General features: G+C 38.0%; 3 protein-coding genes across 4 annotated transcripts in view; 2 read left to right on the top strand and 1 right to left on the bottom strand.

The window, feature by feature from the left end:
- GJB7 (gap junction protein beta 7) overlaps positions 1-13,805 on the top strand; it is a 17,111-nt gene extending 3,306 nt beyond the window's left edge. The window contains exons 2-3 of the mRNA XM_042937355.1: positions 11,557-11,714; positions 11,841-13,805. Coding sequence (XP_042793289.1) covers positions 11,868-12,731 — 864 coding nt within the window. The 5' untranslated portion in view covers positions 11,557-11,714; positions 11,841-11,867 and the 3' untranslated portion in view covers positions 12,732-13,805. The remainder of the gene's footprint in view (positions 1-11,556; positions 11,715-11,840) is intronic.
- Positions 13,806-28,571: 14,766 nt separating this feature from the next.
- On the bottom strand, positions 28,572-121,393 carry ZNF292 (zinc finger protein 292). 2 transcript variants are annotated; one of them, XM_042939303.1, is made up of 9 exons: positions 121,210-121,393; positions 73,190-73,344; positions 72,926-73,004; positions 70,548-70,683; positions 54,864-55,066; positions 48,450-48,586; positions 45,997-46,138; positions 31,166-38,071; positions 28,572-28,726 (listed from the first exon to the last, which is right to left on the bottom strand). In XM_042939303.1, exons 1-9 carry the CDS (start codon positions 121,375-121,377, stop codon positions 28,646-28,648), a joined length of 8,007 nt encoding a protein of 2,668 aa, XP_042795237.1. In that variant the 5' UTR covers positions 121,378-121,393; the 3' UTR covers positions 28,572-28,645. The 2 variants fall into 2 exon arrangements, with proteins under 2 accessions (XP_042795237.1, XP_042795236.1); XM_042939302.1 differs by lacking the exon at positions 28,572-28,726 and having other exon boundaries at positions 29,132-38,071.
- An 18,866-nt stretch (positions 121,394-140,259) lies between these two features.
- On the top strand, positions 140,260-143,126 carry LOC122220150 (proline-rich protein 36-like). Its single transcript, XM_042939301.1, has 2 exons — positions 140,260-140,547; positions 141,402-143,126. Exon 2 carries the CDS (start codon positions 141,609-141,611, stop codon positions 142,551-142,553), a length of 945 nt encoding a protein of 314 aa, XP_042795235.1. The 5' UTR covers positions 140,260-140,547; positions 141,402-141,608; the 3' UTR covers positions 142,554-143,126.
- The last annotated feature ends 1,053 nt before the right edge of the window (positions 143,127-144,179 follow it).

Raw genomic sequence — 144,179 nt, 5'->3', positions numbered from 1 at the left:
AAGTTCATAATGATGATATTTAAATTCATATTTGTTATATATCAGATGATATCCTAACTGCTTCAAATGAACTTATTCATTTGTATCTATTTACTCATAGCTATACTAATGCAAGTTCCTTCTAAGAGAGTAGACTGTGATGTGTACAAATTTTTTTCCTCTATGCATTCTTTTGGTTGTGACTCTGAAATATGTGGCACACAGGGGATAGTTATTTTAAATTTGACACTTACAGAGGCGCCTGAGCAGCTCAGTATGTTAAGCATCCAACTCTTAATCTCATGGTCAGTCATGAGATCAAGCCCTGCACTGGACTCCACGCTAGGCATGGAGCCTACTTAAGATTCTCTCTCTCTTCCCTGCTGTGCCCCTCTCCCCTGCTTGTGCTCTCTTTTTCTCAAAAAAAATTTTTTTTTTTACATTTACACATTTTTCTCCAAAGTCTGCATTTTGATGATTAGATCTCTGCCATGAAGATAAGAGTTAAAACAATTCATCAATGTTACTAGGGCCTTCCAACTCCTCATTACAATAGTGCATGTGCACGTGTGCACCCACACACATTTCATTTGGGATTTTTAACAGAATTATGAAATACTTGAATCAATCAACACTGATGCCAATCCTGAAAAAAAAAAAAAACAAAACCTTGCTGTAAGTTTAACATTTGAATTTGTTGAGTAAATAGGAATGAATGGATATTTTCTATTAATATTAGTATTAAGTATAATAGCAAAGTGATATGAAAATTACTTTAATTTCTCATCTTTCAGCTCAGTTTTCTTAATGTGGTCAATGGAAAGAATTATGGTCCTCAAAGACTGTATGAGTGACTTATTCTATGTCAAAGAGCAAAAAAATTTGAAACTGAATATTTCACCTGAGAGTCAACATTCAACTTTGCTATTTCTTTCTTTTCTTATGTGTGTGTGTGCTTTATGAAATTCTTATATTTCATCTTGATTTATATTCACAACAAACCTCATGAAGTCAGCTTGGAGAATATTAGTATCCCCCTTTACAGATGGGGAAACTGAACCGTCCCAAGAGTGAACTTCTTGTTTATAGTGACATAGCATGGAACAGCCCACTCCAAAGGTGCCATGTAACCTGGCTGGACCTCCTTTTCCAACCTCATCTCAGGCCATCCATCCCTCATTCACTGAGGTCTAGTCACATGGGCCTTCTGTTCCTCAAATTCATTCTGTCCAGCCATTCCATTTTCCTAGGATGTTCTTCCTCATATCTTCATGTAGAGCTGACTCCTTGTCTCTTGGGGCTCGATCCAAAGGTTACCACATCAGAGAGGCCTCCCATGGCCAACTGAAAGAAGCTCTCCTGGACCCATCATAATTACATTACTCTGCTTGTGCTTCTTCACAGCTTTCATCATTATCTGATATTATCTTATGCATTTGTTTCTTGTTTGTTTCTCTCACTCCCTAGAATATAAGCTCCTTGAGAGCGAGGTCCTTCTCTACCTAGCTTGCTCTTGCACCTAGAGCATATATTTGTCATAGTTTCTAATTGCATATTTAGGTAACTAAAAAAAAACATATTTAATGCTGTAAGTTTTTGAGAGAAGGAACGCTGTCTATTTTGTTTACTGCTGTGCAACACAGAGTAGGCACCTACAACTTTGCTGTTTCTTTAGCTACATGCAGCTAATAAACATTTACTAAACAGCCACTTTATGCTAAGCACTTTGGAGTATACAAAACAAGTAACAAACATGGTCTTAAGGCATGTTAAAGCAAGGCATAAGGTTCTTTGGTGAGAAACACCAAAGTCTATATGAGAGCCACCAAGGGCTAAAATATGTGCTAAGGCTTAAGGGCTACAAATATGAAGAGAGAAAAATCACAACTTGGAGGGCAATAGTGAGGTAGGGCAGGGAGGAGGGAGGAACAGCATGAGCAAGTGCATGGAGATGAGAAGAACATGAGGCCTTGAGACAGGAAGACATAGGTAGGTGGGTGGGAGGATGAACCATCTGACCAAAGTGGGTATTGGTGAATGTTGGTAGACACAAGAGTGTAAGATCTTGAACATGAAGGTGAGACTCGGAAAATTATTCCAGAAGTCTCATGGAAGCTAGAGAGTATTCCCAAGCAGAAGAATAACAGGATGGAAACAGCATTCTAATCTAGCAGTCAAAAGCGTGGAGTGGATTTTAGGAGAAAGTCTGGGGGTATCTCCCACTTGCTTTTCTTGCAGAGATGAAGCAAGATGGTCTGAATCTCAGGTCCATCCAGAAGTTACAGGAAGTGGGGACCTCAGAGCAGACTGCATAGTTTTGTGGAGAACATAGCAATTTAATTAAGGTGGAGATAGAGAGGCTGGGTATAAGGAGAAGAATGATTGAGTTTTCCAAATGTTTCTGAGCTTTAGAGCAAGCTGTGTTCCCATTTGTTACTGAATTTTGCACTGTTACTTAGGCACTGAGTACACAACAGAGGACAATCAAAGTACTTGTTTAGGTTGCCACATAAAATATAGATTGTCCAGTTAATTTTGAATATCAGATAACTAATGGATACTTTTTGGGGCGCCTGGGTGCGTCAGTCAGTTAAGCCTCCGACTTCAGCTCAGGTCATGATTTCATGGTTTGTGGGTTTGAGCCCTGCATCAGGCTCTGTGCTGACAGCTCAGAGCCTGGAGCCTGTTTCAGATTCTGTGTCTCCCTCTCTCTCTGCCCCTCCCCGACTTGTGCTCTGTCTCCCTCTGTCTCAAAAATAAATAAACATTAAAAGTAATTAAGAAAAAATAATGGAATACCTTTTCAGTTTAAGTAATCCTGAATATTGGATGGCACAGTAAGAAATTATTCATTGTTTATCTGAAATTCAAATTTAACTGGACAGCCTACATTTTATTTGCTTGCTCAATCTGGCATCCCTAGTCCTTTCTCTTATAGAACACACAGTATCTTCAGATATTAGTCATATAAATAAGTGATTATAAGTTATAAATGGCACGAACGAAAAGATGCCAATATTGTAAACAAGAATACCAAAGAAGACTAATTTAGATTGGTGGGGTCACAAAAAGCCTCTCTCATTCAGGTGAGGGAGACAAGATCATCTCAGGTAGGAGGAACAAAAATGGATGTAGGATCTAAAGGAGGAAATGAAAGGAGAGGAACATGCCTGGAATTCACTGTACCTTGGGGATGTGCAAGATGAGGTTGGAGAGACAGGCAAGGGCACCACTATGCAAGGCTTCATCGTCTGGTAAATATTTTCCTTTTTTTTCCTACCCTAAGTGCAATGGGAAGTCGGGTTAGAGGTTTAAGCAGAGAAATGATAGAACAAGATGATATATTCTCCATTTTATTTTCATTATTATTTTTAATTTTTTAATCTATATTTCTATGTGCACTTTTTCAAATTTTTATTTAAATTCTAGTTAGTTAACATATAGTGTAATATTGAACTTAGTGATTCATCACTTACATATAATACCCAGTTCTCATCATAAAAAATGCTCTCCTTAATACCCATCACCCATCTAGCCCATCCCATGCCCATCTCTCCTCCACCAACCCTCAGTTTGTTCTCTATAGTAGACAGTCTATTATGATTTGCTTCCCTCTTTCTTTTTTTTCCCCTTCCTTTATGTTCATCTGTTTTGTTTCTTAAATTTCACATATGAGTGAAATCATATGGCATTTGTTTTTCTCTCACTCACTTGTTTTACTTAGCATAATACATTCTAGCTCCATCCACATCCTTGCAAATGGCAAGATTTCACTTTCTGATGACTGAGTATATTCCTTTGTGTATTTATATCACATATTCTTTATCCATTCATCAGTCAATGGACATTTGGGCTCTTTCCATAATGTGGCTATTGTTGATAATGCTGCTATAAACATCAGAGTGCATGTTCCCCTTTGAATCTGTATTTTTGTATCCTTTGGGTAAATACCTAGTAGTGCAATTCCTGGGTCATAAGGTAGTTCTACTTCTAACTTTTTGAGGAGCTCCATACTGTTTTCCAGAGTGGCTGTACCAGTTTGCATTCCCACCAACAGTGTAAGAGGGCTCCTCTTTTTCTGCATCTCACCAACATTTGTTGTTTCCTGTGTTGTTCATTTTAGCCATTCTGATAGGTGTGAGATGGTATCCCATCGTTGTTATGATTTGATTTCCCCGATGATGAGTGATGTTGAGCATCTTTTCATGTGTCTGTTAGCTATCTGAATGTCTTCTTTAGAAAAAATGTCTATTCATGTCTTCTGTCCATTTCTTAACTGGGTTATTTGTTTTTTGGGTGTTGACTTGATAAATTTTTTATAGATTTTGGATACTAACCCTTTATCAGATATGTCATTTGCAAATACCTCCTTCCATTCTGTAGGCTGCTTTTTAGTTTTGTTGGTTGTTTCCTTTGCTGTGTAGAAGCTTTTTATCTTGATGCAGTCCCAGCAATTCAAGTTTGCTTGTTTCCCTTGCCTCCAATGATGTGTCTAGCTAGATGTTGCTATGGCCAAGGTCAAACAGGTTGCTGCCTGTGTTCCTCTCTAGGATTTTGATGGTTTCCTGTCTCACGTTTAGGTCTTTAATCCATTTTGAATTTGTTTTTGTGACTGGTGTAAAAAAGTGGTCTAGTTTCATTCTTCTGCATGTTGCTGTCCAGTTTTCCCAACGTTATTTGTTGCAGAGACTGTCTTTTTTTCCATTGCATATTCTTTCCTGCTTTGTCAAAGATTAGTTGACCATATAGCTTTGGGTACTTTTCTGGGTTTTCTGTTCTGTTGACTGATCTATGTGTCTGTTTTTGTGCTAGTACCATACTTTTTTTTATATTAAATACAATTTATTGTCAAATTGGTTTCCATACAACACCCAGTACTCATCCCAACAGGTGCCCTCCTCAATGAGTACCATACTGTCTTGATGACTATAGCTTTATAATACAGCTTGAAGTCTGGAATTGTGATGCCTTCAGCTTTGTTTTTCTTTTTCAAGATTGCTTTGGCTATTCGGAGTCTTTTGTGGTTCCACACAAATTTTAGGATTGTTTGTTCTAGCTTTGTGAAAAATGTTGGTGGTATTTTGATAAGGATTGCATATAATATATAGATTGCTTTGGATAGTATAGATATTTTAACAGTGTCTGTTTTTCAATTCATTAGCATGGAATGTTTTTCAATTTCTTTGTGTCCCCTTCAATTTCTTTCATAAGTATTCTATAGTTTTCAGAGTACAGATCTTTTACCTCTTTGGCTAGGTTTATTCCTAGGCATCTTAGGATATTTGGCGCAATTGTAAACAGGATCAATTCTTTGATTTTTCTTTCTGCTTCTTCATGATTGGTGTATAGAAATGCAACAGATTTCTGTATGTTGATTTCATATCTTGCAATTTTGCTGAATTCATGTATCAGTTCTAGCCATTTTTTGGTGGTCTTTAAGGCTTTCTACAGAAAGTATCATGCTGTCTGCAAATAGTGAAAGTTTGACTTCTTTCTGATATAACCTCCATTTAATTTATTTGCAAAATTTTTAAAGTGTATTTATTTATTTTGAGAGAGAGTGTGCACAAGCAGAGTAGTAGAAGAGAGAGGGGGGGAGAGAAAGAACCCTCAGAAAGCTCTGCGAGGTCAGCTCTGAGCCTGATGAGGGACTCAAACTCACGAACCATGAGATCATGACCTGAGCCCAAATCAAGAGTTGCATGCTTACCAACTGAGCCACCCAAGCACCCCTATAATTTCCATCTTATTTTTTTTATGTTTATTTATTTTTGACAGAGAGAGAGAGAAAGACAGAATATGAGTGGGGGAAAGGCAGAGACAGAGGGAGACACAGAATACGAAGCAGGATCCAGGCTCTGAGCTGTCAGGCACAGAGCCTGACACAGGGCTCGAACCCATAAACTGTGAGATCACGACCTGAGCCGAAGTTGGACGCTTAACTGACTGAGCCACCCAGACACCCCTATAATCTCCATTTTAAATGTTAATCTAGTTATTGATGGAAAACGGGTTGGATGAGGGCAAGAATGAGAAAAGGGGAGACAGATAAGAAGCTTTTATGGTATACCAGGCAAGAGATGAGGAAGGTTTGGATTAGGGTGGAAGCAGTGTAGATGAAAGAGTGAAAATTTGGGGGATATATTTCAAAGGTAGAAACTTTGGGCTTCAATATAGATTGGATGTGGGGTTTGGAGTAGGGAGAAGGTGAAAAACAACTTCGAAGTTTCTGGCTCAATGCTAGTTGCATGGTGGTACAATCTACTGAGGTGCCGTGCTTTTGCAGGGAGATGGAGGGTGGAGTAAGCAACACCATGAGTTCACTTTCAAACATTTTGAATTTATGAGATGGCATCCTAGTAGAGATGACAAGGAGACAGGTGTGGACTGGACATACATAATTTTGGGAGTTATAGACACATACGTAGAGGTAAGAGAGATTGAAAAGGATTCACCACATGATTTTCTTACATAGTAACCTTGCAGATATGGTTTGATTTGTAAACATCCATTCTATAAATGCAACAGTGATAGCTCTCTGATTTATTAGTGTTTATTTTTTATTAGATCTTTCAGATTTAATTTTGTACAATCTTATTGGAAAAAATATGGACAACAAAAATCATAAAAAATAAAATCATATAAGAACTTATTTCATTGATGAGTATTATATTTATTATATTATATTACTATTCTTTCTTTTGTCCCTGTTTCTACTCCCTATACAACACAGTTCTCCTAAAATGTTCAGGCTATTTGGACCCCTATTGTTTCCTTCTATTCTAAATAGTTTCCTTCCACCTACTTTTTGGGGGAACTTTATTCATTGTGGTAAAATACATATGACATAAAATTTTCCATTTTAATCATTTTTCAGTGCACAATTCAGTGGCATTAATTACATGATTTGTATTGTACAACCATCAGCACTATTTCCAAAACTTTTTCAACCCCCCAAAAAATTTGTAACTACTAAGCAAAAGCTCACCATTCTTTCTTCCTTCCTTCCTTCCTTCCTTCCTTCCTTCCTTCCTTCCTGTCCCTGGTAGTCTCTAATCTACTTTCTATCTCTATGAATTTCCCTGTTCTACTGTTCTAGAGACTTCATACAAGTGGAATCACACAATATTTGTCCTTTTGTATCTTACATATTTTATTACCATAATGTCTTCAAAGTTCACTCTCACTGTAGCATGGATCAGAACTTCATTAACTGACTAATATTCCTTTGTATGTGTATACCACATTTTGCATATTCATTCTTGATGTAACTTGGGTTGTTTCCCACATGTTGGCTATTGAGAATAATGTTGTGATGAAAACTGTCATACAAATATCTCTTTGAGTTCCTATTTCCAATTTTGGGGTATATATCTAGAAGTAGAATTGCTGGGTCAGATGGTAATGCTATGTTTAGCTTTTTGAGGAACTGCCAAACAGTTTTCCACAGTGGCTGCCCCACTTTACATTCCCACCAGCTTTGTACAAGAGTTCCAATTTCCCCACATCCTTGCCAACACTTGTTATTTTATATTTTAAAAACTATACCCATCTTAGTAAGTATTGTAGTTTTAAACATTAAAAACAAATTTATTTTAGAAGGAAAGAGCATGAGCAGGGGAGGGGAGAGAGAGGGAAGGAGAGGGAGGGAGAGGGAGAGAGGAAGAGAGGGAGAGAAAGAGAGAGAGAGAGAGAGAGAGAGAGAGCCTGACGCAGAGTCTGATCCCACGACCCTAAGATCATAACCTGAGCTGAAATCAAGAGTTGGACACGCAACCGACTGAACACCCAGGCGCCCCTTCTTATAGCTTTGATTTGCATTTTCCTAATGACTAATGACGTTAAGCATCCTTTCACCTATGGATTGGCCGTTTGTATATCTTCTTTGGAGATATGTCTATTCAAATCGTTTGTCCATGTTTGAGTTATCTTTTGTTGTTGAGTTTTAGCAGTTCTTTATGTATTCTGGATATTAAAACTTACCAGACTCCATTTTTAATTTAGATAAAATGTTTGGGGGAAATCTTCAATTCCCAAAATTATTCATGATATTGGCAATATTGAATATTTTACTTTCTGAAAATATTTAATTAATTGAATTTTCCAAATGAAATTCCTGTGCGCTTAACTGCTAGTTCTCAAGAGAAAAGAGAAAGTCATAGGAAAATTGGTACATTAGAATTGGCAAGTAGAAACTCTTTAAAAATTGGGAGTAATCCATAGTGACTTAAGAAAAGGGATAAATTAAAGACCTTTATTAAAAATAGACAATATGAATTATTATTAAGAGATAAACATGATGAGCTAATGACTTCAAACTAATGACTGCTTTCAAATGCTTAAAGGGCTATTATATAAAGATTCCTAACTTATCCACCTTCAGAGGAAAAAAGTTAGAGAAAAAAACATACTAACTTGCAATTGGAAAGCCTTCCAATTTGATACCAAGAAAAGGCTTTTGATGACAAAATAATAATAATAATGCTTACTGATCACTACCATGTGTCAGACTCTGTTTTGAGCCCCACGTGATTAGTACTATTATCATCACAGCTGAACTTGGGCTTGAACCCATGGAGTTCAATGCTGTGCCCAGGCTCTTATCCGCTATACTAAACCACCTTTGTTAAAACTGGACTAATATTAGAACACCTTTCCCTCCTAAGAAAAGCCACTGCCTTTCTATCAGCAGAGAATTTCAAAATAGGATAGACAATTATCAGTCAAATGAAATTCATGATTCTTACACATTTGATGGTGTCAGTCTTCTAACTCTATTCAAACAGCAGTTTCTTTCTTACTGCTTTTCTTTTAGCAAAACAGTCTGGATCTACTCTTGCCTTCCTCCCTTTTCTAAAATGACCAGCAGGGTACTTTCAAATGTTTTGTAACATTACATAAATATCCTTTTAAATAATATGGACAAATGCCCAATGACACATGTTGTAGGAAAACATAATACCTTTTGTTTTCCCTTTTTAATCTTTGGGACTTTGTTTTAATAATTCATGGAGACATTGACCTTTCAGGTGGATTTGAGACTCCTTTTTATTTAATACAATTTTGTTTGTGTTCTGAAAACCCAAGGACATTGAAGTATTTATTCCCTGCTCAATAGACCACTGTGTACATATATGTTTGTTTTCTCTGAAAACATCTCTTAACCTTCATACATCTCCTCAGGGTTTTTGCGTGTGGGCTTGCTACATATTGTTTCCCCTGTAAGAGGTAATGTGCCATGCTCCAACAGGTGTGCTGCTATTAACAATATCCCAATTTTCTTAACCTCCTCATTCCTCTCACATGATCATTTCCATGATACTCTTTCAGCTGAGTTAGAGAGAAAGCAAAAGGTAATTAATTTTTGTAATAGAAAACAAGAACTAAAATGGCAAGAATTTCACCTAAGAAATCACAAAGTATATTAGTGGCAGACCTGGAGCTCTAGCCCACATCTTCTGATTATAGCAGAGAGTTATGAGAAGTGGTTTTCACTTGGAGAGATTCTGTCTCATCTCCACAGGGTACATTTGGAAATGTCTGGAGACATTTTTAGTTGTCCAAAATGGGGAGGTGGTGCTACTGGCATCTAGCTGGTAGAGGCGAGAGATTCTGCTAAACAACCTACAAGGCATAGGATAGCTGCTCCAACAAAGAATTATCCAGCCCCAAATATCAATGGTGCCACCGTTGAGAAGCTCTGTTTTAGAGTGATGGAAATTAGATTTGAACCCTCTGCATCTTATTTTGTGACCTTGGGAAAGTGGCTTCATTTTTCAGAGTGTGCTTTCTCATCTGAAAGAACAAAACATCCACCACCATAAACAAACAAACCAAACCAACCAACCGACCAACTAAACAAACAAAACCCCCACATTCCAGGGTAGTTGGGAGAGACCAACTCAAAAGCACTGAACAGAGAATGCTGTGTATATAATGGGCCCAACAAACATAAACCAGGGAATCTAATTATAAGAAAAGATGGAAGCGGAGTGTGCCAGAAAGACAACATCACTGAAATGAAAAAGAAGGCTCCCTAGTTTCCTTTCAACTTTTATATAGAAAAGGGCAAAAGAGATGGAGAGAGGTACAAGATAATTAAATAGCATCAAGGACATATTAGGAGAGGGGAAGAGATGGTAAGACTGGAAATAGAAAGCTGTGAGAAGGCTGTACAGGTGAGAGAGATTTTAGCAGTGACCTGGAGATGAATTTGAGAGATATTTGGAGAGAGGAATCAGAAGAATATTGTGAATAATTAAGAAGGGTCATAAAAGGGGCACCTGTGTGACTCGATTAAGTGTCTGACTCTTGGTTTTGGCTCAGGTCATGAGCTCACCATTCCTGAGTTTGAGCCCCGTGTTGGGCTCTGCACTGGCAGCATGGAATCTTCTTGGAATTCTCTCTCTCTCTCTCTCTGTCTCTCTCCTTCTCTCTCTCTCCCCCTCTCTCTGCTGCTCCCCTGCTTGTACTCTCCTCACCCCCCTCTCTTAAAATAAGTAAATAAATATTTAAAAAAAATTTTAAAGGGTCATAAGAGAGAGAGGTCCAGGATGAATATGAGATTTCCAACTTGGGTGCTTGGGTATTGGTGATGCCATTAAGCAATAAAATCAAAGAGCAGAGCAGATAATAAATTCACCTATAGATACTTCAAATTTGAGAGGCCTGTGGCATATTTAAATGATAACCAAGAGGCAGTGAGATATGGAAATCTGGTGAGAAGCCAAATATTTGAGAGTCAGAAATCTGAAAATGGTAGATGAATCCCTGGGAGTGAATGAGATTTTCTAGGGAGAGCATATGGAGTAAAAAAGAGCAGAGGACAGAGCTTTTACGAATTAGACAAAGAAAACTAAGATGGTACAATCAAGAGAATCAGAACAATAGAGAAGATAGAAACAATAGAAAGAAGATGATCCTGGATGTCAAGGCTCAAAGAGTTTCAAGAACACAAGAGCAGGCAACAGTATCATAGAAAAATTAAGTGAGATCCAGAGTGTCCAGAAGATTGGCAGGTCAGTGGTAGTGCTAATTTTAGCATGCAATGATGAGCAGAAAAACTAGACTCAGTGAGTTGAAGAGTAAATGATAGTTGTAATAGTAGAAATAAGGGATACAACTTAAGCACATTTATTTGCTGAGATGAAGGAACCAGTGAAGGTTGAAGATACAGAAGCAGGGAAAATGGATAAATCAAGAGTGGGGTGTAGAGTTGGAATGATCATTTTGAGGCAAGATGAGGCTGACCCCTCCCTCTAAACTGTGTAGAGCATGTTAAGTTGGGCATTGATGTAAGTAGACCTGCAGGGGTGAGGAAACATGAGTTTGAAGAAGTTCATATTGGAGACCCTCACTTTTCACTATGGGACTGTAGGTGAGCTCAGTTGTTGGTATGGGATATGGGACACAGGACATGAGAGGAGCTAGGGGAAGGAAATAACCTTTAAGGATTGGGGAGGGGCATTAACAAACTAGAGAAAGTGAGTAGAGATTACAATTTCAAGAAGCTGGTATGTGAGGGGTATTTCAAGGTGCCAATGTCACCTTGGGATTCATATCTATTTTTTTTTCTAGATCACTAACAGAACCCATCCATCCTTAGAAGCAATAAGCTGGAAGGATTTCTTTGAAAATGAGATAGTGTGTGTGGGATCACCAACTAAATTCCAAACTTAACTGGGCAAGAAATCAATTACGTCTGTGGACCAATTGTGTCATCTCCTTGTATGAATGTGAGTCCTCAACAACCAGAGTTGAAATTCGACTTTATCGTCCATAATTCATAATCAAGTAAGACAGTGGAAATGATCAATAAAATGAAAATAAATGAATCTTGGTGAAATTGTTTTCTTTTGCAGAATCTTACCTTCTTTTGAGCCTAAGTCATGAGTTGGATGTTCCTCAGAGACCTCCTAACTGGAGTAAATAAATACTCAACTGGAATTGGGCGGATTTGGCTGGCTGTTGTGTTCATCTTCCGTTTGCTGGTCTACATGGTGGCAGCAGAGCATGTGTGGAAAGATGAGCAGAAAGAGTTTGAGTGCAACATTAAACAGCCTGGTTGCGAAAATGTGTGTTTTGATCACTTCTTCCCCATTTCCCAGGTCAGACTTTGGGCCTTACAGCTGATCATGGTCTCTATGCCTTCACTTCTTGTGGTTCTACATGTAGCCTGTTGTGACAGTAGAGAGAAAAGGCACAGAAAGAAACTCTATGTCAGCCTAGGTGTGATGGATGGGGGTCTGTGGTACACTTACCTGATCAGTCTCATTGTTAAAACTGGTTTTGAAATTGGCTTCCTGGTTTTATTTTACAAGCTGTATGATGGCTTTAGTGTTCCGTACCTTATGAAGTGTGATTTGAAGCCTTGTCCCAACACTGTGGACTGCTTCATATCCAAACCCACCGAGAAAACGATCTTCATCTTCTTCTTGGTTATTACCTCATGCCTGTGCATTGTGTTGAATTTCATTGAACTGAGCTTTTTGGTTCTCAAGTGCCTTATTAAGTGCTATCTCCAAAAACACTCTAAGACACTCAAGTCTTCAGTGTGTGAGTGCCACAACCTCAGATACATTGAATGTGGTGGGATAGGGGCTCCTCCCCTGCTCCAGAATTGCCACTCAGACTCAGCCATTAGCACACTGCACACCCTTGAACCCCCTCCCTCCCAAGGTAAAACAAAACTGCTTTGTGATTCACAAGAGGGTTGGCAAGGAGAATCTGCATCCTTCCTAAGCAAGACCTAAGCCGTGTTGGAAAACAAAGGGTGTCAGCCTTAATGTCATTTGGGAAAATTTTTAAAAAAATTTTCAGTATGTGCTCAGTTGTACACACTAGACAGAGATCTCATTGTCATAGGGTTCAAGTGGATATGTGAGCTGTGTTTGAATAGTTAATTGCAAATTAGTCTGAAAAAATCCAGTGAACGGCATTCTCTTAAACGCTTAGATCTGTCACCTGGAAAATATGGAAAGTGACATTTCTGACAAACGTGATGGCTTCCAAGCTGAGGTTGAGGCATTGGCAATCTTTCCAAAGTGGCAGCCAAGGCTCCCCTCACTCAGCTCTACACAATCTTTGCAGAGAAAGAGCATGGTGAGGGCACAGTAGCAGGTAGCCAAGGCAAACAGAAGCACACTCAGTGAGAAGGCCTGGCCTGGGGAAATGACCACAGAGCCCAGGCCTCTGCAGTTTAGGTCTCCCTGGATATAAATGGACTAGGGGAGAGGGAAGAAAGCCATAATTTGTGGTTTCCAAGTTAATACAAATATTACTGGGGACATGTCCCACTTAAGCCTGAACCTAGCAGATACCTGAAAGGGTCACTCCAGTCATACCAGAAGGCAGGTCCCACCAACTACACAGACAGGGAGCAGGTAGGACCCAGAAAAGGAACATACCCACTTGATAATTACTTAACCCTTCTCTTTTAACCATTGAACATTGAATACTTTGTAAATTTCTGTATTTATTGGACCTTTTTATGATCAGGAATTCACAGTGTGTTATACAATATGTCATAGTTTGCCTACAATTTACTAGTACATCTCTCTCTAGAATGGATAATAAAATGTGTACTATGCTGTTACATTGGTTTGAAAAATGCAAAAAAAAAAAAATAAGGATGCTTATTATTACTTTATTTGGAGACTAGCTCTTTCTTATTTTTAAAAAAATCATATATTATCTTTGTATTTAACACTCTAACAGACGTGCATTTCTCCAGAATAAAAATGCAGTGGTTTTGTTGTGTTATTTGGCTGTCCTTGATATTGTTACTTGACTGCACGGGTACAATTATTCTGTGAAATAAAACTTTTCTGACAATTTTAGAGCAGGACTTGCAGCCCTGCTTGATAAAAATAGTTCAGAAATCATTCTTGTCCACTGGGAATTTTTTTAATGAGAAATCAGTGCATAAAAATGTAATTTTAACTGAAACTGATTATGTCATGTCTTCCATGGCCCTGCCCTCTTCAGCATAAAGTCACTACAATTCATGCAGGTTTTCCCCTTCTTTCAATTTATATCCCAGATCCCTCACTGCTGCACTCCTGAGCTTACATTCATTTGACACGAAAACAGCCAATCTTTGCAAATGCAGGTAACCACTAAAGGATTTAAAGGAATATAAACACATGTTTTTGACAGCGATGGGGGTTAAAGAGGTTTGAGATTTTTGAGGCCCTCATCATGGCATAAAATCTAGAAAATAGGGTTTTAGTGCACAGAAGTGAAATGGAGGCAAGATGATTTTTCCCTCTAAGTTTGTAGCCAAAAATATTTTTGAGGAGCTCAGACTTCACATCAGTTATGACCAGTGCTGCTGTAGGGAAAAGGATTGGTGGGACATGTGCATTTTTTGCTCTTTCCACTTTGCATTAAGAGGAAATGACGAGGTAATGGGAGCAAGAGCTGTGAATGAAGTTGTTTAGACAGGAAGGGGAATGATTTTTTCCCCTTTAAGCTTAGTTTATAAAATGAGTTTCCTATAAGAATACTCTGGAGGTAGTCTTGGCATCTGTGAGGACCCAAAGCATTTGATTGAGAGAAACTGGCATTTAAATTTGGCATCTTTAGTCTCTTATCAATAAATTAATTTTTATTGAGCTATGATCAGCAGGAACAAGACACTGCATTATGCACCTTCAGAGATATATAATTCCGGCTGTAAGAAAATTTCCACTTTCATGCGGGAGCATGGATGTTAAGATGGGGTGGAGTATCTTCCACTGGTCCTCACTGGTCACCTCACTTGACCTGACTCCCCCACACAACACTGGTGCTCAGAGAGCAGACATTAACCTTAGAGATGAAGAAGGTAAGACCCAAAAATTCAGTCCCTTTTTTCAGGGATATTCATCCAGTAAAAGCCAAGTTACCAATCAACCATAGTTCTTTCTTAAACCTTCCTCACCTCATCGGGCTTCCCGGATCACTGAACAGGTGTCTTCTTAATTTCATTCAAGCCATTCCTGGCCGGCAGTTGGCTCTCTAGGACTTATCCCCCAAATCTTTCCTGTTACAGACACTGTCTGTGGTCACAAGGTTTCATCTCAATGGCCTGGAAGGAAATTTTTTTCAGTATTGTATGAAAGAATGCCTAGGGTTGCAAGTAGCTATGGTTCCAGTCTTCCCGAGGAAATTTAACAAAGATAGCTTAAGACAGAAAGACTGCAAAGTTAAGAGGAGAAGGGGGAAAAGGCAAAGACCTGAGAATGTTTGAATTTTTAATTCCTGCTGTCTCTGACACAGGCTCCCCCCTATCCTTTCTGTAGTTTAGTTACATGAATGATAAATTCCCCATTTTTGCTTAAACTGGCTTAAATAGGGTTTCTGTATCTTGCAACTGAAAGAATCCTGATAACACCATGTTTTTCATATGTTTCTTTCCAGTACAGTGTAAAAAGGCGGGGGGTGGGGGATGGGAGGACACTTCTCTTGTACTTACTCTTTCTTTTTTAGGTTAGGCATTGAGTATCCTAACTTTTACACGTGGCTACGTACAGAATGTGTGAGTAGGGGGAGAGATGTGGAAGGATCTCAACATTGGTTACAATAAGAGGAGAGCGAATTTTTTCTTTATAAATCTTTTCATTGTTTCATGTTATTTTTGTTCTTAAAATTTTAATAAAGAAGTCAATTAAAAGCCCAAACTGCCCTGTCCCTCCTTTTTCTATCTCACATCCCATCATATGCATAGAACACTTTCCTTAGATATTGATGCCAATTTATTCCTAGTTTACATTTTATTTTGTTTGTATATTTAATACTGCACAGAGTACAAAAGAGAGGGCATGTCACAATTCTGTAAAAAAAAAAAAAAATGGTGAGGAAAGAAAGAACCAGTGGTGGGGCATGTAAAGGCAAAAAGTGTTAGCATTCCTTTGAATTTTATGACAAAGTCTGAAGGGACGGATATGTTCTGGGAGAAACTTACCAGAAGCTGTCTCTTTAAGTTTTTTCTCACAGAGCAAATCTTCCTTCAGCTGTAAAAGACAATGGTTTGTGGGGAGTTTTGAAAATTTTCCACAGACCTATCCTGTTTCTACTATGTCAGAAAGTCTTAATAAACAATTCTATTCTAAGATGATAAAGATTATCTTTAAAAATGCTGTAATGTATCCATATATTCTGTTTGAAAGTAAAATGAGTTCTGGATGTTACCCAAATAGGTCAACATTCCCACCTACTTATAGTTGAAGTATCTGATCCTTCCCCGACTATGGAGATTTAATTTTCTTCTAAAAAGGAAAAGGAAAAATGTTGTTCAGAGAAAAATAGTATTTGGAACTTCTGTTAATTTATTTTTGTCTCGAAATTTTTTCAGACATTAACGCTTTCTGTCAGAGGTGGACAGATGGCTGTGGTATAGAATTGTCTGTACAGAATAACAGGAAATTGAAGTAGACTCCAGTTTTCTATCCTTTAAAAAGATCACTATTGGACTCTGCGCAGTAGATTGGGTCCAGAAGAGACAAATATTAAATGATCCCATTTTCACTTTCTTGCTATAAAAATGTCAGTAACTAAATTTGATCATGAATCCCCTGTGAGTATTAGTCATTAGGTGAACCAAGTGCTTTCATTTATAAAGCATTTATTGCAAAGGAGAGTCAGTGCAGTAACTTGAGATTTGACTTTCTACGGAAGATTAGCAAATATGATAAACTGATCTTCTGGAGAAAATGCCTTCTAATCACATTTGATGATGACATTAAAAACTTACTGTGGCTAAAATGAAAGATTGTCTTACTAATCTTTCCATATCCTGTATCCCCACAGTTTAGGTCTCTGGCATTTAGGAGCTCAGTTTCTTGGAAAAATATCTGTTCCTCTCCTTCTTCCTTCTTTTGCCTACCCAACATTTACCCTTCTTCACCTAAAAGAATTCTGACTTTGTTGGAGGTGACAATGTCCCCAGCTAAAAAGTCACATTTCCAGGTTTCCTTTGCATGTAAAGGTAGCAGTGTGAAATCTTGTCAAGACAAGATTTTTTGACTGATGCTTTGGGGAAAGATAAAAAGTGGGCCTGATCTGGCTTGCATGCATCTTTTTAACCCCCAACCCCTTCCTGCCTGAGACATCATGGCTAGAGCTGCAGTAAACATCTTTCTACCATGAGATACTTTCAAGATGGAAGTATAACCTTATGGATGAAGGAGCAGAAAGCTCCTGGAACTTTGACGCCATCAGGGAATTGCTGTATCAGCTCTGAACTCTATCTCCATGCTTTTGTTTTCGTTGTTGTTATGTGAGAGATAACTCCTACCTGATGTAAGCTATTGCCTTGTTGGGCTTCTTTACTTATTGCCAAAAATAGTTCCTGACTACTTTCATGTGAGTGATTAGGATGAAAACACAGAAGGTGTGCTTGTATCTACTGAAGACAAAAGAGATGACCTGGATATTGAATGGCAGAAATAAAACATGATTAAAAATCTCAGAATTTTTTTCAGAACGAGTCAGTTGAAATGGAACAAGTAGTCATTCTGCATCAAGATTTAAAATTTTAATGAGACAAAGATTTAGTTCACGACATAAAGTCCTTGGAATTTAAGCTTACACCTTAGAAATGAACAATGTGTAGTATTAGACTATTGAAAAAAAGTTAATCTTGTGTTGGAAATTTGTGTCCAGACTATAGGGAATGATTTTCCCAATGCTTGATAGAGAAATAGCTTATTATATGTCCCAATGTTTCACAACCAGGACTAATTGGTAAACATCAAAGAGATGAAGATTTTTACCTAATATAGAAGTATTCTATTAATTTGAACTGCCTCATAATGAAATGATTGCCCAATAAAGTAGTGAAAACCTTAACATTGAAAGAGATGATCAAAAATATTCCTGGATTGTATGGCAGGTGTAATAGCTAGATGACCTCCAAATTTCCTTTTCTCTCTCCAAGATTCTATAGTTCTCAGACTTAGAACATATACTGGGTAATGGCAAAATGAGACTTTGTATTGGTTATCTCACTATATAAACTTGATACCATACAAAAATCTCTGATTGATCATCTTTAAAATACAAATGTCATGTACAATAAGAGAACTCATTAAACAATTTAGGCAGTTCCAAAGAACTGATTATAACAAGATTTATTTTCTTTACAATCATGTGACATGTAAAGTACTTAATATTTTCTGTAGTTTCATTATTTTCTCCATCTTGAAAAGTCTAATTTCATTTCAAGGCTTGGATCAAATATTTCTATCGGAGAGTTTTTAAAATGTAAAATGGGGATAAATAATACCTATGCCATAGTTTGTTGACCAGATTAAATGAGAGGATCCTTGCAAAGCACTGATACATGGAGGTTATTTTTTTCAGTGTTAGATATTATAATTAACATTACATGGCTTTATTATCACTTATTCCTATATAATTTGCTTGTGCATTTGTACCTCCCTCTAAATTATGAGCATATTAAATGTGGGCAAGAACCATGTCCTTTACCATTATACCCTTGAGGTTTAATCCACAGTAGTTGCTCAGCAAAGATTAAAGTATCCATGAATCTTACAGCCTAACTATGTTGTATGAACTGAAAAATCATGGTATTCTGGAATACCAAGATTTAAGAAATCCTTAAAATGCTAATAAGGAGACTATAACTCACAATGATAAAGTGACTTGCCTAATGTTACATGAAGTGATGGAGTAAGAATTCAGGGTTTTTTTTTTTTTTTTTTTTTAATGTTTACTTTTGAGAGAGTGCATGTGAGCAAGCAGAGGAGGGGCAGACAGAGAGGGAGACAGGGGATCCAAAGTAGGCTATGCATTGACATCAGAGAGCCCAATGCAGGGCTTGAACTCATGAACTGTAAGATCATGCATGACCTGAGCTTAAGCCACTGAACCATCCAGGTGCCCCAAGAATTCAGGGTTTGGTTTTTTTTTTTGTTTTTTTTTTTACTCCAAATCTAGTCTTCCACAAGTTTTCTGAACAAAATTGTTCCAAAGTCCCAGTTTTTGGCACCAAAATAAAAAAAGATATTTGGAATATTGGTATCCCACAAAATAACCAACTGCATTACACTCAGTTGTTTTTTGTTGTATTTTTACCTTATTAGTCAACTAAATTCTGATTTGGTTGGGAGTGACAATGTGCCCAGCTAAAAAAAAAATGTACATTTCCAAGTCTCCTTTGCATGTAGAGGTAGCAGCACGACTACCTTGTTGTCAAAACAAGATTTTCTCGTGCTTTGGGGAAAGTTAAAAATATGTATAATACATGCAATATTACTGTAGCCTGTTTCCATTATAAATGGTGGTCTATTAAAACGTACACATCATGGTTACTTCCCAATTTTTAGACTTCAGTTAACTGTTCAATTTATCATGAATATTCAAAAATATAAATGACACACCACATCTTAGCCCATGTGTTAGCTTGTAACAAATAAAAAGTAATGGAAAAGTAATTTTTGGTTCCATTTCCAGACCTCAGCTCTATACCACATCTTCTATGTTAGCTTGCCATCTTGTGGCCTCTTACTCCTGTGCAACTCCGTATCAGACCACCACACACTCACACATCCACTTTTTAACTTGTCTTATATGCAGCACATAAGTCAGGGGCACATCCGATTTCACTCCCAGACCAATTTCATTCCAGCAAAAGCTGACAAACCTATAGTCAGAAAGACAAATGCTGACAGCTACAAGTAAAGTGAATCACCTAATCAAAAAAATATGCTCTGAGAGACAAGTACTTAAAAAACATCTGAATATTTATTGAATAGAACATGCATCGTTTGCTGAAAAGGGGTGTACGTAACTTTTTTTGGTGAAATCCGTATGAACACGGCCTCTGATAAAGATGTAGAAGCAAGGTAGTAACAGGATTTAAATGTAGATTTTACCAAATCAGAATGGTGGCATGGTCTTTCTTTCCACTCTGACAGAACTATACAATCTCCAATGTTTGCTTTCTCTGTTGAAGGTATACATATGTGTGTGTGTGTGTGCACATATATTCCATAGTGACTATGATTTAAATCTTCCTTCAAGCAGTATTCTAGGTTTAATCTCAGAACACACGGGTCTCTCGGAATAGAGGAATCAGGTGGGGTTACGAATAAAAATCGTGACAGTTATCTCCAATACCAGCTACTTCCTTTCTATGGTTGTGATTAAATGAATTGACATATAATGAACTCAGAGGTCTGACACATATATGATCTATTGCCCTTATGAGATAGATAAAGCCAGACTTCAGTCTTTGGCTTCCCAAGCCTCCCTCCCTGCTCAGCACTCCAACTGTTGCTCTACTGACTGCCCAATTCAATGTACCAAAGACCTGAAGACTCTGCCAGATGGAGCACGTCTCTGTCCTTTGCTTCAGTGTTGTATTTCTGAGAAAAGCTGCCTACACAGATGCTATAGCTTGGTCAGTGAAGAGGGAAAGAAAATAAAAAATGTATCCTGGCCATAGGATACTGGGCTCCTGCCTAGTTTTAAAATAAAAATTCGGATTTTCTCTCATTGTCAGGAATACTGACAACTAAAATCTGAATGATTACACACAACCCACCACATTTTGTGGTGGAAAGATTCACACCATTCTGGATGTTTCTGGTCTTTTCTGGATATTCATATAGAACATTCTGGATGTTTCTGGTCTTTTCACTTCTAGCAGAACAGCTGTTGCCTTTCATACTTCTGGCTCATCAACTTTGGTTGGGAAGCTGGTGTAGGATCAAGATTTTACTGGAATAAACTAGAATTGCTTCAGTTTCTCATTTTATACTGGTAACATATAGACTACATTTAAACAAAAACTATTTTTAAAGTGTAAGACATCAACATATGCCACATGTGATAGAACTTATAATTCTGCCTTATTTACTCATAAGTATATTGCACTGCCTTCCACATTTGCAGTAAAATTTTTCACTATAAAATCCTGACCTTCTCCACATTCATCCTTCTGCTTTGAAATGGCAATACTTTCAGCATCAGGACAGTAGAGAAAGCATTCTAAGAGAGGGGTCAGACCTATTTTATAGGTTGGCTGTTACAAGTCATTACATTTACCCATACATCACTGTCCTCATCTATAAAATGGGATTGCTTTTTCTATTCCTCTCATGAGGCAGGGCTCATTTGAGAATTCCATTTTAAACTGCCTAAATACGATTTAGACAACCACCCAACTGTCATCATGGGATGAGACAATTCTAGTGGCATATACACTTGAGAAAAACTTTGTAATGCTCTAGCTTTAAGAACCCATAAGTAGGTTTAGTAAATAAGGATTGTTTTAAAATTTTCAAATAAGTATGACAATGAGTTTACCAGCAACCGTGTTTATGATAATGAGATTACCAGGGACAACTGGCAAAATGACTTATTAGAATATTTGGACTGTATTGATTGCAAAACTGTTTTGCTAGTAAGAGATTCTCTGTATATCCCATCCTCCTTCCCATCTGTAAGTGTTTAGGTGTTGGTAAACATCTTGAAGCCTCCACATAAAAGGGGTTACTTTGGCTTGGCAAGGGGGGTGGCACTCTCCTTGTAGGAGTGACTCCTGGTACCTATTTCCAATAAGAATTTCCTGGTGTGACCTGCTCCTTAACAGGTTGAAATTTACCCATTGTCCTCAAAAGCCCAGTGAGTTAAACACTTCACTGCTATTGAGGGACTGTAGCACAGGAGGGCTATCATTATCAACCTGATGCCCCATTCCTCTTCTCCAACCTACCCTGGGTGACGGGGTATTTACAGGATCTAGGGATGGTCATACTAAAAGCTATTTAAGTGCAGCTTACCTAGTGACCTTTTTTTTTTTTTTTTTTGCCATGCCCATAGTTATTTTGGGGAACACAAGAACCTAGAAGCTGAGATGGCAGCAAACAAAACCTCTACTAGTTTCGATTGTAGGGCTCCCAGTACACACGGACTATAAAGTGAAATGAGCTGGTCAGAAACCATTCGACCCCCCACAACTGCTTATTTCCTTCTCTCTTCGCTTCTTTCGTTTAAGAGTACACAGCTGCAATGAAGACCTCTAGTAGCAAGCCCTTTGTTCTACCGTACTCCCTACCTTCATCAACACAGCTATATGCTTCATGGCTGCAGACTTGATTCTAGAAGTTCATCTTTTTTTTTCCTTTGGAATCAATATAAATTAACTGTAAACAATATATATATATGAATTATCTCCTAATTGCCTGGGAGAGAATTCTCTTCAGCTACCAGTTTTTACAGCATCATTCCAAATAGACAGTGAGCAACCTGTTACCTCATTTGGCTGCCTACGTTTTCCAAACAAAGCCATGTACAAGCTCTGATGTCAGCGTGCGTGGTTTCAACACTCAGTTCTGCCACACACTAGCTGTTAACCCTTAGGCGAGACATAGACTTTCCAAATATTAACTGTTACTATTATTAGCAGACCTGACACATGGGACCCTAGGCTTGGGAAAGCTAGAAACAGCAGATTCTTGTTAGACTGTAGCCTAAAGATGCCTCCCCCTACAACCTTCACTACCATCCTATTTTACTTTCTCTCCCTGACTTGTCTATGTCTTTTAATTCCATTCATTATGCTCTTTAAAGAGTTTTCTCTAAAACTGTTCTTTGCTGCTTCACAAATTTATATTCTGTAACTTTAACTGAATATGGATCTCTTAAGACTTCTGGGCCAAGAGTATACAAGAAGTTACTTCCCTAAACTCCTTACATGTACCACATAGCCTGGAGGCACTCTCCCTGACAAAACCTCTAAAGGACTTCAACACTTGAGTCAATCTCCTTACACCCAGTTCCTACTAAGGGCATCTTCTGTGCATAGTCCACCAAATAATTTAGACCAAAATTCTTTAAATTTCTCAACTCCAACAACTTTCATCTACATTCTAATTCAGCAATCTACTATTGCCATTTCCAGACACTGCAAGCTGTATTACTCCTAAAATTTTAAATTTCAATGCCCTGGTCTTTCATACTTAATTCTTGGTTTCATTCCCACTACACTCTCTTTGGTGCCACAAAGACTTCCAGTCTCTTGACTGCTCTCTTTTCTTCAGTTCTTTTGGCTTTGTTTTCTTCCCTAATTGGGCTCAACTCATTGATGTATTACTTCTGCCAGGACTATCCAACCTCTTCCTTGTTCCTCCTCCATTCACACCAAGGAACAGTATTGGAAATACTACATAATCATGCAGACGGTGCCACTACATGATCATGCTCTCCTAACTCAGCTATGCCTGAATGCTGATCAGTAATCCTTATAAAAAAACCTGCTACTTAGCTCCTTCTCCCATTCTTCACCTCAAACTTTCACTATTTAAACCTTGGTTTCCTACTTTTCCAAGGATTGCTATTCTGTACATTTGTTTCCTTTCTTCATGACAAAGAGCTCAACATTTCTACTTAATAGGAGTCTAAGAGATGTCCTTTCTATTTTGTAAAGCTAGTACTTCTAACCTGCGTTCTTGGGACCAGGTTCCATCTTCTACTCAAACTTCTACCTCTTTAATGGGTACCTCCCCAGAATCCACAAATACTCAAGACTCATCCTAAAATCCTGCAAATAAGGGCAAGCACTGGCCAATTCCATTTCTTTCAAGCAAGTTACTTAATTCATTGTCTTCACTTCCTTAGCTCATTCACCATTCAATCGAATATGACTAGACATTCATTACTTAGCATCCACTAAAACTTCAAGATCAATGACCACCAAAGGTTAATTCTAGTATCCTTTTTATTCTTAACGATCACCCAGTGGCACATGGCAGGACCAGCTACTCTTCATCATTCTCCTCCAGCTTCCATAATGCCCCATAACCTTACCTCTATTTCTGTACCTCACCTAACCTAAACAAACCTTCCTTCCCAAGACATCTTTGCTAGTTTCTTTTCTTCTGCCCATTAAGTGTTGGTGTTCCTCAGGGCTCTCTCCTTGGTGATCTAGCTTTTCCTACATGCTTGCTGTTTCTTTCAATTCTAGCAAAATGTAGTAAGTGCTCACTATATCTCAGATTCGGAGCAATATGTTCATGAGACAGAAGCCAACATACTTATCCTCAAAGGATTAAAGTCTACATCTGTAGCTTCAGACCCCTATAATTGATCACTATTCTTCTCTGCCTTAACGACCTGTAAGAACCTCAAACTCAGTATTAACCTTTCTTCCAACCCTATTCCTTCCATATATCTTGGTAAACAGCATCACCAGTCACATTACTGAGGCGGGAAACTTAAGAATTTTACAACATGCTGTTTTTCACATCTTAAATAATCTTTCTCATTGGAATCTGAATATGCTCAAATTTGCCTATTATTTGAAAAACTGGTTGGACTCCATGGCACCCTTCGGCTGCCATTCTATCATTTCCTCTCCTTCACAACCAAACTTTCCAAAAATAGGTGTTTCTACTTGCTCTCTACAGTCCTCAAACTGACTTCCACTCTAAGTAATGGCAAAGGTTACTGATTTTCTTACCACTAAATCCACAAAGGACACTACAATCTCCTTAGCAGAATGTGACACAACTGCACACCCATTAAATAGTTCCATCCTACTAGTCTCATGATTTTTCCTATTTCTCTTTTAATCTACTTTGAAAGACTGAGTTTCTCAGAGGTAAGCCCTGAGTCTTTTTCTATACACTCCCCTAGGCAATCATCAATTCACAAAACTGCTTTTATCCTCACCTACCTAAATAGATTTCTTCAACCACTTATTGAAACCAAAAACCTGAAATTTTTCTCAACTTCTGTCCTCTTCCTCTCTTCCCATAATCCATGATCAAGTTCTGTCAGGTATTCTAGACCTCTCAAGTCTGTCCACTTTCCTCCTTCAGCCATCATCACTCTTCAAGACAGTATTCTCTTTCTGGACAATTTGGACAGCTTCCATAACTGGTCTCCTTGAATTTTCCACAGGAATACTTCCTCACCAGAATTAAAAAAAAAAAAAAAGCCGCAGCCTGGAATTTTAACTTCCCTCCCCTTCTCTCTCTAGAAAAGTCTCTAAACTGCTTTCCCTCATCACAGACTATATAGTACCAAATTCTCACCATATTATATATTTTTATAATGCCCTTAGCACTAATGATTATAGTAATTGTGGAGACTCTGACCTCCAGTAGAGCCAGAATCAAGTTCTCTTCATCTCCCATTTAAGCATCCAAGAAATTTTTACTACTGCTAAGTATGTACTATGTTAAAGGTACCAGATTAGATCCATGGCATAGAGTAAAAAGTAGTAACAACAACCTGATAAACGCTATCAAGGAAGGTAAATGCTATAATGTAGTAACCAGTAACGGGGGCAGAGGCCTAAAACTTGAAGAAGGAGTAAGTCAGTACACAGTAAAATACAGTATCCCAAGCAGAAGGAACAGCTAGTACAAGGGCCTTGCGATGTGAGTACAAGGGTTGGTTTGAGGAACTCAAAAGTAACCTATGTGGCTAGAACACAATGGGCAAAAGGAGAGCAAAACGATGTACTTAGAAAAAGATAGGCAGGCATCATAGTAAAACTTTTTTTTTTTTTTAATTCAAAGGGCAGTGTGAAGAAAAAGAATGTCCCTTCTCCACCCACTCACCCCCAGACCCACTAAAATTACTTTAAAATTTTAACTTGTTTGGTGGGTAATATTCTGGAAGAAAGCTCTTAAGAACGATATTATGGTGGGTAGGGAAGAAGTGATGGTGGAGAAGTGGAAGAGTTCCTTTTTGCTTGAGGTAAAAATGACTATACTTGTGACCAAAAACATAGGGAAAGGGCATAAATTGGCTACTATAACAGCATTAAAGAACTTAGCCTGAGAAACCTAGGTAGTGATTTCACTTATCCAGATAAGGAATACTGGGAGAGGAATAGATTGAAGGTGAGGTGGGGAAAGAAATAATGATTTGGAGGTAATATGTTTAACTATGAGGTAGGCAGTTGAAAACACAAGCCTGGAACTATGAAGTTTGGTGTTAGAGGTATAAATGTGGTGTGACAGGTACATTCATACTGAACTCCAGAGAATGGACTAAATCTAGAGAGTGGAAACACACACACACACACACACACACACACACACACACACACACACACTAAGCCAAGTTTAGGTATTGAGAAAGGAGTTAGGGTTGGAGTCAGTGATGGAGCAGCCAGAAGAGGTAAAGAGAAAACCAAGAATGAGTATTTCAGGAGTACGTCATCAACCCTGCTGGATGCTCCTGAGACAGTGGGTGAGAGCAGAAAAGGATAGGGCAGCATGGAGAATGGTGATCCTGAGGACAGCAACTTCAGAGCAGTTGTGGGGATACATAATGTGGTAGTAAATGAGAATGAAAGGTTTGAAGAGACAACTCAGATTAGATATAAACCAAATAAAATGGGTTATCATTAGATGGAATCAAGTGATCACCCTCCCCACCCCCTACTTGTAAGAATAGTAGCTACGAGGGCACAAGTATAAATTGTTGAAAATGATCTAGTAAGAGAAAGTCTGATGAAAACAGAGTAGTTAACTGAAAGTTTTTGGGGTGAAGAAGGAAGGATTTTTGATAACAGTGCAGATACAGATTGGGTTTATAAATTTGGTGGTGAAAAGTGGAGAAAATTCCTGTCAAATTTTTGTACTTTCTTGGTAAAATATGATTAAAAGGTCAAAGATGAGGGGAATAGGAAAATTGGGGCAAAAAAGCGTATAAATCATTTAAGTTTGTGGAAGCAAGTTATTACAATAAAAATGCATAAAAACTGCCAGTTTTGAGCCTGAGATTATAAACTTGCCTACTGTAGTAATTTCTCCCCATCCAACTGCTCAAGAGCAGACAGGTTTCTGAAATTGTTCCAAATCATGACAGAGTGGGGCATGGTGTGAGAATATGTGCAAAGGAATTCATGTAACAATGGGATCTGGTCTAAGTAGGACAAGTTGAGGACAGAGTGAGCTGATGAATAGTGAGCAGGTGGTAGGATTAACTGATTAACTGTAATGAGGTAGAAGTATTTTTTAGTGGAGATATCTTGAGCAGGTGAACTAGAAGTTTGTGGCTGGACAAAGAGAATCTGAATTCCAGTTAAGGAAGTGATACATGTTTTGATTACAGCAAGGTATAGGGATCCTACTTATGGGGAGATCACTGAAATGAAGCACCTCTAATAAGCAAAATCACTGAGAAATAAAACAGACACTATCATTTTGTTCATTGAGAGGTAGTGTTGGGAGGCACAGATAATAATATAAAAATTAAAAACACTAGGAGCACTGGGTGGCTCAGTCGGTTAAGTGTCTGACTCTTGATCTCAGCTTGGGTCTTGATCTCAGGATCGTGAGTTCAAGCCCTGCAATGGGCTCCAAGCTGGGAGTGAGGCCTATTTAAAATAAAAAAATTAAAAAGCTATAAAAAGACATGTAAACTTATCAATTAGAACAGTTAAATTGGCCAATTGGAAAAAAAATCACCATTTGTAAACAGCCAATACATCTACTTTGGTGCACATACCTGCGGATTTTCAGCCCTGGTTTAATAAAATGCCATTTTAGAGGAGCAGTTCCTAAAGTGTGTTCCTTAGAACACCAAGTCAGTAGAATACTACACCTAAGTATTAATATTTAAAATGAAAAATATTTTCATTGTCAGTTAAGCCTGAAAAACTCCCACTTTAACAGTTAACATGTTTTCTGTACAGAACTTGAATATACTAATGTTCACTGGATTAAGAGGGAGCTATAACATGCAGTTTAGAAAACTCTGTCTACAGACTTCACCTTCCAACCTGCTGGTATTTCACTACAATAAACATTTTGAAAAAGGTTGTCTTACTGCTCTACTCTTTCTCAACTGTTAACATTTTTTCTTCTGGCCTCCACATTTTTTTTTTTTTTTTTTTTTTTGCCTCAAGTCTCTCTGCTCTTAGTCTCAACTTATCCAATCTACCCTCTATCCAATGCCAATTGTCTAAAATTGGTACCTGATCAAACTGTTCAACTTAAACACATTCAGTAACCACTTAATCAAAACTGAAAACTTTATGGCATACAAGAACCTTCATGATCTGGCCCATTTGCCTCTTCAGCTTCTCCAACCCCCTATCTTCCCACATAGACCACTTGCAATATTGCAAATGCACTATGTTGCTTCATCATTTCTCCATACGTAGAATTCCCATTTCCCCCATGACCATCCAAGGACTCTTCATTCATTCCTCTCTCAAGACTGATCTTTTCTACAAAAACTTTCATTAATACCCTCCCCCAAATACAGCATTCCCTCTTTGATATCTCTAGCTGTAGTATTTGAGTAGTCTTAACAGCTATAGCAACTGTGTTTGCTTACCTGATAGTCAAAAAATTGCCTTGCTAAAACTTGATCTCTGTCTAGCCCTTTAAAATAATTTAGCTATGCTGAATTTAACACTGCTGAAAAATTCCCAGCTGTTACCATTTCACTTAACACGATGTATTTTGAATAATCTGTTCTGTAAGATTCAAATTCTTTGGACTTAAAAGAGGGAAAAAAATGCATTTTTAAATGATAAAAGCTTAGGTAAACTGAGATTACAGGAAGAAAATACCCCAAGACAATAGACTGAGGAAAAGTATACCATGAAAAATATATACTTTATGATTCCTTTTTAATACTTAGGCATTACATTCCATATCAAATTTTACCAACATGCTGTTTTATAAATTCATATTTTATACCATAATTTGAGTTTTCTGTTCCATGCTAAAAAGCCCACTCTTCCATAATTACTTTTAGCATACAGTACCTGGAATATAAAAAAAAATAACTCAGTGTTGGCAAACTTTCTCCTGATACGTAGGAGAACAATTACAGAAATGTCTAGTTAAGCTAATGAGCAAAAGAAAAGCCCCAATCCACTGGTATTTTCACGTAACTGTGGCTCATCACTACATTTATCAGAAATAAAACTACTTGCTACTGCACTATTTAGGGCAGTATTGCCCAAGGCCTATCTTTAAGAGCTAGGTCAACTTCCAAGAAAACTGTACAGAAACATTCAGTTGTTAACAAAAATTTAATTTTAAAATCATTCAGAGTTAAGTTATTGTTAATTTAGAAAAAAAAAAACATGTATTAATCACCCATAAGAACAACTTTTATTTTAATAAATAACAGTGGGCTTGCCAAAGGGAAGGGATTTTAATGTGTCAAGTTTTATGCATATTGGTAATAAACTTTAAGGAGGTGAAACCAACTATTCAATATAACCCATTAGGCCCTAAAAATAAAACTACAATACTTCAATAAAACTTAAAAAAATATTTTCCAAAAGAAAATAATTCACTCCTTGACCATGCTTATTTATTCAGAGTACCAGCAATTTCAGTTAAGTGCTTCATTTGTCCTGCAAATCTGATGTTGCACAGGGAATATACACATTTTCATATTATCACAACATCATCAATATCTCAGGCTAATAATATTGTGAATGCAACTAGTTTATAACAAACACAAAGTCAAAAATCAATGCTACTATATATGGCAAACAGAAACAAAAGTAAATCTGAGAAGATGTTTTGTTTCCAGTACTGACTTAGTTGGACTTCAAATGAAGGTCCTAAACTCTCCTGAAATAACCTCTATCTCTGGCCGTGAATCCACAGTATAAATATGGTGAATAGAGCTAACCTATACGAGCTAACTATATACTGAATAACCAAAATAATCAATTATGACAACTAATACTGCTCTGGAAGACCAATCTAATGAAAAAAGTATCATTAGATATGGTGGGAAAATACAAATCTGTACAATCTAACATCTATAAACAGTAAAATCAAAACATCCAACTTCCTTATAGAAAGTGTTTCATCTATGTAATTATAAATGTTAAGGACTCTTGCATTTTATAAACACAAGATGGGCTCACTTTGATGATACCAATTTTAAGATTTATAAAAATGTTTAAAAAAATCTTTCCACAAAAGTTTATACAGTTTAAAGCTATACACCAATCTATAAATCTCAGAAAATGGAAAAAAAAAACTTTATAAGATCACATGTATAAAACAAGAAATGAAATGTGATTTTATTTAAGGCAATACTGGGCTACTTCACAAATCACCACCTCAAATATTTACACTGCTCCACACTACTAGTTTCTATCACATTCACAACGGATTTTTAATACCAAATGTTTAAAATCTTTGATGTAGTAAATTCTTTATTCACATTTCCATTATATTTCATGGAACCATAATAACTATATCCAATTAGAAGTAATGAAAAAAACTGTCGCTATAGGAAACTGCTAAAGAATCTGCTATAATTTCACATGAATACCATCCCCAAATCCTAGAGGATAAATTTACAAAGCAGAGCAAGGTGTTGATACAATGTGCCTACTTTGTGAAAAGTAATTTTGAGATCTTGTAAATAAATGTTTTATGTAAAAATCAATGAACTATGGCAGAGTTTCTACTTTTAGTTTGAAAAATTCTTAATTTAAAACAATAAAAGAACAGTTTTAAAAACTTGATCACTTAGTTAAAAATTAAAATCCAAATATAAATGTGTCATTTAATAGTTTAGACTTACACACTGCTGGTGGCAGCAAATGATTTACAATAATAAATATATACAAAAAAGATATCTACAGAGTACTGTTCTACATGAGCAGTGACCTGGTGAAACATATCAATCACACAGATAATTCAGATTAGTTCATGGAAAGGGCAACTGGCTGATATAAATCTGAGGTGCAGCTCAACTATTTACAATAACTGAAGTATTGATTCTGTTCCTCAAGTCCCATAGGGATAAAAAAAAAAGTTTTACATGACAAATGTCATGTTTTTTTTTTTTTTCCTTTTTTCGGCCAGGTTAATTCATGTCAACAACAAAAATTAATGAAGAAGTGTCACAATTCTAGCATGCGTGATGACTTCCTATTTAAAATAAAACCGTAAATGATGTATTTATATTACATTAGGTATCAGTACTGCCCTCTCCCTGTTGCTTTACCCAAACTAATTTCTTTCATAACAGACACATCTGGATCATTTGAATGTACTTCAAGTTTTTTCAGACTGACGGTAGGTTTCATTTCCTGAAGCTGTTTTAACACAAGTTCAGTGCAATCTTTAAGAGTCTTGTCTAAAACAATTTTTACATTATCACTGCACTGAAGCCGTGATGGATTGGCAAACTGTACAAAGGTTTCACTTTCTTTACAAGAACATACATGATTTCCACTAGTCACAGCAGTCTTGTCAATATTTTTTCTTGAATTTGAATGGGACCCTTTCTTATTTCCACTATTTGGATGGTCTTTGTCAGAATTTTTCTTTTGCTTCACTGCAGACTCTTCAAGAAACTTCAGAAATGATACTTCAAATCCCATTGGTTTAAACGAGCTCCAGTCAAAAGATGCAGGATGCTCCTCCGTAGTCTGAATTGCAACAGCAGTTTCTTCTTCTTTATGTGTGCTACTTAACTCAACTGCCGATGTTGGTTCAGCTTTTTCAACTTTCCTCTTTTTATTTTGGGAGACATTTTTTTCTTTATTAACTCTCTTCAAATTACTTGTTTTTTGTTTTTCTGACTGGCAGGGGTTACTTTCCTGAAAATTATTACTTACATTTGAAGAGGTATGAGCTTGGGTCTCCACACTTGCATTGTCTTCATTTATTAATTTTGTAATAAATAATTCTGTTAGCTCATCCATTTCGTCTTTTTCATTTTTTTCAGTTTCCCTCTGTGGAACTGTAGCTGTTCTGGAGTTATCACTGCTCTCTGATACACATGTGTCAGAATTTTTCACATCATTCGTATCAACTTCTTGCTCAGAAGTTTCCTTTAATTGTGAGTTGCAACACCGTTTGAAGACAATGAGAAGATTACGGTGTTGTGATGTAAATGCCTTTGATAATTTATGGCATTTATAATGTCTAATTATATTGCTTTCACTTGTAACAACTGATGTACACCCCTTTATCATACATGGATACTGGGTTACAAATCTGCTTGTACACTCAGACAAGGCATCGTTCCTAGCCTTTATAGAATATACATGCTTTCCACGTTTCAGAGAGTAAGGTTTATTTTCTTCAATCTGCACAATTTTCGCAGTCTTGTTTTCTAAATTATTTTTTTTCTTTCGTTTAGTCTTAGGCATTTTTATTCCTTCCTTTCCAGATCTGTGTTTTGTACCCCGATGTTTAGACTTGGTCTTTTCTTGGTTTGCCTTGCTTGATATATTTTCCTGACCAGGTGTTAATCTTCTTGGCCGAATCAAATGAGCTTTATGTTTGTCATTATGCTTATTAAAAATGTGTCGGAGGAGATTTGACCGAGTTGCATATATACGGTCACAGCCTTCACAGTCACACTTGTATATGCCATCTTCTTCAGTTTTATTTCCCTTTATCCCAATTCCATGATCTGCCTCAAGATGAACAACATAGTTCAAATATGTAGTAAATGAAGATTTACACTCTAACTGGTCACATGGAAATTTCCCAACATCCACAGAAGCAGTCATACTTTCAATTTCCTCAGGAGTCATTTCATGAAGTTTCATGTAGTGCTGGATCAGGCCAGTAATTGCTTGGAAGATTCGAGAACAGTCACTCACCTGACATCGAAATTCTTTCACAGTTTGTTTAGTTTCAATCTCTTCACTTTCTTTACCAGCTTCACTTTCCTCTTCAATCTCTGCAGAAAATGCAGGTAGATCTGATTTGTGGACAGCCTGGTAATGCAGAATTAAGTTTTGCTGTATAGTGAAAGCGGCAAAGCAACCTTGGTGAACACATCGATAAGGTCTGTAGGGACTGTATCTTGTTGGAAACTCATGGGAGTGGGAAACTGGCTTCTTGCGTTTTTTCTCCTCCTTTTCTTTTTTATGTCTCCTAATTTTCCGCCCTTTGGTTTGTATGTTTGTGAGAGAATTTGTATTACATTGTTCTGAAGTAACTGTAATCACTTGCAAAGAACTTTCTGTTTTTTCAGGACTTTTTTTTTCTACAAGTTGTTTTTCTGGGATCACTGCTGTATTACTGAGGGCATTTTCCTTCATTGCTCCCAATTCTAAAGCAGGCTGGAACTCCCTTTTATTTTCCTCTGTCATAGTTAGCTGTCTTTTCACTTGTGCAATTCGTGGAGCTGACAAATTTTCACTCTGAGATTTTCTTCCATAAGGCCTTTTTATTTTTAACTTCACCATTTCTTCTGTTGTAAAATGATGGACCAACTGGCAGTGTGCTCGGAGATTAGAATTTCTTGTAAATGTTTTTGTGCAGGTAGGCACTACACATTTAAATGGAGCAAATTTCAACTGATTCTTCTTAATTTCAAGAATCATCTCTGGAGTGTATTGATGAATCTTACCATAGTGCTTAAATAAAGCATCCTTTGTCATAGCGCTATAATTACACCCTTGGTTTTGACACACAAAGGGTTTATTAACTTTGTCACTAAACTGAATGTTGCTTATCATTTCAGAAACTGGCTGAACCACTGTGACATTTGGGATTGGTTTAATGGGAGTGGGAGTCAGTGTCACTGATGTATTTATTAGTACACACTGAGATGCTGGAGTGGACAGGTCATTTTCTAATTTTAATTTCTGTAAGCCTTCTAAAATTTCCTGTATTTGATCCTCCTTATGTAATACTTCAGACTGAGGAATGTTACTTTTTGCTGGCAATACACCTATGAAGGAGGAAAACTGAGAAGAATCAGGTAACTTGCTATTTTGTACAGTGTTTACTGAAGGAAGCTGAATGTTATAATTTATTTGAGCATTCTGTGATGTTTCACCAACACCCTGAGATCCACTTTTTACCTCTAGTATTTGAGAATTCATAGCACTTTTAATAATTTCAAGAGTCTTTTCGAAGTTTTGTATAACATTGTCTTCAGAAATCTGCAAATCAGAATTTATTGAAGTTGTGCATGAATTCAAAGCCATCATTTGGGAATCCCCATTTTCAGTTTTTAATGTTAAAGGAGCTAACACCGTATGGGACTCAAGATTGGTTTTAAAGTTTTCTTTCACATCAGTAATAAATAACTGATTGTCAACATTATTTAATTTCTGTGCTAGGTTTTCCACCAAACCCTGAGGCTCACAATTTGGAATTACATTTGAATGGAGGTTAGTGGTTGGTATCTCAATACTCTTTGCTATAAGTCCCATTGCTGTCAAGTCACTTGTTACCAAGTTTTGGGAAGCATTGGGTGCAATTAGGGGAGGGGCAATTTTCTTTCTTCTCTTCGAAGCACTGTTTCCCTTTTTATTTAAATGACTAGACCTTGTGTTCTGAGGACCACTTATAACTGAAACACGTGAACTGTTACTGGTAAAATTTTGTGATGGCCCACTAGAATTAGGGAATGAACTAGAACACAAACCATTTTCAACAGTCTTCAGTAGTAAGTCATTTGTTGGGAAAACAGGTAAACTGCTGCATTCCTCAATGGAGGAAGTTTTGGAGTTTGGTGTCCTATTCTGGTTTGTCAGCAGGGCGTTTGGGTGGCATACAGTCTGCAACAGGGGTGGCACAGCTGGGTTTGGCATCACTGTTGCATTTACTTGTGCTGCATCTGAAACACAACCTGCTGGAACATGAGAAAGCATTTCAGCACCCTCAAACGTACTGGGAATGCCAGCAGTTTCCAAAGCCTGTTTAATAATTTCACTTCCTTCTTGACTAACACTGGTACTAAAGCTAGTCACACCAGTCCGGGGAAATGTATTTGGTAAAAATGTTGATGAGCGATTTTCAGCAGCAAGAAGTTGCAGGAATGATGGATCTTTAAAACACGCTTCTGGGTTGAAGGTAGACTGTTGCGGCTGCTGCAAATTTACTGCATTTGTGGAGAGAATCATGCTGGCAAGAAGAGAAGGCTGTCCATTATTCTGTAGAAGTTCTTGAGCAATTTCTGCTCCATCCAGTGGTTTACAGTAAGATCGCTTAGACAAGTGTCCACCCAGAGATCTGGGATTAGTAAAAGCCCTGTAACACCTGCTACAGATAAATTTCCCATCTCTGATAATTGCAGGCCATTTGGCCCTTTTGTTGTGCTTGGGTTTTCTTTCCTTCCCATTTGGGCCCCGCCCACGGTCTTTTTTAACTTTTTCAGGGGCAGACTGTTGGGCACTGGTGCTATTAAAGTCATTTGCAACATTGACTTGCGAAGGAAAAACTGCATTTTCACCATTGCCTCCCTTTAGAAAGGAGGAATTGGTGTTTCCTTCAATCTGCGAGGAAAAATGATTTGTATTATTTTCCAGCTGGGAAAAAACAGAATTAGCCCCATTATCTGCTGGTGAAGGGAAAAGAGACATTGAACTACTTTCTGCAGGTAAAGGAAGGAAAGGATCCGAGCCACTGTCAATATTCAAAGGCAAAACTGTTTTGGTTAGATCTTCCATTTGTGCTGGCAAGGCAGTAGTAGATAAATTTTCCATTTGGGAACATATAATACCACCACCTTGTTCATTTTTATCCTGAGAAGGTATATTTGGATTTATGACACTTTCCACTGAGGGCAACAGTGGAGCTGACACACTTGCTAAATGAGCTGGAAAAATGGAAGGCGAGACATGCTGCAACTGATTTGAACAAGTAGGATTCCCATTGGCTTTGGTCTGTGGTGTAAAAAATGCATTGTTAGAGCTGCTCACCTGTGATGGCAAAAAATAAACAAACTTGCCATTATTTGGTGTATTTAAGTTGTTCGATTTTTGACCTTTTTTACTTTTGCGCTGCATTTTAAATGCCGCATACTGGTCAGGGTGTGCTGTCTTCATGTGTTTCCCAATACTCTGTGAAGAATTATAGGTTCGAGTACATCCTTCAACCTGGCAACTGAATTTCTGACCTGGCGCTTTTGGAGGCACTGATGGAGTTCCTAAAGAACTACTTGGGTTGGGCTGTGATGGAACAAATGTGATACTTTCCAATGTCTTAAGAGGTAAATTATAAAGACTGGATGATGTTTTAACATTACCTCCACATTCAAACTTAGAAGCTGGTAAACTGTTTTGAAATCCTGCCTGGTTTTGCACAGAAAAGGTCATCAGGTTGTTCACTTGCCTTTCTAAGTTTTGTGGGGTAAGGTCACCTATTTTAAGGGTTTCTGAATTTACTAAAGGATTCTGAGTTATCTGGGCTTCATTAAAGCAATCCTGTTCTTTTCTTTCTTGAAAACCTGGACGACACAAATCATTACAAGTATCTTCAACCGGTGTATGTAAGTTTGTGACCAATGATTCACCAGTGCCTTCCACAGTTGAGTTTTCTTGCTTTCCAAAGTTATCCTCAATCCCCTGATTGAGGGACACTTTAATGGACACAGCCACTTCACTGGCCTGAAGCAGAGGAGTAGTCACTGGGTTTTCCAAACCATTTGACAATGGTCCATCAGCTTGCCTGAGCTCTGATGCAGAAATCTGGTCTTGTTTGGTCACAGCTGATTCTGTTTTGCTTTTATCCCAAGCATCATTTCTCTCTGCTGGTAAGGCGTTTTCAATGTTATTTTCTGAAGGAAGCATAGACCTCTCTTTCTCAATGCTCACTTCTGTGTTCTGATTCACTTTAGAAGGCTGAACACAATCTCCAGATGAATTAAGTTGGTCTTCAGGAGGCAGCACTTTTTCAGGAGTACTGTGATCATCCAGATGCTTTTCTAGCTCACTCTGAGAACGATAAACTTTACCGCAACCTGTGAACTTACAAGTATAGGTATTATAATGCTGTGCTTCATGATCATATAGTAAGTAAGCTTCTGAAAAAATTCTGCCGCATTTAGGAAACATACATTTCGCTCTAAAGACTTGATGTTCCTTTCGGTGTGTTAAGAGCTCTGCGTAACTATTAAAACCAGCCTTACATTTCATCTGTATACAGATATATGGTTTACTGCCACAGTGCATTTGTAGGTGATCATTAAGATGAGTAACACTCACAAAATGCCGTCTACAGTATTGGCAAATAACTTTTTTGCTTTGCATTTCAAGAAAGCGCTTGGCATCTTCATTATCCTTATGTCCCTTTACATGAGCGATTAAATTTTTAAAGTACTTAAAGCCCTTTTTACAAAAAGTTACAGGGCAATTAAATTCATTAACAGGTACTGGTTTCTGGACCGGGATCACTTCTGGCTCGTAAGATTTATCTTTGTCATCATTCTCATCATCTGAACCATCATTGTCATTAAATACTATGAAATCTGTTGAATACAGACTATTCTTTTTTATAGGCCGCTGTTCCTGCTTGGTCACAGCATTAGTCTTTTGATTCTCATTGGTAGTTGTGATCTTAGGTGGCCTCCCCAATCTTCTTAATGGTTTCATAGCTGCTAGTCTCTCTTTACTAGATTGTTTAACATGCAGTGTGACATGAGGGACAAAAGTTTCTTTTGAATTGAAGTTCTTTGCACATATAGGGCAACTGTAAATCCCATCTTTGTAATGTTTTTGAGCATGTCGTACTATTCTATGACCAAGGAATTCTTTGTCACACAACACACAATACTGCATGTAGGCTTGCCAATTCCTAAACCTAGCAGATATAAATCCTCTCTCTCTTAATTGTTTTATCTCTCTCTTCTTCTGCTTTTCATCACAGATGTCTTTGAGAAGGCCAGAATTAGCACCAACTCCACCAGAAAGTCCATTCATAGAAGTTTCTTTTATCTCTTCCTGGTAGTCTACTGCTTTCTCATAAACTTCACTGTCGTTTAGTTCATCTATTGAAGACACAATGGATGCTTCTTCCCCCATTAATGCAAGACATTGTCGTTTTAAGGTTTTCCAATCCCAGAATTCTGGATCAAAGGGCCACTGAGTTTTCAATACCAGTAAGAGCTCACAGCGTAGAGAATTTGGTATTGGAAGATTTTCTTCATCATATTTCTGATCTGGCTGGTTATACAACATTTCCACAGCATAATATGCATCTACTGTAGGCTCAAGAAGAAATTCACTCAGTTGACAAGCACGTTTAACTTCCAGATCATCAGGCAACAAGCAGGAAATGGTCTTGCAAATAGATATTTTCACTTCAGTATTTTCTGTAGATTCCAAACGAAGGGCTTTTACACATAGTTCTATACAGGTGGCAAGTCCAGCCCCTTCAGTCTGTGAAAAAGCAAACAAGAAATGTCAATTTATACTTAACCAACCCTTATAAGTGAATTTGGTTATTTTTAAATTGAGGTTTGCTTTTCTCAAATTTTGCAAATAGCAACATATGAAAAACTGCCTCTTCTAAAGCATCATAGCTTAGCCGTGTGTGTGTGTGTGTGTGTGTGTGTGTGTGTGTGTGTGTGTAAAATGAATTATAAAGAATAGCAGAAAATGGATAAGCACTGGGAACTAAGACAAGACCTGGGTATAAAATCATCTAATACAGCTAGGTAAACTTGGAAGTTATTACCATCTCTAACCGTTCATAGCCCACTTATAAAAGACAGATCAAAACAACACAAACTTCATAAAACTGCTGTATTAGTGAATATTATGTATTTAAAGTATCTGCTATAGTATAACATCTGGCACATAGGAAGTGATCGATAAATGTCAACTCTATCACAAATTTCATTTCTTAACTTTGTATTTACAGTCCTTCTGAAATAAAAAAACTCTTAATCCAATTACAGAACTGAGAATGTCCCATTTCCTAACTTACTAGTAATGAAAGGAGATTTTCACTTTTAACAGAATAATCTGATCCTTCATGGGGGAAGGGGTTGTAGTTCTATCACACATTGGCTGAATGCCAAATAACCTACCTTGCTGCTGAACCATTTTAAAAATGAGTAGAAGGAGACATAATAAATGTTTTTCCTTTTGAATTAGCATTTTTTAAAGTTTATTTATTTTGAGAGAGAGAGAGAGAGTGTGTGTGAGAAAGAGAGAGAGAGAGAGAGAGAGAGAGAGAGAGAGAGAGAGAGAGAAAGCGCGCGCAGGGGAGGGACAGAGAGAGAGGGGAAGAGACAGAATCCTAAGCAGGCTCCATGCTGTCAGCGTACAGCCCGACATGGGGCTCAAACTCACAAACTGAGATCACATAACCTGAGCTGAAATCAAGAGTTGGATGCTGAACTGACTGGGCCACCTAGGAGTCCCTGAACTAGCATCCTGAACTATTATTACAAGACAGCAATAATGAAGGTAAAAGTTATTTGAAGATATATGAAGTGAAGAGATAAAAAAATGGGTTTTTAAAGACTAAGGAGAACATAAATATAAGAAATAAGCCAGCTATAAGGTGTGGCCACGTTCATGGGAATGGAATATATGTTATATAGGATCAAAAGGCAAGAAAAAAATAAGTAAAGCTGATAGGGTCTGTATTTTCACAGACTAAGAAGGAAATAAAGTTTTTTTTTTTTGTTTTAGATTCGTGAGCCAAAAGGAAAGTGAGGGGAAGATAAATTGGTCTTGACTTTAGGAAAAGCAAGGACACAAAGACCGAGAAGAAAATGGACAAAAATAGATATGAGACCTATTAAAATTTTTTTTAATGTTTGTTTACTTTTGAGAGAGAGAGAGGATGAGCAGGGAAGGGGCAAAGAGAGAGGGAGATAAAGAATCTGAAGCAGGCTCCAGGCTCTGAGCTGTCAGCACAGAGCCCAACATGGGTCTCGAACTCACTGACTGCAAGATCATGACCTGAACCGAAGTCAGATGCTCAAGTGACTGAGCCACCCAGGTGCCTGAGACCTATATTCTTAAAAGTGACAGTGAAAAAAGACAACTAGGAAAGAACTGGGACCATATGGTTGTCTCTAGCTTTCATATCAAACCTGTATAGTTATTTTATACTATTCCGAGATAAATCTGAGCCAGAAAACTTTTGTAGTAAAAAACATTTGCACCTCTGTTACATGACTTAGGGGCTACTTCTAATAATGCACAAGTGATGATGAAGGCACATATCAAAAGGACTAGTAAATATGTAGGGGACGAGAATTCTGAAAAAGGCTGTAATTATTTAGAAAATTCAGGAAATGGTAGAGAAAGAAAGTACTTTAAGAAAGGATTCAGGATATAGGGGTTTTGTGGATGAAGGACACCTACTCTGATGAAGCTGACTGTAACTATTCCGTCACGTGAATGTTGATTTCTTTCTCTATAAATGACAAAAGTGGATTCAAAAATTTTACTTATTGCTTAGAAAATGCAACTAAAATTATTTCAGAGAGAAACTCAACTGACAGTTCTATCCTAATACAGTCGGCTCCTGGACTCAAGGGTTCATTTCAACTCATTAAGGGCAAATGGCTTTGAATAAATTTCCTTTAAAAACATCTTAATGTTGTGTAATTAAACGTGAAACCTTAAATGATGCCAACAGAAGTACAACAAAATTTTTATTCTTTTGAGTTTTCATCTTTGCGTGTGTGTGTGATTGAAAATTAAGTTTACAGGCGATATTCAAATCATAAACTTGTTATATAACAAGTGTTTTTATTTTTTATTAATTTTTAAATTTTATTTTTTAAGTAGGCTCCATACCCAACATGGAGCCCAATGCAGGGCTTTAACTCCCAACCCTGAAATCAAGACCTGAGCTGAGATCAAGTGTCTGTTGCCTAGCCGACTGAGCCATCCAGGTGTCCTTATAACGGTGTTTTTTTTTTTATTATTATTATTTTTTTATATTTACTATTTTTTAATTTTTTTTAAATCTTTTTTTTTTGAGAGAGAGAGAAAAAAGAGATAGAGAGAGAGAGAGAGAGAATGCAAGTGGGAAAGGAACAGAAAGAGAGGGAGACACAGAATCCCAAGCAGGCTCCAGGCTCTGAGCTGTCAGCACAGAGCCCAAAGCAGGGCTTGACTCATGGACCACAAGATGGTGACCTGAGCCAAAGTCACTTAACTGACTGAGCCACCTATAAGGGTTTTTAAAGATGAGTCTGAATTCACAATTTTCCAAAAATATGTGATTAAACAAATAATTAGCTTATAATAATGTACTTAATCAATAACATTAGTTAATAAAAGTACTGATAGCACCAGCCTGAATTTAAGAGTCACAGGAACAGAAGAAAGCTAAGTGCTAAAAACTCAGAGGGAGGAATAGAGACCCACCCGCTTCCCGCCACCCCCAGACAGTGGTCCAGCACCAGGCAACCTTCTGAAAAAGACAAGGTTTTTATATTTGGTATCCACCCCCCTGCCTCCACTTCTCTGTTCCTCTCCTCTGACTGCCTAGTGTCCTTGACCCAAAGCTACTTAAGGCTTACAGACTGGTTAGTTTCCCCATGAACATCCTATTCAGCTCTTCTCCATCCATGCATACCATGTCTTACCCTGCTTTAAAATTCTTAAATGGTTACCTTTGTATTTCAGAATTAAATATATATTCTTAATTGGTAATACAAAAAGGCCTTCACAATCCTACCTATGCCTCATCTGGTCTAGACTCATCTTTTATCTTTTGCCCTACACCCAAATAGCCTATACTGCAGGTAAACTAAGCTAACTGTAGATCCCAAAATATGCCATTCTCTCGTTATGCTTGATACCACTTGTGATATTGTGATATAAGAAATACATATATATTTTTTCATCCAGGGCTCCCTAAAACCTTGGTAATTTCCTAAATGATAAGAGCTATAAGGGAACCTTTTGTTCCCAGCTCCTAAAATAGCTCCAGAGCCTTAAACCATGAAACAGGTGTTGCTATTAATAAGGCCCTTTTAACCACAAAGGAGTTTGTTAATGAGGGGATTTTTGGAGAGCCCCCAGATAACCACCGGATGGTGTCTGGTAGTCAGGGGAACAAACTTGTAATTAGAGGGTTGGAACTTTCAGGTCTTGCCCCCACCCCCACCTCCAAGGGAGGGAGAGATGCTGGGTTCTGAATCAATCACCAACGCTGGCCAATGATTTAATCAACTGTGCTTATGTAATGAAGCCTCTGTAAAAACCCAAAAAGAACAGGGTTCAGGGACCTTCTGCACTGGTAAACATGCAGAGATCTGGAGAGGCAGCTTGCCCTTTCCCCCATACTTTGCCCTGAGCATCTCTTTCATCTTGCGCTTTCTAAGTTGTATCCTTTTACAACAAACCAGTAAGCTAGTAGGTAAATTGTCTTCCTGAATTCTGTGAGCCACTCTAGCAAACTAATCAAATCTAGGGAAAGATATTGTAGGAACTTCTGATTTCAGCCAGTTGGTCAGAAGCACAGGTGACAAATTGGACTTGTGATTAGCATCTGAAAGGGGTTGTGTGTGTGTGTGTGTGTGTGTGTGTGTGTGTGAGTCTTGTGGGATTGGGCACTTAATCTGTGAGATCTGTGCTACCTCCAGGTAAATAGTGTCAGAATTAAGTTGTAGGATACCCAGCTGGTGTCCAGAGAATTGTTTGATGTGAAGAAAACCCCCACACATTTGATGAACAGAAGTATTCAGTGAGTAGTGAAGAAAAGAGAAGTTTTTTCTTCACACTACTTTACATGCTTTTTCTAATACTAGGGACACTTTCCCCTCCCATTCTGTCTGGCTATCACTCAGTCAAAACAGACAAGTGGGTTGGATGGCCCACATGTTTGTGTGTCTCCATCAATAGACTGAAAGCCTTAACGATAGTGCTATATTTTTCAACCTTTTAATTTCAAGGGTCTAGGAAAAAGCATGAATAAACTGGCCAACAGTCTTCAACAAACCTTGGAATTGTGTTTTTTAAATTCATTTATTTATTTTTAAATTTATTTTAGAGAGAGTGTGTACAAGCGGGGAATAGAGGCAGAGAGAGAGAGAATGAGAATGAATCTTAAGCAGGCTCCCATGACCCCAGGATCATGACCTGAATCAAAATCAAGAGTCAGATGCTCAACCAACTGAGCTACCCAGGTGCCCCTAACTCTTGGATTTTTTTTTTTTTTTAAAGTTTATTTATTTTTGAGACAGAGAGAGACAGAGCATGAATGGGGGAGGGTCAGAGAGAGGGAGACACAGAATGTGAAACAGGCTCCAGGCTCTGAACCATCAGCCCAGAGCCCGACGCGGGGCTCGAACTCACGGACCGCGAGACTGTGACCTAAGCTGAAGTTGGATGCTTAACTGACTGAGCCACCCAGGTGCCCCACTCCTGGAATTTTTAAAAAGGGCCACCAGGTAACCCAAATCACTGACCTTGAGACTAAATTGCATCATGTGAAAACTGAGAAGTTTTACTAGAACCTAGTCACTATAGCATTAATTTTAAGGTCTCTTTTGGTCCTTAATAATAATCTAGGATTCTAGTTTTAAGATAAAACCTCTGCTTGATCAGATTTCAAAAAGTAAAAAACAAAGGGAAAAAATTTTTATGGAATGGGAAACAAGATTTTTGGGGCAGAGTAATTAGCAAGTTGCAAGTTATTCTTGTCAGTAGGTGTGCTCCCCTGACCAACTCTCTAAGCTATTATTCATGCTTATAAGTGTTTTATATAGGTGCTTTACTTCTGAATCCAAAGTCTCTCCAGAAAGGCACTACTCAACAGAACTGTGATGATGGAAGTCTTTTTTATACTATTCAATATGGTAGTCACTAGCCACATGGAGCTACTGAGCCCCTAAAATGTGGCTACTGGCTACGACAATGCACAGTGTAGCTCTTGTCCAAGTTCTTCCCCTCTCCAACACAATCTCCTGATAAGTGGGGTGTAAGTTTGATGGAGGAGAGTCACTTTTACTTAACGTCCTTAATTAATCTAATTAAGAAATGAGGGGCGCTTGGGTCGCTCAGTCAGCTGAGCATCTGACTCTTGATTTCAGCTCAGGTCATGATCATATGATCATGGGATCGAGCTCCATGCTCAGCATGGCGGCTGCTTAAGATTCTCTCTCCTTCTCTCTGTCAAAATAAATAAAAATGAAAATAAAATTTTAAAAAATGTAACACAAAGTGGTTAGAGTTAACAGGTGGTCAACAGAACATCAAGTTTCATACCCAATTTGTCTGGCTTCTGATTTCAAGCTCCTTCTACTTTGCTACACTGTTCTTTAAGTGAGACATAAAGCCACTAGTGGCACAACCTATGTTTTAAAATTACACATTAATTTTTTTAAGAAACTTACTATTTTAAGTTCATTTTCTTTTAACTGCAACACTACAATATAGAAAATGGAAAATCAGAATGAATTAACAAGGCTGATAGAGGAAAAACTGGAAAGCAGGACTCATTCCTGTCCTTTACTTTGAGAGAAATTCTTTCCTCCTGAAAAGAAATTATTTCAGGAGAAAAAGTGAAGATATATGTAAAATTTATGGACCAACGACAGATTTAAGAAGTTACTTTTAAAGGGGGACAGAAGAGTATCTTTCGGTCCCTCCTTTCAAAAAAAAAAAACAAAACTACACATGAATTAAAAAATACTTCTTGTCATGCTGCACACCAGATTGTAAGGATTCCTAAACACTGTTTGGCATCCCATTCTATGCAACGTAGCAACTATGGAAAGTGTCTTCTGCGTACATTTAAAATGGGAACCAACTGCATTACTGCAAGGGTTATGCTATAAGAAAATAAATTAATCTTATAAAACTTGGATTCCAATTTAAATAAATAAATGGAAACACATAGGCAACCTCTGATTATTACGTGCCTCTTCAGTTGTATTTAATTTGTTTAATCTACTTATTAAGTGTTTTCATTTCAATGACTTGTGTTTTATTTGTAAAAGTTCTTCTGACTCTTTAAAATCTGATCATTTTGATAGTGTCTTTCTTATACTTCAATCCCTTATTTTATGTCTTTAAATACATGTATTTTATAGAATTTTCCATAATTGTGTTAAACTACTAGGCAAATAATTCTATTCTTTTTGTCTACCGAAATTTAGTCATGTCATGTTGTTTCATATGCTTTATAAATCTTGGTGGTTAAATTTACTTATGTCTTCAAATATATGTAATTTATAGTTTCTATCCTTTCATGTTTAATCCTATTGTTACTTCTCTCTGACAGAATTCCCTCATGACAAACTGCTTCATGTTCTGTAAATCTTGATCACAAACTCATCTTAAGCAGGACTTTATCTAAGAATCCTACATTGAGGGTATGTCCCTCCAAAGTTCTGCATTTGCTTCTGCCAGGTATCCCAGCTGTTACCAGCCCAGTTCCACCCTTACCTTCTTCAACATTACTTATTCAACATGGGGATTTCTGGACTATACAGACAGGGTAAATCTGGACCCCAAATCTGTGTAAGGATAGACCTATGGGTACAAATTCCTAAAGAAAACTTTTTTCCTTCTGTGACCCACAGCCCAGTTGGACATGCACAAAGTTTCCTATCATCTATCTGTGTTAAATAAAAAGTAGTATTTTTCTAGTCTACTTTTTCAGTGAAATTATAGGACTTCAAGGTTGGGGAGGGGAAGGGGGACAGGGGAACTCACTTTCAGCTCCCTAACATGAGAGGGCCGAGCCCAAGAACTTATCTCCTATCCCCATAAAGCTATCTCCTACCCCCATGTGCATATTAAAACTCAAACCCCTTAGTTACCACAAGTAGTAACATACCCTAATCCCCACCCAAGCCAGGAGGGGCCCAGCATCAGCTCAAGCTTTCTGCTCCAGTTTTTAGGTTCTTCTTCATTTTGAGCCTAAGGATTTCCCCTCCCTAACATTCATGCAATCTCAGATGCTATACATCAATAGAAATGTTTATGTCATCAAGTATTTTGGGGCATTTTGTAGAAAAAGGATTTTTAGACAACGTAATCTGCCAAACTACCAACAAAGGAAGCTATCTCTCCGTTTCTCTTCACACTTTCTGAATCTCTACAGAGCCAAACTATCAAAACAGCAGAACACAAAGAAGTAAAAATTATAGAATGATAAAATACTAGAATATTACTCTTCTTCAGGCCAAGAGCAAGACTCTGGCTCTCATTTGCATTTTTAAGTTTCTCTATAGCAAATCTCTATTATTAGACTAATAAGGAAAGCAAAGCACTCTAAATGAAATAAACAAAAATCACTGGAAGAAGTGCCAAAATAATGTCTTTTATTAAAGATTATTTATATATCTTAAATTAAGAAAAAATAGCTTGATTATTCTTACCTCAGAATTAATAACTTTAATCAGGAAGAAAATGTGATACACCGTCTTGGTTAACAGAGAAAGCTGACGACATCTTTCTAGGTACACTTGTATAGATGGTTCTACTCTTTGCTGTAATTTACTCCAAAAGAGAGTGAGTTCCCTAAAAAAAAGAAAAAAAAATAAGTTGGAACAATAACGTAACAATCATGGACTATGTCAGCCCAGTCATTACATCTGAAATTAAAGCTGGTTTTAGATTCCAATTCTACATGTGAAATTAAGTTTAAATAAAATATAAAATAGATCTCAATTTTTTAGAGACTAAATAAAATCAGGATATGATTTATCACTTTATTGACTGATATTTTTCAATCTCAGGGAGAAGCACTGCCTGTCACTAATGAAGCACCTCTCATTTAAACTAAAAGTATACAAATGGTAACTCTGAGTCACATCTGTGACTTTATATAATAAAGTACAAAATGTATGTATACATAAAATGCATATACATATATATCAATGGCATATTTTAAAAAGCATTTCATTTATCTTCTACCTTAAATTTAAAATTGACCAACTGGTCAATTAAATTTAAAATTTTAAATTTAATATTATTAAATGTTAACAATCAATGATCACACAGAACCCAAAAGAAAGTAATTTAACTAATTTCTGTCAAATTGGTAAAATAAAGAAATTTTTGAAAATGGACTTTAAAATTGATTTCAAATGCAATTAGAATGTATCTTTCGTAGAAAATAATCCTACTGAAATGATGAATTTTCCTCCCTTTTACCTATTGTCCTATTTCTCTTCTGTCCTCTGTGGTTAATTTACACAAAAATCTTCTTCCTTGTTTCAAATTTTTTCACCAAGTATTCTCCTCAATACATGCCTTTCCTATTATTATTTCCTCAGTCTGCACTTCTAGGAACTCTGCTCTTTCACCACCCAATTGAACAACTTGCTCATTTACTGGATTTTAACCTATATATGGAGGACTTCAAAAATCTGTCTCTCCAGTCTTGACCACTTTCACCTCTCTAGTTCTTTATAAGACTTCTCCACTTTGATCTCTTCTGAAACCTGAAACTTAATATATGAAAAAGATGATTAACATTCTTTCCAGTTCACCATCTTTCTAATTTAATGCATCATTATCACTGACCCTATCAGCCCCTGCTTTTTACTATCCTAAACACAGTTATCGTCATTTTTTTTCGCCCCATCCAACATCCATAAGGAAGCCTTCATAACTTCCCAGATGGACTGTTGTACTGGTTTTCTAGTTGATTTTCCTATCTCAGCTCTGTCCTGCCACTTCTTCATCCCAACTCTACCCTCACCATTCAGCCCCCAACCCATTTTTCTCCATTACTTGTATTAAACAGCATTTCTTACACATAAACTTCTACTTTGCCTTCCTTCTTAAGACCTTATAATAGATTGCCTGTGTTGGTCATATGAAATCCAGACTTTGATGCCTTTTTTAAAGCAATAGCACACTTAATTTCTTAGTCACTACTATTAATGTTACATAGAAAATATACTTGTCCTCAGAAGTATATGCATGTTATTTATTCTCCCTTCAGAATCTTCCTACCTGCCTTTTATATCAATCTCTCTGTCCTGCATTTATGATTTTCCCTTCATAACAAAACTCACAGCTGCTCAGAAAACCTTTATAAACTTTATTCTTCTTTAATTACACATTTATTTAGCTTGCCTGTTCCATATTCATTTGTATGTAATGTGTTAGTCACTTGGTAAAAATTCTTAAATGTTAGAATATTGTAAACTAAATTTTGTGTTCCCATATTACCAATACAACACTTAAGACTAATAATGCTGTTCACTGAACAGATTGTCAGCTTTAGCTAACACATTAATTTAAGACAGCTGACCTTCAGATTTTTGAATCAGCTGAGGTCAACAGCTCCATTAGTTGCAAGCTCCCAAAAGATTATATAGAACAGGCTTTGCAGAATTGAAAATGTATCATATAAAGTAATGTGCACTGAAGAAGTTAGTGAAGTAAAATATCTCACAGACAGAAAATGAACTATATTTCTATACACGAATGATTAGCAGCTAATTATGTAATTGAAAGTGTATAATATGCAGAGGGAAAAAATACAGACATTCAATCATAGATTGCTTACATATCTGAAAAAATTGTTATTGTGGCATCAGATAAAATAAACCTTTCTTTCATCTTCTAATATCTATTAATCATTATACAATCATTACTGGTATACTAAGGAGTTGTGTGGTCCTTAATAGAAAAAAAAATTTAAGTTATAATATGAATTAGTTGACAGTTTACACAGCATGTAATAACTGCAAATAAGCTTTTTGTCTTGTTAAGACTTTAAAAGATTAAAAATATGTTCTTGAGCTCTCTGCACTCCCACAACCTATCTTGTTTTTTTGTTTAACAAAGTTTTCCTTACAAAATAAAATCAACTCACCAAGCACAGTACATATCTCCTTGTTGGAGCTGACGTGATAGAAATGCAGTACATAAGACAAGAGCACTTTTTTCATCACCCTCAGATTCTAAGTTACAGATCATTTCTAGTGCATCTTTGCAATCAACTTCTGAGATCTACAGAAAAAGGACACAGAAATATGCCATAAAATGGTTTGTATTAGGATATATAGCAATACATGTTAAAATCTTCACTAGATATTTACAGATCATTTTTATCAGTAAAACCTCATACTCATATACTATCAATTCATAGTTTGTCATTACTAGGCTTCAATAAAGAAATCTTTTTTCAAGTCAAAAACCAACTATTTTCAAGAACTTTACAAATATCTACATGTAAAAAACTAATGCTCATTGTAAGTACCCTCTACCCATTAATCTAGTCTATGATACTGAAAAAGAAAAGCTGTATTTTTCCCCTTTTTCATCTGGTAATTTAAAAAGCATTAGAATCAGCAGAAAGACACAGAGATCTACTGGATATAAACTAATAAAGTGTCTATTCATCTGAGGGAAAAAGGTATAATATGAAACATTTTATACTGTAGTTATACTACCTTTAAAAACTCACTCAGCTTTCTATAAATCTCATTTTTCTTTTCATATCAATTCATTTCATCTCAAAGCCTGTCAACAGCCATGCATACATAAGTATAACCTAGATGAAGGCAACTTCATTTAATTACACACATCTTATTGCTTATTTTTTGAAAAGTTAAAATTTACTATCATATTACAATGATTTACTACATAAACAGAACTTACATATGATCTCTACAAGCATTTGCTGTAAAACAAGAATATGGCAAACATCACATAATCACAAATCACCAGTGTTCCACAAAATAAAAAGATTAATTCCAACATGTTATAAATGACAAATGGCCAAAAAAAATTGAAGACCATACAGAGCACTGGCACCCATGCACCACAGAGGTAACCATGCCCCTCCTTATTGATCTTACGTCTCTCCTCATCAACTTCTGAGTATGTCAGTGTGAGAAAGAGAGTGTGTGTGTGTGTGTGTGTGTGTGTGTGTAAAGTATGTGTTTAGGACTGAGTAAGTATCTAAATGAGGATAACTTTGAGGCTTATCTTTGAGAACAAAGGTTGCATAAGAATAGATTCAGAGGTCCCATTCTATACCTTAAGCTGCACTAGAAAACACTAAAACAAGAGAAGACACAGCTCTGAGTTTGTGTGTTTAACAACAATGACTTCTGAAAGGAATTATGAAGTTAGTGGCAGAGTTAAGAGTGAAACTGGAGTCTTGGAATTCCAACTCCCTGGTGCAGTGCTCTTTCCACTATGCCTCTAACTCCTTCTAACAAATCTTTAAGTGAGCTCATTTAAAAAAATTAAAAAGGGGCTGAACAATATGTAATCATACAATATTTTCAAATATCTATATCACATTAAGTGCACTGTCAGACATATTTTATTATTTAATCAGAAATTTTCTACTAGGTAGGCATTATAATTAACATTTTTTACACAATGAATGTGGTGTTCAAACAAATTATTTGCCCAAGTTGCAAAAGTTAATTAAGTGGTAGAACTACAAATCAAATTTTGTCTGACTGACATCAAATACTCACATTCTTTCCATTTAATCACATTATCTTTTACTGCAAACTGTGTTAATTTTAAACAATTATCCTGGTACACACATACAGACAATTATTAGAAGTCAACCTATGAGTTTTGTTTACTTTTTCATGTTAATAATAACAATAATAGCAGCTTCTATTTATTTGTGCCAGCTTCTTCAGAAATAGTATTGCTAAATCTGCACAATATCTTGCCTGGTAGATATTACTATTAACTTTTTAGAGATAAGGTTCAGAGAGGTTACTTGCTCAGTCACATGCTTAATTAGTGGTAGTCAAGATTTCAACCCAGATGTAGCTTCAAAGTCTGTATTCTTTTCAGAATTCTCCATGCACAAGCAAGTTGAGGCCCTTTATTGCTAAATATTGATTTTCACATGTTCAGGTTTAATAAAAAAATCTTATATCCTGAAAATCTAATTTGTTTTGAAACTGATCTTTTGTTGTCATTCTTCTACACTATTTTTTTTTTTAATGTTTATTCATTTTTGAGAGAGAGAGAAAGAGACAGAGCGTGAGTGGGGGAGCGACAGAGAGAGAGGGAGACACAGAATCCAAAGCAGGCTTCAGGCTCCGAGATGTCCATAGAGCCCGACGTGAGGCTCAAACTCACGAACTGTGAGATCATGACTTGAGCTTAAGTCGAAGTCAGACACTTAACCAACTGTGCCACCCAGGTGCCCATGTTGTCCGGTTCTTCTAAAACCTAAGCCACTCTTCTTGCTCCAATGATGTAAAATGTGTATATTATATATAAGGAAACCTATTTTCCCAATGCCATTACTTACATTAGCTTACAGTTAATCATTAGAAATATATATTTGTATGTTAGGTAGCCTCTACATACTTCATACATACACAACATATCAACTGAAACATTTGCCATATTCAATAATACAGAAAACCTCACTTTTTATAGGTATACTAAGAAAACAATTTTTACTGTCTTTCATTTCCCTGATTTGCCACTAGAGAGTCCTCTCAAAAAAACAGGACACTAAAGAGAATGGCAGGGAAAATGAAACTGTATTTAGACTAATGAATGGCTCTATTCAAACTATGAAAGTGAAATACAAGTCAAATATAGCCATCAATGAACAAGAATTATTATTTTTTTAAATCCAAGGCAGCATAAAGTAGCAATTACCAGTGTTTACCTAAATAGGGACTATTTATATAATATGGATATCTTTTCTCTATTGCTTTGAAAAATGAGCAAAAATTTAAGTACCAGAAAATTTAGAACTGAATAAATTTTTAAAATCAGAATGATCTGTTAAAGACATATTATGCTAAACTCTTTGTAAAACAGAAAAACCATTTCAAAAACATGAAAGATGAGGGGTGCCTGGGTGGCTCAGTCGGTTAAGCGTCCAACTTCAGCTCAGGTCATGATCTCGTGGTTCTTAGGTTTGAGCCCCACGTCAGGCTCTGTGCTGATAGCACAGAACCTGGAGCCTGCTTTGGATTCTGTGTCTCCCTCTCTCTCTGCCCCTACCCTGCTCATGCACGCAGATATAAACATTAAAAAAATTAAAAAAAAAAAAAAAAACATGAAAGATGACTTTTAGGTTTTAATATGGCTCTTTATGCCAGGTATTCAAAAAATATAGAACATTTCACCAGTATTTATATACATTTACTGAGTATACTTTTAAAATGTATTGGCTCTAATCACATTTTAAGAAGTCTTTTTTGCTTACCAAGATAAAATTGCTTTCCTTCTATAAAATAATTTAAATGGTAAACCTCTCATACTAATAAAACATAAAATCAAATAACAAGCTTTTTTTTTTTTTTTTTAACTCTCAGGCTAGCAAAAATTTAAAAGACAAATAATCTCCAGTGTTAGGGAAGAGGAAATTTCATATGCTGTTTATGGGAATATAAATTGGCATAATCTTTTTTGGCTGGTAGTAAGTCCCTATCTATTAATTTAAAAATTCCTTGATCCAGGAAGTCCACTTCCAGAAATCTGTCCCACCAGTGTACCCCTGACAGGAATGAAAGGATATATATACACAAGACAATAGTTCAAATGCCCCCTAGTCTGACTAAAGTTATTACAAATACATACTATGGAATTATGCAGCCATAAGAATGAGGTTGATCTATATGGAACAATATGGAAAGATGTTCATAATACACAGGGAAAAAGTAATTAGCTGCCAGGGTGCATACATATATAGAAAAAAATATATATAACTATCAGAAAGGTTATATATCAAATTTCAAACTGAATGATTACTTGGGGGAGTATTAAATTGAGAAGTGATGGTTAGAGAGAAAGAAAATTTTACTTTTTAAATTCTATGTTTATTTTAATGACAAAACCAACAGAAATACTGGATCTAAAATAAACAATGCTCACTTCGTTTTATACCTCTATCAAGATTACAGACCAAGCTAGTAATTCCAGAGAAGCCAGACACTCCTCTCTCTCTCAGCCCCATTCTTCAGCCATCTACCAGGGCTAGCTGCTAATTCTATTACAATGAAAGGATCCTGGGGGAATAGTCAATCCCTTGCCTACTGGCTCACTTGGACAAGGATTTCCTCAAAAGGACCACAGAATCCAGGCTATGGTTGACTCTTTCCAGTATCTATTCCCACCATACTATAAGGAATGGGTAAAAACCTCAAATGCTTATAAGAACCAGACAAGTAAAGGTAAATGAATGTGTGTGTGACAGAGAGAGAGAGAGAGAGAGAGAGAAAGAATACCACCTCTGTCTTTGGGCAATTGTTCCAAAGTGACTACTTTTCCCCGGGGCAGAAATAAAATAGACCTTGGTGACAGCCAATCTTAACCCACTTCACATGGGAAATGAAGAAAAAGTTTCTATATGTTTGTAATAGGAACATAAAAGAATAACCAAACAATCTCTAAGCAAAGGGAGACTTTTAGCAAGAATGTGTAGACTTGGGGTGCCTGGGTGGCTCAGTCGGTTAAGCGTCAGAATTCAGCTCAGGTCATAATCTCACAGCTTGTGCATTTGAACCCCACATCAGGCCCTCTGCTGTCAGCATGGAGCCTGCTTTCGATCCTCTGTTCCTATCTCTCTGCCACTCCCTTTCTCTCTCTCAAAAAGAAATAAACATTAAACAAACAAACAAACAAAAAGAACATGGAATGCCTTAATTCTATCTGCTTAATGTAAGAAGGAAAAAAATCATTTCATAGGATATCAGAGATACTTGGGGTCCTCACAGAGAATTTTCCTGAGGACGTCCCAGAGCAAGCTGGGTTGCTACTACTCAACTAAACCAAAAGGAAACTTAGGTTCAGTATTGCAAGATCTTTTGATTATTCAAGATAGTTAGAAATACAGATTCTTCCTGGAAATTACAAATTCATACTCTTCAACTTCAAACAAGACTTCAGAGCTAACCCAATGACCCTATGTTTAGAAAGTTTTCTATTAGAAGTTAAAGATTCTTTAGGCCAAGGCTTATGCCTTAACTCACATTTAACCCCACGGTGCTTAATAAAAATTTGCTGAAGGGAGGATGGATGGATGGACAGATTGACATAAGGACAAGAGCTGAACTGATAATGAAAGCTTTATTTGAGTTGAAAACAATCTAAGATGTAGCAGCAGCACAATAGTTAATTTAAGAATTTTAGAAAAACTGTTAAATACATTTCAAAAGCTATCTTAAGAAACTATATATCTGCCAATTAACTGTCTGCATAGCTATTCTGAACTAATAAGAAAACTTCAGTCTCCTACTTTGCTCTGATATAGAGACTGAAAAGCCAATTATCTGAGATAAAAGATAAATAAAGAAAAAAATCTATGGATTAGCCAATGTCTAAACTAATGATATAATTCCCTAGGCTACAGCCCTGGGAGCTATTCTATCCAGCCTAGAAAATGCCAGACATCACTCTTCCCAGTATCCTCATTATCCTCACCATCCACAACAACCTTATTGGACCTAATCTTGGTCCAAGGCTACCATCTTCCTCTTCATTTTCTAGTCTTTAAAAAAAATAAATAAATAAAATCACACAATTACCTCTACAATTACAACCTGTAACCTCATGTAGGCGTTCAGGTTTCTGTCTGAGGCTATATTATGCAAATTCCCATTTGGACCATGATTCTACCTCAGAATTCTGTAGTATAAAACAAATACATGAATACTACGTTTTATGTCAAACTAGAAGTAAAAATATCGTATGTCACACAGAGAAAATAAAGCTTTACATTAAATATACAAGTAAAATTTCGACCTATATATAGACATTTATCTATCTGTATTTATAACTTCTTCCTAGGATACATTATGTTTTTGAATACATTATGTGTGCGTGCATGAGTGTGTGTGTGTGTGTGTGTGTGTGTGTGTGTGTGTGTGTGTGTGTAAAACAGAAAACATATTCTTAGTAAGAAGTCAAATAAATTCCAATAGTTACTTAAATTAGCCAGTTAGAAAGATCTACAAGTATCCTACAAGTATCAGGTAAAACTAAAGTTAAGGCCCAACCGCTGACAAATATAAACATCCTACTAAATTGTTAAGCTACCTCCATCTTTCCCATAATTTAACCAAAGCGGTAAAAAGATTCGAATTATTTAAAACAGAAGCTAGATGAAATCAGTTTACATATAATTCTGAAAGCTGCTTAGAATCACTACCCAAGAGCATACTGAAAAGTTAAGACTGACAATAGTCCCTCACTATCTAAAAGAAAGAGAAGTCAAAGACATTCTAATTGAAAATTAACTTCTTCATTTTTAAAATTAATTACTAACAAAAGAAAATATACTCACCTCTTCCATTAACTTTTCATTTGGTGATGATGTACAAAGACAAACAAGGTAAGTTTGCTTAAAACTACCTTTTGTACCAATCTCTGGATGGTCAGAACACAGCTTTGCTAGAGCAGTTGCTTGACTTAACTGATTGGTTTTGATTAGATGTTTAATTCTCATATCCAACAAGATGGGACCCTCAAAAGCTAAAAATTCATTCACTTTAAAAAACAAGACATAATAGATTATTAACATTTGAAAATTCATTTGCAATACAAATACTTATCAGGAATATATATTTTTTTTAAGCACAGGAACTACTACTCTTTTTTCTTTGCAATTTTCTATTACTGTCACACTATTACAAAATACTTGACCTTAATAAGCAAAAGGAGATTACACTGCTAACTTTTAAAAGCTGCATTAAATATTTTCACCTGAGAGTACCATTTAGAATGAAGTGAATTAACTTAAAAATAATTTTGTATTGAATTCTAATAGCCATTGCTATTAAAATTATACTAAATTCTTTTCCTCACATTTATTCTTGAATACCAGAAAGTAGCATCCCTAGAAGTTTGCAGTACTGGAGCATTACACACTCATACTGGTAACCACAAAAGGATACTTGGATACGCTAGAGGATGAGATTCAACCAATTACTGTGTTCAGTACTGATGATGTATTTTTTATTTTACAAAGGTGAGGTCTATTTTGCTTTAATAGGTGTTCTAAAACAAATTCTATATCTATAGAAAAATTAAGGGAGTGGGTGAAGTCTGCTGAAACTTCCGTAGGTTTGTAACTTTTAAAACATTAACCGATAAACCTCAACATTTCCTCACAACCCACTTAAGCATAATACACTTCTACTCTGCTCAAGTCTTTGAATTTCCTACTGCCTGTTTGATGAACTACAAATAAGAATCTTTACTTTTTGTATTTGTGAGGGAGAGTCTAAATCTTAACAGTGCAAATTTAAACTCTTCCCTGTTTTCTTTATCACAATGAGAAAATCATGTTTAAAAATCTACTGGGTGATGGCTAGCCTGAAACCTTTGGAAGGCTTTTGGGAATACAATTTTAATACTCCAAATAAAACACACAATTTCTCTCTTTATGAACAGACTGGAAGATACGTCTAGTAAGCAATCTGTAAGTTAAAAGATGGAAAGTGAGAGATGTTCTTCCTTTTTTAAACATCCTTTGCTACCCACTAGTACCTTTATTTTTTAGGTATAACTGCACTATATTCCTGTATTCCACTGTAAAAAGACTCTCCTATAAGACAGTATAATCATGGCTCCTCAGTATTAAAACCATGAGCATATAAGCATTTTAACACAGAAACCCAAATTCCATCCTTTTCTTGAAGTCTAGACCTTTGTACTTGCCACTTTCTATTCTACTCTCTGCCACATTAAACTAAATCAAAAAGTATAAAGACTGAACACAGAGAAATAAAACTAAACATAACTTTACAGTGCCTCTGACTATATGTCTTACATATATGGAGCATTACTTTTTTTTTTAATATCACATGATTCTACTGGGGACAATTATATTGCAAATATCTTTTAACAGTTTAGTTCACTGCCAAACCAAAATCAGTAAAGATTTTAAATGAGAACTTAAAAAAAAAAAAGTGAAAATAAAGTTGTTCTGGCTATAAATAAGTCACAGACTTAAAAAAGTTTTACTTTCCTAGTCATTCTTTCAAAAGGAAAAAGCCAGCAATACAAAGTCTGGGAATTACTTAAAATATTCCCATTAAAACTCAAAATCAACAAATTCTGAGGACTGTGGCAAAGAAATTATTTAAAGGTGGCAAGTATTTAACAAAACTGATGACACTCTGAATAGAAACTCAAATAGTCCCTAAAATCTCAAATAGCAACATATAAATTAGAATGACAAATTGTACAAAGAAATTTCTGTGCTAGTTCAATGTATAGGAGGATATATGTTAATACTGTAAAATGTCAAAAACATAGTTGCACGTGGATTTTTTTTTTTTTTTTTTTTAATGATAAGAAACCACTGCCACGCTTAGGGCAAAATTGATTCCAAAGAAATACAGAGTATTAGAGCAGAAGGGACTTTACAAATCATTTTGTCCAGCTCCATCATTTGGCAGATGAGTAAACTGAGGCTCACAGAAGGTAAGTAACGTCCTAAGGTCATACAGCCAGTTAAGGACAGAACCAGGACCAGAAAGAAAAAATGGGTCCTCTGACTTCCAGCTTAATACAGTGGTGGCATTAGAAAACAAAATTCACATTTGACTAGTGTGTCTACTTTTTTTTTTAAGGTAGGCTCCACGCTGGGCATTTTTTAAATAGGCTCCAACAGGGGACTTGAACTCATGACACTGAGATTAAGACCTGAGCTGAGATCAAGAGTCAGATGCTTAACTGACTAGGATGCCCCTAGTGTGTCTACTCTAATCAGAGTGGCACTGTATAGCAGTAAAGAGCTGTGAGGTGGCATTAACTTTTAAGGGAAAATAATTCTGAAGCACGGGGTTCAAATGGATCAAAGGTAGATTATATCTTAATACCCATTTCAGAACCTAATAAATGCTCATTCTCCCCCGCCTTTCTCCATTTCTTCCTCACTGCTTTCCTTTTTCCCATTCCTCTGTATCTTTCTCTACTCCTCTCCAATCCAGACATCACAGATGTTATAACATCACCTCAAAGACTACCTGTTTTAGTGCTTGCCAGACTTACGAAAAAAGTTTTATATTTATCCTTGAATAGCTAGTCATAGCACATCTCATTCCTCACCTTGCTTTTCCCATTCCCATTCTAGAAAAGTAAAAATATCCTGAATTTTACTGGTGTGTAACCTTTCAATCTATTTTACCTGTATTTATGGACTTGAACAGAAAAGCAGGTTTTACCACATTTGAGCCTGTCAAGAGAGCTGGATTACATAAAATGACAATGTAAATGAATGTTTAGCCAGTTCAACTGAGAAAATAAGAAATGGCCTCTTCTCATAGAATGCCACATACATAATATTTAAAAATACTAGTTCCTACATTAAAGATAATTAACTTTAAATATATTACAATATATATGTTGGATTTTTGTGATAAATCATTCCACAAATACCAAACGAGCATGTCCTATGCACAAAAACTTAATTCAGACTAGGTCCTGAATTTTCCTCAAAGTGGAGTGAACTTATTAATTGGATGTGTATCTCCGTGCCAAGATCTGCACACGATTTCCTCTGTAGCATCTCTGAACTAGCTATTTAACAACCATCTCAAACTCTGCATACAAAAATCTCTACACTGGGATGCCTGGGTGTCTCAGTTGGTTAAGCATCCGACTCTTGATTTTAGCTCAGGTCGTGGTCTCACAGTTTGTGAGATGGAGCCCTCACTGGGCTCTGTGCAGACAGTGCAGAGCCTGCTTGGGATTCCATTCTCTCTCTCTCTCAAAATAAATAGATAAACACTTGGGGGGAAAAACCTCCATACCACAGCATATGTCATCTCAATCCACTTAGTTGTACTCAAAGCCAGGAATCTAAGAGTTGGCCTTACAAATGCTCTCTCGTACTTGCTTCTCACCCACACATCCAATCCACCACCTAATTCCGTCACTTATAATTCCTAAATACTCAATCCATTCACTCTTCCCTATCTCTACTCCTGCCATTCACCCACTCCTCCCAGCCCAGTCTTTAATCTACCAGACCACTTTGTTGCACTTTGTTAGTCTCCTGCATCCACTCTTAAGCCATCATTTCCACTAGGACTTGCGTCTTTTCTTTTCTTTTTTTAAATTTATTTTTCTTTTCTTTTCTTTTTTTAAAGTACACACTTGATTGTCTTCTCCCAGTTTAAAATCCTCCAATGGTCCCTTTGCCTTCAGAGTAAATTCTAAAATCTTCATCATGGCCTACCCGAATCTGCATTACCTATTCCTTTTTAAAAAATACAATTTGTATTTTATCATAAAAACAATTTAGCATTTAGATAAGAGAGAAAAAAAAAAGAAAACACATTCAAATTGGAAAGAAGTAAAATAATCGGACTGCAGATGACATGATCTTACATATAGAAAACCCTAAAGATTCCACACACACAAAAAAACAATTAGAATAAATGACTTTAGCAAAGTTACAGGATACAAAAATAAATTGCATTTTTATACACTAGCAATGAACAACCTGAAAAGGAAATTAAGAAAACAATTCTATTTTACAATTATCAACAAAAAGAATAAAATACTTAGAAATAAACCTAACTGGGGCACCTGGGTGGCTCAGTGGGTTGAGCGTTCGACTTTGGCTCAGGTTGTGAGTTCGAGCCCTGCAATCTGTGCTGACAGCTCGGAGCCTGGAGCCTGCTTCAGATTCTGTGTCTCCCTCTCTCTCTGCCCCTCCCCTGCTTGTGTTCTCTCTCTTTCTCTCTCAAAAATAAACAAACATGAAAACAAATTAAAAAAAAAAAAAAAGAAATAAACCTAACCAAGAAGGTGAAATACTTGTCCCTGAAATCTATAAAACATGGCTGAAAGAAATTAAAGACACAAGTAAGTGGAAAGATTCCTGTGTTCATAGACTGAAAGACTTAATAATTGTCAAAATGTCCACCTATCAAAACAATTTAAGAATTCAATACAATTCCTGTCAAAATTTCAATGGCATTTTTTGCAGAGATAGAAAAATTTAGCCTAAAATTCATATGAAATCTCAAGGGATTCCAAATAGCCAAAATAATTTTGAAAAAGATCGAAGTCTGAGGTGTCACACTTCCTCACTTCAAAATAATTTATAAAGCTACATTAATCAAAACAGTGTGGTACTGGCCTAATAACAAAGATATATAGGCAATGCTGTAGAACAGAAAGTCCAAAAATAAACCCTCACATATATAGTCAAATGATCTTCAACAAGACTGCCAAAATCACTCAATGAGAAATGGACAATCTTTTCAGCAAATGGTGCTGGGAAAACTCATATCCACATGTAAAAAAATGAAGTGGGACACTTACTGTATACCATATAAGAATTTAACTCAAAATGGATTGAAGATCTAAATTTAAGACACAAAACCATAAAACTCCTAGGAGAAAACAAAGAAGATAAGCTTGAAGACACTAGACTTGGCAAGGATTTATTGGATATGACACCAAGGTACATACAAAAAACCCAAACACGGACAACTTGAACTACATCAAACCTAATTTTTATGCATCAAAGGACAGAATCAACCGGGTGAAAAGGCAGCCTACATAAGGGGAGGAAGTATTTGCAAATCATATACCTGATAAGGAGTTGATATCCAGGATATATAAAAAATGTTTAGAACAATAAAATATCAAATAATCCTATTATAAAGTGGACAAATGACTTTAACAGACATTTCTGCAAAGAGGATATACAAAAGTCTAACACATGAGAAGATACCCAACTAATCATCAGAGAAATGCAAATCAAAACTACAATGAGATATTACCTCACACCATTAGAATAGTTACTATCAAAAACAAACAAACAAAAAAACAACAAACCCAGAAAATAAATGCTGGTGAGGATATGGAGAAATTGGAACCTTTGTGCACTGTTGATGGGACTGTAAAACGGAGCGACTTCTATGGAAAACAATATGGAAGTTCCCCAAAAAGTTAAAATAGAACTAGCTACCATGCGATCCAGCTATCCCACTTATGGGTATATACACATAAGAACTGAAAGGAGGGTCTTAAAGTGATATGCACATGCACCCCCATGTTTACAGCAATATCACTCATAACAGCCAAGAAGTGGAAGCAATCCCAATGTCCACCAATAAATGAATAAACAAAATGTGGTATATACATGCAGTGGAATATTATTCACTTTTTTTTTATTTTTGAGAGAGAGCTTGCGAGCAAGGGAGAGAGACAGAATCTTAAGCAGTCTCCACACTCAGAGCAGAGCCCAACACAGGGCTCAATCCCACAACCCTGGGATCATGACCTGAGCTGGAATCAAGAGTCAGACACTCAACTGACTGACGCACACAGGTGCCTTAAAAAGAAAGGAAATCCTGTCACATGCTACAACATGGATTATCCTTGAAAACATTATGTTAAGTGAAATAAGCTAGTCACAAAAAGGTAAATATGGTATTAAAGTAATCAAATCATAGAAACCAAAAGTAAAATGGTGGTTAACTACTGGCTGGTAGAAGTGGGTAGGGTAGAAGGAGTTGCTATTATTACAGAATTTTAGTTTTGCAAATGAAAAAGTTCTGGAGACCTGTTTTACAACAATATGAATATACTTAACACTGAACTATACACTTAAAAATAATTAAATGGTATATTTTATGTTACATGTTTTTAACCACAATAAAAAAATAAATTAAAAAATCAGTGCAGCATTGTTAGTCACAAAAATCCAAATTTAGAAATTTAATAAAAACACAACACCTCAAGCTCTGGGTAAGTGGCTCTTAACCCTGGCTGTACAATTATCTTGATCTTACAAAAAACTACTGATGCCTGGGGCTCAGACCCAGAGACTATGGTCTGAGGTAGGCCTCTTAAGCACTGAAATGTCTGAAAACTGTCCAGGTGATTTAGGCACAGCCAGGATTGAGTACCACTGCTGTAGGTATCTAGATTTCAGTGCCCAAATTACCAATTAGGGATAGTCTTAATATTCACCCCACCCCTCATCCTTTCTTGAGGGAATATATTACATTTATAAGAAATAGAATTTTTACTTAGAAGATTTCAGTCTTGCTTCCTTTTTCATTAATCTGAAACTTTACGGTCATAATGGATTATAGTAAAAATTTATGATAACTGAATTTTTGACATGATTGATATGAAACAGAATTTTTAAAAATTAAAAAAAAAAAATTCTCTGTCAGAGCACCTGGGTGGCTCAGTCGGTTAAGGGTCAGGCTCTTGGTTTCAGCTCAGGTCATGATCTCACAACTTGTGGGTTCAAGCCCTGTGTCGGGCTCTGCGCTGGCGACACCAGCCATGCTTGGGATTCTCTGTCTCCCCTGTCTCTCTCTGCCCCTCCCCCACTTGTGCTGTCTCTGTCTCAAAAATAAACATTTAAAAAGAATTTTTTATTTAATAAAAATCCACATCATAGATGAACCTAGTTAGTATGTAACATTAAAATTTTTGTGTGAAGATCTCATTATGAGTTTTACGTTTAAGTTCTGACATATTTATCCACGTAACATTATTATAAAATACACTCATTAATGTTTCAAGATGTTTCAAGAAACCAGTGAGTGTATTTTAAAATCATTTTTAGTGAAAATGAAAATATGGGGGTCACTATGTTTATATTTAATTACATAATAGTAGAGTATAAATACAAATATGTCATCAGCCCAAAACTGTGAGTGAATACTTTTATAAGCTTACTGTAGTTTAATTCTGTCAGCTTAATTTTATCCCGTCACTGATCCTCAAGGATCTAAGGGTTATATACAAGTAAAAGGCAATCTAATTTAGTAGTGATTTTTAAAAATAAAATCTAAAATGTTCCCTTCAGTTATTTTGTATACCAAGACAAGGTCAGTTAAGGGCAAAGAAGAGAAGCGGACACAAAGCAATAGAAAAAGGAAATTAAACAAACAACAGAGGAAGGGAGGGAGGGACAACCAATGAGAAACAAGTTAGGTCAACTGTATTCCTAAAAGTACTTAATACAGTCTTTAAGGTTTTCTTTTTAGTAACTTTCTGTAAGAAATGTCCTAACACAAAAAAAATTGTCAGTAGATTTAGGTCTAGGTTTCAGAGTCACCTCTTCTGGCATTCTCTGTATAGACAGGTAAAGATATAAATATATCTTTATACAAAAATATATATATTATATATATCTTTATAAAAAAATATATATTGTATATATCTTTATACAAAAAAAATACACCAAAAATGTACCACAAGAGTGAAGGAACTACAGATTTCTTATCCAAAAGTAAATGCAGCTGTAATCATATCTGGCCTCATCCTATTTACCTGGAAAGTATGAGTTATCACCTGCTCTCTCCTCCCATCTCCCCTCCCTTCAAAATATTATTATATCTTATGTATGCTAATACCTGATAAACCAAGGAACAATTCTCTACCTTCACTTTTAAATGCAAAGTTTATTACTGAAATAAAGACTTATTTTCTCACAAAACTCTTAAGGATTTATAAGTACTGTGGTAAAGCTTAAGCTTTAGAAATTTCCTTTGAAAAAGAATGGGTTCTGGGGGGAAAGACACTGCTGGGCTTCAAATTCAAGAAAGGACTGGAAAGATGATAAAAATTTAATCTGTGCAACTGCAGATTGATATATTAGGATAATATATCAGAATAAGGGGAAAGGCTGAAGGGATTCAGTGTGACTGTAATAGGGAGCTCTCTCAGAGTCTAGATTGTAAAATGATGACATAAACAAAAGAACGGGAAGCAGGCTCAGGACCAAGGATACACACACCCTGAGTGTTATAGACCTGGTACTAATCTGTGTGAATTGTTATTAAAGCTAGAACCCAAGATGGCCCCTAGCTCACCAAAAATGTTGAGAACAATCAAACTGGCAAAGGTGGGTACCTTCTTGAGAAAAGTCTGCTGCTTGGGTTTGACTATGTATTATTTATAATGACAGAGAAAAGGGAGACTTCCTCTTTTCTTATGGTGGTTCTGATAATAATAAACTTCAGATTTAAAAGGATAGACAGGAAAATGTAATTTTCAAAATGGGGCTGAGCAATAGAAATAATCCTAAATAAGAGTCTCAAAATTAATTATATTAAAAACATGGCTTGTGATTGTTCAGAAGAAGGTATGTGAGTGTTAAGTGACAAGACAGATTCACTAAACACAAATTAGGTTATACCTGTCAAATTATCCCAAAATGTCCCCAAATGTATCAGAGACCCAAATATAAAATGCAAAACTTCTATGAGAATAATCTATAGAACTCTAGGTTTGGTAGTGAGGACGTATGTATTTATGTATGCATGTACTGTTATTCTATTTTATTTTATTTCAGTATAGTTAACACAGTGGTAATGAGTTTTCAGATAAAACACCAAAAGCATGATCCACAATAGAAAAAATTCCTAAGTTGGACTTCCTTAAAATTTAAAATTTCTGCACTGTTAAGGAAAAGGATAAGCCACAGACTGAAAGAACATATTTGCAAAACTTATAAAGGACTTGTATCCAAAATATACAAAGAACTGTTAAAACTTAACAATAAGAAAACAAATGATCTGATTAAAAAACAGGCAAAAATTCTAAAGGGATGCCTCATCAAAGAAGATATACAGATGGCAAGCATGCATATGAAAAGATCTTCAGGATCTTATGTCATTACAGAAATTGTTAACTGAAACAAAAATGTGGTATTACTATACACCTATTAGAATGCTAAATTCCCCCAAATAGGTAATACCAATTGCCAGTGGGGGTCTAGAGCAATAAGAATTCTCATTCATTGCTGGTAAGAATACAAAATGGTATAGTCACTTTAGAATAAGTCTGGCAGATTCTTACAAAGCAAAACATAGTCTTACCATAAGATTTAACAATCTTACTCCTAGTATTTACCCAACTGATGTGAAACTTGTGTCCACACAGAAACTTGCGTGCAAATGTTTATAGTAGCTTTGTTCATAAACAGCAACTTGTAGCAAACAAGATATCTTTTAACAGGTGAATGGATAAAGAAACGGGATGAAGAATCTTTTTTATTGCTAATCAGCAATAAAACAGCAATGAGCTGTTAAGGTATTAAAAACATAGAGGTCTTTAATAAGCAATAAAAAATATTCAGCAATAAAATAGAATAAGCTGTTAAGGTATCAGAGACATAGATGAATGTTAAATGCATACTGCCAAGTAAAAGAAGCTAGACCAAAAGCCTATAATTATGAAAATCTCAAAAAGGCAAAACTATAGAGATGGTAAATAAATCAGTAGTTGTCAGGTGTTCAGGAGAGGGTTAAATGGGTGAAGATAGTAGATATTTTCACGGCAGTGAAACTATTCTGTATGATACCGTAATGGTGGATACATGGCCACCATGCATTTGTCAAAGCCTATAGAACTTTACAGAACAAAGAAGGAATCTTAAGACATGCAAATTAAAAAATTATTTAGGAGGTTGGGAACACCCAGGATGAAATGCAGAATACGGCAAAAAAAAAAAAAAAAAAAATCTAACTGTACTACAAGTGTTATGAAAGAACTTTACTGGAAGAGGTGGGGAAATACTCATCTAACTTTGGATGAATGGAGCCTATCAGAAAAATGGCAAGAGATACTGTACACAAGCACTGTACTCTAATCAATAAAGCCATTTTCCACAGAGGTAGAAAACATGTACACTAAGACTGATTAAGTACACAGATGGCCAATGGTGTAGGAGGTCAGTCTGAAAAGGCTACATTATTGCATGACTCCAATTATGTGACAGTGAGAGGTTTATGTGAGGTTTATGTTTATGTGAGAGGTTATAGATAAGCAAGAGAAGGCAAGAATGATCCTTGTGGTATGGATTTGAGTGAAATACATCAGCATGAACACACTCATATTTAGTTTAATACACATACAGCTGGTTACATATAGAAATATTTACAGATGTGTATATACACGGCTTAGCATACCTACATATATTTTCTTGCTTTGTCTGTTGAAAGGTCCTAGAAGCAATGACACCTCCACAGCAATGAACACACCCAGTAATCAGATCTTAGTTTCTAATACTAGTCTCTAAGAAAAAGAACAAGGGCTCTTTGGAAAAATAGCTGATTCTAGGACTGGGGTAGAAAATATGCAAAATAAGCTGGAGTACCTTACAGTGTCAGAAAGCAAGGAAGTACTCAAATGAAAAACATACCCCACAATGAAGGGGGTATGTAAAAGGGACGCAGAAGTTAAATCAAAGAGTTCCCAATGGCCAAAGCTGGGACAATTTGAGCAACTAAAATAAAGTAGTATTGGATTATCACCAAAGTAGACAATGAATATCCATTAGTCCATACTGATATAAATAAATGACTGAATAAAAGGGTGAAAAGACAAATCTGTGTAGAATTCCAAATAATCTGTATAGATACTGCCCCCTCAAGAAAGTGGAGCTTAAATTTCCACCTCTGAAGTGTGGTCTGTATGTAGTAACTTCCTTCCAAAGAGTACTGTATGGAAAGGGAGGAAAAGAATAACTTTGAAGTGGAGAAACTTGATAAACACATTACCTCATCCAGGTAATCAAGTAATGTTAATATCAACAATGAGAAGTCATGCGGAGAGTATGTACCCTTGATATGATGTGATAACAATGACATTTTACCTCTGTGATCTTCCTCCCCAAATCCATAAGCCCAGTTCTAATCATGAGAGCAACATCAGATAACTCCCAGTTAAGGGACATTCTACAAAATACCTGACCAGTATTCCTCAAAACTGTCAAGGTCATCAAAAACAAGGAAAGTCTGAAAAATTGTCACAGCCAAGAGGAGCCTAAGAAGACATGACGACTAAATGTAATGTGGTATCCTGGATGGGATCCTGGAACAGAAAAAGGACATTAGGTAAAAACTAAGGAAATCTGAATAAAGTATGGAAGTTAGTTAATAACAAAGTATAAATATTGGTTTATTAATTGTGACAAATGTAGCATACTAATTTAAGATATGAAGAGTAAGGAAAATTGGCTGTGGGGTACATGGAGACTTTTCACAATTCTAAAACTATTCTAAAAATAAGTTCATTTTTAAAAATAATAAATTAGGTCATAGTAACCTCAGTATTAAACAACACTACTTAAAAGAACTCTAGCCAAGTACTTGTTATGGTCTTTCACCCAATCCTTATATACAAAAAAGGAGAACCATGGAGCAGACAAAAAGAAAAATAGGAATATTTGATCAAACAACCATAATCAAACAGTACTGATTAAAGGACTAAAAGCAAGAAGGAAGATTTCTAGAAATATCTCAGGGGCTAGGTTTCTGGACACGACCATTTTATGGTTATTATCAAGGACATGGATGCCAACAGAATATATGTTAATAAGAGGAAACTGGTAAGGACAAAAACCTTGAATAACAAAATCAAGACTTAAAAGAATATTGACAAGTTGCTGAGACACAATGAATCTAACAGTGAAATTAAGCAGAACGGGGAAAAAAAGGCAATGCCTTGTGTGCCAAAAGACAAAGTATAAAAATGTAGTTGAGGGGTGCCTGGGTGGCTCAGTCAGTTGAGTGTCCAACTCTTGATTTTGGCTCAGGTCATGATCTCATGATTCTGGAGTTTAAGCCCCACACTGGACTCTGAGCTGTCGGGCTCTGTATTGACAGCACAGAGCCTGCATGGGATTCTCTCTCTCCCTCTCTCTCTGCCCCTCCCCTGCTCAAGCCCTCTCTCTCTCTCTCTCTCTCTCTCAAAATAAATAAATAAACTTAAAAAAATGTAGTTGATAATTTAAGGGTAGCATTTATTTTTTAAAAATTTTGTGTGATATTAGTAATGTCATCAAGTTGTATGATTATGACTACCCAAAACGGTTAATGTCATCTCAAGTCACACTAACATGTATAAAATGTTAGGATGAAAAATATGAGAGCACCAATGACTTCAAAGCTGGCCAGATCATATTTAGGGTACACATGCAGTTCTAAGAATTATACATTAAAGAGAACAACAAAATGCACTGAAAAACAGGAATCATGGGGACGCCTGGGTAGCTCAGTCAGTTAAGTGTCTGACTTCAGCTCAAGTCATGATTTGAGTTCGAGCCCTGCGTCGGGCTCTGTGCTGACAGCTCGGAGTCTGGAGTCTGGAGCCTGCTTCGGATTCTGTGTCTCCCTCTCTCTCTGCCCCTCTCCTGCTCGCACTCTTTCTCTCTCTGTCTCAAAAATAAACATTAAAAACAAAACAAAAACCAGGAATCATGAATGTAGATTTAACATCTTTAAAAATCTCAATTGCTATGGCATGAAAGAGGGATTTATATTTTGGCATGGCTTTAGGGGTAGCACTAGATCCAAAAGATGGAATTCTAAGAATGTAGTTTTTGCAATTTTCACAGTGAAGATTTTCTAATCATAGGTTAAGAATGGACTGAACTACCTAGCAAACCATTCTCTAGAAGTGTTCAAGCAAAGGCCAATTTATTATCAGTGATGTTTTAAACGGGAGTTAAAAGTGGGCTTAAAAAAAAGGCATTCAGTCTTTCCAATCTTGAGATTATGACCGAAGAAAGACTCAAGTAACATGTAAGCTTCAAGTTCCTGTGATATTCAAAGGCCATCTACCTCAATATGTTGATTTAGTTATTACAGTTACTTTATTCTAGGATGCTAAAACCTTAAAGTGAAACCAGCATTTAAAATTTTGAGTTCCACCCACCCTCAATCCCCCAAATCAAAGAGCATTTCTTGGTTTAGCTGGGTTGTAGTGGGTCCAAACTTAGTCAATTAAAAAAAAAAAATTCAGAATTAAGTAGATTACTCTTCAAATGCATGAAAACTCTAGAGGCTTTACTATAAACTAATGAGCACAGCCTACTGAGGTGTACTCATTCTCTCAGCTCTAGCTTTTCACTTCACACTTGCTGTAGGCTAGATTAAGTTAAACTAAGGGGCTAGAGAAGTAAAACTAAAAGCTCCCCATCCTTTTCAACCATCAAGTTTGAAAATGTAAATCAATTCGTATTTTTGTGTAAAATGTTAATTCCTTCAAGTTTTCCAAAGCAGGTAATAAACATACACTTCTAGTTTATGTGTGTGATTAGCCATAAAATAACTCCCATCAAAGAGACATTCTAAGTAACAGAGGACCAAGTAAAGACTATGGATGCAAAATCTCTTGTCATTTCACATCTGAGTTGTATTAAAGTCTGGCTACCTATAACCCACTGTACTGTAAGAAACTCCTCTTGGCTAAATAGTCCACAAACTACTCTAGTAGCTATGTCAGGCAAAGAACAAGAAATAGAGCAGCACAGAAATGGGCAGAGACTTTGTTAATAGAAACAATGTTAAGCACGTTTAAGCAAGTAAGGAAACTGAGCACATGCTCTTTTAAAATAAATCTTAAATCTCTGCTAAGGTAAAGATTCCATTTTCCTATTTAGCGTAATGTGTAAGTTTGGCAAAAATGCTATTCAGAAACTAACAACAGAGAAGAGGAGTTAATTCTTTAATTTAAGCTAGGTGCAATTTTATTTACAGGTTTTAGGCTAGGTGCAACAGGCATGATATAAAAAGGAGAGAAGTCCTGACTTCAATTCCTGGCTCTGCCTCACATCACTGGCAATGTGATATAGAAAAGACAACCAATCTTCCTGAGCCTCCATTTCTCATCTGTAAAATAGGGACAATAAAGATCCTGCCTTTTTCACAGGATCATTGTGAGGGTTAAATGAAACCAGTACTTCTAAAAGCACATTTCAAACCGTTAGGAACTATACAATGCAATTTGATATTATTAATATATTACATCCAATATTTCCAAAAGCTGGATAGATCAGAAAGTATAATTTGATTATAAGAACAAATCACAGTGGTGTTAGTATACTAGGATAAAACTAATATGCCAAAGGCAAAAAAATCTAAGATTCTCAACTTTTAAATGTTGTTATTATTAATTTAAGTAATGAGAGTCCACTCCCCATTTCTCCAAGGTCTTGAGAACACTGTGGCTAATCTGTAGGTATCCATGATGGAAGGCGGTACTAAAAATCATCTGGCTTATGAAAATTAAGAAACAGATAACATTGCTAGAACTATCAGAAAAGCATGGAGAAATGGTTAAGAGGGGAGCCAGGTAGAAAAAAACCAGCTTGAAGAGAAGTTTGGAGACTGGCTGGGAAGACTGTTTGGTAAATATCAAAATACCAGAAGAATTCACAAGCAATGGCCCTAACAACACTCCTTTCTCAGGGCCTTCACAATTTGCTATTACATAGCAAAATACCTAGGGTTCGCCATCAATCAACAAGCAAAGCAGCAATAAACAACAGAAGTAGTTTATTTACTTCTTCAGTTAAATACCCTGGGAAAGGTCTGGATGAAATCTGGGTACTTTCCTAAACAATTTCAAGAAAAGTACCAAAGACTGTAACTGTGGTCTTCTTCATGGTGTATATAATTTTTGAACTCTTTTGAACATTAAGTGTTATACATATTATTAGTGATTTATTAGCCACCTACTTCAACAGGATATCTGCCAGTTTAACTGGAATCTTTACTGCCCAAGCTCATCCAATAACAACAAAACAGAATAAAATAAGATGGAGCAACAAGCTGAGAAAGAGTACTAATCTTAAAGGCAAAGACTTGAGAGTTCTAGCATGAATTTCTGTCTCTGTTTTGAGGAAAATCATTTAACTACCCTACTTCTGCTTCTCCATCTGTCAAGTAAGTTATCAAATATAAGCTAGACTGCCACCTGTCAGGATGCTGCAGAGTGAATTCCTCTACTGAAAAGATGCTGGGAAAATTTTTAGTTTTTCTGTTACTCTAAGATTGTGTAATATCCTATAAATACATCTTCCCCCAAATAAAATAAAGGTGAAGGGCCTGAAGCACCTCAGCTAAAATGTAATTAAAGGTCCTTCTCTGGGAAATCTTGAGATGAATTATACTTATCAAAACAATTTTTTAAGTACTCATTTTTTTTCTAGTCTAGTGATTTTTATTTTCTCTCTCTCTAGAAAATTTACCTTTATCCTTATCCAATGGTTCCTGGGAAAGAATAGTGCACAGTACCGGGTTTTTCCACACCCCAGTCTCTTGAGCTAGAGTAGCTAAAAAATGCAATTCACAGCTGCCATTCTCCATCAGCTTTTCATGAGCTACCTATAAATATTAAATAAACATCCAAAGAATTACAACAGATTTTTAAAAGCAAGCTTATCAGGCTCTAAATATAATACTAACTTTTGAAAAGACTTTTATCTTAAAATTTTCACATCACATTACAAAGTGCTGAATTCCTTTACTTCTGATTTTTTCAAGATGAATCTCAAGAATTGTATCAATTATAAATTTTAATAAATACAATGTATTTCTAGAAATAAGTCAAACTTATTTTTCCTCCAAAATCTAAACCAAGAGCAAAGTTATTTCTCAAGGAAGCTATCAGAATATCCATAGCATAAAAGACCTTACACATTTTATATCCTGTGTTAGTAAAAAAAAAAAAAAAACAAAAAAACAAAAACAAAAAACTTTTTCCAAAAAACTACCATTAATAAGTGACAGATCTGCATCAAGGCCTAAGTGACAACATACACATATCCCAATAAAAGGGACTTTTGAAAACAACTAAATGCATGATTTTTCATTTATTTATTACATAGCCTTGGCAATATTCTATTTAAAGCTACGACACTAAAACTTGCTTACTAGTTGTTTCCAAGTGTTCATGCATTTAGTGTATTCTTCGAAACACAAAAGGACCAATAGTTTTTATCCAATTCAGAAACTGTTTATTGGGAATGTCTATGGGCAAAGGACTAGGGAAGAGAGCAACTGGTCCTGCATTTATGGAGCTTATCCTCTACTGGGGTAAAGAAAGGGGAAGCACAGGCTAAATGAAACAAATGCTGTTAAGCAGGTATAAAATAACGCCAAGGAAGCTCTGAAATAAGAGCAAAGTGTTATGGAAACTCTTAAAGCTACATACTATGTTTATACAAAAAGTCTATTCCTCAGAACCATAGAATCTTCCCACTGCAACAAGTTCCAGGGCTTGAAGAAATTTTCTTTAAGTAATTGCTGAAAACTACCATATAAGGATTTAGAGTTATTTCCTTCTCATTAACCCATATGGAAAATATCAACTAGTGCTACTGTTTCAAAAAGGAAAGTTTAAAAGTTTATCTTATGTCAACAAACAAAATAATGAGAAATTCAGTATTATATTTGCATATAAACAACTTAATTCAGGGATAGAGTGCCAAACAATGAAAAGTTCTACAATAATTATTTACCTAAAAATAAATACTTGCTGGGGAAATAACCTAAAACATGAGGTACTGATATGCTGAAGTAGAAACTACATGATCAAAAAGTTATTTGCAACGTGACAAACAAGACAAGACACCTTCATTGCCACAAACAATTAAGTATTATGTGTAAAATACTATGTGGAATCCTATAATATTAAGATATGAATCCTACCTTCAAGAATTTTGCAACTGATGAAGATTTTAATGGTTAATATTGAAATAGGAAAGCTGATTTCTCTACCTAAATATAGTTTATTTCACATGCTTCTAAAATTTGAGAATAAAATTCTCTTTAATGTATCTCTTACAGAAAAACATCAAGCCAAAAAATATTTTAAGAACTCTGGTTAGAGAAAGAGACAAGTATACTTTGTGAAACTAGCTAGCAGAAACATTCTTTTTAATTAATCAATTAATCAAAACGTACTTGAAGCTATAGTATATCCAGCACAATCTAGTGCTTGAAACAAAATTTAACATTCTTGAAAATATTCCAAGACAACTAAGTACTAAATTGTGTAGTACTACGTAAGGCAGAATAATAGCACTAAATAAAAAAGACAAAGCATGTGTTTTCAGTTATAGGAGAAAAGCATGAACTCTGGAATAAAGAACCTTGATTCAAATGACTACTCTGTAAAATCAACTGTACAAATTTGGGCAAATAAAAATTTTAAAGTATGAGCCTCAGTTTCCTCACCTTTAAAATGGGAAAAATATACCTACCCCCACAAAGGATTATATGATATATTAAATTCTTATAAAAATATTGCAGATGTTCAGCAATTAAACTGTTTCTAAATACAAATTAGGGCATTTTTTTTTTGTTTTCCCTTACTGGTCTGGCAAAGTCCTAAACTGATCTTAAAGAACAGTGCAATATTCAACCAATCTATCTAAATGTATATATTCATTTAGCACACATTTATTGAACATCTACTATATGCATGACATTAGTGTTAACAAGAGCTGCAATTAATGCTTGTTATTAGTTAGATGTTTTAAAGTGTAACCAAAAAATTTATATAGAGTAAAGAAAACAGACATAAGATATGCCTATATGAAATCTAATAGGTAGATATTCTCACCTGCACCAGTGTCTGAAACTGTTCCCACTGTTTATCTGATAACTCGACAGGCAGGCACAATAAAAGTTCAACACAGCTTCTAAAAAACAAAAAATTGGTAACGATAGAAATAATTATTAAGATTCAAAGTAAAATAAAACAAATAATTCTAGTATCAGTAGGTACCCCAAAACTATTCTATTTAAACTATCATAAAAGACTGAAGTACAGAATTAAAACAAAAGAGCTGTATCTGATTTTTTATTTACTCAAAGGTCTACTCACAATGCCAAGCGTTCCAGAACCAATGCTACATTTTCACATTCAGAGGTAAGATAAGGTCGGGCTTTAACATAACTTTGGATAGCCACTGTGTATACCTCCAATAAAGGTAAAGGATCTTCTGAAGTTTTCCATTTCTCTGCATATTCAAGGAGTGTCTGTTTTGGAAGGAATAATAAAAAATATTCAACGTAAATCAAAATACATACTGGCTAATCAGTTTTTCTCTCCTCCCTGAGAAATTCTGAAAAATAACATGCTTTATCTGTGAAAACAAAAAGTAGCTTATACCAATTAAATTATTAAAAGTAATAAAGCCATAGTCTTATTTCTAGCAGCTCTCTAGAGGAGAAAAGATTAGTGTTAACTCATCCAACAACAGCATCATTTCATGAAGGATGACTTCTTTAGTCAAAATGTCACCTTTCGGGGCGCCTGGGTGGCGCAGTCGGTTAAGCGTCCGACTTCAGCCAGGTCACGATCTCGCGGTCCGTGAGTTCGAGCCCCGCGTCAGGCTCTGGGCTGATGGCTCGGAGCCTGGAGCCTGTTTCCAATTCTGTGTCTCCCTCTCTCTCTGCCCCTCCCCGTTCATGCTCTGTCTCTCTCTGTCCCAAAAATAAATAAAAAACGTTGAAAAAAAAAAAAAAATTAAAAAAAAAAAAAAGATAAAAAAAAAAAAAAATGTCACCTTTCACCCCCAAACTTCTAAGATTTAAAAGTTGTTTTAAAAACAAGATACCTAGACCAGCTTGACCAGGAGGCATGTGGTAAAGAATTTCAAATATTTACACTTTTATTTTTCATATAGGGAGCATAAAATTGAATACCTAAAATAAATAAATTGCATATATGGTCAGAAGAAATGTAACTTTTCAGTTAACAAAAAATAACGGTACAACATATTGTTATTTTTTATGACAAGTTTTATCATTTTAAAAAAATCATCTAAAGAACTTCAACAAATATAAAGTCAAATAACTTGTATAATAAAGTGCTTATTTTTTTTTAAATAAAAACTACTCCTCATCCCTTAATGAAGTAAATATTTCAAATGCACCATATCAGAATTACTAAAAGGAAAAAACCCTGTTTATTCTATAGAAAGAAGAGATGGAATAAACTGGCAGCAGCATTTAAGCAGACACCCACATTTAAGATTCTACAACTATTAAAATCGTGGGTTACTAAAAAGTATTATCTAAAAGGTTCTATAAGTATGCTAAATAAAGGCCTCTAATTGTTTTTATAATATAGAAAACTGCCATAATTGGTCCTCTTCACACTTCAAGATTTAAGACTCGTCTTATCACATGTGTAAATTCAGTGTCCTTTCCTAGGAAAGAGGGTATCTTGAATGAAAACTCCATGAGTGCTTATATTCTTTGGCCTACAGAAGCAGTTTTTAAAAAATATGTAGGGGCGCCTGGGTGGCTCAGTTGGTTGAGCATCTGACTTCGTTCAAGGTGATGATCTCACAGTTCATGAGGTCAAGCCCCACGCTGGGCTCTGTGCTGACAGCTCGGAGCCTGGAGCCTGCTTCCGATTCTGTGTCTCCCTCTCTCTGCCCCTTCCCTGCTCGTGCTCTGTCTCTCTCTGCCTCTCAAAGATGAATAAATGTTAAAAAAAAAGAAAAAAAGAAAAAAAAAAAGTAAAAATATGTAGATAGGTAAGGTAGGAAGGAAGTTAGGAAGGAGGAAGGAAGAAATTACATTCTACCATTAAACACTCAAATCACTGCCTTGTCTTCTCTACTACCTCTAATAGTAGTTAAGTGATCAGAGAGGATAAGGAAGGAAGAAAGGACTAGAAAGGGTAATCTGGTAAATTTAAGAGCAATGTAGCAACAACTCATTTTATGAGCAGTCATACATATATCCACAGACCCTGACCCTCTCCAAGTTGGACAGAAGTGCAGGTAACCTGGAGACCCAAGCACTCACTTGGCCACTGATATCGGAAGTGAGGACAATCTTGAGGGACTGAATCCTTTAACCTATGGAATCTGATGCTAAGTTCAGGTAGTTAGTGTCAGGCTTTAATTGTAGAACACCTATTTGGTTTTGGAGAGTTAGAGAAATAGTATTGGGAAAAACCATTTATTTCATGTTAGCAGTAAAAAAAAAAAAAAAAAAAAAAAATTCCTGCAACAAAACTTTTAAAAATCTAAACAAAAGCTACCAACTGAATGGAAAGATCTGCATTTAGAGGTTCTTCTGTGATTATCTGTCTATTTCTAGGAATGAAATGGAGTATAATATTCTGTGTTTCACACATGCAAATGTTGGCAAGGTTGGTTTTAATGTTTTCCTTGGACATTTTATGATGATGTGACAGAGGATGACCTTACTCACATGTTCAAGAATTTCAGAAGTAACACCAACGATGCATACAATTCTTACTTCAGCTAGCACTTGTTTTTCTACAAAAAGTTATTAAGTATCATTTTCCTTTTTCTGGAAAAACATGTTTAGATGTCTAGGGAATTTCATGCCTGGCAAATGTTCCTAATCTAACATAGATTAGATTGAACACTTAGGCCTCTTGCAATAATGAATCAATTTCCATAATAATAATAGCTTTTGCTAGAAGAGAAAATATATCATACCAATTTCCCAATAGTTCTGAAATTGTAAGCTTCCTTTTTAAAATTATCTCCTAACCTCCCCCCCAAAAAAACCCTAAAGAAGGTGATATATTTCTACATATATATACATATCCAGGCATACCTCATTTTACCGCACTTCACTTTATTATGGTTCAAAGGTATTGTTTTTTTGTTTTTTTTTGTTTTTTGTTTTTTTTACAAATTGAAGGTTTTGGCAACTTTGCATTGAGCAAGTCTATCAGCACAATTTTTCCAACAGTATTTACTTACTTTGTGTCTTTGTCACATTTTGGTAATTATTGCAATACTTCAAAATTTTTCATCATTTTTATTTTGTTTGTTACGGTGCTCAGTGATCTTTGATGTCACTACTGGAATTCTTAGGGCACCACAAACTGTATTCATAGGACAGTGAACTTAATCTATAAACGCTGCATGTGTTCTGACTGCTCCACCAACCATCTCTCTCCTTCTCCTTGGGCCTCCCTATTCTCAGAGACATAACAATATTGAAATTAGAGCAATTAACCCCGCTGTGGCGTCTAAGTATTCAAGAGAAAGAAGAGTTACATGTCTCTCTCTTTACATCAAAAGCTAGAAATGACTAAGCTTAATGAGGAAGGCATGTCGACAGCCAAGACAAGCTTAAAGCTAGGTCTCCTGTGCCAAACAGCCAAATTATGAATGCAAAGCTAAAGTTCTTGAAGGAAATGAAAAGTGCTACTTCCATGAATACATGGATGCTAATAAAGTGAAACAGTCTTATTACTGATAATGCAGAAAGTTTTAGTGGTCTGAATAGAAGGTCACCAGCCACAACATTCCCTAAACCAAAGACCCTAACTCTCCTCAATCCATGACAGAGAGGTGGGTAAACTGCAGAAGAAATGTTTGAAGCCAGCAGAGGTTGGTTCAAGAAAAGGTTTAAAGAAAAGAAGCCATCTCTGTAACATAAAAGTGTAAGGTGAAGCAACAGTGCTGATAGAGAAGCTACAGCAAGTTATCCAGAAGATCTAGTTAAGATCATTAATGAAAGTGGCCACAGTAAAACAACAGATTTTCGTGTAGACAAAACAGCCTTCTATTTCAAGAAGATGCCATGTAAGACTTTCTTAGCTAGAAGGGAGAAGTCAATGCCTGGTTTCAAAGCTTCAAGGGATAGGCCAACTCTCTTGTCAGGGCCTAATACAGCTGGCGACTAAGCTGAAGCCCATGCTAAAGATTCTAGGGCCCTTAAGAATTATGCTAAAACTACACTGCTTGAGCTCTACAAATGGAACAAAGCTTAAGGGATAACATATCTGTTTACAACATGGTTTACTGAATATTTTAAGCCCACTGTTGAGAAAAAGATTCCTTTCAAAATCTTATCACTCACTGACAATGCACCTGGTCACCCAAGAGCTATGTCAGAGATGTACAAGATTCATGTTGTTTTCATACCTAACACAACATCTGTTCTGCAGCCCATGAATCAAAGAGTTACTTCAACTTTTAATTATTATTTAAGAAATACATTTCATAAGGCTAGAACTAACTGCCCTAAATAGTGATTCTTCTGATGGATCTGAGCAACATAAACTGAAAACATTCTGGAAAGGATTAACCATTCGAGATGCCATTAAGGACATTTGTGATTCATGAAAAGATATCAAAATATCAACATTAAAAGGAGTTTTGGGGCACCTGGATGGCTCAGTTGGTTAAGTGTCCGACTCCTGATTTAGGCTCAGGTCATGATCTCATAGTCTGTGAGATGGAGCCCTGTGTCAGGCTCCATGCTGGCAGCACAGAGCCTGCTTGGGATTCTCCACCCCCACCCCCTCGTTCCTACCCACCTGCATGTACGTATACTTGCTCTCTCTCTCAAAATAAATAAACATTCTTATTTTAAGAAAATGTCACTGTCACCCCAAACTTTAGCAACTATTATTCTGATCAGTCAGCAGCTACCATCAAAGCAAAACTCTCCACTTGCAAAAAGATTATGACTCGCTAAAAGCTCAGATGATGGTTAGCATGTTCTAGCAATTTTTTAAACTAAGTACATATTTTTTAGACTGAATCCTACTGCACACTAAATAGACTGCAGTATAGTATAATTTTATAAGCACTGGGAAACCAAAGAAATTATTTAAAAAAATTTTTTTTTTAACATTTATTTCTGAGAGACAGAAAGACACAGAGCATTAGCAGAACAGGGGCAGAGAGAAGGAGAGACAGAATCCGAAGCAGGCTCCAGGCTCTGAGCTGTCAGCACAGAACCTGATGCTGGGCTCAAACCCACAAACCGTGGGATCATGACCTAAGCCGAAGTCAGACGCTTAACTAACTGAGCCACCCAGGCTCCCCAAAACCAAAAAATTTATTGAACTCACTTTACTGTGATATTTGCTTTATTGTAGTAGTCTGGAATTGAACCTCCAATATCTTTGAGGTATGCTTGTATCTACATTTTCCCCAAGACCTAAACTTCTGAATATGTCTAGCTCTGCAAAGGGTATATGAATTCTGTTCTCCTGTCCTCAGATGAAAGAAGTTTTTAAGCTTAATTCTAATATGTAACCAAACATGAGTTCTTTTGGGTTTAACAGAGTCTGACTGAATTGATGAGAAATATAACTGACAAATTACGGAATGTTAGATCCAGAAAGTACCTTAAAAACCATCTTTTTTTTTTTTTTTTTTTTTTTTTTAACCTCATTTTACAGATGAGAAAAGAGGGAGAGGAAGCAGACTCTGGTGAAAAGGAGACCATTTAGGTGGCTATTTATTTAATAGTGTGGGAAAAACTTAAGTAGGGAGAGGGTAGAAAGATGACAACATACTGAGATGTTATGAAAAAAGTGATGACATGCTTGCTCATAAGGATTACATATAAGAGCATAAGTTAAAAAGTTGGTTAAAAAGCAAATATGTAAAAAAAAAAAAAAGAGCAAATATCTATGTGTATAAGGCTTTGAGCATTGGTATTCATAGAAGTATATTAATAGTAGAGGTTCCCTTGTTTCTCAAGACACTAAGATCAGCAGAACCACTGTGAAACTGAAAAAATCCCCAACATAACTGGTTATTAAATTATATTTCTTCAATTAAAAAAGTTACTTATTTATATCTACTTTATACAAGGGCTTTTAGGTGGGAATCTCAGACTGATCAGACTCATATTCTTTTCAGAGAATCAGAAAAGACTTTAAAGATCATTTAATTCTGTTTTACAGAGTAGTAATTAAAGGGTCCAGTGACCTGCACACTATGAATAGAACTGGTAATTAGCAAAGCCAGGCACCCTTACTCTCTGTGAAACATTCTGTCCGCTACAAACAAATATGGTTTGTGGTAATGTTAAGAGAACTATAAATCTGTGGTGTTACTTTATAATTACAAAGTACCTTTTACCTGTATTGCTTCAATTATGCCTCATAACAATAAGAGGAAATACTACTTATCCAATTTGCCAGCCATCCTAGGATTAAGTAACTTCTTTATCAATTAAGCTTATTTTATTTTATTTTTTAATGTTTATTTTATTTTTGAGACGGAGACAGAACATGAGTGGGGGAGGGGCGGAGAGAGAGGGAGACACAGAATCTGAAGCAGGCTCCAGGCTCTGAGCTGTTAGCACAGAGCCTGATGCGGGGCTCAAATTCATGGACCATGAGATCATGACCTGAGCCAAAGTCAGACGCTTAACTGACTGAGCCACCCAGGCACCCCGAATTAAGCTTATTTTAGTTGGAAGTAAGGAAATTCAACTCAAAGCAGCATACACTAAGAAAGGCTTCTCACATAACAAGAAATTAAGAGGAAGTTCCTGGACTGGTCAGCATAGTAGCTCAACAATGTCTTTAAGACTATGACAAGCACTGAGTGTCACATGTAAGTAATGAATCACTAAAGCCTACACCTGAGATTAATATGACACTGTATGCTAACTAACTGGAATTTAAATAAAAACTTGAAAGAAAAATAAAATACAAACAAACAATAAAAATAAAACACAATGCCTTCAAGAACGCACATATGCCTTCATTCAGGTCTCCAGTCCTTAAGAGAGTGAAACAGGTTTCTTATCCAGACTCAGCAGTTACCAGAAAGATGAGATCATCTCTTCACGTACATCTCATTTAGGAACAAGGAAACCGTTCCCAAAAAAAACCAAACCCAATTCCCATCAGATTTCTCCTCAGGTCTCAATGGCCAGAATGGCATCACACACCCATGTCGAAAATCCCCCAGCCACAATGGAACCCTATGGTTGAGTTTTAAACCAATCAGAACTCACTCTCTAACGCTGGAGATAGGGCTTGAATCTCACACAAAGCCAAGTGGAGGAAGGAAACTATGAATAAAATCAGGGTTCTATTAGGAAAGTAAGGGAGGGGCCAGTCTCACACTTTGGTTGTTTCACTATTGGTTTTTTCTGTCCACATGCCCTCAGGAATAAGTGAGGGGCGCCTGGGTGGCTCAGTCAGTTAAGCGTCCAACTCTTGATTTCAGCTCAGGTCACGATCTCACACTTTGTAAGTTCAAGCCCCGCATTGGGCTTGCACTGACAGTGAGGAGCCTTTTTGGGATTTTTTCTCTGTCCTTCTCTCTCTCTCTCTCAAAATAAATACATTTAAAAACTAATAATAATAATAATAGTCTTAATAAAATTTGATTTCTGGCTTTTCTTTCTAAAAAAATTAAAAAGTGCTGGCAACCTTAGCCCCATATACTACCATCACAACAACTGGCTGGAGCAGAGTTATGAGTCAAGGTCCTCTGGCATGGACTCTCTGGTTGCTCTGAGCCTCACCTAGCTGCCTCCCTCTTTAAGGGACCTATTTGACCCCTACGAGGTATTTGTGGAACAAGCCTAGAGAGGAGAAAGAAATACAAGTAAAAGAAAGGTTAAAGATAATGCTGCAACAGGATCTCTAATGCAGTGTTTTACAACCTGTCCGCCCCCCTCCCCGCCATTCCCCCGTCATCCTCTCCCTAAGGAACCTTTTTTTCCCACTAACCATCCCCCATCTCCAATGAAATGTTAATACCCAGACGTACTGTATGAGCCACAAACTATTGTTATAGCTAAGGGTTTTGTTTTGTTGTTGTTTGGTTTTTTCTTTTTTCTTTTCCTCTCGAAGAGCCAATTTTCACCCCCTGAGAATAAAAATGCACACTTTAAAATTCTGGCTCTTAAACTGATTTCTCAGGGGCTAAATCAGCAGAGACTGGAACATATATACACTAGGTAGACAGACATTATACATTTCCAGCAGCTTCTTTTTGTTCCTCTAAGGATTATCAGGAGAGAAAACAAAAAAAGTTTTGAATAAAACCATAGGAGTGTTAAATTTAGTGAACATAAGGATTAAATTCCTTATGAAGATTAAAAGGATTAAATGTCTTATGTAGAGCTAAGACTAATGGAGTGTTGGATATGTTTATACTGTCATATTCAGCTCCAATTTATATCTAGGACTTCTAGAATAGAAGCTCTCAAAAGTTTTGATCTCATGACTCTACTCTTAAGAATTACTGAGGATACCAAAGATTGTTTTTTATGTGAGTTACAACCATTGATACTTAACCATATTAGGAATAAAAACTTAGATTTTTAAACTATACATTTGAGTGGATTTTAAAAAATAATAAACCTATTGCACATTACTACAAATAAGGCATTTGTAGTGAAAAAAAGCTTTTCAAAAAATTAGTAAAAGAATGTCATTATTTTACATTTTTCAAACTTCTTCATTGTTTGACTTAGAAAAAACCAGGATTCTCCTATCTATTTCTGCATTTAATCTGTTGCAATATCACACAGCACGTAACCTCTGGAAGACTCCACTGTATACAAGTGAATGAAGACAAATAACATCTTATAGTTTTGACCTTTTGGATCCCCTGAGCATTTGCTGTGTAATACTCTTTAAATTTCAAAGTTATTAAAATTTGTGTGAAAAATTGTTGGCCTGGATACATACATTTTTGCACCATGCTCTCTCCAAACTTCAGTAATTGTTTTAAAGTAGCATAAACCCACAAAAACTAAGAAAATAGAAATGGAGGAAAGAAACAAAATTTTAAACACTGAAAAGCATATGGAAGAGTGGCACTCTTAAGAAAAGTGACTGCTAAGGAGGCTATACATAAAGACACTAACTGCAGGATCACCAAAGGGCTCAGGAATTGGGAGCATTAGGTGCCTCTGGAAATGGGAGTGAGGATGGGTCTAGGAAGAGGATTGGTTGAAAGTCTATTTAAGGGGCTAAGCCTCTCTGATCTCCTAGTCCCTCTCCACAGCTGGGTGACCCAAGCTAGGAACTGTTCCTCTCTATTGCCAGCAGTAGCTTATTCTGTAGATAAGCGTACGTTTGTTTGTTTGTTTGTTTGAAGGCGTCAGTGCACAATTGAGGGGAGATATCTTACTTTCATAACAAGGCATCAAAGTCAACTTTACACAATGACTATACAAAAAGGTCCCCTTTTCAAGCCCTTTTCCACAACTCGTAGCCAGAGCCTCCAGAGGCCTTAGTGGAGTCCTTTTCTGGGAACTCAAGAGAAAAGACCCAAAGATTCTGCCAGGCCTTTCCCAGGAAAAGAAATAAGCTCCTTACGGTAAAGACCACAACACACCCTACTCACAGGCTTGAAACTCTGAATCAGTTTTTCAGTAGTCTACCTTTAAATATGGACAGTGAAGGACCACTAGACATTTAAGGAAAGCATCTAATAGTGAGAGATCAAAACAAACAGTAAGACAAAACAAAACAAAAAGCCCAAAAAACAAAAAAGAAACTTGGAGTAAGCAGAGACTATGAGAGAAGACAATCCAAAAAATTATCATTACACCAAAAACAGTAATGATGCAGCAATACCATCCCAACCAAAGCAATCTACACATTTAATGCAATCTTTATCAAAATACAAATAGCATTTTTCACAGAGCTAGAACGAACAATCCTAAAATTTGTATGGAACCACAAAAGACTCCGAACAGCCAAAGTATTTAAAAAAAAAAAAAAAAAAAAAAAAAAAGCAAAGCCGGAGGCATCATGATTCTGGACTTCAAGCTATATTACAAAGCTGTAGTCATCAAGACAGTATGGTATTGGCACAAAAACAGACACACAGATCAATGGAACAGAACAGAAAACCCAGAAAAGGACCCACACTATATGGTCAACTAATCAACAAAGCAGGAAAGAATATCCAATGGAACAAAGAAAGTCTCTTCCAGAAATGGTGTTGGGAAAACCGGACAACGAAGAATTAAACTGAACCACTTTCTTATACCATATAAAAAAATAAACTCAAAATGATAAAAGACCTAAATGTGAGACAGGAAACCATCAAAATCCTAGAGAAGAACACATACAGAAACCTCTTTGACTTCAGCCATAGCAACTTCTTGCTTGACGTGTTCTGGTGACAAGGGAAAAAAGTTAACATGAACTACTGGGACTTCATCAGAATAAAAGGCTTCTGCACAGCAAAGGAACAATCAACTAAAAGGCAGCCTTAGGAATGGGAGAAGATATCTGTAAATGACATATCCAATGAAGAGTTAGTATCCAGGAGCGCCTGGGTGACTCAGTTAAGTGACCAACTCTTGATTTCAGCTCGGGTCAAGATCCCATGGTTCGTGAGCTCAAGCCATGCTGACAGCACAGAGCCTGCTTGGGATTCATTTCCTCTCTCTCTCTCTTTCTCTGCCCCTCTCCCCTTGCACTCTCTACTCTCTCAAAATAAATAAACATTTAAAAAATAATAATAGCAGAAATGAAATTCTCAAAGAACTGGAAGATACCTTGAGGAAATTTCCCCAACAAGTAACAGGGATAAGAAAATGTGGAGAACAGTGCTCCAGGTCCCGTAATTAAAAACAGGTATTCCAGAAAGTCAAAACAGAGAAACGTAGGGAGAAGAAAGTAAATTTCCTAGAACCTAAGGACGTGAATTTTAATGAAAAGACCCAATAAGTGCCCATCACAATTCGTGAATGTAGTCCTATACCAAGGTACTTTTTCATAAAATTTCAGAGCTCAAAGACAAAGAGAGGATCAAAATAAGCTTCAGGAGGGGGAAACAGCAGACTTCTCAACAGCAGCACTGGAGCCAAAGGAAAATAAAGCACTGCATTAAAAACAGAGGGGAAGGGGGGCGCCTGGGTGGCTCAGTCGGTTAAGCATCCAACTTCGGCTCAGGTCATGGTCTCATGGTTTGTGAGTTCGAGCTCTGCAGTGGGTTCTGTGCTGACAGCTGGGAGCCTGGAACCTGCTTCGGATTCTGTGTCTCCCTCTCTCTCTGCCCCTCCCCCTGCTTGTGCTCTGTCTCTGTCTCTCAAAAATGAATACACGTAAAAAAAAATTAAAAAAAACAAAAACAAAAAACAGAGGGGAAGGGTGTCTGGGTGGCTCAGTAGGTTAAGAGCCTGACTCTTTGATTTTTGGCTCAGGTCATGATCCCAGAGTTGTGGGATCGAGTCCCACGTCCGGCTCCTTGCTGAGCAAGGATAGAGCCTGCTCAAGATTCTCTTTCTCCCCTCCTCTGTCTCTCTCCCCCACTCCTGCTTTCTCTCTGTAAAATAAAAACTTTTAATAATTAAAAAAAAAAAAAAAAACTGAGGGGAAATTATTTCCATCCAGCCATCAAAAGTATTAAGACAGAAAAGTCAGGGTTGCCTGGGTGGCTCAGTTGGTTAAGCATCTGACTCTTAATTTTGGTTCAGGCCCCACATGGGGCTCTGCACTGACAAGTGTGGAGCCTGCTTGGGATCCTGTCTCCCCCTCTCTCTGCCCCTCCCCCATTCATACTCTCTCTCAAAAAAAAAAGAAAAGAAAAATCATCTCAGACATGCAAGTTCCTAAAAATTTTACCTTCTAAGCACCTTTTTTCAGGATGCTACTATAGGGGGAATTTCACCAAAATGAGAGAATAAACCAGGAAAGGAGTATGAGTAATATCTAGGAAAAAGGAGTATCTAACAAAGAGAGGCAATGAAGATCCAAGAAGAAAGCTGTGTTAACAGGCCTGAAGAATAAATGCAACACAACAGACAGCTCTAGGAGGAATTTCTTGAAGATGAACCTGATAGACTACCTAATGTGCCTGAATAAGCTGAGAGGAGATTTATACAACTAAGGAAGACTTTGGATTGAATTTAATACATACATAGAAAATTTAGCTAAGAAAATAAGGTAAGTCTACAGAAAATAGCAATTAAACAATTAGAGAATGAACATTCTTTACCAACACAAATAAAACACAAACTAGACAGTCACAAGAAAAAATTAATATCATACATTTTATTCTTTGAACACAATGAAATAAAATTAGAAACTATTAACCAAAGAATACCCCTACAAAGAAAACTACAAACTTGAAATGTTTAAATGTACCTCTAAATCATGGCTGGAAGAAATCATAAGAGAAATCAGAGAATAATACTTAGACTTGAACTACATCAAAAATACAACATATCAAAATTTGTAGGATGCAGCTAACACAATCTTAAAAGGGAAATTTATAGATGTATATGTTTATACTCCAACTTCTGCTATAGTTTTTTCTTTTAAAAAACCCACAAATTTATTCTAACACAGTTTGAGCAAGACATGAATGTGATTTTTTTTGGTGAGAAACATCAGGTAAAAGCAGAAAACTGAACTCAGCTGAAGTGAGCTGTGTAGGAATATGCAAAATACATACAACTAAAAACATGTACCATCTATCTCAGTTCACCAGGTGTGTTATGAGCCATACCTACACAGATGGTATTACACTTTCTTTCTTTTTTTCCTTTTCACATTTTTTTTTTTTCTAATGTTTACTTATTTTGAGAGAGAGTCAAAGTACGAACAGGGGAAGGGCAGAAAGAGAGGGAGACACAGAATTGGAAGCAGTCTCCAGGCTCTGAGCTGTCAGCACAGAGCCCGATGAGGGGCTCGAACTCATGAACTGTGAGATCATGACCTGAGCTGAAGTTGGATGCTTAACCGACTGAGCCACCCAGGTGCCCCTCTTTTTTTTTTTTTTTTTTTTTTTTTTTTTTTTAAGTTTACTTATTTTGAGAGAGAAATTGAGTGTGAGACAGAGAGAGAGAGAGAGAGAGAGAGAGAGAGAGAACGAGCAGGGGAGGAGAAGAGAGAGACAGAGACAGAAAATCCCACACTGCCAGTGCAGAGCCCAATGCAGGGCTCAAACTCATGAACCGTGAGATCATGACCTGAGCTGAAAATCAAGAGCAGACGTTTAACCAACTGAGCCACCCAGGTGCCCCATGGTATTATACTTCCTGTCCAATGTCAAATAACTCTCCTTCCACCACCTCACAATAAGTCGCAAGCTGTATCCCTCCTGATACCCACTTCCACAAGCAAACTTCAGTTCTTGGGTCAAGTACCAAATTCATTTTAGTAGTTATGTATGTCTTAACCACTAAATGTGTATAAAACAGTACTACTGTTTTTAGAAGGTTCTGAGGGGGGAGGGCAGGAGGTAGGAGGGAGGGAGGGAAAGGGAGGAAGGAATGGAGAGACATGAAGTTTTTGAATGTTATGCCTCTAACCCCATTTTCTCCATAAGCCCCATGATTTTTGTTGTGCAATTCTCCACAGCAAGGTAATTGCTAGGAATACATATGTTGTGATAAAGCAAAACTGGCTGCATTAGAAAAGATACAATGAAAAACTTATAGAGGATATTATTGGGACAGAGAAGTCTAAACATATACTGTAATTAGATAGTATTATTGTGTCAATGTTAAATTTCCTGAGTGTGAAGGGGCAGAGAAAGAGAATCCCAAACAGGCTCTCCACTGGCAGTACAGAGCCCAGTACAAGGCTCGAACTCACGAACCTCGAGATCATGACCTGAGCCAAAACCAAAAGTCGGATGCTCAACTGACTGAGTCACCCAGACACCCCCAGACCCTTCTTTTATATAACTCTGGAATATTTCCCATACTGATAGAGAATATTTTCCTATCCCTTGCAACCTGTTTTAACCAAAAGAATGGGGCAGGAGTAATGGAAGTCCAGCTGTAAGTTTAAAACTGTTGCTCTGTCTTCAGCTTCTACTATCAGCATGAGAAGATATATCCAGACCACCCTGATCAGGAGGATGAGAAGTAGATGGCAAACTGTTGCTCCAGTTGAGGCCAACCTGTGTCAGTCAACACCCAGCCAACTTCAAACCTGTGCATGAATCCAGCCAAGACCAGCAGACTGCCTAGCCAACTGTCTCCTGACCTCCAGAAGTGAGCAATACATGCTTACTGTTACACATTAAGATTTTTGTGGTTATTCAGAATTTTGTGAAAACAATGAGGTAGTCAACTTATGTCAACTTAGACAAAGAAGAGAATACACTTGAAGTACAAAATTTTTTAAAAATTAAAATTAAGGGGCGCCTGGGTGGCTCAGTCAGGTAAACATCCAATTCTTGATTTTGGCTCAGCTCATGATCTTACAGTTTGCACATTGAGCCCCAAGTCAGCCCTTGCTGACAGCGTGCAACCTGCTTGGGATCCTCTGCTTCCCCATCTCTGCCCCGCCCTGCTTTGCCCCTCTCCTGCTCACTCCCTCTCTCAAAAATAGATAAATAAATAAGCATCTAAAAATTTAAAAAGTAAAAATAAGAGAAGAAATATATGAAACAAAATAAAGACACAAGAGAAAGGATCAACAAACCCAAACACTGGTCATTTGAAAGACTGAAAAATAAGCCTTTTGACAAAATATATCAAGAAAAAAGAGAAAGTACAAATAAACAAAATTAGGAATGACAAAGGGACACCACTACAGAAACAATAGTTTTTTTTTTAACTCTTAAGATAATACATTAAATAACTTTATTCCTTATTTGAAATAGCTTAAAAATCTGAATAGAAAGTATCTTAGAAAAGCTACTAAAACTGTCTCAAAAAGAAGCAGAGTCATTTACTCACTGAAGAAACTAAATCCAATTTTTAAAAATCACCACATGATTTTTATAGGAAAATCCAGGAAACAATCTGTTAGAAAACAGATTTCTTTATTATAGAAACTTTTGGAAAAAAGGAAAGAAAAAAGGGAGGGATGGAAAACTCTCCCAATTCATTGTTTGAGGCTACTATAAACTTGAAAACTGGGCATATGTAGTACGATAAAAGAAAAATCATAGGCCATTCTCACTTATAAACACAAATTTAGGGGTGTCTGGGTGGCTCAGTCCGTTGGGCATCCGACTTCAGCTCAGGTCATGATCTCATGTTTCGTGGGTTTGAGCCCCACATTAGGCTCTGTGCTGACAGCTCAGAGCTTAGAGCCTGCTTCAGATTCTGTGTCTTCCTCTCTCTCTGCCCCTCCCCTGCTTGCATGCTCTCTCTCTCTCTCAAAAATACACAAACATTAAACAGAGATTTAAAAGTCTTAAGTATTACCAAATCAAATCCTGCAATAAACACTTTAAAAAATTTAAAAATACTTTGAAACATGGGATGCCTTAGGTGGCTCAGTTAAGCCATCTGACTCTTGACCTCAGGGTTGTAAGTTTAAGCCCCTTGTTGAGATCCAAGCTGGGCATGAGTCTACTTTTGAAACAATCGCACACTTACAGAAAAGTTGGAAATACAATATAGAGAAAAAAAACTTTCCTGAACCATTTGGAAATTAGTTGCCAACCTGATGCCTCCACTGCCTTTAAATATTTTAGTGTGTATTTCCTACAAACAAGGACTTCCTATGACATAAACAGAATATGACCATGAGAATCTGGAAATACTGATATGTTAATGCCATTTAATCCTCAGACACCATTCAAGTGTGCCAATTATCCCAACGACCCCTTATATAGAAAAGGATACAGTTCAGAACCATGCAATTTTAGTATCATGCCCCTTCAGTCTCTTAAGACCCACTTAGGATCCTTACACTATCAAAAATTATGGGCCAGTTATTTTGTACAATGTCCCTTAATTTGGGTTTGATATTTTCTCATAATTATATTCATGTCATGCATTTCAGCAGGAACCTGGCAGAAGTGACAGTGAGCGATTTCTTCTTATTGTATCCTATTAAGTGGTGCCTGATTTCAATCTGTCCCATTATGATGCTCACTTTGATCACCTGGTTAAAGGAGGGTCTGCCCTCCTCACTCCCTTTTGGCTCTGACTCAGCATGCTGGAACTAGCTGTCTCTCTAAGTAATTCCACTCCTCACCCTTCTCCTCCTGCTTAGGATCTGACATCCTATGCCAAGGTTGCCCCTCTGCAGAAATGCCCCCCTCACCCTGAAGCCCCTGAAGCCCCACCTCAAGCTGCTCCCTTCCCCCTTCAAGGATGCTCTAGTTACCACACTTGGGCTCTAAATCCCCACACACAGCCATGTGAACCACCTCCCTACAGAGCATTCCTCACCTTAAATGGGCTCTGACTCCAGACACGCTGAACTGCTACTCTGTGCAGATACCCTCTTCTCCCAATCTGGGCTTTGACGCTCCCTCTGGGTCAATGCAGCACCCCTACTCCCATCCCCAGATACCCACTTCACCTTACATAACCGATTAAAGATAAGGACTGAATTATTTGGGAAGGGAAGAATGGCTACAATGTATTTTTAAAATGATGTTGGACTCAGTAGGATTCATCCTAGCAATAAGAGGGTGGTTTAAAATTAGAAAAATCTGAGGCGCCTGGGTGGCGCAGTCGGTTAAGCGTCCGACTTCAGCCAGGTCACGATCTCGCGGTCCGTGAGTTCGAGCCCCGCGTCAGGCTCTGGGCTGATGGCTCGGAGCCTGGAGCCTGTTTCCGATTCTGTGTCTCCCTCTCTCTCTGCCCCTCCCCCGTTCATGCTCTGTCTCTCTCTGTCCCAAAAATAAATAAAAAATGTTGAAAAAAAAAAAATTTTAAAAAAATTAGAAAAATCTATTTACTGATTTACCATAGTAATAAATTTAAATGAAGAACTATGTGATTATCTCAATATTTACTCAAAAAAAAAGGACATATAAAAATACAACCCATTCAAGGTAAAGAAAAAAACAAAACCTTTGCAACAATAAATAAAAGGATATCTCCTTAACATACTTGAGGGTATTCAGTAAAACCCACAGGAAAATGTCATACTTAAGGGTGTAAGGTTAAAAATATTTCCCTTTAAAGTCAGAAACAAAACAAAAATGCCTGCTTCTATTCAATACTATATTTACAATAATCAGTGCACTTAGAAAAAAAGTGAAAGTAATAAAGTCTGGAGAGGAAAAATAAAAATGTCATTATTGTTAGGCAATGGACGCATAAGAAGCTGAAGGGGGTGCGGCACCTGGGTGGCTCAGTCGGTTGAATGTCCGACTTTGTCCAACTTTGGCTCAGGTCATGATATCACGGTTCGTGAATTCAAGCCCTGTACTGGGTTCGCTGCTGTCAGCACAGAGTCCCCCTCCTCTCTCTCTCTGCCCCTCACCTGCTCATGCTTTCACTCTAAAAAAATAAATAGAACATTAAAAAAAAAGAAGCTGAAGGGAATGTCATATAGTTGCAGTGTATCACAGCAACAGAAAAAAATCAATTCTGTTCACAATAAGTAGAGAATAGAATTGTTCAAAAATACCATTCACAGTAACTAAAAAATTTAACAAAACATTTTTAAGATCTTGTCAGAAAAAAATTATGAAACTTCACTTAAAGACATAAAAGGCGTGCATAAATGGAAATACCACATTTGCAGTAAGACAAAATTTAAAGATCACAATATGACCTAAATTTAATCTATAAAATCAAAGCCAATGCCAATGAAATTCCCCATGGAGTTTTCATAACTTGATAAGTCGACTGTAAAATTCATACAAAAGGAAAAACCAATTTTGAAGAGCCAGGTGGCAGTATTTGCCCTATCAGCTAGCAAAACTTATCCCAAAGGGAAACCAAGACAATGAAATATTAGTACAGGCACAGATGATAGAAGAGAATTCAAGCTTTAAAACAGCACTAGAAATCAGTGCCATTAGAAATCAGTGACTTAAGTATAGAATATTCCTTAACTACTGCTGAAACGACCAGCTTTCCAGGGGAAAAAATTACAACTATTCCCAGCATACAGCAAAATGATATCCCATATGGACTGAATACAAAAATATGAAAAGCAATACTTTAAAACTTTATAAGAAGAAAATATGAGAGAGGAATATCTCAAGGGACAACGAAGGACTTCTCAAACAAGACACAAAACACACAACCACAAAGGAAGACAATGACAACTGCAGCAACATTAGAATTTAAACCTGTGTTGATCAAAATCCCACAAAAATCATCAAATGAAAAGCCACAAATTGGGGAGAAATATTTGCAACCCATACTCCCCCAAAATGCTTAATATATTCATAATATAAAAATAACTCTTCCAAATCAGTTAAAGAAAGAAACAAACAAACAAACAAACAAACACATACACAATCCAATTGAAATGGGCCAAGGATAGAAACAATTATCTAAATGGCTAATCAAGTATAAAGACAAAATTGTGATCAACTAAAATCTTGAGTTGACTTTGGGGTAAAAGATGCCTCTGACTAGAATTGGGGAAAGTGAAATGTTAAAAGCATTTCCCTTTAAAGTCAGAAGCAAAATGAAAATGCCTGCTATCACTGCTTCTATTCAATAGTGGGTTGAATAGGGCTAATCAGTGCAATTAGAAAAAGAAACGAAAGTAATAAAGGCTGAAAAGGAAAAATAATAATGTCATTATGGTGGACAATGCATACATAAGAAGTCTAAGAGAATTCTAACTACTAAGAAGCTTTTCAGAAGTCTGACTTAAAGAACTGATGTTCATCTACATCACTTCCAGCTCCCAAATCTGCCTCTGTATCTGAGTTTTGAGCTTTCCATCACTATATTTTCTTCTGGGGGTGCTACTTTTACACACTTTCTTCCAATAGTGAGAATTCAGGAAAGTCTCTTACTTACAATGAAATCCAACATTATTTCATCATCTTACTTCTTATACCATTCTGGCCCTAATACTTTTGCCCCACTTCTTTGTCTACTGTCCTTGGCAAATGGCCAACATCATAGCTATTTCAGGAGCACTTTAGGATTTTCAAAGAATATCAATTATGGGAGCTTCCGGGTTGAACACAAGGAGGTGCTGGGAGAGTGGCGTCCCTGGAGAGGTCATAGAAGCTAGCTCTGTGCCCTTTCCCCTGGCCTTGCCCTATGCATCTCTTCCATCTGGCTATTCCTAAGTTATATTCTTTTAAAATAAACCATTCAGGTGTTGGGAAGGTATGTAGTAGCTGAGCACCCTTTCTTCTTAACACCATCCTCAGAATCTGCTTCTGGGATTGCTTTCTCCCCATTCATCTTCTGAAGCAGCCAGGCATGGTGCTCTTTCATAGCAGTGAGGAACACTTCAGGCTCCAGAAAGGCTGTAGTTAATCGGAAGAGCACCATTCTCTCTTGAAAAAAAAGTTGCCACTGATATTTTTATTGGATAAAGTTCAAATATGTTTCAATTCACAAAGGCTAATTGTTGAACTAATGTCCTGAAGAAATTGTCCACAGGAGCCAAAGCAGAAGTCTCTGATGCCAGCAGAACTGGCTCCATTAGACCATGGTTCATCCCCTTTTAAAATCAATTGTTTTTCTTCTGCCCTACAAGTATTTTTTTTTCCAAATAAAGAAAAAAGCCTACACTTGTATCAAGTTCTGCACTAATCTGTGTTACACTGTCATCCATGATTTAAAAGGCTAGAATCTTGGATAACCTGTATCACTTTAAAAATACATGTTTTACTATGACAAAAGTCAATTATGAATGACATAATTCACACTCCCATACACTATTTCTAGGGAGTGAGGTATCACTCAGAAACTGAGCTTCTGGTAGCTTTCAATCCTAAATAATCTCCAATATGTATGCTATCCTCTCCAGAGCTTCTCAGAGAAGGCCTAGTTTCTTTGTAGCAGTTTGAAACGTGGCATGAACATCAGGACCCCCAAATTTCCTATTTCTTACCCTGACATAGCTCATTAAATTCTAGTTCTTGTAAAGTATATACTTTGCTATAAGCAAGTATCTGGTTACAGATGCAACCAGATCAGTTTCTTGGTGTAGAGGGTGTCAATACTGGATCAGACGATTCACAATGCTCACAAGGGACTCTAATTTCCTATGAAACTCGATGTAATGGAAGTTGTGGTTAAAAAAAGAAAAATGCCTAGGGGTGCCTGGGTGGCTCAGTCGGTTAAGCGTCCGACTTCAGCTCAGGTCATGATCTCGCGGTTTGTGAGTTCGAGCCCCACATCGGGCTCTGTGCTGACAGCTCGGAGCCTGGTGCCTGCTTCAGATTCTGTGTCTCCTCTCTCTGCCCCCAAGATGATGGTATTAGGAGGTGGGGCTTTTGACAAGTGATTAGGTCAGAAGGATAGAGCCCTCATGAATATGAGTAGAGCCATTACAAGAGAGATTCGAGAAAGCTCCTCTGCCTTTTCCACACATCAAGAAGGCGCCATCTATGAACTGCAAAGTAGGCTCTCACCAGACAATGAATCTGGCTTGATTCTGGACTCTCCAGTCTCCAAAACTGTGAGAAATGAATTTCTGTTGTTTTTAAGCCATCCAGTTTATGTTATCTTTTTAATGTTTATTTATTTATTCTGAGAGAGAAAGAGAGAGAAAATACACGTGTGTGCAAGAGCAAGCAGGGGAGGGGCAGAAAGAGGAGACACAGAATCCAAAGCAGGCTCTGAGCTGTCAGCAAAGACAGGTGCCTCTAGAACTTTTAGTAACTATCCTGGATGGTAATAAAATTCATTAGAATCCAGTTTTTTCTGGGGCACCTGTGTGGCTCAGTTAGTTAAGCTTCTGACTTTGCCTCAGGTCATGATCTCCCGATTTGGGAGTTCAAGCCCTCCCTGCATGGGACTCTGTGCTGACTGTGCAGAGCCTCCTTGAAATTCTCTTTCCCTCTCTCTCTGCCCTTCCCCTGTTTGCACTTTCTCTCAAAATTAAAAAACTAAAAAAAAAATCCAGTTTTTCCCTACTTATATTTATGCTCACTGATCCATAGAGAGCTTTGATTAAAGACAAATAAGTTACCTCTTTTTCCTAGGAAAAATGTTAATCAACATAAACTGAACTATAAGGAGATGTGATCCATTCTCAACATAACAAATGGTAGGGGGACAACTGGATATCCACATACATAAAAGAGAAATGAGACATTTACATCATATATAAAAATTAACTCAAAATGGGCCATACTTAAATGAAGAGCCAAACCTGTAAAACTTCTAGAAAAAAACACAGGATGAAATCTTAGTGACACTGGGTTAGGAAAAGAGTTCTTAGATACAACACTAAAAAGCATGATCTAGGGGTGCCTGAGTGGCTCGGTTGGTTAAGCATCCAACTTCAGCTCAGGTCATGATCTCGCAGTCTGTGAGTTCAAGCCCCGCATCAGGCTCTGTACTGACACCTAAGAGGCTGGAGTCTGCTTCAGTTTCAGTGTCTCCCTCTCTCTCTCTCTCTGCCCTCCCACGCTCATGCTCTCTCTCACTCTCAAAAATAGACATTTGATTAAAAAATTTTTATAAAAAAAATAAAAGTATAATGTCTAAAAAGAAACAGTTGATGAACTGAACTTCATCAAAGTTAAAAATTTTACACTTCAAAAAACTCCATTGAAAAATGAAAAGACACATGGGGCGCCTGGGAGGCTCAGTCGGTTAAGTGTCCGACTTCAGCTCAGGTCATGATCTCGCAGTTCCTGAGTTTGAGTCCCGCATCAGGCTCTGTGCTGATAGCTCAGAGCCTGGAGCCTGCTTCGGATTCTGTGTCTGCCTCTCTCTCTACCCCTCCGCTGCTCCCACTCTGTCTCTCTCTCTCTCTCTCTCTCAAAAATAAATAAATGTTAAAATTTTTTTTAAATGAAAAAACACAAATTCAGTAAACTTGCAAGGTATGAAACCAAAATACAAAAATCATTTGCATTTCTAATAATAACATTATTTCTAACTATTTCTATCATGAATTTCTAATAACAAGCTATCTGAAAAAACAATAAAGAACATAATCCCATTGACAATAACATCAAAACCAATAAAATACTTACGAACAAATTTAACCAAGGAGGTGACCTATACCCTAAAAACTCTAAGACATCAATGAAAAAAAAAAAAAAAAAAAAAAAAAAAAAAGCCCACAGAAGATACAGGTTTCCCTCACTATCTGAAAGTTCACTTTATGGGTTTGCTTTTACTAAAGACCTATATTAGTACCTGTTTTAAGGTCTTTTACTAAAGACCTACATTAGTACCTGAGAGAAATCTAAAGAGGATTTTTGCTTTTATGAAATACCTGCTTCACTTTACACAATTTTGGCTTGTGAAGTTTCACAGCAACGCTCTACTTTAGGCTAGTGGGAGAAACCTGTAAATGGAAAAATATTCCATGCTCATGGATTGGAAGAATATTGTTAAAATGTCTGTAACTACCCAAAGCAATCCACATATTCAATGCAATTCTATCAAAAGTCCAATGACATTTGCCACAGAAATAGAATAAACAATCCTAAAATTTGTATGGAACCGCAAAAGACCCCAAATTACCAAAGCAATCCTAAGAAAGAACAAGGATGGATGCATCAACACTTCCTGGTTTCCAAACTGTATTACAAAGCTACAGTAATCAAAACAGGATGACACTGTCATAAAAAGAGATATATAGATCAGTGGAATATAGAGCCTGGAAATAAACCCATATGTATATGGACAACTAATCTTTTGACAAGGTTGCCAAGAACACACAATGGAGAAAGTCTCTTCAATAAATGCTCTTTGGAAAACTGAATATTCATATACAAAAGAATGAAAGTGGACCCCCATCTCATACCACTTATAAAAATTAACTTGAAATATATTGAAGACAAAAATGTAAATAAGACCAGAAACCATAAAACTCCTAGAAGAAAACAGAAAAAAGCTCCTTAGCAATCACTGCTCTTAGCAATGATTTTTTTTGGAATATGACACCAAAAGCACAGGCAACAAAAGCAAAAATAGACAAGTGGGACTACCTCAAACTAGAAAGCTTCAGTAGCAAAGGAAACAATCAACAAAATTAAAAGGAAGCCTATGATATGGGAGAAAATATTTGCAAACTATATACCAATAAGGGGTTCATATCTGAAATGTGTAAGGAACTCATGACTTAAGAACAAAAAAAAAATCCAACTAAAAAATGGGCAAAGGATGGAGACATTTTCCCCAAAGGAGACACACAAATGGCCAAAAGGTATATATAGGAATAGGTGCTCAGTATCATTCATCAGGAAAATACAAATCAAAACCATAATGAGGGGTGCCTGGGTAACTTAGTTAAGCGTCTGGCTCTGATTTCAGCTCAGGCTCTCAGGGTTGTTAGATCGAGCCCCATGTCAGGCTCCATGCTCTCTCTCCTCTCTCTGCCCGTCACCCAATGGTGTGGGTGCTCTCTCAGAATAAATAAATAAACTTAAAAAAATAATTTATGGTATGTCCATACTATGAAATGTTTCATTTAAAAAGAATGAAGTAGTTTTGAGTCTGCTTTGGAATCTGTGTCTCCCTTTCTCTCTGTCCATCCCCTGCTCATGTTCTATCTCTCAAAAACAAACATTAAAAAAATTTTTTTTTAAAGAGAGACAGCATGCACGGGGAGGGGCAGAGAGAATCTTATGCAGGCTCCACACTCAGCTCAGAGCCTGACTCCAGGCTTGATCTCACAACCCTGAGATCATGGCCTGAGCTGAAATCAAGACACTTAACTGACAGAGCCACCAAGGTGCCCCATAAAATTATTACTGTTACTTAAATTGGCATATTGTGTTAATTGAAGGAGACTTTTTTTTTTAAAAGTAACTTCTTAGTAAGATACAATACATGCCATATGAATTTCATGTTGTATTTTCTTGCAGGAGCTACCCTGAAAGAAAAAATACATATTTGACAGCAACATATGAATTATTTTCTTCCCTATTATTCTTAGTGTTGCAAAAATCCTATTTTCCTTTAAGATGATCAGGTTCATCCCCCTATAATTATCTTTATCTAGCACATTACACCCTCACAGAATTTCACATGTCAAAGAACAAAATGAAATACCATTGTTTCCATTGCAAGTGAGGGGGCAGAATTTGTATTTGTAACTTAAAAAAATTTTTTTTTCTTAACGTTTATTTATTTACTTTTGAGAGGGAGAGAGACAGAGGAAGAGAGAGCATGTGCACGCACAAGCAGGGGGAGAAGCAGAAAGAGGGAGACACAGAATCCGAAGCAGGCTCAAGGCTCTGAGCTATCAGCACAGACGTGGGGCTCAAACCTAGAAAGTATAAGATCATGACCTGAGCCAAAGTAAGATGCTCAACCAACGGAGCCACCCAGGCACTCTCTTTTTGTAACTTTTTTGAGAAGTATTTTTTTTCCCTTTCAAAAACATTCACTGTACACATAGCAATTATATCCCAAGTTTTAAAAAATTAGGCTCCTCTACAGAAAAGATCATTTGCGTTTAGGGAAACTTTGGTGACTCAATCGGTTAAGTGTCCAATTCTTTTTTTTTTTTTTTTTCAATTTTTTTCGAGTTTATTTATTTTGGAAAAAAATAAAGTTTATTTTGAGAGAGAGAGAGCACGAACTGAGTAGGGGCAGAGAGACAGGGGAGAGAGAGAATCCCAAGTAGGCACTGCACTGTCAGTGAAGAGCCTAATGTGACGCTTAAACCCACAAACCACAAAATCATGACCTGAGCCGAAAACAAGAGTGGGACTCCCAAATGATTGAGCCACCCAAGTGTCCCAAGCATCCAACTCTTGATCTAGGCTCAGGTCATAATCTCACGAACCCAGCAACTGGGCCCAAAGTAAGCACAGAGTCTGCTTGGGATTCTCTCTCTCTCTCTCTCTCTCTCTCTCTCTCTCTGCCCCTCCCCCACTTGTGCTCTCTCAAAATTAACTTTTAAGGGCACCTGGGTGGCTCAGGTCATGATCTCGCAGTTGGTGGGTTCGAGCCTTGCGTCAGGCTCTGTGCTGACAGTTCAGAGACTGGAGCTTGCTTTGGATTCTGTGTGTGTGTGTGTCTCTGTCTCTGTCTCTCTCTCTGCCCCTCCCCCGCTCATGCTTTGTCTCTCAAAAAAAATATTAAAAAATAAAAATAAACTTTTTAAAATATAAGAATAAATATAAATTTACTTAAAATACTAACTAGATAAATGTTCCATTGGTAAGATCATCATCTACAGAGCCAGGGACATCAGTTTTATCTTCAATTATATCTCTACACTAAGTTGTCACAAAGAGTGAAGTTAAAGCAGTAGGACCAGGAGGTAGGAACACCCTCAAACAAGATTCTGGTATCCTACTGTTTTACTGATTTTACTATAAATAACATAATAACATAATTTATTTATTGTAACATACAGATTCATTACTTCTGTACCCGTATATAGGCTATTGGATATAGATTTAACAAATGTTGCTATAAAATCAACAATCAATTTTATTCTTTCCTCCTTCAATATCTTGAGACATCATCATTTATTTTAAATACATATCACACCTTCAAAGAGAAAGCTAGAACTAGGGTGCACAAAAGACAACACAGAAGTCAGAAATCCAGTATCCACTGAATTGAGAAGAATTCCTGGGAATTGAAGGCAGTATTAACAGAACACTAATCAAATGCACAGAAATGACTGCAGATATGTGGCAAATGTTATGAAAAATATGAAGAGATCTTAAAATTAGCAAAGCTACTGATTTTAAAAACTCACACGAAAACTCAAATATGAAAATGATGAACAATCAAATTTAGAGGTCTGCAAGTAAAACATTTAACAAGTCAGCACTACTAAGAAATCAGTCACAACAGCACTTCTGTGTCTCCTTTGCCTTACCAGTCCCACATCCTCTGGGAGTATGGGTGTGCTTTTCTTTTAATCCAACCTCCTATTTGGGTAACTTTTTATTTTATTTATTTTTTAATTTTTTTTTTAACATTTATTTATTTTTGAGAGACAGAGAGAGACAGAGTACTAGTCGAGGAGGGATAGAGAGAGAGGGAGACACAGAATCCAAAGCAGGCTCCAGGCTCCAAGCTATCAGCACAGAGCCTGATGTGGGGCTCAAACTCACAAACCATGAGATCAAGACCTGAGCCGAAGCCAGGCACTTAACCAACTGAGCCACCCAGGCGCTCCTTGGGTAACTTTTTAAAAGATAATTCACATGACTGTCATTTGTTAATATGCAAAAAGAAATGACCAGGGGCCTCTGGGTGGCTCAGTCAGTTGAGCAGCCGACTTCGGCTCAGGTCATGATCTCATGGTCCATGAGTTCCAGCCCCGCATTGGGCTCTGTGCTGACAGCTCAGAGCCTGGAGCCTGTTTCAGACTCTGTGTCTCCCTCTCTCTGACCCTCCCCCGTTCATGCTCTGTCTCTCTCGGTCTCAAAAATAAATACACGTTAAAAAAAAATTAAAAACAAAAACAAAAACAAAAAGAAATGACCAGGTAGAAATTTTTTGAGCTATCAGATATGCTAATATCTTAATAGAATTGAAAAGTTCTCACTTGATGTTTAGATTGTTTAGAGATATATTTAACCATGAAAACATATTCATTCCATTCCCTCATCCTTAACAATTTTTGGCACCAGTGGCTTTTAAGGATGACTCCTGCATAATTACAATCCCAGTAGAATGAATAAATGAATTTTACAACCATAGTGACTTTATTAATACTAAATTTAGTTTCCATGGACGAGGTGATGACCCAAATATGCCATGGATATGAGGGGAAAAGTATTGGTACTAATCCACAGCCTTAATGTGTAAGTATAGTATGTAATTTATTTCATTTTAGCCTACTGCATCGAATAGGGTCCAACCAAGAAATAGGAATCACACAGTAATTTGAAAAGAAAAAGTTTCATTTAAAGAATTATTAATTATAACAGAGGAGTAACACATATAAATGCATGGAGAGAATACTAAAGAATACCAGAAGACTCAGTGAGAGTACCCAAGGCAGAAACAAACGTAGAAGGCCGTTCCCCAGAACTAGGGTATGGACCAAAGAGAAGGTGTGGTTGCATCCTACTGGATGGCAAAGAAGCTAACCAGGTTGGGTTGTATGGGCCTAACAAGCTGGTTAGTGAGCACACAAAGGGAGATGAAACCGGGAGCCTGACCCAGCAGTGGCTGCATAGGAGAGCAATAGGAAAACAACCCTCTGTGGTACAAGCAGATGTGCAGGGGGAGTTGGGATGTTGGCTGCTAGCTCTCCAGGAAGGAGACATGATATCTGGGGTGTGCAATGTCCATGGCAGAGGAACTGGTGAGGTGGTCACTAAGTTGGGGCTGGGGTTGTAAGTTTACCAAGAATGTGTCTACTGTGGGCATTCTCTTGGGGCAGAGGACCACTAGATGTCCCCATACCTGTGCCACTAGTAGCCATGCAGGAGTAAGAAACAAAAACAGAAACCCCTTCCTTGTGTAGTGTCCTCTCAGTATCCTCTACTGACAAAGTTTAACATCAATCAAAGAAGAAATGCTTAAAGCATCCAATATCACAGAGCAAGTAACAGAGTTGATTCAGAGCTGAGAGGGAATATGATAACCGGCACACTTAATACTCAGGTGTCTTCATAAAGGGTAAAGCATGACAAAAAACAAACTGGAAATACACACAACATCAAGTGTGACTAAAAGACAATAATTAAAAAAATTTGCTGTCACTGCTGTCATTTCTCCACTACAATCTGAAAACGGGAAAAATAAATATATTATTATATTTAAGAATATATCTCAGAAACCTTAGCTACTCATAGCACTATAAACCAGTGGTTTTCAAAGAGAGAGAGAGTATACAGTGAAGGACAAAAGTGGGGGGACTTTTTCTATTGAATATATCTAAAACATAAACTTTATAATTCAGTACTCAGACTGAAATAAGTATATAAGCTGTAATAATAGGTATATGTGGAGAGAGAGTGTGTGTGTGTGTATACATACTGTCTCAAAATATCTTACTGTACTGTACTAACCCTTCTTCTTAGGATAAAACTGTAAAATGCCTACTTGATGAGACAAAGTGAGGTGAACGATACAGGTACTGTGATGTAGCATTAGGCTACTAGTGACCTGACTATATGTCAGAAGGAGGATCATCTGCTCTGGACCACACATGATGATGGGTAACCAAAACTGCAAGAACAGTGAAATAGTGGATAAGAGGGGGAACTACAGTCTATAAATATAAATATATATGATTTATAATTAGACATTCCTATACTGAGGCTTCATATTCAAATGTTTACTGATAGAATACTCAATTAAAAGCAGCTTAAATATCATTGATGTAAACAATGACCCAATTTTTTCCCATGATTTTTAGGTACTTCTTTGTGCCAAATAAAGAGACAAAACACCTTACAAATGCAGATTTTTTTTCTTAATCCAACAAAGAAATTATCTTAGTTATACACAGAGCTTAGAAACCGATTTCTTCAACCAGCTGCTCCCATTATAGTTTATAAATATCAATCACCTTTATAAATTTTTTATTTTAGAGAGAGTGAGAGAGTGGAAGCAAGGAAGAGGGGCAGAGGGAGAAAGAGAATCCCAAGCAAGCTTCACGCTCAGTGCAGAGACTGACATGGGCCAATCCCACTACCCCGGGATCATGACCTGTGCCGAAATCAAGAGTCAGACGCCCAATGTACTTACTGAGCCACCCAGGCACTCCTGTATCAATTACCTTTAAAAGATTCATACATTACTCAAATAAATTCAAAACTAATAAAATTCCCACTATTGCTAAACAAAGAGCCCTAATTAATACGTTCTTAAATAAGGCTAGTAATTAATCTCCACTACAATAGTAAAAGGCTTACATTCATTATTCTACTTTCCTAAAGTTTAATTTCAAATTCCTGGGGTGCCTGAGTGGCTCAGTCGGTTAAGCTCAGGTCATGATCTCATGGTTCGTGAGTTCAAGCCCCAAATTGGGCTCTGTGCCGACAGTGCAGAGCCTACTTGGGATGTCAAAAAACAACACCTACGGATTCCTCCCTAAAGGAAAAATTTTATTTAATTTGCGTTTTGCTTTTTGTTTTTTAAACATTAAATCATAGTTACTTACTTAACCAAGTTATTTTACTTCTCTGTGCCTTAGCAATCTCATATAAATAGGAATAGTAATTCTACCTACTTCAGAAAGTTGTTGAGGACTGAGTTCATCTCTCAATTTCAATCTCTCTCCCTTTCTTGCCCCAACACACACACACACACACACACACACACACACACACACACACACACGTTCTCTCTCTCTCACAAATACACACATTTTTAGTAGTTCCTGGCACACAGCATTTAATAAATATAAGCTATTAAGATGACTATTATTAATCATATACTCATGTATACTTCATAAGAACTATATGTATTTGACCCAACTCAATCCTTGCCTGAACACTGATACCTAATGTGAGAACTGAGATGAAATAAAAGTGGTCAAAAGAAACCTAATTTCAGTAAGTAACAGCCTCTTAGGAGCACAAAATTCACTCTACTCTCCAATAATTAAAACATCTATTCAAGGGAAAAAGAGAGAAAAACATTCAACAAGATTTAATTACCTATGATTCAGTAAAATAAGACATGGCCCCTGTTTTTAAGAAGCACCAATTTGGGAGTAAGTTGAGGAGACTAACAATCATAATACAGAGAAACTTTGATAAAAGCCAGAAAAAACATAAAAGTCTAATATAAATAAGGCAAATATGTCATTAAATCCATTTAGGAGTGTAGGAAAGCCTCATTAGAAATTTAATACCTAATAATTTTATCAGATTGAGGGAAAGAAATGTAGAGATATGGGGTTGATAAGAGGAAACACTAAAGGAAAAAGCTAAAGCCAAAGCACAGAGGTGAGGGAAGATATGAAAATTATAGTATAAGAACAAAACATAAAGACTTAAGGCTACGGAGAAGAAATATGGCTCCCAATTAACCAAGCTGGTGCGCTGGGAGCCAGGTCATAAATCTGAACGTAAGACAAGTGAACTTGAATTTTATTTTTCATGGAACAGCTTCTTATGTGGTGCTTACTAATGTGATGGGCACTGTGATGATGCCTCATTTAATCCTCACAATCCTATGAAGTAGTATTATCCTCATTTAATAGGTTAAGGAACTGAATCCACAGCTGCTATATGGTAGAACTGAGATTTCACCTCATGATATCTAACACAGAACCTGAAGTCATCAACAATGGGCTGCCTTTTAAAATCTTTAAGGAGTGCCTGGGTGACTCAGTTAAGTGTCTGACTTCGGCTCAGGTCGTGATCTCACAGCTTGTGAGTTCAAGCCCTGTATCTGGCTCTGTTCTAACAGCTCAGAGCCTGAAGCCTGCTTCGTAGTCTGTGTCTTCCTCTCTCTCTTTGCCCCTCCCCCAGCTCATGCTGTCTCTCTCTCTCTCAAAAATAAATTTAAAAATTTTAAAAGAGGATTGTTAAAAAATTGTTAAATAAATAAAATCTTTAAGGAAAGTATATATGATATGCTTTGAAAAGATAACTGATTATCTTAGAGACAATATAAAGACAGATTGAAGAGAATGGAGGACAGAAAAGCACCTTCATGAAAAAAAAATCTTTGAGTTTTCTTGCTGCAAGAAACTAAGTGGCCACTGATTAATATATCAGATCTAGCCAGAGAAGGCTACAGGAAGCAGTGCATGAATAAAATCAACAGAACTTGGTGAGTTGATTGTGGAGGTGAAAGGAGGAGTTAAAAATGGCTCAAGGTTTCAAAACCTAAGTTTAAGTGTGAGTGGGGAAATGTCACCAATACTAACAACCTTTCTGTTTTGTGGGAGTGGAAGAATGTAAGGGAGAGTGATGAGTACAATTTCAAACATATTTAATTAGAAGTACCTGCTGAACTCCATGAGGAAGAGTTCCAGAGAGCTGGAAATAAGAGCTAAGAAGAGTAGTAAGATCTAAAAGAATGGATACTGGGGCACCTGGGTGGCTCAGTCGATTAAGCATCTGACTCTGGCTCAGGTCATGATGTTGGGGTTCATGACTTCAAGCCCCACATCGGGCTCTCTGCTGTCAGCATGGAGTCCACTTCAGATCTTCTGTCCCCACCTCTCTCTGTACCTCCCCCACACGTGTGCGCTCTCTCTCAAAAAACAAACATTTAAAAATAAATAAATAAAAGAATGGATAACTGGAAATGCTATCCAGAGTGACAGGGGATGCTGTCAGAGTGGATGACAACTGAAGATTAGTATGTAAATCATGGATTATCAACTAGGGCATCATGAGCCTCTTTCTGATGAGACTCCAATTTCAGACACGATGATAAAGTGGGAAAAATGGTTGAGGGTTACTCATGAAAAGCGCAAGGAAGAAAAGAACATTCGAGGAAATGACACCAAAAAAAAATCCTGAAATATTGAATCTAGCCTTTTAAATAAATCAATGGTAGCTAATAATTACTGTGCAACTGCAGCAGGTAAAAGGGAGAGTCAGTGAAGGTGACTAAAGAGCAGTCACAAAAGGCATAAGATTAGGAGAGCAGTGTAAATAAATCTGAAGGGAGATGAACTTAAGATCACAAACATTTAAAATGCCAACAGAGGCTGAGCAGGCAAGCTACTTCAGCTTGTAGCCATGAATGAGTCTAATACTGCCAGATTCCTGACATTCCAAGATTAAGCCAAACATCCATATTTCAATATGAAAGCTTATAACTTTTCATAAACTTTTTTAATGTTTATTTTTGAGAGAGACACAGAGAGTAGGGGAGGGGCAGAAAGAGAGGGAGACACAGAATCTGAAGCAGGCTTCAGGCTCTGAGCTGTAGGCACAGAGCCCAAAGCGGGGCTCAAACTCACAAACTGCAAGATCATGACCTCAGCCGAAGTCAGCCACCCAGGGGCCCCAAAGCTTATAACTTTTTAAATAAATGTTTATTTATTTTTGAGAAGGAAAATGCACACGTGAGAGTAGGGGAAGGATGGGTGGGGGGGCAGAGGATCCAAAGCAGGCTCTGCAATGACAGGAGAGAGCATGATGCAGGGCTTGGACTCACAAACAGTGAGATCATGACCTGAGCCAAAATCAAGAGTCAGACACAGGAGCGCCTGGGTGGCTCAGTCAGTTGAGTGTCCGACTTCGGCTCAGGTCATGATCTTGTGGTTTGAGCCCCGTGTCGGGCTCTGTGATGACAGCTCAGAGCCAGGAGCCTGCTTCAGATTCTGTGTTTCCCTCTCTCTCTGCCCCTCTCCCGCTCATGCTCTGTCTCTCTCTCTCTCTCTCTCAAAAATAAACTTTAAAAAAAAAAAAAAAAAAAAAAAGGTCAGACACTTAACCGCCTGAGCCACCTAGGCACTCCAAAGCTTGTAATTTTTAAAATGTGGACAATTACACTTTCTTAAAAACAATGCAAACACGTGAAGTAATCTGAGCTGCTGGATTGCTACCTGGGTCTACACTTAATAATGTATTACAAATATGCTGAGCAAGTGACCTTTAAAAGAACATTTTCTTTAGTACGATGGGTAGAATCCAAACTGCAAAGGAACGTAAGAAATAAAGACAACAAATATGGTAACTTTCCAAGAAGTGTGGCAGTAAAGATTAGAAAACAAGATTAAAAGGCCCCTTTTTAAGGTAGAAGTCTCATATGTGGAGAGACGGGCTTAAAGAAAAATGAAAAAAATCCTAATATAAACAACCTACAGGGGCACCTGGGTGGCTCAGTCGGTTAAGCATCCAACTCTTGATCTCGGCTTAGGTCATGACCTCTGTGTTCGTGAGTTCGAGCCCTGCATTGGGTTCCATGGTGACAGTGTAGAGCCTGCTTGAGATTCTGTCTCCCTCTTCCTGCCCCTTCCCCACTTGCACTCTCTCCCTCTCTCAAAATACATAAACTTAAAAGAGACAGAGAGAGAAAAGAAAAGGAAAAAAAAAAAGATAAATGACAACAAAGCAAAAAGATGAAAAAGACACATATCTGCAGGTTCAAGGTCAGGAATGATGGAAAGAAAAATGACGAAGACACAGGAAAAGTGGAAAGGTTCTCTGAGGGGGTGGAGAATCTCAACTGCACTGATGGAAAGATCCACTTTCCAGGGAACAGCCACTACTCTGGAAACACTAGGAAGAAAATGAAAGCTCCAGAGAAAATAAGATGAAGATTTGGGGGAATGTGTAAGATGGCATAGGTCTTCTCAATAAACTTTAAAAAAGATTAAAACCTTAGCACTGAGTATATCTGTAGAACTATTTGTGTGTGAGTTGCACTATTTTTTTTTATTATTGCTTTAATGTTTATTTATTTTTGAGAGGGGGGAGGGGCAGAGAGAGAGACACACACAGAATCCAAAGCGGGCCCCAGGCTCTGAGCTGTCAGCACTGAGCCCAATGCGGGGCTCAAATTCACAAACCGTGAGATCATGACCTGAGCTGAAGTTGGATGCTTAACCAACTGAGCCACCCAGGCGCCCCTAAGTTTCACTATTTAAAAAAAAAAATTGTTTTAAGTTTCACTAGTATTTAATGTTTATTGTTCCTCTGAAAAGGTATGATTTCTCTATTCAGACAACATACATGTCAGCTCCATGCTTCCAGAGAAATACATTTATTTTAAATCTCAGGTGCCAAAAAAATGAGTTTACTTAACATGCATGGTATGTAAAACAAAAGTAAGCAGCACAATTAAAACTCTTTAAAAACTAAATACAATACATGAAAATTGTTAGTGATGGCTTTATTATGTCATTCATAAACTATCTTCACCAGAATACAAAGAAGAAAGGAGTAAAATTAAGAAAAATAAGGGGAAAAAATCCCAGTTGTTTAAGAAAATAATGTCAGAAAAGAAGTATGCCTGAACTCCTTTTATAACTCTGGCATGGTACTGTTTTGTGTTAGATCAGTCCTTGTCAAACTTTGCTGTTTTATACATCAAGATATCAAGTAAGACTCTGGGGTAGAGGAAAGGAGTTCCCTTAACAAAAAATTTTTTTAACTTTCAAAACCACTATCTAGATGACAATAAACAGTATTTTACTAATACTAATATTCATGAGGGACAATTTCAGATCTAGTCCTCTTAAGTGTATTAATATCTAGCATTTACTGTGTACTTCCAGCATCATAATATACAAAGTGATCAGCAAACATTATGCCTTAATCACAACAGCTTGAACACAGATATTATTACCTTGTCTACAGATGAGGACACAGACACAAAACCAAGCCTGAAGTCCAATAAGGGAGTTGTAATTCAAACCATAGTTCAAAATCTATACTTTTAGTTATAATGTAATACACCTTCTCTCATCCCCAGCCTCTCAAATCCCAGGTTTCAAATTTTGGATGAAGGAAAGGTTTCAATGGTAAAGCCACACACAAGTAATCTCTTTCCCCTTCACACCACCAAAATAAAAAGATTTTTTTAAAAATATTTTTTAATGTTTATTTTTGAGAGGGAGAGAGAGAGAGACAGAGAGAGAGAGCGAGGAAGGGAGAGAGAAAGAGGGAGACAGAATCTGAAGCAGGCTCCAGGCTCTGTGCTGTCAACAGAGCCCCATGCGGGCCTCAAACTCACAAACCATGAGATCATGACCTGAGCCGAAGTCAGATGCTTAACTGACTGATCCACCAAGGCACCACAAAAGATTTTTTTTATAAATTATTATAAGATCAAATTCCACCTTCTCTAGAATATAGACTTCAAAAAATTTGGTAAATCAGTAATTGTTATTTTTCAAAGTGATGATAATAGATGGCATTGAAAATGACAGAGTTTCCAAATTATGCTGGGTCATTATCACATATAAAACATCAAAGGTGGTTCCAAAGTAGTCTCTAAGTGTAAATGAAAATGTTTTTATATTTTAACAATCATTTAAAATAACTATGCCTTTTATCAATTCTTACAGCAAAGGTCTGTATCATTTCCATTTCAAGGATAAAGAAACAAAGAAAAATTATAAGAAGCATGCCAAGGGTCACAATAAACAATTTTGTGGAAATTAAAACCAGTGTCCTTAGAATCCCAAACCATTAATTCACAGTATCTAATGGACTGTCAAGAAAAGTATATATGAAAGACAGGATACAAAGAACAGGTTTCTTTCATCAAGGAAAACAAGATTTAGAAAAGATTCGACCCCCCCCGGGGGGGGGGGTGTCAAACACCACAAATGGTTTCAATGAAGATAGGTAAATCCTCAAATGTCTTTTTTGTGTTAAAAATAATTTCTCTTTGGGGCGCCTGGGTGGCTCAGCTTTCGACTTCAGCTCAGGTCATGATCTCGCAGTCTGGGAGTTCAAGCCCCACGCTGGACTCTGTGCTGACAGCTCAGAGTCTGGAGCCTGCTTCAAATTCTGTGTCTCCCTCTCTCTGCCCCTCCCCTGCTCACACTCTGTCTCTGTCTCTCAAAGATGAATAAATGTTAAAAAAAAATTTTTTTTAAATCTCTTTAAGGTAGCATTTACAACATCAGGTCACATTTTCAGAAATATTTTATAAACAGGTCACAATATTGAATATACTAAGTCTGACTCACTTCTTGTCAACACACTCAGTTTCACATACTAGGGTGAATTCTAAATTACTAAAGAAACACCTAGTTATGATACAAGCATTCCGAACTGTTTCTTACAAAATATCTTCATGCTGACCATGAACTTCATGATCACTTTGAGGATATAAGTTTTATTCATAATATCGGTTATTATGTATAATATCCCAATTTAAGCAGGCAACAATTTTTTTTTAATTTCCCTAATAGAGCTTTAAAATAAAGTGATACAAATATGATTTGGATAAGTCCAAATCACAGTACATCACAAGATTCAAACTACTTAAGTATCAATTTTAACAAGTATTTTATTAAACTTTATGTTTTATTCTTTAGAAATATAATCTGTGAGGGGCACCTGGGTGGGTCAGTTGGTTAAGCGTCCAACTTCAGCTCAGGTCATGATCTCACAGTCTGTGAGTTTGAGCCCCACATCGGGCTCTGTGCTGACAGCACAGAGCCTGGATCCTACTTCAGATTCTGTGTCTCCCTTTCTCTTTGCCCCTCCTCTGCTCATGCTCTGTCTCTCCCTCTCAAAAATAAATAAACATTAAAAAAGTTAAAAATATATATAATATTGTGAAAGTTTTTTTCAAAATATTAAAAATAAAAATTTGTATTTTGCAGAGTATAAATTGATAAAATGTTAATACTTTTAAGTTAAACATGTAATGTTTCAGGTTTTTTACTGACTGAGACCATATCTGCAAAACTTAGGGAAAGATCAAGAAATGCTTATATAGAAAATACAAAATGTAAGCTATTAATTTGGAGTTAACAAAATTCTAGGGGCATCTAGGTGGCTCAGTCAGTTGAGTGTCCAACTCCTGATTTCAGATCAGGTCATGATCCCAGGGTCATGGAACTGGACTCTGAGCATGGAGCCTGCTTAAGATTCTCTCTCTGCCCCTCTGTTTCTCTCCCCAGCTTAAGTGCACACTTCTCTCTCTCTAATATAAATAAAATAAAATTCTAAATGCCTGGTTTTGATGATAATAGCTCACCTAAAAAAGGCAGTAAAATCATTGCTACTTAAAGGAAATAATTGTCTTTCAAAAATCACATGTATCTGCAGGGCACCTGGGTGGCTATGTTGGTTAACCATCTGACTCTTGATTTTGTCTCAGGTCATGATCTCACAGTTCATGAGTTCAAGCCCTACATAGAACCTACACCTGCACTGTCAGTGCACAGCCTGCTTGAAATTCTCTCTGCCCCTCCCCCACTCTCTCTCAAAAATAAATAAATAGGGACACCTGGGAGACTCAGTTAAGTATCTGACTCCTCATTTCAGCTCAGGTCATGAGCTCATGGTTAGTGAGTTCAAGCCCTGCATCAGGCTCTGTGCTGACAGCATGGAGACTGCTTGGGATTCTCTGTCTCCCTCTTTGCCCCTCCCCAACTTGTACTCTCCTGCTGGCTCTCCCCCCCCCCCCCACCCAAAATAAATAAATAAACTTAAAAATAAATAAACATTTAAAAAATAAAATACAATAAAATCCTCCCTCCCTCTACCTGCTCCCCCCACTCTGTGCACCCAATACATGTGCACTCACTCTCCAAAAAAAAAAATTAAAAAAAAATCACGGGCACCTGGGTAGCTCAGTCAATAAAGCATCTGACCAACTTCAGCTCAGGTTATGATCTCATGGTTCATGAGTTCAAGTCCCACATTGGGCTCTGCTGACAGCTAGGAGCCTGAAGCCTGCTTCAGATTCTGTGTCTCCCTCTCTCTGCCTCTCCCCCGCTTGCACTCTAACCCTCTCTCTCTCAAAAATAAACATTTTTAATTAAAATAATTAAAAAAATTTTTAAAAATCACAAATATTTGCTTCAATTAACTTTGGTAAACCAAAATTACTACAGCATACATATCTGATATGCTAACTTTCGTATATCCCCATAAAACTGGTTGGGGTAGGAATCAAGTCAATTATTAATTACCACTTTTAAATTTAGATTACCTCTTTATAAATATAAAACCTGTATCTACAAGTTACAAAGTCAATATATAACATTGCCTATGTCAGGCATCAATAAGGATGCCAAATGTTCCACATGAATACACTGTCCTGATATTTGAACTGCTTTATTTTAGCCATTTAACCAAATATTTGTCTTCCTAAACAAATGCCTAATAAAATTTAATATTTTCTAATGATTCAGTGTCATACCAAACAAGTATTACATAGTAATGATGAGATCCTATGAAGCAATTTGGATTAAATGGGACATTTAAACAAATTGAATGGTATTTAATCCTATGATCTCACAAGTCTTCAGATTAAACAATTCACTATTAGTAAAGGATCTAACAGTGCTTGTTCTGAACATTAAATCTTTCCTCTTCAATTTGCTTAGTCCAGCCTCTAACTCCAAGCTTTACTCTCACCCCAGCCTTATTTTTTCAAAGAAAGCATGAGCTAAAGATCTTGTCCAGATTGCAGAGGAGCTCATATTTGAAATCAAATCTATCTGGCTTTCTACTACATAACATGGCTCCTCTAAGTCAAGTCACAAAGAAAGTAAAATGAACAGGTATACTTGTAAGGAATGAAGAGACCAATTTAGATGGAGCAGAAAGTTCCCGTTGAACAGTGAAAGGATGGACAAAAACAAACAACAGAGCAAACAGAGCCCTAGGCTAAGGCTTAAATTTGTATGTTATGCTATGCACCAGTATTTCTCAAATTGGGTTCCATGGTCATAATGCAGTTTCCAGCATTCACTGTAAAAAAACTTAAAACTGTATTTTAATTTTGATGCTCCTCCTAAATAAAATATAAGAATGTTCTGAATCAGCTAGAAGGCCAACTGATAAACTCAGGACTGCCTACCTTTGTACTTAACTACTAAACTGAGCACAGTGATGACCCTACAAGTAGTATTTTTCAAACTGCTGGTTATGACTATCAGTGGACTATAAAATCAAGAGCAGCTTTTCAAAATAATAATAAATAATAAAATAGAATGCATCACACATTGTAAGGATATATATGGTTTTGTGATAGTTCAGTGTGACAACTAAGTGCTGAAGTTAAAAAAAAGTTACATCTTAATCTATGAGCTGAGGTCAAAACTTGTAACTGTAAGATCTATAGACTCAGTCTCTTGGGTTTCTGCAAACTCAAATTTGAGAAACACTGTTGTAAGTACTGGACTGCCAATTAGGTACAAAGATAAAAGCAGGATATTGGGGAATTTCATAAATAGAAAGTAAGGTTAAAAGCAAGTTCATCAGTTAAGAAAAAAAGAGGGCCAAAGATTAAGATAAGAACTAGGATGCTATTATTGGACTGTACAATGTATAGACAGCACAAAACACCAAACTGCGACCTAATTTAATATTAAGGTGAACTACTGTAAATAAAGAGGTTGTTCTACAAATTTTCCAAAGTTTGAGTGATGTAGTAGGGATACCCTTCTTCTATTTAAAGAATGAGATTAGGGGGGCGCCTGGGTGGCTCAGTCGGTTGGGCAGCCAACTTCAGCTCAGGTCATGATCTCGCGGTCCGTGAGTTCGAGCCCCATGTCGGGCTCTGTGCTGACAGCTCGGAGCCTGGAACCTGTTTCAGATTCTGTGTCTCCCTCTCTGTGACCCTCCCCCGTTCATGCTCTGTCTCTCTCTGTCTCAAAAATAAATAAACATTAAAAAAAAATTTTTTTTTTTAAATAAAGAATGAGATTAGGGGCGGGTAGGTGGCTCAGTTGGTTAAGTGCCTGACTTTGGCTCAGGTCATGAGCTCGTGGTTTGTGGGTTCGAGACCCCCGTCAGGCTCTGTGTTGACAGCTCAGAGCCTGGAGCCTGCTTCAGATTCTGTGTCTCCCTCTCTTTCTGCCCCTCCCCCACTGGCTCTTTCTCGCATGCGTGTGCACACACTCTCCCTCTGTCAAAAATAAATAAATATTAAAAAAAAAATTCTAAATAAAGAATAAGATTAGTAAAAGAGACTAGATGGGGCACCTGGGTGGCTCAGTTGGGTTATGTGGCTGACTCTTGATTTCGGCTCAGGTCATGATCTCAGCATAGCTTGTAGCCTGCTTGGGATTCTCTCTTTCTCCCTCTCTCTCTGTACCTCCCTCACATGCCACACGTACTCTCTCTCAAAATAAATAAATAAACGTTTAAAAAATCTTAAAAAAAAAAAAAAAGACTGAAAATATCTTTTGCCAAACTAAGAGAAAAGGAACAGAGAGCCATGCTTTGATTACTGAATATGGGTGACCAAAAAAAAAAGGCAAAGACAGGGCTATAGAGAGGAAAAATTTTATTTTGACCTATAAAAGTGCCTGAAATTGCAGTGGGGAATAAAGGAAAATGAGATATGTGGTAGATTGTTACATAAATGATCCCTAAAGAATCACATCTCCCTGAACCCAAAAGAAGCTGGGTTTGATCACTTGTTGTACCCAAAGGGACCATGGCAAATTCGACACATGCAGAGGTTTAAAAAGCAGTTGTGCAGAACTTGTTCTCTTCCTGCCATGTAACAAAATCCTAGGTTACCTTACTAGATGATAAGAGTGGGGATGAGCCAACCCAACTGAAGAACCTTGACCAACCCACCTGACAACCACAAGACAAATTAGTGAGACCATCTGGGACATTCAGCCCCACACAACCTACCAGCTGACTGCAGACCACCCAACAGACCCACAGACTTGAGAACAGTAATAAAAACAGCTATTCTTCTGGGGCACCTGGCTGGCTCAATTGTTAGAGCATGTGACTCTTGACCTCAGCTGGAACCTCAGTTCCAAGCCCCAAACACCTCTTCTTCCAAAGCCACTATGTTTTTGGGTAGTTTGTCACACTGCAATAAAACTGACTCAGGATACTTCAAGAAAAAACAAAGTTGGGGGTGCCTGGCTGGCTCAGTCAGTAGAGCATGTGACTCTCAATCTCAGGGTTCAAGCCCCATGTTGGGCATGGAGCCTACTTAGGAAACAAATACCAAAGGTTTTACCATTGTGAACTTCTTTTTGTTTGTTTCAATGCCCCAACTTTGGAAAAGAGAGTCTTTAGTCAGTGTAACTATGTATTATCTACACTTAAAAGATTCATTAAAATTCCTTTGTTTGGATCCTAAACCCTTAGTCTGGTTCTTACACTTTTCTAACTTTTTTTCAACCCAACTCCTGATATTTTCATCCAAGATGCCAGTTTGAAGTTGTTCCATTTTTCTGGGTGTTTATTCCCATCCTTCCCACTTGTTTGGTTATCTAAATTCATTTAAGACCCAATGTAAATAGTGTTTTCCTTTCCTGCTTAATTTTTACTAAATTAATTTCAAAATGACCAGTTCTCTTACTTCATACTCCACTTATTGTATTTATGACTATTTTACTATCTAATATTATTGCTTAATTCAATATATGCCTTAATTTTTGTAAGAGCTTTGAAGGCAGAGAGCTCCATAATGCTCCATAGCTCCCTTAGTACTCCTACATGAGGAATTTAATTATCTAAAATACATTAAGAAAAGATACATGTAATTGAATTTTAACATATCTTCTTGGCTAAATATATGTATTTACAGACCGTTAAGTTTTTGTAATGTAAAGTCAAGGGGGGGGGAAGGAAAAAAATTTTTTTTGTTTTTGAGGTGCACTGTGCAACTCTCAAGGCTGAAAGAGAAATAACAAATCAAGAGGTTCTCCTGGAAAACAATACAGGGAGTATGTAACAAATACATTAATAACAAACTTTCCATTTTATAAATGAGGCTTCTTTCATGGTGACTGGTTAATTTTATGAACTGGATTTATGTGTGGGAGTTGGAAAAAACAAGGTAATTTCTCAACTTTGACAGAATTTCAAGGCAAATAAATAGACCAACAATTTCATATAGTTAAGAACATATATTTTCAAAGATCCTTGGTTTTGCAGATTAGTGATATAAAATATTATGAAGAGCAATTGCAGAATACATCTTATCTTGCCCTATTTCAATTTAGGACCAGAAAGTGTCAAAAAGGAGGCAAGCAAAATTTGGTAAAGTTTTCCTTTGCTAAAATTGGCATAAGCATATTCTGGAAAGTAGAATTTAGTATCTCTAATATGAAATCATACTAATTATGAACATTTAAACATTTATTTCCCCTGAGCATTACCTACACTTTTAAAGTTTAAATGACTTATTACTCCCTCAATACCTAAAGTAATTATCACTAATTAACAAGCAAGCCATCTTTTCTTCTGATTAGAAGTGTCCTAAAAATTAACTTAAGATATCCTCTAATAATCAAAAGAATAAAGTTTAGCTTTTTTTAAGAAAGGGAGCATTTTCAAAATACCACTATAATAAAGCTAAGAAAACAGGCAGATAAGCAAAAGAATGAACTTGCATCAAACAGATGAAACTAAAATATACACTAAAATATTTTAACTATATAATTTAAGTACTCAGTAGCTCTTCTAATAGTTTTGATTTTTGTTTCTTACACCAATAAGGCACTAGTTAATACAAGTACTAAGGCCCAGCTCAAATCCTATCTCAGTAAAGCTTTCTCTGATACCCCAGAGCCAGAATGCTTACCTCCTACTTTGAACAATTTATTGAAATTATTATACAAAAAATTAACTGATTTATCTAAATAGCCACCAATAATTAACTAAGCATGGCCACAGACTGGAATTACCATGCATTTTAAAAATAGAAAAACATAGGGGCACCTGAGTGGCTCAGTTGGTTGAGCACTGGACTTCAGCTCAGGTCATGAGCTCGTGGTTCGTGGGTTCAAGACCCGCATCAGGCTCTGTGCTGACAGTTCAGAGTCTGGAGCCTGCTTCAGATTCTATGTCTCCCCCCCTCTCAAAAATAAATAAACATTAAAAATAGAAAAACATATGGGGTGCCTGGGTGGCTCACTGGGTTAAAGCGCCCGACTTCAGCTCAGGCCATGATCTCATGGTTTGTGAGTTCAAGCCCCACATCAGGCTCTGTGCTGACAGCTCAGAGCCTACAGCCTGCTACAGATTTGTGTCTCCCTCTCTCTCTGCCCCTGCCCCGCTCACACTCTGTTTCTCTCTTTCTCAAAAATAAATAACATTAAAAAATTTTTAAAAAGATGGGGCGCCTGGATGGTGGCTCAGTCGGTTGAGCATCCGACTTTGGCTCAGGTCATAATCTCGCAGTTCATTAGTTCAAGCCTGGTGTCCGGCTCTGTGCTGACAGCTCAGAGCCTGGAGCTTCGGATTCTGTGTCTCCCTCTCTCTACCCCTTCCTCACTCATGCTCTGTCTCTGTCTCTCTCTCTCTCAAAGATGAATAAACGTTAAAAAAATGTTTTTTAATTAAAAAAAAGAAAAACAGATTTACACGAGCAACTATGGAATGATCTCGAAGAGATATTTTTGGTGAATAAAAGCAAGATGCAGGGGCGCCTGGGTGGCGCAGTCGGTTAAGCGTCCGACTTCAGCCAGGTCACGATCTCGCGGTCCGTGAGTTCGAGCCCCGCGTCAGGCTCTGGGCTGATGGCTCGGAGCCTGGAGCCTGTTTCCGATTCTGTGTCTCCCTCTCTCTGCCCCTCCCCCGTTCATGCTCTGTCTCTCTCTGTCCCAAAAATAAATAAATAAAAAACGTTGGAAAAAAAAAAAAAAAAAAAAAAAAAAAAAAAAGCAAGATGCAGTACATAGTACGTCCACTTAATTTTTTAAAAAGGACAAATATGTATTTCTGGAAAGATGGATAAAAAACTATTGGGGAACTGTCTTTGTGGAGGGTGACAGGAGGTCTGGGGTTGGAAGATCAAGTTTTTATTGTATGCCCTTTCTCTGTTTGAATTAAAAAAAAATTTCGGTACACTACATTTTCAATTTAAAAAATAAAATAAAAAAATAAAGTAAATCTGTTAATGATACACTGTCTTTTGACACTTCTTCAACTACCATCTTGAAGTTTCATTTAAATCTTATTATTTTAGGGGCGCCTGGGTGGCGCAGTCGGTTAAGCGTCCGACTTCAGCCAGGTCACGATCTCGCGGTCCGTGAGTTCGAGCCCCGCGTCAGGCTCTGGGCTGATGGCTCGGAGCCTGGAGCCTGTTTCCGATTCTGTGTCTCCCTCTCTCTCTGCCCCTCCCCCGTTCATGCTCTGTCTCTCTCTGTCCCAAAAATAAATAAAAAACATTGAAAAAAAAAAATTAAAAAAAAATAAAATAAAATAAATCTTATTATTTTATATACTAGAGTCTTCTGTATCTTATATCCCCTGCTAATATCTAAATCTAGTCTTTGCATTAAATGCTTTCTTAAAAGTACAGAATTTTAATTATATCAAAAGGTCAAACCTCTGCTTTAATCAGGACAATAAAGGATGCTGAAATTGCTACCCACTTACCCCAGTAAAAGTGAATTGTTTTAGTAATTGTTTAAGTAATTACTTGCAATTTCTACTAAGGAAGCAGAAATTTTCTTGACCTCTCAAGCTCAGTGTGAATTTAAATATGGCCAAGCATTTACCTGGACCTGTTCCAGATTAACCACATTTCTTAACATGCTAACTATATTATCTTAAAATGAAAAGAGCATAATAACTTTTAAAAGTCTTCCTAATACGTTATTTTTCTTTCTGTTGTGTTCCTCCAAAGAACATTCTGGGTATTTAGGCAGAGGAATACTTTTCAGTGGGGTGTAACTATCCTGATCACCTCAAAAGTTAGCACACATGGCCCATGGGCACTAAATGTCACTATCACATCCACAGATCCTGCAAATGACAAACTGATCCCAGCTATTTTCAAATGCCTTAAAAGAGAGAGCTTCAGGAAGAAAAGGACTATGCCAGTTGAGAAACACTGCTTGTATGAATGAAAGCATGCAGATACAAAATACAAACTTATTTCCACAAATCAATTCAACCTTTTCAAATAATTATCGGTCACCAGAAGATAAATGGCCAAAACCAGTCACAATTCATGTATTAATCAACCAGTCATCCAGCCCAGTATATAATGCTGTCAACATCATGCCCCAACAAATCATTCTTCCAACTATTACAATGGCTTAACTTTTTAAGTAATTATTTTAAAATCCTTTAAGAATAATTCTTCTATTGAAATGCTTTTGTTTAAACTTCCAAATAAGTAGCTTTCCATTTTACTACACTGATCTCAGAAATAAAAGATACAAATCACAGTTTACTACAATTAGTTGTTTACCTTCCTTCAGAGACTGTAGGCTCCTTCAAGCCAGGGACCAGATCTGCCTGGCCCACAGTGTAGGTATTCATTAACGATGGTGAGTGAGTGAGTGAATACTGACCAGGTCTAACACAAAAAATAGCCCAAGAAGTTCCAACTATAATCAATTTTTATATAGTAATTATCCTGACACAAATAAGTGCAAGAAATTACTTCTGGCTATCCTATATTCTTATTCTAAGCGGATTTTAAGAAAATTAGTAAGTCAGGGTGCCTGGATGGCTCAGCTGGTTAAGCTTCGCACTTCTGCTCAGGTCATGATCTCACAGTTGGGGAGTATGAGCCCTGCAATGGGCTCTGCACTGGCAGTACAGGGCCTGCGTGGGATTCTCTCTGACCCTCCCCAGTGTGCATTCTCTCTCTCTCTCCTCTCAAAATAAACTTAAAAAAATAAAATAAAATTAATAAGTCAATTACATTACCCATATTAAAGCTAGCTTGCAAAGATTTAAGGAAATTTTTGAGTTCTGACAGGTACTCTCTTACGCTCATCCTTTCCCACCTTTCCCTCCTCCTACTTCAGCTTTAAGCAAATGTTCAGGTATAAAAGTAAAAAGGGGGCATACTTCCAAGTCAATATAAAGAAAACAATACTGTTAACAGTGAGAAAAATTTAATGTCTTTTATTTCTACTTTACTTCTCAGAACGCAATCTATTGTACTTAATTAAAAAAAAATCTACTAACTAGGATGTATAAGCAACTTCTACTTATGTAGGTTTCACCATATTCTCCAGAAACTCATCTGTTGCTGAGGTAAAAATTCAAAATATAAACTAATTCATTTCTTTAAACTAATTCATTTTCTTTTTTTAATTTTTTTTAACGTTTATTTATTTTTGAGACAGAGAGAGACAGAGCATGAATGGGGGAGGGGCAGAGAGAGAGGGAGACACAGAATCGGAAGCAGGCTCCAGGCTCTGAGCCATCAGCCCAGAGCCCGACGCGGGGCTCGAACTCACGAACCGTGAGATCGTGACCTGAGCTGAAGTCAGACGCTTAACCGACTGAGCCACCCAGGCGCCCCTAAATTAATTCATTTTTTAAAATAAATGCAAGTTACGATCACACAAGCACTAAGCGTTAACATATAGAGAATATTAACTCTGAAGCCCACTGACAAATATTTATCTTTGTCTTTTTGAAGCATGTAAATATCCCAGTTTTGTGGGAAACCCTTACATAGAAAAAGCTAATCTCAACGCTAGAAATCAGGACATAATTTCTAGCTCCCTAGCATTTCAAGTACTGTTTTTAGATTGCTCTAATAAATTCTTTGTTAACCACTTCTTTGCTCAACTCATATCAGAATGTTAAGTAATAATGGCTGGGATACAATTTTAAAGAAACAATTATGTTTCAAGTTACCTCCCATTTAACAAAATCACTAAACAGTAACAGGTTACTTAAAAACAACAACAACAACAACAACAACAACACAAAAGAGTATGTTCTAGAGGGATCAAATATCAGATACACTCTAACTGTTCAAGTAATGGAGATTACTTTTAAATGCATTTAAATTATTGTGGGATTTTAATGCATGAAATATTTCATTATTCTTTAAATCCACAAATCCAGTATTTGTTTTATTATGTTTCCTGTAGCATGGGTCAATAAAAACTATTTACATATTATAAGACTAATAGCTTAAAAGGAATACAGGAAATTCTTTTCATATCAATAAAAAGAAATGCTGCTTCATCCATTAAAAATACTTTTGAAAGTGATAACTTTATGATGTGGCATACACTCAAAAAAGTCCTACCTGCATGAGATTCCATTTTCCCAGAATTATTAATCCTGCGTAAAAATATTGCTGGCCAAGTGTGTTTACATTAATTAGCCTTAAACCCATCTGTGGACATTGCTATCTGAAAAGTATCTTTAAGCAAAGCTAGACTTTAATACTTTTCAAAGGCTAAAAATCAGACTTCACTTATAAAGAAAGACTTTCCCTTACAAGGGTGTCAAGTATTCTTTTATATCTAAAATAAATACATCTAAAAGACCAATTAACAAGTTTGTAGTTCCAGGCAGGTCAAATTGGCAAATTTCAACAATTCTTTAAAACAAGGATTCAAAGGAATGATGGAATCTCTAAGTTTGACATAAGTATTCACCAGACCTATAGTAGGCTAAGTGGGGAGCTTTCACATTGCATATACTGCTAGAGAAGTCACCACCTAATCTGACAAAGTTTTTTTTTTTTTTAAGATAATGAACTACTACCAAATAGTGACAATAACGTGCATATTGACTTTTTTGTAGGTGTTCAAGTATCCCGTATCTTATAAAGAAAAAATTTCAGAACTTGGAGGTGAAAAATTAAGTGAAAATGTAATCTATTCGAATATTCTAAAATGGTCCTCCCATTGTTTGGCTTAAGCTCACTATGTTTCCAAAACAATTTCTCTATGATGATATATTCACAAATAAACTCTAAATGGGACCTGCATATATGGTCTTTTTCCTCCTCAAGACAATCTAGCCAAAATCTTCACCACAACCAGTAACAGCACCTTGAAATTTCAAACGTAACTGGAGGGTTTTTAATCAAATCCAAATGTAGACCCAAACTCTCCGATTGCTATCAAGCAGTGTTACTAGCATTCCAAATCCTGCTTAGAACGCAGTTACTGGAAAGCAGTGTCCTTGTGCAAGAAAAGGAAGGAAAGGTCTGAAACTGACCTGAGCACAGGTCCACAAGAACCTCAATCCTCTCCTTTTCACCAGAAGGCCAAATAGGGAAGGATCCAAGTAATAAGGGTGGCGGGGAGATGCGGGAGGAAAGGCAGAGGAAACCGTACTCCTCCAAGGGTGAAAGCAAAAGAGAAGCGGACTCTGGAAAGCCGCCCCACAAAAACATTCGACCGTAGGAGCAGGGAGAGCTCCTCTCCTCTACCGAGGAGAGCAACCTTCACACCATGGAAGTGGTGCACCAAGCAAGCAAAGGCAGGAAAGGACAACCTCTGCGCCCCCCACCCCCGAACGTCTCGGCTAGCTCCAAGGGGTCGGCGGGGACTGTTCCCAGAACGTCAACAAAGGCCCCTTCAGTCCTAAGGCGAAACTCGAACAACAAAGGCCGGGAGACAGGGAGGACGGGGCCGGGGGCGGGACGGATGAAAGCAGGGGGAAGCAAAGGAATCAAACCAGTGGGGGCGGAGGCCCGTCGGAGTGGGAAACCAGAGGCGCAGAGGCGGGGGGCGCGGTAATCCCCAGTGCACAATAAGAGGAGGAGGAAAAAGGGGACCTGGCCTCCATTCCTCCTTACCCTCTCCCTGCGGCGGAGAGGGCTCCAGTCTTCAGCCGTCTACATCTCCTCAGCCTCGGGGACCGCGCAGTCCCGAGTTCGGGGAAGGAAAGGGGCGGGGGGATTTTCCGCCCTGACCACAACTCCCTTCCCCCAGTTGGGAACTGCCGACAACAACCGCCACAACGGCAGCCACACAAAGGCGCCTGCCTCGTACTCTCCGCTCCCGCCTGGGCGGCGGCGCCAACGATGCCCCAGCAGCGACGACCACCGCTCGGCCGCCAGGCGCTCGCTCGCCCTCTTCCCTCTCTAGCTGGGGAAAAGGGGGAGGGGACCCCCAGGCGCCCTCACCTGGCACAGCTGCTGACAGTACTCCGTGGCCGCTTCTACGGCCGGCACGCGGCTCTCCCGCAGCTGTCGCTCCAGCTCCTGCAGCCGCTCGCCCAGGCGCTGCAGCTCCGCGACGCAGCCGCCTCCGCCGCGACTCAACCTCTCCTGCTCGGCCTCTTCGTCCGCCATCTTCACACCCCGCTCCGTCGCGTACGCACCTGGGTCACGTGATAACACAATGCCACGTTCGGCGGGGTCACGTGCCGGGCGCGCTCGCACGCCGCCGAGCACGTACAAAGGGCCCGGTGGGGAGGATGGGGGAGCGGGGAGATTGGCGCGAGGGAGCCCGAGGGAGGTGAAGGGAAGGGAAAAGGAAGAGGGCGGGGTTGGGGCGGTGCGGAAAACCGCGGTTTACTTACCCCGAGCGGGAAGTGGGCTGCTGCGGCCGAAAGGGGCGGGCCGGTGGAGGCCTGCTGTCGGTCACGTGGGCGCTGCGACCGTGGGGGGTGTGTGGGGGGGAACCCTGGGGAGGGGCTGCCCTCTCGAGTGTCCCGATTCCGGTGTGGCTTTCCCCAATCCCCGAAGTCTTCTACGGACGTATGTCCTAATTCCCCAAGAGCACGGGTGAGCGAAAGCTCTGGGTGGGCTGGGGCGATGGCAGCATTTGCGATTGGCCTGCAGGCAAGCCAGAGGCATGGGAAAAGCAAGAAGGTAAAACCTACCCATGGACCATAAGCGTGAGAGCCAAAGTGGGATTATGGACTGTCAAAATTGTCTCTGACTTCTCCCCAGGCGGGCGGAGGAGGGATCTAGTGCCTAAGGTACTAAATCTCACCCCACTTGACTCTCCCCTTCAGCGCCAAGAACGCCTCTCCCCGGGAAACACAATTCTCTAGGGGGTGGAGGCAACAAAGAAAAATAACAATTGGATCAGAACAGAATGAGGTTGAAATCCTCCCTCTGGAGAACGGAGCGAATTCATGAAAAGCATAGCTTAAAAGATTTCACTCTGTGCAATTGTGGACGTTGTAACCAGACGATTTTTAAATCACGAAAACATTCCTAGAATAAGTGATAGCCAACTAATCTGTTTCACTATGATTTAAGAGTTTTTCCTACACGCTACAGAAATCACCATCACTGAAAGCACTCTATATGAAAGCTTTTGTAAAGAAAGTAGGTCAAGAAAAAAACCAGCAATAACTCCATTAAAAATCACAACGGAGGAGGGGAAGATGATGCTAAAAGAACAAGGTTATCAAGAATGATTATAAATTCAACAGCATTTTTTTTCTGATGCTGCAAATAGACATGACATTCTCAACCATATTTTATTTACAACCTGGAAGGAATGAATACCTGACGCTTGAACAAAACAGTAGAACAGGCACTACAAAAAAGTCCTTAACCCTGAAGTTCAGAATAATAAAATGAATATTTTGTTAGTAGTAGAAAATTAGACAAGACGCTTATCTTTCTTAAAACCGAATGGTCTACAGAAATTCAGAAACAATGATACTAATCAGGCACCTACTTTTTTCACTATCATTCCAAGTGAACTGTATTTTTCTAGTACAAGAATCCAAAGTAAGATGAATCCCTTCTGTGTGCAGCATCCTCTTCCAGGGATTTCTAGTAGCTACAGACAATATTCTAGATCGTATGTTGTCTAGAATGAATGTTTTGTAAAGCATCAGTGGTGGCAACCTTTGTTAAATGCCATTATATAAGGTGAATGGACACAACTGAACCCCTTATGAAAAACAGTATCAGCTAAAATATTAGTATAACATATGTATACTCTTATTACATAGTAACAGACAAGTTCTTCAAATATTTACTTCTGGAAGAATCTGAGGAGTACATTCAGATGTACTAAGGACCAGGCATATTTTTTAAAGAATCACTTATAGCTGAAAAAGCAACAATTAAGGCAGCTAATAGATCTTAATATTTGCAGCTCACTTTCCCAAGTGAAGTATTTCGACATCCAAAACTAGATTTCTCCAATTTATATTATTTTAGGATGACAGTGAAAATTTAAAAAGTAAGAAATATGAAATCAGCCAAATGTATCAGTAAATCCAAAGATAAATATCAAAAGGTTAGCAAGGCATATTTTCAACTTCAAGCATAATGGCTTATACCACACCTAGTCTATAAAAAGAAAAAGGGAGAAAAGAAAGGAAAATACATGAAAAGAGAAATATATCCAAATACTGATTTTAAAAAAATAGTCTGAGAATGGTCATTCCCTCCTCCTGCCCAGGATAGCCCTAAAAGCAAGACTTGATTAGCAAATTGATTCTGAGCCCTACTAAGGTCTTGCAAATGTCCCTCAGCATGGATGGCTAAGTCCTTCATGTTATCTTTGAGCTCTACCTCCCCATTCCTCCATTTAGAGCCTACAGGAAATGGAAGGACTAGGGGTGATTGGTGTAATTACTTAATCATTTGTTACTGAGTATTTATGTGCAGGCACTGCTTGGTTTGGGGAAATCAAAAGTGAATAAAACCTATTCCTGCCTTGAAGAAGCTTACGCTTGTGATGGAGAGTCACCTGCAAAGGTATTATATACCACATGACAAGTATTCTGTTATGAAAATGCATGTAGATTCAACTCAGAACACAAAAGTCTAACTGAAGTGCTAACTAGAATGTCCATAGAGTGTCAACAGAAGTGCAAGTTTTTAATTAAATGAGGATTGGAAATACTATCCCTTATCGGGTCTACATTGTTTGGAGATCCCAGAAATCTCATTCTTATCCATAGAAAATGTGTATCAACAAGTACACCACTTATTTGTACCTAAGTCCATTTGTTCTTAAATACCAAACGGTCAGTTCATGGGAATCCTTACACACACACACACACACACACACACACACACACACACACACACACACAGACACTTACTTACTGAGACGTTCCTGGGGGAATTCGGAGATTCGGTCCATGGAGAAACAAGAATAAGCCCTAGGGACGAGAGAATCCACCTCTCTGGGGACCCCAGTGTCTGCGCAGTGAGTGCTCGTGCCCATTTTGGACACAGCGCGACTGCTATGGACATGATATAATCATATGGACTTTCATTCCCAAGAGACTCTATTTCAGAGTAAATCTGAGAGACAGTAATAGATCCCCACCCCACCTCTGCGATCAATAAGGCTGGGGAAACCCTTAGGGGACAGATGTATCTGCATCCGGGCGGCCTGTGCCTGCCCGTTTCGCGAGTTGCCCGGCCTGCCCTGGCCCGCACCTTGCCGGTGCACATTTTCCCCCTAGAATTCTTTAAATAGCAGGGCCTAGGGGCAGGAAAGGAGCTGGGTTGTGCCAGCTAACAGAGCCAGAGGGCCGTGCTAGGGATGAGCGAGAGCGGTGTTTGCAGAGAACGGATAGCTAGGGCTGAGGCCGGCAGGTCCTTCCCACGCCGGGCGCAAGAGAACCACCGCAGCCAGGCGCGCCGCTTCAGCATGCAGGCAGAGAACGCGAGGCCAGGAGTTGGAGGAGAGAGCGCGCCGCCCTTGAGTCGCTGTTTCTCCCTTCCCTGGCTTCCTCCCTAGGCAAGGGCGGCCGAGAAGGTCCACAGGACTAGAGCCAGGTTAAGGCTGGCTCCGCTCCGCTGACCCTGTATGCGGGTCCCCAGTCGGCCGAGACCATGCTGGGCTTCCCGGACCGCGGCCCACCGCTCGCCCGCCCGGCAGCCGCGGGGGTGCTTGCGTCCTCAGTCCCGGGGCCGCCCCGCCGCCTGCGCGCTAGCATTGGCAACGGCGGCTTTTCCACCGAGCGCTGCAGATCAAGTCCACAGAGCGGTGTGCCTCCTGGCCCCGGAGCAGCGGCCGCCGGGGGCCTCCAGGTAGAGAAACGCTGGAGCCTAACCTGGGCACGGCGGGGCGCCGGGCCTCCGGAAACCGACCGAGCGGGGATGCTCCAGTCTGTCCTGCGGAGGCCGCGATGCGGGCACTGTTGCTTGGTCTCCGGTAGGCTCAACCCGCTCCCTTCCAAAGAGCTGGGCCGCCGGCCCCACACAGGCCGCCTGCTGGAACTCAGAGGTGAGGGCTGGAGTCTGTCGAGGGTTCAGTCCAATAGAAAGTATCTCTAGAGTCTGGGAACCACCGTTGGTGCCCACAGACACAAAGAAGGACCATTGGTTTAAAGCTCTATTGGCATCAGTTAAAAGCATATCACACTTTGACAGGGAAGACATTTTTCTTGAGAACAACAGTGAAGGGCGTCAAATAACATGTTGAAAACATGGGGCAGGTGCTGTTCCAAATACTCAAATGATTCAAGCGCACCGGCACATAGGACCCACATTTAGGTGGATTAATTTTATTCCTTGGGTTGTCCCAGATAGAAGATGGACAGGTAATTAAATGAGGAGGGGTATTCTTATTGCCTATTTGGATAATTTTTTCTTTCCACAGGAGAAAAAGCCAGATGTGAATGAGAAAGGGCAACAATTCTTTAAGAAAATGCTTTTAATACAGCCTCAATTATTCAAATTTAGAAATCAAGCAAGGTGAAAATAACCACTAAATAAAGCAAAATAAAACCTTGGAAGTATGGAAGTGTTTGATACACTGTTTCTATAGAGAATCCTTGAGTTAGTTCCCAGTATCTCTGCAAAGAAGCAAAGAGAGAAATCTACAAAGTGCGTCTCTTTTCTTATATTTCTGAGTTTTAATCACTGTATCTCATTTACCTCATTGGAGATGGATCGGAAAGTATTACTTTTGTGGCATGAAGGGGCAGAAAAGTTTTCCCTTCTTCCCTTCTAGGTGCTAGTGATTAAATTGCTAAAAGACAGATTAACAGGAGAAAACAAAGTTTAGTAACACCTCTTGTAAACAAGAGACTGACCCAGGAAAACTGCAAGCCGGGGTATGGTTGTTATGCAAATCTAAGGCCTAGTCTTTTCTATTGATAAGAGTTTCTAGAGGTTGAATCATCCCTTTCCAGACACGGTGAAGGAGAGAAATACTTTTACAAATGGAGATTTACCTTATAAATATAAATATTTCTTATAAAAGAGTAACTTCCACTCAGTTCTCAGAGCTTTACCTGTGTCTGCTGTTTCTTAACAATAGCCAGCTTAAGGGGCGCCTGGGTGGCTCAGTCGGTTAAGCGTCCGACTTTGGCATCAGGTCATGATCTTGCAGTTCGTGAGTTTGAGCCCCACATGGGTCTCTGTGCTGACAGCTCAGAGCCTGGAGCCTGCTTTGGATTCTGTGTCTCTGTCTGCCTCCCTCCCCCCCCCCCCCCCCCCCAGCTAGCAATCTCTCTCTTTCTCAAAAATAAACATTACAAAGATTTTTTAAAAAACAGTTTAAGATAATCCACATGCTCAGAGATACATTTTGGGGTAGCAAATACTGCTGCCCTTCAGTCTCACCTTTGAAACTTTAAATAAGTTTCATAGTCAACTAGCATGAGTTGCTCCATCTCACTGAAGTTGTCTCTTAGTCCTGAAAATTGGTCAGTTCAGCTAAATGCTCGTCTCATTTCAGGAGGCAGTCTAGGTGGGCTCCTAAAGTTAGGCCTATATTGTGCAAGCAATCAGGTAATTAACAAGAGCCCATATCTTTGGGGGGGGGGGGGAACAAAGGTTAATAATTGGAGCAAATTATAAATCAGTTTCTTAGCCAGTAAACCAGGAAAGATTTCTAGATGTCAGGGTTGAAGCATCTTCAGATGGAGTGAGGGGAGGCAGTGACCATCTGAGAGATTTTCCTGGGTTGCACTTTGAATGCTCCTGATTAAGTCATCACTCTACCAGTCAACTTTCTGAAAGGACCATATAGCAACAAACACAAAGAAGCTTGTCTAAATATGAGCTATGGTAGCGATTTCTCTGAAATTTATATCCAGTGTCTAGCTTCAGTTTGCAGGACTTCAGGACAAAGGACAGTTTTGGTTCTCAGTGATTCCAAATCCAAGGATGGGAGAAAACTGGAAACATTAGTTTTGAGATTATAGCTAGATGAGGAAACTGAAAGAATTTAGGATCCATCCAGTTTACAAGAAATACCAAAACCTCAAAGACAATTAACATGACTGGAGGTAACAGGACTAAAATCTGGTATCTACGCAAGTTTTATAGTTTCAACTGAGGCATAATATCTTTCTACAATCACTATTTTCTCTTATTTATAAATGATCTAGGTATTCAATAAATATTTCATTGTTTATTTTAACTTAGCAAAGTTTCAGGTTACCAAGAAATTTGGAAAACTGTTTTTAAGTATACATACCTTAAAGTATAATTATTGCTAAAAAGTTTATAACTCTTATCCCACTTACATCTATCTAAATAATTTGTTCCCAACAATTATGTTTAGAAGAATTTGTTTTTAAGCCAATTAAATTAGACCTCTCCTACAAATTAATTTTAGTAAGAAAAATATCACACATCTATAACATGTCTATATATATATATATATATATATATATATATATGCACACATAAACAGACACAAAGAGATCTTAAAGATTAAAAAAAAATTTTAACTATGAGATGGGTATAATAATGCAAAACTCATTGGTTTATAAAAAAGAAATTGGATCCAAATTGTTTCTGGCAGATGGAATAAATTAAGGTTACCTGCTTAGCTTTTTCTAATATATTTGTGAAGAATACATTTAAGATTTTTTTTATTAGTCCACTTTCTAAATACCTACCCTTCTCTCTTTTTCTTATGATAAGAAACCTCTCCTTAAGTTTGCATTTCAAATAATGGCTCTTGGGTCACAGAGAAGATGGAAGTAGAAAATCTACAATACAAAGTCACAGAGAAATTATCCAAGTTTTCTCGACAATGGTGAGAGAGAGAAACTGAAGGGACTCCATGAAAAAAAATATATATATTTTTTTCTTTGCTCCTTTTCCTGCTTCTATTCTTGCTAGAATCATTCTTGCACCCCCACTATAATGTATGTCCTCCTTATAAAGGTCACAGAGTTAAGGATTTTTTTGGAGACTTCTAGCACGATGGGTAACACCTAAGGAGTGACCAGGCAAGGTTGTCATGTACGTTTCCCAAGATCACTAATTCTAGACACTTTGACACCAAAACCCTTGGTTTTAGGGCATAAGTGACTTATGGAGGACACCTGAACACTCGTCCTTGCTCCACACCCGTTCCTGGATGCCTGAGAGGACACGTACACAGGACGACTGTCCTCACTACAAACTCCAGACCCCAAGCAAAAACAAGACGCGTTCTCCTTTTCCTTTCTGAGTCTTCCAGACTCTCCATCTGTCTTTGCTCTCTCTTCATACATCATCAGTAAACTCTGGCCTCACTTTTTGCTGGCTGGAGTTTGATTTCTATCCTTCATCTAACCAAGGACCCTTGTGGCTGGTCCTTCAGGTCCTTGAACCTGGCCTGCCTATACAATGGGAGTTTTGAGGGTGTATTTGCCTATTATCAGAGGGTTATGTTAATTACTATTTGTTTTGTTTTGTTTAAGTAGGCTCTATGCTCAACGTGGGGCTTGAACTAATGACCCTGAGATCAAAAGTCACATGCTCTACCAACTGAGCCAGCCAGACACCCCTACATTAATACTATTTAAAATGTTTCCTTTCCTTAAGTGCAAGACATTTGTGTTTTCAATTTCCTGATCTTTTAAAATACCTACAAGCATTTTAAGATGAATAGGGGTTTGGGGATTGGTGAGGATGGTAAGCTTTGAATTGCTTTTAGAACCACATTTCTGGCTTTGTAGAGATTTGCAACACAAAGACCATTGTTTCCAATTCCTTTAAAGAACTGGATTACAGCCTGAATATCAAGGATCTGACCTACCCATCCAATTAAATTATTTTCAATTTGTTTCTTTATATCCGGAAGACTTCCATTATAAATAGAATGGGAATTTAAAAATTTCTATGTTCTAGAACTTTAGGGTTTAATGTATTATGTCTAAAAAGTTTGCATAGGGACACCTCGGTGGCTCAGTTGTTAAGTGTCTGACTCTTGTTTTAGGCTCAGGTCATGATCTCATGGTTTGTGAGTTCAGTCCCTACATCGGGCTCTGTGCTGACAGTGTGGAGCCTGCTTGAGATTCTCTCTTTCTCTCTCTGTCCCTACCCTGCTTGTGTGTTCTCTCTCTCTCTCTCTCTCAAAAATAAATAAACATAAAAAAATAAATTAAAAGTCTGCATAAAGCATTTAACAAAGGCCTTTGGATGCTCTTCTTTTCTGAATGCATAATTCGACCTTTGACCAATTCACTTTAGGGGAAAGCCTCTAATATTACTCCTCTCAAGCTCCTATCAGCCTCCAGCTGAACTATTTCCTGGTCATTTGTAGGAGGGTCTGGAAGAGATTCTGGTCATCTGTTTCTTTTGGGTGGGGGTAGTTCCCCCCAAAGGGCCATCTGGCTTGTCTGATAACTATAGTATAATCTTGAGAGGGAAGAACACCTCTTAAGAGCCAATCTAGGTCCCTGTGAGTGGGCTTATGAATGACCAGTAATCTTTCCAACTCCTCTCTAAATTTTGTAGAGTCTTCTGAAAGTGGAGGTAAAGGGCTTTATAATTTAAAAGATCTGTTACTGTCCAGGGGACATGAATTTTTTGCGGTGGAGGTCCAGGATACATCCACAAAAAACATTGTATAGGAAGGCTTGAAGTTGGCACAGTGTGACTACAGAGCCCTGGAAAGCAGGAGGGATTGTAAGAAACAGCAAAGTTTCTACCACCAGTCTCAGGTGCTTCTGCTAAATTCACTTCCTGACTTTTAATGTTTACATGAGTAACATATATACCCTAGTGATGAAGTTTTTGGGGTAATGGTGGGGTCCAGAGCCCACAACCAAGAAAGAATTCTTGAAGACTTCTTTGTGGCAAAATGTGATTTTTATTAAAGCATGGGGACAGGACCCCATGGGCAGGAAGAGTTGCACTGTGGTCGTGAGGGTAACTGATTATATACCCTCAGGTTCGGGGGTGGGGGGGTCAGGAATAGAGTAAGTCTCTAAGGTATTTTGGAAGCAAGGTCTCCAGGACCTTGAGGGGCTAACTGTTGCTAGGGAAATGCCATTTACTACCATTTAATAAAACCTCAGTCATGAGACCCTTCAGATGTATATCAGGAGGCCATAAGCTTGGAGTATGATTGCCAGCATATATCTTGGGGCAGTTGAGATAAACTAAGTTTCCAAAAGAATTTTTATATGTTAAAGTAGACTTACAGGTTCCTGGGGGGGGCGGGGTGCCAGGATAATGTTAAGCCAAGATTTTCTTTTGCCCCTAGCAAAGTGTCATCCTTCAGTCCGCTGAGCTCCTAGAGGGAGGTCACTCTGCCAGTTTCAAGGACTTGACAGTAGGCTATAGGCAGTAAGGGAACTTAATTTTTCATTTGCCTTAGTTTCTCACACTACCATGGCAAATACTTAAACCCCTTTCCTTTGTTCTTGGGTAGCCAGGAGTGTCTGAGGAATATCACACATATTTCACCTGGGGGAGGGGGGGTCTGCCAGCCTGTATTTTGCCCTCAGCTTGCCCCCACACTCCTTTATCACTGGGGCTGGAAATCAGGCTAGAGTGCTCTCCATAAATCTCTTAAAGAAACGTGAGTCAAAATAGGCAGCTGGGTATTTAAGGGATTTTCTGGGGATGGTGGAGGAGTTTTGGTATCTGAGGGAATTTGCTGGGGCACTGGGGCTAGATTTTGAGAGGGGGGCTAGACTAGGGTCACAGAGATACAAATATCTTCTGGAAGGTCAGGGACAGGGAGGTGGGGATAAAGGGGTGTTTAAGAGTGGAGAAGGAGAATTTACATTTGATGTGGGCTCTAATTTTTATGCTTTGTTCAATTTCTGTTCTTCCATCCTATTAAGGGAGTCTCTGAGGCTAGCCATCATCCTTTGTATCTGCTTTTCAATTTGGTCTTTCCATAGGTAGCAATAAGACAATTGTTAAGGATGAGAACTCTTTAGGAAAAAAAAACTACATGTAGAAGTTTGTCCAGTTAAAAGGATTCATCATCTGACCATTAATGAGTAGGAACTTATTTTAATCTCAATAGTGACTCAAAACGACAAACCTTTTTATGGCTTAACCATGGACACAAGAGGCATCCCCAAAGGAAAGTGCAAAAGATACAGCCCTCACAAGACTCAGAAAGTTCACTCCCAGAGATAGCCTCAGAAAGCAGACTTCGTTGGCACAAGTAGTAAGAATTGTGTAGTGAAGTGTATCCGGTTTCCCAGGAGAATTTGAGATGCCTCCAGTCACAGACCCACTAATCTGTGACACTGGTAAGGAGCTACTGGAGTGAAGCTTTTCCAGCACTAACAAGACAACATAGGTTGAGACAACCAAGGTCCCTTATGGACCAGGACCTCTAATAACCAACTGCCTTGAGAACTGAGTGTTGGACAAAGAGAATGTTGATGCCAATTGTAAGTCCAGGTTGTTATCTATACTTCTGACCATCTGGCCATAAACCAGAGGTTCCCATGACTCCCTCTCTTTTTGGATCCACAGCCTATTCTGCTGTCTGCCAATGCATCTTACGGTTGGCAGTGAGAATATTCTCTCTGGTCATGAAGCCAAGCGCCCAAGACATAGAAGAAGACCAAAGGAAAGCCTCATCCAGTTTTTCTTATATGCACATTAACAACTTTGAGCCTTGCATCTCTTGGAGTCAAACTAATACCTTAGAGGGACTGTGTGGTCCCTCATTGCACAGAAATTGTCTTGGGGTTGGTGGGTAACCTAATGTCAATCTAACCTGTTCTGTGACCAACTTATCCTAACAGGGGAGTCTTTGGGTTAGGTGCCAAGTACTTGAACAGCTCTTCAGTGTTCTATTTGTGTCCACTGATATAGTGGCTTTGGCTTCCAAGATGTCCCTTAACAACAACCTTTATACCTCATGCGCACATTAACTACTACGGCCAAGTTTATCTAAATTTGTCTGGTCTGGTAGAGAACCATGAACTCCCAGTCTGAGGCGAGATCAAACAGCAGGTTTAGAGGAATGCCTCTCTGCTTGTGTTCCACCTTATGCTTTTTTTCTCTATGACAAACAATGCAACAGACAGGAACGAAGAAAAACATTGACTATCTCTGGGAGGAAAAGGATCAATAAAAACTAAGAGTACTCAAAACAAATCTTTACCAGAGTCACTATACCTAAGGAATTAGTCCTGCAAATATTTTCTCCCGCTAATCTAAATTTAGAAAAGCAGGGGAAAAAAAAAAAAAAAAAAAAAAAGACTCATCACTTTTGCTTCCACCAGACCCTGGAGGCAGAAATCAGGAGACTGACATGGTAAAAATTCTTACCTTCTACCAGCTTTTTGTCAGAAGTCCCAGAATCTCTCAGCTGCAGCGGCCCCAGAACAAGCAGTCTCCTGCCAGAGTGATAGTCCCACCTGTATTGCCAAAACTGTAGGGTTGGAAAAGTTTTCCCTTCTTACTCTCTAGGTTCCTTGGCTGGCCTAATCATTAAATTGATACACAACAGATTAACAGGAGAAAAATAAAGTTTTTTAAAAAATATATATATATATTTTTAATGTTTATTCACTTTTGAGAGACAGAGAGTGAGTGGGGGAGGGACAGACAGAGAGGGAAATACAGTCTCTGAAGCAGGATACAGGCGCTGAGCTGTCAGCACAGAGCCCAAAAATGGGGCTCGAACTCACGAGCTTTGAGACCATGACCTGAGCTGAAGTCTGATGCTCAACTGACTGAGCCACCCAGGTGCCCAAAAAATAAAGTTTAATTACATGTATATGAAGGGGTTCAGGACAGTCCCCTCCCCAAATGTGCCACTTTGACATGTGGATTATGTTGAGCTGAAGGCACTTGAGACCCGGTGGGCTCAAGAGAAACTTTTATCCCTCCCTTAACCACAAAGAAGAATCTAAATTGGGGGTCTTTCCGAATAAGAATTGTTAGCAGATATAAACTCCATCTGAGTGACCCATCTGTATGGCACGGCAAACATCTAATTACCAGGCATCTGCTTGCTGTTCCTATCACCCTGTGGAGTGCATTCCTTCCTTGGAAGTCCCAGACCCCTACCCTCTTTTCCTTAGTTCAGAATGACGTGTATGCCCATTTTACCTGTCTTTGGAATTTCCATGTCTATGTGAATTCCCTATGCATACACCTACTAAATTTGATTTTTTCCTCTTAATCTGTCTTATGTCCATTTGAATCTGAGTCCAGATTCAAATCTGAGGGGACAATGTGGGGTGATCTGATTGGGTGGAGACTGGCAGCACAGGAGGTGAAAGAATTCACACAAAGCAAAACATACAAGAAAGAGGTTTATTGAATACACTGCAAGGGAGGGACAGTAAAGGAGAGACTGTCTGCCAGGAGGCAGTGGTGAGGTGCTGTAGTTAAGGGGGGAAGGTGAGGAGGTACAGAACTGTATAGAATTTTCCTTTTTTGGTACCTGTGCCTGGTTGTCAGCAGCCCATTGGTCAGCTAGAGCCTATGGCTAGTTCAAGGTGGTTTGTCTAATGAGCCTGTTTGCATGCAGCCCACTGATCGCTGTGGGTCCTTTTACATTACTCAGGTTTTCATTGCTTGAGCCTGTTGCCTAGAAGTGGCCTCCACAGGCAAGGCTTCTTGCTCCCCGCTATATACTTCCTGTATACAAGGGAGAGACCCTGGAAAACTGTGTAACTCTCCGAAATGGCCAAAGCCATCACCTTAAGTGTCATCTTCAGCTAAAGACAAAAGATGTTGGACATGGGGAGTCCGTTATGGGAGGTTACCAGGAAAGCACAGCAAAGCAGATGTGGTTGTTATGCAGATTTAAGTCCTAGTCTTCTCCAATGATTGAGTCATTCCCCTCTTCCTGGCACAGAGTGGGAGACACCCTTACAGAGATTTCCTTTGTAAATATCAATGTCTCTTACAAAAGAGTAACTTGTACTCAATTTTCAGAGCTTTACCTATGTCTGCTGTTTCTTAACCTGTTTGTAAGAATAACCAGTTTAAAATAATCTTCATGCTAAGGAGACACATTTTGGGGTGGCAAATTCTGTTCCCTTTCAGGCATCTGGATTTTTTTTAATGCTTTCTTTTATTGAAGTATAATTAAGATACAGTGTTACATTACTTTCATGGGTACAACATGTTGATTAAACAATTGTATACATTACTCAGTGCTCATTCCAGTAAGTGTGGTCACCTTGTGTCACCATACAATGTTATCACAATATTATAGACTATATTCCCTGTGCTACACTGTTCATTTCTATGACTTATTTATTTTACCATTACAACTTTGTGCCTCGTAATGCTCTTCAGCAATTTCACCCATAAGTATCTGGATTTTTAAAAATAGGAATGTCAAAGTGTGATGAACTTGGAAATGCTCAGGTCCCTCTTCCCATTTTAGGACATCAACTTTAAGGTTTGCTTTAAAAAGTCTTGCTGATTTTAGGGATACCTGGGTGGCTCAGTTGGTTCAGCATGTAACTCTTGATCTCTGCTTAGGTCATAATCTCATAGCTCGTGAGATTGAGCACTTCGATTGTGCTGTGAGCACAGAGCCTGCTTGGCACTCTCTCTTTCTCCCTTTCTCTCTGCCCCTCCCTTGCTCTCTCTCTCTCTCACTCTCTCTCAATATAAATAAATAAACTTTAAAGAAAAAAGAAAAAAAGTAGTTTTGCTGATTTCTGTGATTCTTACAGACATTATTCAATATAACAACAACAATCATTCAATGAATATCAATTTGAGTATTTAGTATTCTATTCATATAATGGGCAGGTTTGGTCCCACTAAACACTTACCCTCTGTCATAACCTTTACAAAATTGTTCTCTTACTATTTCTCTCCCCACATCCCTATCCTCTTGAGTTCCTCTCTAACCAGACCTCCTCTGTGAAGCCTTCCTTGGTCTGCTTGGTCTGCTTGGTCTTCCTTGGTCTGCTGAAGTCTAGGCATAACATCTGTCATGAGAGCAGATTTCACTCATTTGTTCTGCTTTCCCTTACCTGCCCTTCCCATACAGAAGTAGCAACTCTTCAAAACTCCTATAGCTTTGATTTGCTACCTTATTGTATTTGGTTTGGAATCTGTCATTTTGCTTTTTATTACAGTTAATATATAGATGAAGCTTGGTCAAGAGGCTGTAAGCCCTTTGAGGGTAGGGATTGTGTTTTACATTCAGCCCCTGTTCTCTAGTACCCTTTGGCACAATAAGTTGTCGATAAATGCCCATTGAATTAAACTCAATTCAGTTTATATTTTATAGCCATATGGGATATGGATTTATACTTACCCTCATTATCTAAAATGTCCTAGACTCTGCAGGGAGAACAGATGCTCTCCAAACGTAGGAGCTTATTTACAACTGTCTTTCAAATATTTGGGTGATCTATACTTTAACAATAAAATTGTCTATAGTCAAAGTTATAACTCAAGTAGAATCAAAAGAACACAAGGTATCTACTGAGCTGTTACAACTTAATGGATGAACTGCAAATACGTGGGCTCTAGCCTTCTCTTTCACAAACTTAATCTGTGCTGTAGGTCTCATTTAATTTTGTCTTTGCTCTTACATTTTGTCACAATATTGATTTTTTTTATTGCCTTCTTGAGAGATTCTAAATTTCCAATCCAATTGTTTTCTTAACATGACTGGTTCTTTTTGCAATTTCTTCACTGTGAGTTTACCAGCTAATATTCAGTGCACTGCTTAATAGGAGCCCTCACTATCTTCCTAGAAATCTAAAGGGAAAATAAATGCAAGGAGATTATTTCTGGGTCCAGGTAGGACCTATTCTTCAGGATCTGAATTCTCTGAGAGAAAAGCTTTCAAACTTCAGTGTGGTAAAGATCATTTGGACAATGTAATTTTTATGCAGTTTCCCAGACTACACTTCTAGACAGTCTGATTCAATAGACTGGGGCTGGGCCCCGGAAACCTACATTTCTAGCTATAATTTCAAGGGCCTTCAGATCATACTGTTCTAGACCTATGTTTATCTACTTCTACCTTTTCTTTCTTTCCTCCAACTCATGGCCTGTGCACCAATTTTTTTAAAATGTTTATTTATTTTGAGAGAGACAATGTGTGAGAGAGGCAGAGAGAGAGGGAGAGATAGAATACCAATCAGGCTCCATGCTGTCAGTGCAGAGCCTGCTGTGGGGCTCAATCTCATGAACCATGAGGTCATGACCTGAGCCAAAATCAACAGTCAGACACTTAATGGACCAAGCCACCCAGGTGCCCCACCAATTCTTTCTTAAGTAAACTCTACACCCAACATGGGTCTCAAACTCAAGACCCCAAGATCAAGAGTTGCATGCTCCACCAATTGAGCCAGCCAGGCACCTCTACCAATTTTGTAAAAAATGCCTAAACATCCTCCTTATACCTTCACCCACAAATGGGCGCAAAGCACTTTTTAAAAACTTATAGCCAACCTTCATAATTTATTCTGATCATTCTAATTACCCAAAGCCTTTGTTTTGTGAATCATTTGAATCCTAAGCCCTTAGTTCAATTTGGCACATAATTGTTGTGCTTTCAACAAATGTGCATTTTTCAACACGTTTCTTAAGCATTCTCTAGTGAGGTTACTTGTTGAGAAGAACTTTATTACTTTTTTTTTTTTTTTTTTGAAGAGGGACAGTGCAAGCTAGGGAGAGGAGCAGAGGGAGAGAGAGACTCTGCTCTCAAGCCAACTCCATGATGAACCTGAAGCCTGACACAGGGCTCAGTTCCACAACCCTGGGATCATGACCTGAGCCAAAATCAAGATTTGGGTACTTAACCAACTGAGTCACCCAGGTGCCCCAGAACTTTGTTACTTCTTAACAGCTCTATAAGCAGGTGTGTACAGGGGTGTCTGGATGGCTCAGCTGGTGGAGACTATAACTCTTGATCTCAGAGTTGGAAGTTCAAGTCCCGTGTTTAGTGTAGAGATTACTCAAAAAAATCTTAAAAAAAAAAAAAAAACAAAGCAGGGGTGTGCAGGGATAGAATAAAGAGAGTTCAAAACTTTCCCTATTTTATCTGTTATGATAAAATGCATTTTTATTAGTTTATTTATTTAATTTTTTAAAGTAATCTCTATACCCAATGTGGGACTTGAACTTACAACCCAAGATCAAGAGTTGCATGCTCTACTAACTGAGCCAGCCAGGCATCTCAGATAAAATGCATACTTATTATTTTATTTATTTATTTTATTTTATGCTTTGAGAGAGAGAGAGAGAGAAAGAATCTTAAGCAGGCTCCATACTCAGTGTGGAGCCTGACATGGGGCTTGATCCCATGACTCTGGGATCATGACCTGGGCTGAAATCAAGAGTTAGACACTCAACTGACTGAGCCACCCAGGCGCCCCTAAAGTGCATTTTTAAATACATGTAAGAGAAAGTAGAAAGGGAAGAAAGACTTAATTTGAAATTTGATTTCTGGGGGGGTGCCTGGGTTGCTCAGTTGGTTAAGCATTCAGCTTAGGCTCAGGTCAGATTTCACAGTTCTTGAGTTCAAGCCCCACATCGGGCTGTCTGCTATCAGCACAGAGCCTGTTTCACATCCTTTGTCCCCCCCTCCCCCCCACCCCGTCCCTCCCCTGCTTGTGCTCTCTCTCTCTCTTTCAAAAATAAGTAAACATTAAAAAAATTCTTAATAATAAAATAAAATAAAATTTGATTTATGAATTCCAAATATCCATGGTTCCAACAATTCTATAATTATCGATTAGGTGCTGTTTATTTTAAAATTACAAACATAATTCATGTTTGCATATATTTTTCAAGTAGTAAAGACAGACATAGAATTTAAAAAAAATCTTCCTCATTCATGACCTCTAGTCTATCACTGCACTTAGTAACAGTTTATTTATTCTTATAAGTAATTTTAGAATTTATTTATATTTCGAATAATTAAGAATTTTCTTCAGCGTATGTAAGCATTTGTGTGCGTGCACCCTCTCTCAAAAATAAATATTAAAAAAATAATAATTTATTTAGAAATCTTTTCATATCAACATTCTTTGCTGTGGTATTTGTGAGGTATTCCATGGTATAAATGAAGATAATTTAATTACTTATGTCATTGATGAGCAATTAAGTTATTTCCTGTTTTATATTACTATAAAAATGCTGCGGTGACCTTCCTTGTGAATGTATCTACTTATTTGAGCAAGTAAATATCTATGGGATAAATTCCCCAACAAGGAATTATTGGATCAAAAGCAATGTGTGCTTTCAGTCTAGTCAGATATTGCCAAATTGCCCTCCCAAAATGTTGGACCATCTTATAGTCCCATCAACAGAGTAGAAGAGAGCCCGTTTTCTCTAAATCCTTAGTAGAACTGTGTTTTGTAAAACTCTTAAAACAACTTCACAGTTTAAAAATAGTATCTATTTTGATGAGCATTTCTAAATTTTGGGTCGAATTGAGTATCTCTTGACTTGATCATTGCTCCTATTAATTTCTGAAGGATATAATCAATTAAAATCAGAGACTATTTTAAGCAATTGCTAACTCTGTATAACATTAATATAAAATTTCATAAATATAGTGTGCTTGGAATTGTTTACTAAGTTACATGTTCAAATATACCCTTAAGGGAGTAACTTACACATTTTTAAAATTTTTGTTAACATTTATTTATTTTTGACAGAGAGACACAGAGTGCGAACGGGGGAGGAGCAGAGAGAGAGGGAGACACAGAATCTGAAGCAGGTGAAGCAGGTGAAGCAGGCTCCAGGCTTTGAGCTGTCAGCACGAACCCACGAACCCACGAACCATGAGATCATGACCTGAGCTGAAGTGGATGCTTAACCGACTGAGCCACCCAGGCGCCCTAGGAATAATTTACCCTTAAGTCAATAGAGGAATATTGATATGGAGCTAATGTTTCTTTCTTATTTAATATTTCTGCCAATTGAATAGCCTCTGGTGTATTATTCCTCTTTTGAATATGTGACAAAGATAAATGGCTTGATTTCTAGGAAGAGTTACTGATTTTATGCATACAATATAATGTGAAAGAAGGAAGCTACTTCCTTTACCCTTTGCTTCAGGATGCTTGAGTCTTGCTGTCACCTCCATTCCGCTGCAGCATTTCCTTCTCTGGTGCTCTGCCCTATTTTAAGTGTAGAAAGTAGCAGATCAGGTATAAGCACTCAACTGTCTGCAGCTTTGGTTCATCACTTAGAAAGCAAGAATCATTTCTTGCAGAGCACTGACTGGCACAACACAGCAGGGGAGTCAAGCTGAAAGGAGGAACCATGAGAAATTTGTTTTCTTTTTGCTTGAGTTTCCTGTCAAATGCATAGAACCAGGACCTAAAAATGAACTAAATGTGGTTGAAAGGAACTTCCAATATTAAAGTCAAAGCATGGTTTTTTAACTTCCAAATGATCAATATGTATTGCTCCTCACAGAAGTATTAGAAACTACTCTGTACTTTTTATTTGAGGTTATAAGGGTATAACTATAAAAACTAGTTTTATAACGAACTCAGTCTTTTGGAGTATTTTGCATCTTTCATACACTTGAAGTCTTTTTAAAAAAATATTTATTTAATTTTGAGACACAGAGAGACAGAGTGTGAGCAGGAGAGTGGCAGAGAGAGAGGGTGCCACAGAATCCAAAGCAGGCTCCAGGCTCTGGGCTGTCAGTACAGAGCCCTACATGGGGCTTGAACCTGAAAAGAACAGCTTTAAATCCAAATGACAGCCCTGCCTTAGTTTAAAGCTAAGTTCTCTTTTCTGCTTATTATGGATCTTTGATAAGAAATACAATTGCTTAGAAGTCTGTTTTGCTTGCTGTTTGCTACGAGCATTGTGAAACCTTTCCTGAATGTAACCCGCTAGGTAATAGAATAAGTTGTGAAACTTCCTAAATGTAGTCTGATATGTAATAGAATAAGTGATTGTACATAAACCAACCGGCATTTCTCGCTTCTGTAAACCTGCTTGCTTAACACATTCCTCCCCTACCCCCTTCCCCCTTCCCCCTTTTTCCTCCCACCACAAGTAACGGACAAAGCCTTCCCGCCAAAGGACAGACAAAGGACGCCCAATCAGAGAACAACAAATGTCCTTACTTTAAAACCAACTAATCAGGCCCCTCATAATTTGAAACCTCCCCTGTGCTATTTGTCCCTGTCTATAAAAACGCTGTACCAACCCTGATCGGGGCCTCTCAGCGTCACTGGCGACGAGTGTGCAGAGGTCCAGGTTCGAACCTGCAATAAATGACCCTTGCCGCTTGGCTTTGACTTACGACTCTGGTGGTCTCTTGCGGGGGGTTCGCGACCTCAGGCATTACATTTGGAGGTTCCACCGAGATCTCCCCCAGGCCCACCAGACTTCGGGTCAACGGGTCATCTCTGATTCCGATCGGTAAGTAAGCCGGCTCTATCTTTTTCTCTCTGATCTGTGTTTCTTCTTAGGAGAACTGGTTCTGTCTGGAAGCTGGTGTGACCCTGGCGGACGCGCTATAGGGCACCCAGCCGGGGTCAGTTGGAGACGTCCACTGACACAGGGGGCCTTTCTGGCCCATCGGGGGGCCTTTTTGACCCATCAGGACTCTTTTCTGTGGGCCACTCACGCCCAACGTGCTTGTGAGTTAACCACTTTCACTTTCTCTACGGACTTCCAGTTTCTCTGTATAAATTAGTCCAGAGTGCTAAGAAACATCTCTAGGCGCCTGAAAAACCGGTAGGCATGCCCATTGTTACCTGTGTTCTGATGTGATGTGTGTCTGTGTGTCTGTCTGTTGAATTGACTGTAATGATTGTTGAGAGTCAGGGGCACGCGCCTGACTTACCCTATGTGTAGTCCCACGGCGTAAGCTACGGGATTCGAGTGGGCTCTAACCCGATTTCCGCGGTGATCCTCATATGGCTTAAGGCGGTCAAAATTTTTTTTGATGCAAGCAGGGGGTTTATACCTGCCTGCCTATGCTAAGAGGCACCTAAGCTCCGGCGACGGATGCGGACAGACAAGCACACGAGTGCTTCTGTGTCAGTCTAAATGTATTGTCACCCCTGGGCCCTTGTAATAATAACCATCCTAGCAGTAACCCTTTCTATCGGGTTGGCCGAAACAACACCAGAAAGTTGGAACCGCTGCGAGAGATTCTTGTTAGTTCTTGTTTTTCTTTCATGGGTCGGATGCTTTATTGGAATTAAGTGTTTTCTCGGCTAATCAGAATTAATTATTCCATCCTTTGTTCCTCTCTTCTCCTTCCCCAGCTCCCTGCGGCTTTTCCTCCCGCCCCTCCGCCCGGGACCCAGCCAGGCTGCCGAGGATCTCACCCTCGGAGGTTGCCTGCACAAACTCCTCCACCGCTCGTTTCAGCCGCTTCAGGGCCCCCTCCGTGCTGCCCCCTGGCCAGCGGCGCCCCCCGCGTCCGTGCTGCCCGTGCCCCCTTCTCTTCTCCTCTTCCTCAGAATCATAACATGGGCCAAATGCAGAGCACCCCTCTTTCCCTCCTCCTCACCAACTTCAGGGATGTAAGAGCTAGAGGACACAACTTAAGCCTAGACATTCGCAAAAGAAAGTTGATCGCCTACTGCCGCTCTGAATGGCCCACCTTTGGGGTCAATTGGCTTACGGAGGGAACCTTCTGCCTCCCTGTGGTCCTTAAAGTAAAATCAAGAATTTTCCTACCAGGGAAAGAAGGTCACCCGGATCAGATTCCCTATATTCTGGTGTGGCAAGATTTAGTGGAAAATCCACCTCCTTGGATGGCCTCTTTCTTAACAGCAGGGTCATGCCAAATCCTAGCGGCTAAACCTATCAACCCTCCCAAGCCGCTAACTCCAACTGCACCCCCTGTCCTCCCTGACAGCCAAGATTTACTTTCTCTCGACCCTCCCCCTTACCAGATTCCTCCCCTTATTCCGCAAGCTGCCCCTATCCCTGCTGCACCGGCAGAGCCTCCCGTAGCCCAGCCAATAGAACTAGAGAATAGGGAGGCTCAACCTGCGCTCATGCCTAGTGGGGGCGAAGTCCAAGGGCCGGCTGGATGCACCCGTAGGCGGGCCCCACATGAGCCAGGACTCCGCCTTCCTGACTCCACTGTAGCTTTACCCTTACGGGAAATAGGGCCTCCCGATGAGACGGGGAACCCCCGACTTCAATACTGGCCCTTCTCTACCAGTGACCTATATAACTGGAAAACCCAGAATGCCCGATTTTCTGACAACCCTAAAGATTTAATAAGTCTCTTAGCGTTATGTTTACCCACCAACCCACCTGGGATGATTGTCAGCAGCTCCTCCGAATCCTGTTCACCACCGAGGAGCGAGAAAGAATTCAATTGGAAGCAAGAAAGCTGGTTCCTGGAGATGACGGCCAACCCACTGCTAACCTTGATCTCATTAATGCAGCTTTTCCCTTGACCCGACCCCCACAGGATGGCTGGGACTACAACACGGCAGAAGGGAACTCCAGCACACCCACCAGGAAGTTTGGCCCAGATTGAGAGCCATTTATGAGAACGGGCCCCCTCCTGAGCCGCATCACTACCAACCCGGAGATTGTGTATACGTGCGGAGACACAAGCAAGAGACCCTCCAACCACGGTGGAAGGGACCCTACATTGTGATCCTAACCACACCCACCGCTCTCAAAGTCGACGGGATTGCTACCTGGATCCATTACATCCAAGCCCGACCAGCTGATCCCTTTGCGGTTCAAAGACTTCGTGCCGGAAGCCAACACCGCCTGGACGGTTGACCAGAGTAAGACCCATCCTTTAAAATTGACTCTGCATTGAAAACCTGACCCCGAAAACCGGCTGAGACCAAAGGCCCGGGTGTCCCATACCAAGACTGTTGCAGCAACTCAGGACCCACAATGATCAAAGGAACACTCACTAGCGTGCTCCTGCTCACCTCCTACGGACTGATAAGTATTGCGGGCAACCCCCACATACCCTATACTTTAACTTGGGAGGTTTCTAATTGGGAAACCCATGAAGTCTATAATACTACCACAAAGACAGATGTTCCCTTAAATACCTGGTGGCCGGATCTCTATTTTAATTTAGAACAGATGGCTAAGTCAGTCGGACTAGACCACGGGAGGGGAAAGGAAACAAGAAATTTCTTAAGCGAAACAGGGTTTTATGCATGCCCTGGGTTTGGACAAAAAGCTCGCTCCATATGTGGGGGAATTCTCAGCTACTACTGTAAGTCCTGGAGTTGTGTCACCGCCAATGACGGTAAATCAAAATGGAAGGTAACACCTCTTTACATCGACATGTCATTTGTCAAGCCCTGTGACATAGGTTTTTCCGGCCGAGGATATTACTCAGAAAATTGTAACCTTGTCCGTATCAAATTTCTAGAAGATGGAAAAAAAGAAACTAGATGGACCAATGGGCTTACTTGGGGAATCTATTTATATCGGGGACCACCCCACTATGCAACTGTTATTCAGATAAAACTAAAGGTAGAACCCAAGATTCCACCAGTGCTAGTAGGACCGAATCCAGTAGTAAGGGCCACAAGTGAGCCTACTACTAGGGCCACAAGTGAGCCTACTACTACTACTACTCCAGGGCCCACAAGTAAGCCTACTAATACCACGGGCAAGGGTCCTAGCTCTTCGGCCACTCAGGTGACCACAGTAACCAGGACCCCAAGAAAACCCCAAAAAATCCAAATCCCATTCAAAGATGACAAATACCACTTATCAGGCCTTAAACCATACTAACCCTAATGAGACAGAGGCTTGTTGGTTGTGCTATTCTATACAACCCCCATTTTATGAATCAGTGGCTATAATGGGTAATTATAACACTGCGAACAACTCAGATACTTGCAGATGGGGACAAAAAAGACCTGGTCTCACGCTACCAGTGCTTACGGGAAATGGAACATGTATAGGAAAAGCGCCTGAAAAGTATAGCCACTTGTGTACAAATAACATAAATATATCAGATATTTCAGAAAAGTGGATAATTCCACCAAATAACTCATGGTGGCTTTGCTCTCATGCAGGACTAACCCCCTGCCTCTATA

Source organism: Panthera leo, chromosome B2 (assembly GCF_018350215.1).
Source record: "Panthera leo isolate Ple1 chromosome B2, P.leo_Ple1_pat1.1, whole genome shotgun sequence".
Classification (NCBI taxonomy): domain Eukaryota; kingdom Metazoa; phylum Chordata; class Mammalia; order Carnivora; family Felidae; genus Panthera; species Panthera leo.
Note: the sequence above shows the minus strand (reverse complement) of the source record. Positions and strands in the feature narration are given on the sequence as shown.

Excerpts from the sequence above, each read along its gene's own strand:
- ZNF292 (XM_042939302.1), bottom strand. The coding sequence starts at position 121,377 with ATGGCGGACGAAGAGGCCGAGCAGGAGAGGTTGAGTCGCGGCGGAGGC. Across the intron at positions 55,067-70,547 it reads ACCATTGGATAAGGATAAAG|TGAATGAATTTTTAGCTTTT; the intron begins GTAAATTTTCTA and ends TGTTTTTTAAAG. Across the intron at positions 48,587-54,863 it reads ATGAAAAGTTAATGGAAGAG|ATCTCAGAAGTTGATTGCAA; the intron begins GTGAGTATATTT and ends CTTTTTCTGTAG.
- LOC122220150 (XM_042939301.1), top strand. The coding sequence starts at position 141,609 with ATGGGCCAAATGCAGAGCACCCCTCTTTCCCTCCTCCTCACCAACTTC.